Here is a 140,163-nt window from a genome sequence, read left to right as displayed (position 1 = left end):
GCAAACATCCTGTAACAGCAACATAAATCCACTAATTCAGGCTTTTGTGTGTGGTAATGGGTGTTGTGCTGTACGATGTAGATATGATATGATAGGATTGATTGCTCTGAAGATCACTGAGGCTGCTTTCTAGCACCGCCCTGCCACCCAAACTGTCGGCCAACGTTCATCCCATGATGCCTCTGTTGGTGGTCCCTGGTGTAAGCTATATTTTCCCCTCACTTCTCTCTCCCTCTCTTTTTTTATAGCTAACACAAAATTGTTCCTAATTCGCTGCTGCTAGAGGGGGGTAATTTGCGGCTTTTGGCTGAGTGTCGCAAGCCCCAAATTTGAAAAAGCTGCTGAGTTGAAGGCGTTCTGTGAAATGCTGTAGGAGCAACAGTGAACAGTGGGGAGAGGAGAGAGAAAGAGAGAGAGAGAGAGAGAGAGAGAGAGAGAGAGAGAGAGAGAGAGAGAGAGAGAGAGAGGGTCTAAATTCAATCAGTTGAAAAGGAAAAAGAGCAAAAACATGATAAGCCTCAAAAGGCAGAAGACAGCAATGCAGTAATAACTGTTGGGTAGCCATAGCCACCAATATTTATAGCTCTTTTAATGAAATGATGGTGATAACGTCTCTTCTTCTATTCCAAGTTAATGCGATTTCTGTCTAGCCAATGAAAACACTTATCAGACATTCCCTCAGCCAAAATGGATCATATTTCTTGTGTTTTAGGGAAGACAAAACTTTCTTCAGCTGATGCAAAAATAGGCCATCTGAAAAAGATGCGACTCCCATGGATTTCTCAGTTAATAGTTGTTGCATTAAAAAAAAACAGTCTCCATCGCTTATTTGATCTAAGTGCCGAAAAAGACCGTTCGATGATTTTGCGTCAGAATTACACTTTAAGCTCTCCAATAAGCTACTCCAATAAAAGGCATGTGTGGTTGCACATATCACATTTTCAAATTGAATAATATATCTTTTAGCAGTTTAACTGATAGTATTAATCCGTCAAAATTGTTATTGTCGGTTAACGGTTACATGTGGACATTGTCAGGCCTACAGCTCAGGTTACACATCTAGGTATTTGGCTTAATAAATCCCTTTCTTTTAACAGAAGAGTTTGACGTTTTGGGGAATAGACTTATTCACTTAATTACTGAGAGTTAGGTGGCAAGATCATCCATCTTCTTGTCTAAAATTTGTCATGAAACAGAATAAGGGTATTTCTATTCCTTTAGGCAGCATGTTGAAAACCCATGTGAGAGGCTGCGGTCCTGTTTCTCTTTTGAAGCTAGGAGAAAGCTTGTTATGGTGATTTGTTGTATATGAAGGCAGTGTCACCACGTGTTTATCGTAGCTTGCTGAGATTTGTAAACAAATTAAAACCACTCACACATCACTGTGCTTTGGAGTGCAGAGTTGGAATATGAGCCACTGATATTATTATTATTTATAAAGACATTCTGAGCTGAAACCATCATATCTCAGTAAATGTGAAAAGGCTGTTGAGTGGCTAGTTCATTTGAAAAAAAGAATCATTTTAAAAAACACAAATGAAGTCCGCTCTAACACCTGTTGTGTGCACGCAAGCAGAGAAGTGTAAAGAGCTCAAATGAGTTTATAAGCGTTAAAATAACTTAAAGTAATGCGGTTAAACAGTTGAAACAGTTGTGATGTAAATATTTTTTAAAAGCTCAGAGTAATGAATAAATGGTTGAAATGTCTACCTGTATGGCATTTCCCATCTAAGGATTAATATGCTTTCCTTCACCTTCTGCCGCTGTTGACCCAAAGACGGACAGTTCAATTGCATGAAAAAGTCATTTTCAAGCGAACATATTTGCAACATGACGGATGGAGTTTACAAAGGGACGTTTCTGTTCGTATCAGATCGAGCTTTGAGGGTAAACGTCTGATTCAAACGATTGGGAACCACTGAAATAAAGGTCAACGTCTATACAGGTTTCAGTTATTCTGACCTGCTGTCTACGTGACGCTGGAGAGATGAGTAAACAGGAAGTAACTGATGGAATATCTGCATATGGAATTAGTATTTTATGTGACCTTTATTTCAGTGGTTGGTTTGCTAATAGCTTTGAGCAGAAGAGTGTCTGGATCTCTCTTTACACCCAGAGCTCCATGTCCCCGGGGCGAAGGGGGGCTGAGGGGTCCTCTGTGGCCTCGTCGACACGAGGGCCCTGAGAGGTGCTCATTCATTTTGATTAACAGGGCCTTCCTCACTCTCATCCCATCCTTGGTGGTTCACTCTCTCCTCGGGGGGGGGGGGGGGGGGGGAGCCCACATGGATGTTTTTCTTTTTTTTTTTTTATCCCACATGGTTTTTCAATTCCACAACAGCACGTCATTACCCGAGTGTTTAAACACTTAAGAACAGTTTAAAAGGAGGGAGAGGAGGTGGTGGTAGAGAAAGAGGAGTTAAAAAACACTCACGAGCAATGAACAGTTCGACATTAACTCTGCATCACTCAGGGGAGCTGTAAAGGCTGCCCCGTAAGCGAAATGAAGTCAGTAAATAAATGTGGCTGTTGTCAGATGTCTGGAACAGCTTGAGAGGGTTTCAGCGGCGGGGCAGCCCACCGTGTTGAAATGAAGGGTGATAAGTTTGGGCGGCCCCGCAGAATTAGACGCTACAACTTGCTGAGTGCCATTGACTAATGAGGGCGTGTTTGCTGCATGATGAATCCAAAAAGGAGAGGAACATTTGATCTGCAACAAACCACAGTTTGTTGCGAATCACAATGCCTGCTCACCACCACCATAACGCAGGTTTATTATTCTATGCAGATCCCACATGAGCTGCTGCGATAACGACGCTGCTCCCCCAGAGGCCTGCTTTCACAGCAGTCAATCAAAGCCCAAGTGACAACAAACAGCGGAAAGAGACGGGAGCTGTCAATGCACTGAACACGCCTGCTTTGTTTCACGACTTCATCGGATTCAAATACTCCCCGAAACTCTGTTTGTTGCAGCTCTTCCTCTGAAAGACAGCCCTGAGGAAACACCAGCAGAAAACACATAACACACGAGGAACAGCAGGAGCAGCTGGATGAGTGTTTTTCCAAGTTAAAGCAATTGATCAGTGAGAGTCCAGAGAGTCCAGAGGAGGAGGGGTAGGGGGGAAACATGGTTCAGAGGAAGCTGCAGGTGTGGGGAAGAGAAAACACAATCACATCTCAAGTCAAACAAATGCGTCCCCGCTGATGGAGATGGATGGAGGGTCAGCATTCCAGTCCACGCTGGAGATCTCCACCACTTAGCCCCAGGTCCTCTCTCTCCCTGCGTCTGCTGCTGCTGCTGCTGGGCCAAACATCTGGACAGAGAGGGAGAGAGAGAGAGAGAGAGAGAGAGAGAGGGAGAGAGAGAGAGAGAGAGAGAGAGAGAGAGAGAGAGAGAGAGAGAGAGAGAGAGAGAGAGAGAGAGAGAGGGAGAGAAGTAACAAAGAGGAGTGAAGGAGAGAAAGTTTTCAAGAGACAGAGAGAGAGGACATGAGGGTGAAAAGGAGGTAAATGAGGTCAGGAGAAGAGGTGAAAGATGTTAAACGAACAGTCGTGTTTATCTTCGGGACTCCCGTGGAGGAGGGAGTCCACATAAGTGAGCTTGTGTTGGTGAGGGTAAAGTTCACACCCTCCTTGAGCTCTCCATTTCTCTTCATCTTCGCCTCTTTTCTAACATTTTCCTTCCTGGCAGCTGGAGGTGAGGCTTCAGTAAATGGGGCAACAGTCTGTCCAAGACTTTAACCTCCTCTACCAGCCTCCCCTGTCCCGCCATCTTTCACACAGAAGAAGCTTCAAACTAACTTTCACTCGTATTTTTTGGTGATTTTTCCCCAGGAGTCCTGTAAAAGTCTGCTCTGCTCTTGTTTTCTCTACAAGTCAGGGGATGAGCTAGAGCTCATAAAGAGAGAACTCAGAGGGCACCCTGAGGTCCCAGGCCCTGTAAAAAGGCTGCAGCAGCAGCTCTGGTGGTGGTAGCAGCGGTGGAGAGGATATAGAGTTTTATACACACACACACACACACATACAAACACTGCACCTTGGGAGTATTTGATCCCTGTGAAGAGTGCACAGCCTGGGGAGGACACGCTCTGTAAATATCCCTCCCGTTGCGCTGTGTTCTCTGTAACAGCAGCCCAAGCTTTTAAAAAGAAAAAAGTAAAACCACACACATGACAGGTGCCAAAGCCAGGAATGTGAGAAAAATGAATGATGAAATATTGTTATGGGGCTTGTTACTTTACAAGTTTTTTTCTATTTTCTTTTTGCTGGTATGTGTGTGTGTGTGTGTGTGTGTGTGTGTGTGTGTGTGTGTGTGTGTGTGTGTGTGTGTGTGTGTGTGTGTGTGTGTGTGTGTGTGTGTGTGTGTGTGTGTGTGTACTTTAATGAGAGAATGTGTACTGAAGTATTTTAGTGTGTGTGTGTGTGTGTGTGTGTGTGTGTTGGCATTTCCACATGCATTTATAAAGTGTTGGAGGGAATATTCAGATCCAGTAAGTTAAAATACCAATACTGAAATATGATAATAATCCATTACATCCCATTAAGTGAAAGGCCCATAATTAAAATGTCAATAAATCCAACATATATGAGTAGTGCAGAGTAAAACACAAAATGCATAAACATGACCCCTGAGTGTTTTATTTCCTGTTGAACTTGACCTATTTTACATCTGCTGTTGAATCCATCATCAGTACCACCAGTCATGTTCCTAATGAATTCATTATTGAACGCCTTTAACTATATAAGTGGTTATTGTTATTTCTGTTATACAGTTTAACTGTCGGTGTTTAGGTTGCTTTAGCCAAGTCAGCAGTCATTTCTGAGTGGCTCACGAAGGTTCAGGGACTCGGCTATGAACTTTAAAAACGTCACTCGAAAAACCTGTTTACATTTTTGTCCAATCAAATTAAAAGGCATCCCACGCCATTCTGGTACAAAATGATTATTTGCCAATGAGCCGTCAATTCTGCATTATGCAACGCTGCTGCCCATCTGTAATGTTGACATAAAAGAAGTGTATTCAGCTTGTTTTGGGTGGAGATCAGCTATGTTAAGAAATGTTACCAGTAATATAAAACATGAACTGTCTGCCACTTTTATTTTGTCAAAGTAGCTCTCTGAGGAAATAGTTTGCAGACCCCTGAGCTATAGGCAGCTCAACTGTTTATCATTACTTGTAATGTTACCTAACAATTTCAACCCTTTACCCATTACTTTAAGCTAACAGTTTTAATTATTTGACTTTTTTTTCCGGGACTCGAGTGCAACACATAGCTGACTCAGTTTGTGTGAATCTCTTTACCAGCTGCAATAGACATGCTTATTGTTTACTCTTGAGTGTGTGTGTGTGTGTGTGTGTGTGTGTGTGTGTGTGTGTGTGTGTGTGTGTGTGTGTGTGTGTGTGTGTGTGTGTGTGTGTGTGTGTGTGTGTGTGTGTGTGTGTGTGTGTGTGTGTGTGTGTGTGTGTGTGTGTGTGTCAGTGTGGTAAAATGGCATAGCAGGAAGTACCACAGAGCTGTTTTTGAGCACTTTGCCAGGTGTTTATATTTCTGTCTGTCTGTCTGTGGACAGATTTTGCCACCATGATGCCGTCACAACCGTTCAGAAACGGGTATGGGAGTAGGGGGGCATGAAGTATAAGGGGCCACTGCCCCACCACTTTACACCCCTGGCCCAGTTTGGCGTTGCAGCTGGTTTGATCATCGCAACATGGTCCCTTGTTTATAATCTCATCATATGTTCTGTGTAGTTTTAAAAAGTAAATAATTGAATCTGTGAAATAGGCTGCAGGTTTATGGGACAACAAGCACACTTTTTTAGTTATTCATTTATTTTTTGTCATTTATTCAAGTCTTTGTTATGTTTAGTTTTTATATTCTTGTGGTGGAGCCGAAGGCAAATTTTCACTTTGTGGACAATTGAGTTTTCATATTCGTATTCATATTGATATTCATATTCGTATTCATAAATAAATGTAGAATAAGAAGCATAATATTTGAAATGTGGTGCATAAGTATAAAGTAGCATGAAATGGAAATACTCAAAATTAAATACCTCAAATTCGTATTCAAGTGCAATACTTGACTAAATATACTCAGTTACATTCCACCTCTGCATGCCTGTGTGTGTGTGTGTGTGTGTGTGTGTGTGTGTGTGTGTGTGTGTGTGTGTGTGTGTGTGTGTGTGTGTGTGTGTGTGTGTGTGTGTGTGTGTGTGTGTGTGTGTGTGTGTGTGTGTGTGTGTGTGTGTGCGTGTGTGTGCGCGTGTGCGTGTGTGTGTTTTTACTGCTGATGGCACAGTGGAGGATTTATTTGAACAGATGTGAACTCTCAGTACCAGGGTGACCTCAGGTCCTACTTGGCTACACTGCAGCTGATCTCTCCACCCTGGAAAAATAACACTCAGTTTAACAGACTGACCCGTGGAAGGAAAAGCTTGCAAACACACTCTGTAAGTCAAGGAATAAGGCTACATTTCCTCTCGGAGAGTAATTGAATCATAGTGTAACCTTATCAGTGCATGCCTTGCTGCAATGTGGAACGCATGTGTCAGGTTATGTCCTTGTCCCCTGTGAAATATCTCAGTTACAGTAACCAGACTGTACAGTAAAACCAGAAGTTATAATCCTTTCAAAGTCAGATATATGGTAACAGATTTATACTGTCATTGACTGAAAAATGGAGGGGTTTTATACCAAATGCACTGCACATTAACAGCACAGAGCATGAGTTAGGGGAGTGCAGAGGTTGCCGACAAGAGCCATAAAGGAGGTGAATTTATGTGTCGGAGCGATACAGGCAGGAGGTCAGAGGCAGAGTGAAGTGTGGAGGGTCGACAAGGATGAAGAGACAGCAATGTTTGGAGAGAGGACAGAAGAGAATGATGCTAATTTATACCCCACTAATTGGAAACAGCAGAGTCCTGCACCTGAACCGCATTCTCGGCCCTGTGGCCAGCTCTGGGCCCGGGCAACGTGGGAGGGTGATGAGGGCCGGGGGATGGAGAGATGGGATGGAGGTTCGGGCCAGTGTCAATGGCAGCATTGTTGTTTCTGTCCCTGCAGACGGGACAGAGTTTGGTGTGTGTAAATGCAGGGTCTAGATGTGCGTGTCTGAGCAGAATTAGTGTGTATGTTAGAGATTTTCTGGGGGTCATGTTGTTGTGACAGTCTCTCACACACACACCAGGACCACCCTGCCTCAACAGAGAGAGGGGAAGGGGGGGGGGGGGATCAGCATAATGTGGCATGGTTTCAATCTGACACGATCTAACATACGACATGGCTGGACTTCAGCAGTCTTAGCTTCCTAGTTAAATAAATATGACAGCCTCCTCAGATAATTACCACGCTGTGACCATGTTGAGTCATAGCATCCGTTAATTATTAGACGGGCTGTGTGAATACGTGGATTCATTTTTCAAATCTGAGCTGCTTGTGAGTTTCTGATGTCTGTAATATTTCAGTGAGTGATGGTGTATTCAGATGTTGGCTGTGACTGGGGTTTGGCATTGTGCTAAAGAATGAAGTAATCTTAGAATTTAGATTGAAAAAACATTGACGTTGCTTGATGGGCTTCATATCTGCAGGCTCTGTTTGCATGGCTAAACCACGAGTCTTAGTGTTTGGGCCCATTTAGGTCAGTGATTTTCAACAAGGGGTACTTCAGCAATTGTCAGGGAGTTTGTGAATAATGTTGCAGAGTAGCTCAGCTAATCTGAACAAAATAAAAAAGGTGATTTCATTCAAATATACTGTATACAGAGTGGCGTAAAATTCTTAAAGAGACGTTGTCAGGTTCAGTGGGGGTGGCTCTTGCCCTGCCTGATGCTACCTAACTCCCAACTAATCCAAAAATAGGCAGAGGTGGACCGTGGGTGGAAGTGAGGCTGGCCGAATAAAACCCAACTGTCACTCAAAGTGACCACACTCTTAATTAGGCATATTTGTAAGCTAATATTATTTAAACAGGTGAGATATATGAAAATTGCCCCTCTCGTACAGTTGTCATGAAGGGAGAAATTAGCTATAGAGACCAAAAGTGTTTTTATTTTCAGACACCTGTGTATTGATTGACTCTGTTTTGGAACCAGCCTCCAGTGGCCACTCCATGGACCCCAGTTTTCGGCACTTCTGCGCTGGCTTCATTTGTTAGCCACAGAGGTTGCGACTTTGTACATCCTTACAGCCCTTTGCAAATGAATGTTTGAAACGGCTAATGGATAGTTGACAGTTAACATTGTCATTTTAATTGAGAAAAAGCTGAAACTAATAAAGGAACGGGTGAAATATTTAGCTATAAGTAATGGATAAACCGCTAATGTAGTTAGCTAATGGTATTGATAGTGGGAAAAGCTAAAAGGAGTAGAAAATGGTTGACAAAGTTAAAAGTAGTTGATAAATGATTGAAATGGGTAAATGGCTTAAATTATTAGCCTTAAATAATACATATATAAGCCAAAGGGAATCACTTAATAGTTTAACAGCTAGAAGTAACAGTTGAAAAGAACAGTTAAAGGTTCAATATGTAGATTCTTATATATTTTAAAAAATATTGATGCACCCACGGGGCGTTTTGAGGGGTTCTGTTTCCATTGTAGCAGCCAATAGCGTTGGGCGTTGCTGGTTCCCAGGGTTGTCTGTTGTTGGGTGCAGCTACTGTAGGCTGGCACTGGGTGAAATGGAGTTTTCCAATCCTGCAGCTGCTTCGGAGCCTCAGTGAAGGGGGCGTTTTTTGTCCCAGCAGCTGAGTGAGCGGAGACGGGCAAAAACCAGAGTCAATATAGGGCGAGCATTCACTCCATGGACGGAGAGAAAGGAGAGAAACGCCATTTAAACGCACGCCCAAATGGCTACGCTTCTCCTTGATCGCTAACATAACTTTCATCTGTACTTAGCTGGAACGGCTAGCGCTTACAGCTAACACCAACGGCTAACACTAACTGTCAGTAGAACTCCTCTGCAATACTTGTTTTATGGTGTGATTTGCTGGAGGGGATGGGTTCAGACAGGCTCAAACAGACTCTGGTCTCCTGTAGGCTACTGTCTCCAGACCTGGCAACTCGACTGGTGGGATTATTTTTTGTTGTTGCGACTATGATCTCGAGACACTAGATGGCGGTGTTCTGCTCATTCTCCATTTTCAACCTTTAACAACGTTAGCTTAAAGTATTGAGTAAATAGCGAAAAACAAAAAGTAATGGATAAACAGTTTTTTAGCTAGAAGTAAATGACTGAAACATTTAGCTTTTGCTACTCCAAGTGACAGTACGCAAACTTGACCAACCAACCTAAACATTGTCAGTTGATCCGTATGAAAAAATGTGAACATTATCCATTTTTATATACTACATAGTGATCAGTAACATCCATATTTGGACGGTGGTGTTGAGGGCAGTGGGGTGCACTGGGGTACCGACTCCTGCTTCAGGCCCTATTTCCTAATACTGCTGTGTGTGCTATTGATAAAGAAAGTCATCAAGTTAGTGCCAAGTGACGGGCTGTCAGCGTTCATTCAAAGACAGCCCTCCTTTAATATGCAGGGTATTCAGAGTGAAGAATAGATAGATATGTGCCCAAAAGCCAAATTCCTCCAAAAACAAAAGAGTGGACATATGGGGAGCACATTGGTGGCAGAGTTGTGATCATACACGTTTCTTCTGAGGGGAAGAGAATACAACAAGATTTAGATGTGGCGGGGGGTGTTTTGTTTCCCTTTAAAGACGTGTCAGTTGTCAGCCCTGCTTGAGGATGTTGGAGAGAAAAAACTTCTTTATACTTAATCACTCCGAGTGATTGACATCTCGATGGTCCGCACACATGAATGGGTGAGTGTGCAAGCCATTTGCGAATTAAAGCACCGAACACGCATGCAAAGTCCCACACACACTCTTCTACTGTAGTGGTTTGCAGAGAGACATTTGTCCTGTGATATTGCTTTTTTTCCACCTAGCATCTATTCTGAGGACTGTGGACTGAGGAGCGAGCTCCGAGCTCACATCAAAGCCACCACAGTCTGTCTGTTTCTCTCACGATTTGTCTCTCACACACTCCTTCTCTCTCTCTGGCCCACGCCTGTGCACAAACCATGCACAAACTAAAACACATTTGTGTAAGAGTGTGTTATGGGAGGGATTCGATATATTCTTTGATCGCTCTTCCTCTGACAGCGAATCCTCTCCAAGATAGTGTTCGGAAACACTTGTGATTTACTTTTTGACGTTGAAGTCCTGGATTTGAACGTATTAATCATATTTACTTTTTCAGTTCATATAATGTGAGCTATAGAAAGGGATGAGGTTGCATGTAAAAGTCCACACTTTTTGACACTTCCTTATCATTCCCACATTGATTCCACTGCCCTCTCTGGGGCAAAGTAAAGCCACTGCAGCTGCACATCTTAATCTTATTTCTCCTCCATCCTGCCTGTCATGTTTACTTGATGTTTCCCTCTCTCCTCTTTTCTGCAGGATGCATGGTTTCAAAGGGACCACAGAACAAATCAGAGGCCCATCCCTGCGCACCAATGGCCTGTCTCTCATTTTAGATGGAGATTGAAGGACAAGTCTACCCCTGGCGCGTCAGTGGGGGATCAGGGGGCCTCAGTAGCACCCGCCGCCCCGGGGCCTCTGTGTTTCCACTGCGTGGGAGCTGGACCGTGACACGCCAAACATCGAGCTCACCGCAAGTGCCTCTGCCCCGCGATCTGCCGTCTGGCGCACGCAGTCGTTGGAAAGCTTCGCCTGCATCCCTTGTTAGCTCAAGGTTGTGTGTGAGTGGAGTATGTGCTTTGGGTTTGGCATCCTTTGAAAAGATATGACAATAATGGGCCCTGGAGCAGGAGTTATTATGTGTTCGGCTGAGAGCGCAAGCTTTTGTTGCCGCGATAGAAGTCGGATGCTTCCCAGTGTTGTTTTGAGGTGCTTTGGGTTTGTTAGTCATAGCTTACTGTAAAGTGTCTCCTAAGACGCTCCTATTTAGAGATTGTTTTGTGTGGAGTCGCTCTGAAGTGGTGTAACGGGTCAGCTCCTCTGGCTTTCCTGGCGCAGGATGTGTGGGGCTCGTGGATCTGTGAAAACAACAGGGCAACAGAAGATCAATGCCAGGTTGACGGCGCATACTGTATCTACGAGACGTGGCTCCAATCTTCCTGCTTGTCTGTCTCCAGCTCTGGTCTTTCTAGGCCTCCATTAAGCTCCCTCAGCTTTCATATGACACGGCGATACCCATCAGAAGCTGCATGACAGCATATGGACCTGAGTGACATTTGATTTCTGTGGCAGGAGTGAGTGCAGCTCCTCTCTGTGTCTCCCATTCATGTGGTGAGTGCAGGATTAAGACTTGATCCAATAGAGCAGAAGTGGAGAGGAACGAGCTCGGGTCAGATCTGCCTTGAATTAAGTCAGTGTTGCAGCAGGAATAATACAATCACCTCCCCCCAAAACCCTATAATACTACTGAAGGGTAACGTATGTGTGCATGCGTGTTTGTGTGTGTGTTTGGCCTGTGCTGAGCCTGCGACCAAACCGCAGCCTGGTGTCCTTTACAGGGAAGAGGGTTCTCTGTTGACGGTTCAAACACAGCCCACGGCCCCCAGCTTCAAAAGACCCCCAATCATCGCACCCACTTACAACCAACGGCGCATGTCACTTAATGTGGACCACACTATTCATCAATTATGGTGAGCTCAGGGGCCATCCAACACCCGCACCACAGCTCCACAAGTAGTGAGTTGTCTTCTGTTCTGACTGAACCCCCCCACACCCACCCCATCACCCCCCAGGGTCCTCAAAGACCATCTGTTGCAGGAGGTGTGGTGCGGGACCGCTTACCCCTCAGAGCTGTCACACAAACAGAACTTGTGCTTTCCCTCTCATTCTTCCATGCCGTGTTATCTCACCGCAACTCCGAAGAACTCCTCGTCCTCCTGTGAGTTTGTCTTCCTGCAGCGAGCTTTAAGCTTCATAATGGCTCTCTTCTTCCCCTTTTTAATGTAACTGCCATCCTCGTCCATCCACACCCCTCAACTCATCCCGCTCACTCGTTTTGAAGCATTCCACAGTAGGCTAATACACTCCCCTGTTAGACACACGCAAGTCCATGACCCTACCCTCCTACTTGCTGTTTATCAGACCCTTGGCAAGGGAACTGAGTCGAACTGGAACTCATTTAATGTCATCTGATTTTGACATGTCTCCATGGGGTATTAGTTAAGCCCAAATGCCTTTTTGGTATCCAAGTGACAGGACGTATGTTCAGCTTGTAAGAGTGGAAATAAACGACACCAATGTGGCGACCATATTTAGAGTTCCCTTTAAGCAGACAGATGACGGCAGGGCGTGCAAACCTGAACCAGACCACACAACATTATCCAAGCCTCACTCCTCTTTCTCCTCCTCCTCCTTCTCTCCAGTGTCTGTCCAATAGAGAACTTCCTCCGTCACATCTTGACAGGCCTCAGGTCAGCCATGTCCCTGTGTGAGGGGATGAAAGGTGACTCTACTGCTGGCCGTTTCACCCAACGCACCTTCATTTGAGCCGTGGCTCACATATCCCCATAAGCGGTTCAGCTGCGGTACCGTGCGCGGCTGGTTTCGGCGTGCGTGAGTGTGTGTCCATCGGAGCCCCTAACCTCAGCAGCTGGGTGTGATTTTGCATTCATGTTGTCTGGGGGCTTCTTTCCTGTTGTATTCTTTCCTGTCTGTCCTGACTCTGACACCCTGCTCTGTGCGGCGCAGACACGTTCTGGTCAGATTGTGGACGTGAGCTGCTTTTTGTCGGCTGCAGGGCTTCAATATCTGAGTTTTCATTCAGAATCATCTGTGACAAGGCAGAGAATAAACAGATGCCTTCTCTTTCCGTGTTTGAAAAGTCAGGAGGAAAGACGCATTCTTGCTTGTGTTTTAGAAGAAGAGTAAAAACAGATATTTCTAGGCAAGTTAATCAATAAGTCAATGTTTCTGCCTGCTCATTTTTGGTGTTATGTGGAGCAGTGATAGACCAATACACCCCCCCACCCTCACCCCGCGGATATTATCGGCCAATATATGTGTTTTTTAGGTGTATCGTATCAGCCGATGCGGGTCGCCGATATTTTTTCCCAACAGGCGTCCACAGGCAGCTCTGTGTTGATGGAGACGTCCTTTTTAAATTCAATAAATGTTCCTTTTTTTTTTTTAAATTGAGATTCATAACATTTGTTATCAACATTGTGTAATTTTTACCATGTAATTTGAGGGAGCAAAAGTAGTATCGGCTCCAAATATCGGCTCCAGAATTCAGCAGTCCGTATCTAAGGCTGATGAAAAAAAAATCGGTATAAAAAATCCATATCGGTCGATCCCTAATGTTTAGATAATTCTAGGGTAAATTCAACTGTTGCCCCGGGGCACGTGGAAAGACTGTGGTGTAGCTCAAGTCTTGATTCAAACATATTGTCAGTTGTAACTAGAGCCAGACTGATATATCAGTATTGCCGTATATTGATGCACACCGATATGAAAACCTCTTCACAGAACATATAATCCAGGAAACAACGCTTGATTTAGAAATGGTCTCATTTAGCCATTTGTTTTATTTTTTATTATTATATGTTATGCTATTTAAATGGTCAGTAATTGACTGATACTGAACTGAACAGAAAATACTGAACATGATGTTTGTTTAGCTTTTTATTTTTGATGTGTTCTTTACAGTGTTCATTTCTAGAATTGGTTGACAGTGTAATGAATTGTATATATAATATTATTCAATATTTTTAAAATAAAGTCTTGAACCTTCTGAGTACCTTAGCAATCATATCGCTGTTTTTACTGTTTTTACACATGTATGTCCTTTGTTTGCCTTGTTTTTGCTGTTTGTATCTGCTGAGTATATTTCTATGTATGCATTGTAAGGTGGCCTTGGGAGTCATGAAAGGTGCCTTCAAATAAAATGTATTATTATTGTTTTTATTATTATTATTATTATTATTATTATTATTATTATTACAGTCCTCATAGAAAAGGTATTTTTTTAATTCCAGCTCAAAAATGCACTTTATCGGTCACCAGATTAGTAAACTGTGAGTTTTTTCTCCAGTAAAATCACTACAGGTCGCAAGAGTGCATTTAAGTCCAAACCTGCAGCTAAATGCACCATAAATTAATGAGACAATCCCTTTTAAATAGTTATTGGTGATCTCATCCAGTTTAGTTCAGTTGAAGATGACTGCCTGTTGATGAAGGGGTGATAGAGTTCGTCTGATACAGCCGCGGGGGTCCGTGTACAAAAACAATTAAGTTTACATTTGACATCTCATATTGGAGCTATCCAAGTGTTAAAACTGGTTCCACAATACATTTATCAATTTACATCTAAGTTATCTTTTGTGCAGTAAAAAAATGCCATTTAATTAATTCGTAAATAAATAGAATTAAACATAGGCTAGTATAATTATGTTTTAGTTTATATGATATTCCGGGCAATTTCTTACATAAATCCATGTTACACACACAGACACACACACACACACACACACACACACACACACACACACACAGTCGGATGGGCCAAGCATTGCTTCATAAACAATTGCAGCCACACACGCTCATGCTAGGAAGGAACATGAAAACAGCTCTAATGGGAAAAAGATGAGAGGGCTCACAGTGAGCACACCCAGAGAGAGGAGGAGAGAGCGGCTGTCCGACACTGCTGTCTCAGCCCTGCTTGTTCACAAACAGCCTGGGATCAGACACAGAGCTGGCTGCCTGACGTTACATTGTTAACCAAGTCCACTTGAATCGCTCTAGGGGGAATATTATACATTTGATTTATGGCATTTGTGTTTCTCACTCCTGGATCACATTCTTCTGCTTTATTTTGGTTTTTATCTTTTACTTACAGAGTGTTTTGTTGCTGTTGCTGCATTTCTGATTTCACTTTTCACCAACATTTTTTACATTTAAAAATAAAACAAACCAATTAGATGTTCATTTATAAAAAGTTGTTTTTTTAAATGTTTTTTTAAAATTATAATTTAAAAAAAGTTACTTGGACCATATAATAGTCCCTCTATTACAAAAAAAGATGTATTCTGTATTTTGTGTAATCCATGGTGTAACCTGAAATTCTCCTCCGAGCTCATCCAGAGCAGCTCTGCATATTAAAATTCAAGTTATTATCATGCTCAGATTAATCAAACCTATTCAAACGATGGGTTTGAATGTTCTCCGTGAGTCTGTGGGGAAACAAATGTTCCTAATAATTAATGCTAATAATTATTATGAGCATCGAATGATGAAGTGTGGTGTCTGTAAACCAGCAGCGAGGGAGATCGCCCTGTGCTGCTGAGGAAAAAGTGTGTCATCTTGTTTATTTTCCTTTGGTTTGCTGTCTTTTCCAGCCCATAGGGCGCGATGATAACAAAAAAATATTGCGGCGTCCACGTCTCACGGCGGACTTGCCCCCCAATCCGCAGAGGGACCGCAAGGCCCTTAGAACAACATTTTTGCTCTGAGGGAGAGGAGCAGGAGTTACAGCCTGTGTGTTAATGATGGCTCACTGGTGATTCCCTCACATGTTTGTTCAGATCTGGGCTCCGCTTATACACACAGGCACAAATCAATCTCCTTCCCCCTCTGTCCTGATGAGGTCTCATCTTCCAGAACTGATATTGGCCCACACTCTGACACAGGACTGGCCTTGATCTGTGCTATTTTTGATACTTTTGTATCCCGGAGAAATAAATTCCCCTCCAAAAAATTCTCATTAATTTTCCTTTATAATGCCAACTCTATCAGTGCTCTCTCTGTCTTATCCTCGGTGAAAGACTGGATAATATTTGGACAGGTGTTCCTTCACACACATTAACTTCAAGGGCTCTAGTGTGCTATTTCATTTCTGTTTCATAAAGAGAAAAGAAAAGCAGCGTATCCAGGCTGGTGGATTCTTAAGCTGGTGCTATATACTGTAGTCTGTACTGTATGTGTAATCCCTAACAATAAAAAACTGTTTAGCACCAATTTTCCTTTACTTTTAAAACCTTCTTTTTTTCCTGTTTCAGACAACTGTGGAGGCCACATCTGGAAGACAGATGTGGTCCCATAGCTTGTTCTCTGCCTTTGACTCTCGCTCTCTCTCCCTCACATTCGCTCTTTCTCACTCACTCTCTCTTTCTCGAGTCTTTCCCTCCCCTCTCTTTTTGGGAAACATGAGAGCCGGGCTAATTCTCTCTTTCTCTCTCTCTCTCTCTCTCTCTCGCTCTCTCTTTCTCCCTCCCACCCTGGCTGGACCACCCACATTCGGAAACGCCTAGCTGTTCCTGAGGCACAGCCGCCGGCAGTTTAGAGAGACAGAGGGAGAGCAAACGAAAGAGAGAGAGAGATGTAAGGATGGGTTATGACTGACCGGTTATAGCAGAGTATCAATTACGTCAATGTCAAAGCCATAACCTGCCATTGTGTCAGGAGGAGAGAGTCTGGGAGAGGCGGCTGCGTCACTGCTCAGCTGAGTTCATGCAGCTATTGTTAACTATAGAACTATATGCACTCACGGCATTCTGCAGCCACTTTGTGCTGCTTACAAAAATGCATCTAAGAAATAAGTGCCCTCGTGCTTGAAGCTTGCCTTTGGTAAATGCTGGATCCTTGAGTCAGAGAAAAATCTCCATCACTTGATCACACACACACTAAAAACGACTGACTTCACAGATCTGAGACACGGCAGTGAAATGTAGTTGAAACAGCAGCTTTTATTTGCTTGATAAGCAGTCAGTCTCTCTGTTCACCTCAAACATTTCAAACCTCTCCAATATAAAGGTCAATGTCTCCACCATGTGGAGGACTCTTGGCATTGCCTCTTTACAAAAGTGGACCCATATGTAGTGCCACTCTCTAAAGCGTCTAAAAGGAATTTGCAGGTTGTTACTTATGACATTTGGTTGATAAAATATTTATCATTTCATCCACCCATAAAGATAACTTCAAAGTTTCTGAACACTCTATTTGGCTTGTGTATATCCTCCTATGGTATGCTTTTTATTTTTTGACTTAAAGGTCCAATACTGTAAAAAGGGATGTGATTATAAAGCAGGTGGAGCTGCTGTATAAATACTGTGAAAGAATCGAAACACTGGATCCACAGAGAAATGCACACAGCCTGTATTCAGAATCCCTGTTTTTTTAAACGTCAGAACTTCCTGTACAGTTGTGATGTCACAACTATACTATATTTAGCTAAAAAGCGCCACCACTGTGCTGTTACAGTTATTCCCCGTCTGCAATGACGCAAAAAGAGCGTTCACACCAAACGCGATAGACGCAAATTGAGCGGCAACTCTACACTGAAAATCAATACAAATTGCCCGATGATACGCGATTCAGACAATGGCGGCGCGAATGTAGCGTACATGGCCTCATCGCGTGTGTTGCTTGAAGTTGAAAAAAAATTGCGCGACGCTGTACTGCGAGAGCCAATCAGTGTTGAGAGCGGCAGTGACGATGACCAATCAGACTTAAAGAGACAGGCACTAAAACAGAGCGTTTCAGACAGAGAGTGAATACTGGTATATTCAGACAGATGATATGAGAAAAATAATGTGTTTTTTAACAAATAAGCATAATATGGGACATTAAAACTGCGGTAATCAATATTTACCAGCCATGACGGTGGAAATGTGGTCCTGTAGACACCAACTGCTCTGGGAACTTCCACAGAGGAGGTTTGGAGTATATTTCCAGGTGTTTATTAACTAAAGTAACTGAGAATGTTGAGCCATCATAATAAATAACTAAGCTAACTGAAACTGACAGAAGAAGCCATGGCTACTACAGGAAGACGTTCTCCATGCCAAAGGGGGTTTTCTAACCTGACAACCAAACACGGTTCTTATAAACGTGTTATTACTGATCTATGAAGCATTATTTATTAACCATTATAATACTGTATGCATTATTAAAGTGGTATACACTCTGGAATAGAAAATAATCAGTGGTCATCAGTGGTCAAGCATAAATAGTATTTTGACAGGCAGTAGCTCAGAAGTATAATAGTGTGCTGAACACAGTGAAGTGACTTCAAGGTGCAACTTAATGCATAATACATTAGCATGAGATTAGCTCTCATTTAGTTTTCTGTGTTTGCCTTCTCTTCACCTCAGTAGCTACTGATCCCACAGTGGCCCCCATCATACCTCCATACGGCCCTCCCACAAACAGGCCGACCAGCGCTCCAAGCAGGGCCTCCCTTCGCACCACTCTGGGCAGCCACGTCATCCAGCCCGTCAGCTTCTCCCACAAGCCCCAGAGGAAAGAGGGAGCAGGGGAGGAAGGTGAGACACCGGCAGACTGGAACATACCATCTACGTCCACATTCAAGTCACCCACGCTCCTCTCTGCCTCTTCCCTGACTGCCTCCATCTCTTCTTCTGTAACATTTTCCTCTGGTTGGGAGTCTGTCACTTCCTCTCCTCTCCTCTGCCTAGCGATCTCTACCTGCCTCTGTCTCACTCTGTCCTCTGCCTCCTGGTACAGATCGCAGCTGAAGTGTTGCATCCCGCTCTCTCTGACTGCCTGCTCAACCTTCTCCAGCATCTCCTCCACAGCTTTACCCTCCTCTGGTTCTCCACTGCGGGTCTCCAGGGTGTGGTAGCGGTCGCCACATCTTTCCGCCAGCTTCCGGAGGTCCTTGCGCCATGTGACCAGGTATTCCTCCAGCTGCTCGTCTTCCTCCAGCTCCTCGATGTGGGTGAAGAGTACGATGGTGTTCGTACTGACCGCAGAGGGGCCAAACAGCTCCTCCAGGACATCCAGCGCCTTGGCCTCTCCGTCAGCTGGCTGGTTGACAGGGACACACAGTAGGAAGGCATGTGGTCCAGGGCTGGATAAGGCGATAAATGAGGATATGTGTCTTCTCCTTTCCTCCGGGTCGCAGCCTGAGCCGAACCAGGCCGGACTGGAGACGACCACCACCTAACAGAAAATTAAGGTCGAATAGTAGTTTCATAATTCATGTTCAAAAATTCGTGTTTTTTGCTTTTAAAGTACATTAATACTAAAAGAAATGATATGTAACTGTAACAAAACTGAACATAGGACAAGTAAGACTTTGTATAGATTACATTTAAGTTCAATTAGATGAGAGGTAATACATTTAGAAGATGGGAGTTTATGGAAAGCAGTAAATATTTATGCAGGTCCATGTGTAAGTATATGTATGTTTGTATCTGTGTGTATGTATGTACATATATATTGGTATGCATGCAGATGTATGTTTATATATATGTGTGTGTGAGGTTTTATTTCTCCTCATTTATGTTTCTATTTATGTTTCTACTTATTACTCATTTATGTTTTCTATTGATTGCTGGCAGGTTTTCCTCTGTGGCCATTAAATGTGTTTACACTCACTAGTTAGCTTTCTATACAGCAGTTTGCATCATCTGTGGCTCTAGTTTCCTCCACAGGTGATCACAATCAGGATAACAAGGCTGGTGTTGCTAACGCCGATTGCTATAGAGACACTGCTGGAATGTAACTAAGTACATTTACTCCATTTACTTAGGTACAACTCTGAGGTACTTGTACTTTACTCAAGTATTTCCATTGTATGTGGCTTTAACCTTAGCAAAGGCCTGTGTGTCACTAATAATGACTACACTTTGAAAAGTCTCCAGAGTGAAGTTCTCTTTGCTGTTACAGCTGTGTGGTGTGTTCCACTCCCACCTGTCTGCCTGCAGCCTCCCCTCTGTGTTTGCTGCACCCCTGGATCACGGCAGCCTCTGTGCCCCGTTGACTGTCTCGCAGGCCCAGGACGGTGCTGACTGCGGAAGCCTTCCCTGCCCCGGTCCGGCCCAACACCACCAGCCTCAGCTCTGCTCGGCAACAGAAGGGTTGTAGTCACACAAGAGTGGGGGAAAACCCAACACAATTATTACTGTGGTGTAGCCTACTTTGTTTATAGCCTGTGGAGTGTGTGTTCATCTTTTTCAAGACCTACAGTAGTTTTTTAAATGTCATTTTAGGACAATATAATGCTTTAATTAGCATATCCTCCTCCTAAAGTGATAGACTTCGTGTTGTTTATCAGATTTAAATGCTGTGTCATGGACCGTGCGCGAACCGCTGTGGCATTTCCACCAAGGGGCAGCGCCCTTTGCAGCTGCCGTCTCTTCTGCTCTCCACCCGGACAAACCTCCGCCTCCCCCCCTCACTTCTCTCCCCGTCTGTCCCACAGATAACTCCGCTGAGACCCATTTAAAGCCGAGAGCCGGAGTACCTGACTGCGCGGCACATGTTGACATCTCAGCTCCCGTCCGCTGCCGTCTTCAGGGGTGAATCAGGGATGGTCCCACTTCCTGGTTCCTGCCTGTGATCTGGACCTGACTCGAGCAGAGATGAACACAGCTCCATCTGTTGTGGAGGCTGGTGTAGGGCGGCTCCGACCGGGACCCGGGGACCGCCCAGGGTACTGGTCTGATCATTTCAGCCTATAAAAAGTCGGAACCTTGGACTTTTATTTTTTAATCTGAATATCAAAACAACAATGTAGACATACTCTGTTACAAGTGCTCCAAACGCCTCTCATTCAACATCTTACTCAAGTAAAAGTACAAAAGTATTGCCATCAACAATAATCCTGTCCCTGATCCTCTGAGCTTCTCTCCTCTCTGTCTGTATCATCCATGTCTCATCAGTGCATGTTACTAATTCACTTCTTCCCCGGAGTTGTTTGTGCTTTGTCGTCTCGCAGGTCTCTGCTGATCGTGGTGGTGCCTGCTGCCGTGGTCCTGCATGACGCTTCCTGCTGCTATTATTACTCTTACCAATACATACTATCAATAGTCTGATGAATTTAATAATTTGTAGCCATAAAAACACCATCAGTAATTTATCTTATTGTATCACAGCTGTTATTACCACTACTCATCATTGATCATATTAACCAGCATATATCACCTTAGCTGTGCTTGTTTCTACAATTCTACTATATTAACTGCCATAACAAGTAAGTCATATTCACATTACTATAGATATTATTATAATTACTGTTACTTCTGTGGTTGATTGCATCTCTGGAAGTGTCTTTGTGTCTGTCTTTGTCTCCCTCTGTCCATCTGTCTGTCTTTTCTCTCTTCTTTTCTTCCTCCATCGCAGGATAAAATATATCAAATAAGTGGATTATAATTACTGGTGAATTCAAGTGTTCATCACTTTAATGTTGCAGCTGTTGACGATGGAGCTAGTTTGAATTACTTTGTAAAGCAATTAATAACTTAATTATGAAACAAATGTAGTGGAGTAAAAAGTTGACCTATAATACCTACTGAGATGTAGTGGAGAAGTATAAAGTGGGACAAACTCGAAAATAGTAGAGTAAAAGTAAACATTGTACTAAAGTACCGTACTTGAGTGGATGTTCTTACTTTCTACCACTGGAGATGAGTTATTTCAAGTTATTGTTATTATTTCATGGTTTCATCCAAATGCTCAAGCATAGGCTACTTTATATTATTTACCTGTATAACTCAGCCCAACCTAATCTATTAATTAAAACAGGTGATAAAGCAGTGGTGCTTTATCAGCTAAATGCTAACATCAGCATGTTTAGCACGCTAACATTTGAGCCTCAGAAAACAGCTGGGTGTGATGGAGTATTACAGTGTATCCTGAGGGGGAACATCCATTTCTCTACCAAATTTTATTTCAATCTATCCAAAAGTTCCCCAGATATTTCCCTAACCAGAATTACCACCCTGCTGTTGTGTGCCTATATGCAAACTGTCCAGACTTAAATCATATATACACTTCGGTGTATTTTTTGGGTGAAACGTTGAATCTTTACACAGATCTATACAATTACCACATTTGGAGATTTATGGAATCAATTCAGTACCAACATGTCCCCTTCTGTTCTTGAGTTATGGAGCTGAATAATGGAAAGAAACATTATGACGTCACAGCGAAGCAGAGTTGAGAACAGTTTTAATGTTGCCATTTCGTTAAATGTCTAACAGTGATTTGTTTGAACAGCTCCTGATTAAAACAAGGTTGCACCTGAAGATGTTTTCTATCACTTTTTTTTACAGAGCAGTCAAAATCTAAATGCTGTATGCGCAGTAAGATATCAAATGTATAAAACAGCACTTTTTACATGGTGAAAGAAAAACTAAGCAGCTGTCAAATATATTACATTATGTCGATGATGACCCGATGACTTACACGTTCCTGTACATATGAGTTAAAATCAAATATGTCGACATGTACCGAACACACAACAGCCAAACAAACGCACACATCCACCCAGTACACACACCCATTCGTACAACAGCACACTGTACAGTAAGAATACAACTAAGCTGACAGGATAGATCATGTTCAGTAAAATGTTTCATTTAAAATATAACAATTAGAAAATTAAGAGAAGGTTGTTTAAAAAAGAAATACACTTTAAAAACATGTTGATGTTGGAAAGTTCCCAAGTTTTCAGACGTCAAGCAAGTGGCTTAAATTAAAGTCCAAGGGTCACTCCTGTTAAGGACTCCAGTCGTATGTGTTGACTTCTGATGACAAATCGCTTCACTCTGATTATCATCCTTTACTCAGAGCCCAGGCATGATGTAGGCAATGTTGTCCAACGTATTCGACTGACAGAAAAAGAGACAGAGAGCTTTGTTAGAAAAGTGCGTACAGAGGTTCATGATCTCTGCTAAGTGAATGAAACACCTGCAGTCATTTATTTTATACATTTATCAATGCTAATACTTACCAGGACGTTTCGAGGACATCCATTTAACTGCGGTATCTGTGCTGTGAGACAGGTGAGCGGTCCCAGCGCACACAAGATGGAGTCCAGCAGTACGGACAGACTCCCGGACACTGCCACCATCCCCTAACACAAAGAAATGTCATCACAGGACTAACTTATTCCACTGCGTAGTCATTAAACATCTCCATGTTACACTTTGAATAGCAAATGTGGTGCTATCTTAAACCTGGGGCAGGTGCTCTATTCTTGGTGTTGTTGGGCAAAAAAAAACCCATGATAATCTTTCATCATATTGTAATTCAAGTGTACAGAGAAAAGGCTTCTGCACCTCCTTTTGGCTCGGTTTTTAGGCTTTTTAAAAATCTAGCCTGTGATGAAGACTTTGTCCCATCACAGGTGATTTCAGAGAGGGCTAGAGACTGTTCCTACTGGTTATTCTACAAATGCATATAGGCTTCCATGCCCCCCTCGCCTCAAATGTTTCAAGAATACATGATAGATTATCTGTCTGAGTGACAGTTTAAGCAAATATGACAAAAACCTATTTTTTTTTTATAAAATTGCCAACTTCAGTTTGTATAGAAGCTATAGTTTAAATCCACTGCATATTGGCCTGATGATACAGCACATGCATGCATGTGGGAACCAAGCCCCCACCACAGCGACTTCCTGGTTGATCCAATAAGGAAGTGCCAAAAACTACAGTTCTCTGAGTGTCCACTAGGAACAGGTTTCATAATAGAGCAGTTTCTCATTGAGCCCCATGTTAAACAGACTGTTTTCCCAACATCATTAAACCTGTTTAAGACCTGGGACAAAAAACATTCTAGTCTGTATGTTTAGGTCATATCTCCATGACGACACTGATGGGGGGTGATTTTTTTTTAGGACCAGCTTGTTTTTATTTTATGGGAGGTTAAAGTTTAGGAATAATTAGTGGCGTGAGTCTTGAGTGACAGTTAGCCTCTGGCCCTCACTTCTCCTCTGAGGCTAGTTGTCAGGATTAGCATCCTTAGCATGCTAACGACGACATCTCGACCTGGACTGTGGTTATCTGTGTGGTGGTATTTCCATAAAGACCCATACAAGATGGTTTAGGAACACCACGCGTTAATGTTAGCTCTGTTATGCTAATTAAATAGCCATACTTGCAACATGACTTGCAGTACAGCCTGCTATCTATGACACATACACTAGATGCTAATCTGGAGCAGCGGGAGGATTCGGGCTGTGAGGGTCTGTGTTTAACAGTCTATGAGCATGGGACTGTGTTGAATATCAGTTTAAATCAGAGATCATAAATGCTTTGAAAAATGACTCCCGTTCCCTCCCAGTCCCAGAAAAAAAATCTCAACATTGACTCCCACTCCTGTTTATCTAGTAACGTGTTCCGTTAGCCTAGCTCCCAGGCGGTGGTGCTAATGTGGCTACTTCAGTATACGTCAGCCAGATGGACTTATCTCCCTCCCCCCTACGTCACATCAACCCCCTTTTTTTGGTAAGAGGAAATGAGGAGGAATCGAAGCCCGACAAGATGGCGACTCCCGTAGGCGAGGACGATTAGATCAAGTTGAAAAAACAGACCTTGACTGAGAGGCTACGTCCATTTTTTATACAGTCTATGGTGGTTACTTACCTCTGTTTCCTGTAGCCGATGCCCAATCAGGGACAGGGACTCTCCCAGTAGCTGCAGGTGAGCTGCTGCATCAATGGGATCAACATCTGGGATTCGTGCAGGGGACAGGGACATAGTGCCAGGCGCTTTGTTCGGGGACACCATCCCTGTTCCCACAACTGTCATGACCAATTTAAAGATAACAGTTATAAGAGCTGATAGTGAGAGGAAAATTGATCAGTTGGAAACGTTCATGTTAGAGTCAAAGATACCTTTGCTTTTTCCCTCAGGGGCACTCTTGTGTTTGACTGTGGTGGCTTCAGCTTTGTTCTGTTTGTGCTGCAGATACTGAGCTTTCTGCCTCCACACCTGCAAAGAACAATCACAACACAGGACATCACCACATCTGCAAGTATTACAGGGCTATTCAAAGGCTTTTTTTAATATCAGTTCCAAAAGCAAAACTTACTAATTTGTCTTTCTCTGGCATCGCCTTCCACACTTCCGCCAACTTTTTACTTAGCTCACCAAAGACTGCAGATTACACCGACATATTGTTAAAAATGTGTATTTATTGATACTTGAACAGACAATAGACCAGTTAATGTTACTACATACACTGCATGTCATAATATCACCCACCTAGTCCTGGCTGTTCTGCATTTATGTTGACCCTGTACTCCTTACAAAAAATCTGATACGCTGATGTGCTCTTCTTCTTGGGCTAACAGAGGAAAAAGACATTAACCAAGAATGCAAGAAAATCAAATGCAATGAAACAGGCATTTACTTATTTATTTCTCATATTAAGCGTGTTAGTTTGCTCAACAACAAGCAACATCAGCGATACCAAACGACTTTGGTCTCATGTTAGAGAACCCTAGAAACAGTATCTGCAGGAGGGTCAGTACAGTTTTTGATTTTGTGCAAACAATTGCTTTTGTAACTTTAACAACCAACCCAACAACAAGAAATATCAGTGAACAGTCTCTTACCTTATCTTTTTTCTTCCCGTGCTTTTCCCGATCTTTCTCCTCTATCTTCTTCTTCTTCTCTGGCCCTTCATTATTGCCTTGGTGGTGGTGTGGAGGCACGGGTGTGCCCATGGCATACATTGGACCGACAGCGCTGTGAGTAACAGTGGGATGGGAGTGGCTGTGGCCCCTCGACGAGTCTGAAGAATGTCATGCAAGGATAAGGCCACGGTAATGACAAGTATTGTATTGATGCGCAAATTGTGTTTCAGTTCATTCTTCCAAATGTCCATCAGTTCGCATAAACAAAAAGAACAACTCAGTTGTACCACAACTTATTTGTTATAAACAAATAGTAAACTAACCTCCAAATCCTTTGCTGTGCTTCTTGTCCTTCCCACTTTTATCCTTATCTCTGTCTTTTTCTTTGTCCTTCTTCTTCTTGCTTTTTTTGCTCTTCTTCTTCTTTTTTGACAGGTGTGTGTATGAATCATCTATAACCAGTTCACCAGCCTCCAGTTCTCCCCCAGATGAAGAGCTTTCATCTCCCATGCCACCTCCATAATGGCCTGTATAACAGATCACACAGCAATATTGACATCACAGAGTATTGTGATGTCAGGAAAATGATTTATTTAATTGCATTTTAGATTTGTTTCCAGTTAGATGTTATTGAGTTTATATAGTGACTTTGCTAAAGAACATTTAGTTACATTTAGGCTAAAATATATATACATTCTAACCCTGTTCTGAATTAATTCCTTTTTGTTTTGTTTTTTTCTTTAAAAGCAATCATTTAGTGATGAAAAAGAACCAACAAGAGTAGTATCGAAAAAATCATAACGATACTAATAATAAAATGCATTAGGGGTAAAAGCTAGCTAAATGTACTTAGTATAAATGTAGACAGGCTACGTAATTACTACTACCATGTTATTCACTTTATAAGTCTACTGCAGGGGCGTCAAATTTAGGCCTGGCCCACGGGCCTGAGTTTGACGTGTAATTATATTTGGCCCGCAAGCTCATATCAAGGTTCTATGAGAGCTGGCCCGCGAGTATAAAGCACATACTACTTTTCTGTTGACAAACATGAGCATCCATGCTACCAGTCTCTTCAGACAAACTTAATCCACCCCTCCCCAAAAACGGCCAAAAGAAAGATGGAAAACAGGAGCTTTCAACACAGGTGGGAGGGAGATTATCTGTTTATGAAGGTAAAGAGCTGTTTGTCTTGTCTGCAGAGCCACCATGGCCGTTACAAAACAATGTTTGCCTTTTCTTTGTAAATTTTGTTGTGTGTATTTTAGATAGATAGAAATATGTAGATATAGATGGATAAATCCCAAAATTGAAATAAAATGTTTGCACGTACTGTGTATATTTTGTTGTATGTATTGTACTTATGTGTTTTTCCTGCCAACAATGTTAATAAAATGATCAAATGCATTCAGTGGCACTCATAATTTATTTTGTTTTCACCGGGAAAAATTGGCTAGTGGAAATTCTGATTGGCTTTCTAAAGTTACCAGCCACATTGGCTGGTGATCCAAAAAGTGAATTTAGAACCCTGGTTATCTTACCTTCCACCTCCACCTCTTTCCCCACTACAGGCAGTGGATCTCGATTCTGCTGCAGTTTCTTCTTGGGCAACTTTGAGTGCTGCATCCTGTCTCTATCCTTCTCTTTCTTTCCACCTCCTTTGGATGAGTGGGGCGTGAACGGGAAGCTCTCTCCTTCCTCTTTCTCTGGCGACATGATAAGCTTCATTTTCAGCCCGTCAGCCTCACGTAACGTCAAGGGTTCCTCTTTGGTAGCTCCACCGTGGAACAGAGACGACTTTGAGGAAGAAGAGGATTGTTTCTTGGAGGAAGATGATGACGAAGACACAGGGCGGGAGTGAGAGAAGGAGTGGCTCCCTTTGCTTCCACCACCGCCGCTGCTCTCACGTTTGCGGTCCTTGGAAGAGTGCGAGGAGAAGGGAGGGTAGGAGGGTTTCTTGTGCAAGTGTGGGCTGGGGTCCGAACCTGTGGCCAGGGGAGAGGTGATAGCCTGCAGGAGGCCCATAGCTGTGTCTGTTGGGTGGGAGGATGAGGAGGACGAGAGAGGAGGGGAGCGGTCTGCAGACTTGTGCTTTTTCTTGTGAGAAGGTGGCCCTGAACCATCGTGGTCTGATACAAGGACAATAAAAGAAAAGAGTTACAGTTGCAGAGTCTTTTTTTTTTTCAATTAATGATTATATGTTAGTTTAGATTATTACAATATATCAAGCTCTCACCTCTATAATAGTAGTCATCACTATGTTTCTTCTTCTTTTTGTGCGAGTCTCCTCCAAGCATGAACAGTTCTGAATCCTGATATGAAATAACAATTGCTTTAGCAATAACTAGCAGCATTAAACCCTGAGGTCCCATTACCGTGGACAAATAACTTACTTTGGGACGTTTCTTGGAAGACTTTCGGACCTGAGCAGCAATCTCCTCTTCCTCCCTTAACAGATCCTTGTAAGACCTTCTTTTCTCTCTCTGGCTACGACCAGCGACAAGGCCTCTGTCTCCTTCCATCCCCACATCTAGAATAAATTAACCGAGTATTATAATCCTTAAGGTAAAAACTTGACAAAACTGAAACCAAAAAACTATTATAAAATTATAAATAACTAACTAATACACTTTTAAGGGTGTAGTTACATCCACGTCTCTTGAAATACCCTGGGTTTCTTGCAAACTAGGACTTGAATGTCTTCATTTATCATAATTTATCATGTTTTTCTGACTAATATAAGTAGCATGTTTGATAAGCCTGTCCAGTAGGAACACAATAAAATGACATGCAGTTTACAGGGAGACATTACCCATTCCTCCTTTATTTTTGATCTCTTCAAAAGCCATGGCTCCTCCTTTGTCAACACGGTTATTTGTCACAGTGTGTCACGGGCAACATAAGGCAGGATACTAACCTGTGAACAACAATACAAACCAAGATCAATTGCAAGTTAGGGTACAGATACCATTCTGAAAAAAACGGAATCAGAGCAGTTTAATGTTACACAGTAACAAAGTGGAAACCCGCTGTCCATTTGTCTTCATATGTCGCATCTTGTTACTTACCTAGACATAAAAAAGGTAATTACACCTAAATAGCTACTAGGTTGCTACAACTATTCGCGCTTAGTCCAACACACTGAGCTGGACGGCCAGTTAACCTGGACTGAAAAGCACAAAAGTGGAGAAGTGCACAATGACTGGCTACTTCTTGAGGAAAAACAGACACAAGTTGCATTATAACACATGAATTATATGGTAACCTACAAGGGAGTACTACAAGGATAGCTTAACAAACTCCCGCCTACTTTCATAAAGATACACAAACACACCCCCTCTCCATTCACTTAGCTTCCCAACACTCCCAGCACTGGAACGCTTCTCGCTGAGCGTGCCCTCATGCTTGCCGGTGAAAGCAACCCAGGAAAGCCCGAGGCTGGCACCCACAGCTAGGCCGCGGTCGCCTCAGAGCATAAAATACAGTGGCAAACATGCGTTCAACTCTGCTCATGTCTTCATCTCCTCTGGGGTGATAGAATGTGTTGTTTATAAACATCAGGAAGAGAGAAAATAATATGTTTATTAAATTTTACTACCTCTATAGGCTCTCCAATTTACGCGGGTCCGGTCGCCATCTTTTATTATCGGCGAAGCAACAATACGTGTCGACATAGGGGCGGGGCTTAGCTAATGCAGCCAATCAGCGTGATGGGAAAGTAGCCACATGCATTCAAGCTCTCTATCCCACTATGCAAACTGACTGCTGCTCATATGTTGATACTGAAATGACTTACATATCAAACTGTATGACAGCCAAATATAGCCAAACATATTCATTTATTGAATCACATACACACATTTCCAACAACAGCCAAATCATTTTTTTACAGTACGGTTCACACACAAACAAACCAAACATGTAATACAAGAGAAAAGGCAACGAGATACAAAGATGCTGTTGATTAGAAAACTGAAAATACAACAGTGAAAACTGTTTAATCATCTCATGAGAAATATGTCTCATCATTATTATTATAGAGCTTAGCTAATAATGGCAGGCAAAAAGAGAAAATGTCAGCACATCACACACACACACACACACACACAACCTCAAACACACTCTCACTCGCACTCACTCTTCTGGGTTGGCTTCTGTTCCACTAGCTTCCTGTTTAAACCGTGTATTTCCCTACTAAACCACAGTACTGGAAATTATTTTCTATCTTAAACCAAGACACACATATTTATGTCAACACTGTTAGGCACACATAATAATGATTTAGTTATAATCACAAGGTGTTTCAGTGTAACTGTCCTGTAGAGTAGTCCTGCAGATGTACGGACTTAGCTTGGAATATGGACAGAAAACCTCAGCATTATGGTTCAGCATTTTCATGTCTAGTCAATGCTAGTGGAGCAGAGCCTTCCCTGAAAAGTAGCAGGACTTTAGCTATCTATACAATTTATCTTCGACCTATCCCCCAAATTCTGTTTCTGTAGACTGAGTGATGTAAAACTGGCCAATAAATCGGTCACCTCGTCCACCTGGGGGAAAGAAGCAAATACATACAGCCAAGTATGAGTTAGTGAAATCTGCCAATGCATAAGAAATAATCAATAAAAACAAGTCTTAAAAGTGTAGTTAGATCATAAATACTGTTTTGTATTCATTTGTATCTGAGAATCATTCAAAAAGTATGTAGGGCGCACCTGCTCTTTGGTGCGTGTGTGCTGCAGCTGTGTCGAAATGTGCTCCAGCCTCTCTTTAGCTTCACTCTGGCCCATTAGGTTCAGATACTCCCTCAGCATTTGAATGATCTGCAAGGGGACGTCAGATATAAAAATCGTCAGCAATATCTAAAAATGTAGAGCGCGGTTGCTGGAAGACTGGGGCAAGTTAACGCATCCTCTACCTGTGTCACTTCCCCTCTCAGGGTTTCTAAGCTTCGTGAATCTCCTTCCTGCAGAATATTAAGCTTGGAGCGTGCTAGATGCAGAGGGGTCCTGCCTGCTCGGTCCAGGGCATCCACACGGGCTCCTTAACAGAGGAGAATAAGAGCACAAATCTCTGAATTACACATGCGGAAATTGTTTTGATGAATTCTCAGTTCTCATTGAAAAATAATATTACTAGATCTTTACATCGATAAACTCCAGTATTATTATTATTATCACTTTTCATTGTATCCTTCTTGAGATATCTTTGTGTTTATTTGTCGCAACCGTATTGTAACGGTGACATTCTCAATTCATTTTGAAAGTGCAACGTACAGGATAGCTACACACATTTAAGTGCTACACCTGAACTACTACTTTACATTGAAATGATCTGAAATCAGCCTGTGAATATTCTCATTTGTCAAGGTCATCGTTATCTTAAATATCTTAAATAAGCTTCTGTTTGTTCTAAGCAGCCAATATTTGGGTGGGAAATGTACAGGCAGCCACAGAAAATGTGTTTCCGACTGGCTGACAGACGGGTGTCCAATTCAACTATAAACCGGGACACAGTGCAACAGTTGATTCACCTCCTCAATTAGTGCTCATGGCAGCCTGCGTTCACCTACATGAAACCAGGCCAGCAATGCCTTGGCTTTATATGACGTTTATGATTTAACTAACTAATAGTTATACTGACTTAAAGGTTGAATACGGAGAATGAGCAGAACAGCGCCATCTTGTGTCTCAAGATCGTAGTCGCAACAACAAAAATTTATTCCAGCAGTCAGGTTGTCAGGTTCATTACAGAGTGTGTCAGTGATCAGCCTGCTCCATGTCAGTGATGAATCATAAAGGGTAACGACTCATTTGGACTAATCTATGAATTTGATGACAATATTTAACGTTAGCCAGTCTGATTCCTTGTTTCTGTAGCAACAATAGACAACCCTGGCAACCCACAACACCCAACGCTATTGGCTGGTACAATGGAAACAGAACATGAGAGAAAGTCATTGTTGAACCTGTCAAAACTATTTTAAAAATAAGAATTCAGACTAAATACATTTTTTATGGAAAAGCAATACTTTCATTCTGTACCCCTCAAAATGCCCCGTGGGTGTGTTATTTTCTTTTAAATATAGCCTTTAACAAAGATTCTACATATGCAACCTTTAATGAGGGAAGGGTATGAATAAATAAAAGTGGATTTTGCTCCCCTTTATTTCCTGCCAACTGTAATGGGAGAGTGAGCAAAGTGTATACACAGAGAATTCAACACCTCTTCAGTGGTCTCACCTCCTCTCAGCAATGTGGTGATTACAGGCACGTGGTTGGTACAGGCCGCTGCAGAAACACAGGGTAAAATGGGCATGTTGCAACACAAAATACAAGAATAAATGTGTTTTTAAACACTTGTTGCATGCCAAGAACTACACTACTAACTGCACGAGAATGTTGCTTTGTGTTATTCTGAAGTGTATCTTCTTTTTAGCAAGTGTGAGTCTCAAACAGCTGCACAGTTGTGAGTCAAAGGGAAACCACAGTCATATGCATTGCTGACCACAGTGCTACAGGCGTTTACGGGCCATGGTGATTGTTCTCTCTTACCCAGATGGAGGGGGGTATTCCCCAGACTATCTCGCTGGTTGGGGTCAGCGCCGTGGCTCAGCAATAACTGCACTACAGTCATAAAAAAGTATTTGAAAAAGAGCATTTCAAATTGACACCTCTGATGCTAAAATGCAGTTCACAATAGCAGAAAGTACAGAAAACAACTTGAATGCATATCTTACTTGTGATTTCCTTTCATACTGTAACGACAAGTTAAACGCCAACCTACCAATGCTCTCATTGCCATTGCAGGAGGAGAAATGGAGGGCTGTCCTCCCCTTGTCATCTGCTGCACAGGGGTCAATGTCATCCTGCAGGAGCTTTTGGACTGGGAGAACACAACGGTGTTAGCAAAAAAAACCCTGTAATCATCTTTCCCCGTGGCATTTTACTGCGTCACCTCACTGCTCATACCTGTGTCAATGTCGTTGCTGTTTGCTGCTTCCCTCAGTCTTTTTACAGCTGTTGAGATACAAAGTGAGTATTTCAGTATTGCTTTATGACTGGGTGGATGGGGTCAGATTGCATGACATCAGAGCAACAACGATAGCATCATTCACGGTCTAATACTGACTTTACACTGGTTTGATCAGCCAAATGATCTTGTCTGTGTGTATGCTGTTCATCAGTGTACTACTTGGTTTGGATCGCATATTATGGCGCTCATGTTAAAAGATGACAGTAGATAGCTACTGGGTTTTGGTCATCATAGCTGAAATGTTGCTTTTAATGTCTGTATTACACTGTGTAATAACTTTATTACCTTTATTTGTTTATTACATCAAAGTGACTGATTCATGACCCATATCATGACCATAACAAACATAATACAGTCACATTAAAGATACCAACTATGTAATAACACCCATTAAAGTTAGCTGTATTTTTCTCTAGTATTTTGTAGCGCACACACACACACACACACACACACACACACACACACACACACACACACACACACACACACACACACACACACACACACACACACACACACACACACACACACACACACACACACACACACACACACACACACACACACACACACACACACACACACACACACACACACACACACACACACACACACACACACACACACACACACACACACACACACACACACACACACACACACACACACACACACACACACACACACACACACACACACACACACCTCCTCACCATAAATATCTTTACCCATAGGACCGAGGCTCCGGACAGCTCTATGGTGCCGCCTGGCCCTGCTCCCCGTCACCTTCCCCATCTTGCTCGTCACACCACCGGCGCCCAGCTCCGCTCGCCCCGGCTCCCACAACAAGTGCAGGTACCTGAGTTCTTTGTCGTCTCTCTGTCCGACTCGACCCAACACCACTTTCCCCTCCCCGGTCCCACTCATCCCGAACCCCACAGCAGCAGCAGTACCCTCTGGGTCCATTCTCTCCAGGTTAGCCCGCTGCTCTCTGTCCACCGCCTCCCGACTCTCACCCTCTGGTTCGGGCTCCACCATGTACTCCCCCTCGGAGCTGGAGCGGTCATTATCCGAGGCTGTTGCAATGATTGGGCTCCACCCGTCCATACTTTATCGTGACATATGGATGTCGTGTTTATTCCACGGTCCTTGCTACTACCGATAAAGCAAAAAGGAAATAAAGCAGTCATTAATGTTGAGCCGCTCTGAATATGGCATGTCCGCCGTCAGCGACGCCATTGGGCCATTGCTCTGCACGGCACGGAACGTCAGCTCAGAAACTCCCCCGTTACAACCTTCCCATCGTGGGTAACGTACGGTACTTTGACGGCAGAAGACACTCTTCCTTTATAGCAGTAAAATGTCCCCTATTTCACGTCTGCTATCATCGGGTAAACGTAGTAAAAGGCACACCCATTGCACAGTCAACAGCGGCACTTCCGTAACAACCAATCAGAACTCGTGTTGTTTGTGAGCTCCCGTCCAATGGGATCGACGCAACCGTGCAGCCAATCAGTCCCCGTGCTGGACAGAGGATCGCTCCGCGCACGCGCACCACTAAAAAACAAGAAATCCACAAAACCTATTTATTTGAATTTAAAAACAGTCTGTATTCACAACATATAAAAGGTTAAATGCATAATCATTTGGTAACATACCCTCCACCCATATAGCTTCATATAATTTGTCTAGATTTCCATGGTATGAAACAGCACATTATAATGTACATATACATATTTTGTGAGGAAAGGCCTAACAATATGAGTGCATTCAAGATACAAGGTGCCCCTCCAGTCATAAGCAGTAGTTTCCACCCTGGGGGTTAGGTCCCCGAGAGGTTGCATCATGATGGTGATGATGATGGTGGAGGGGCTGTGAGATAATTACAAAAAAAAAGAAATTACACAAAGTTAGGCTTCTTTTTCAGACTTCCCTCTAATCTTTGCTTTTTTCCCTTGTGGATTACTTCTTTGGACTCTTAAAAATGATCAAAATAAAATAAAATAAAAAGGAGAATCACTCTTTGGTTAAAATAGTCACGTTGGACGTTTACATCTGGTGACGGGGAGGTTTTAAGTAGGAACTGCATTATTTCAAGGGCTCAGAGGAGAGTCAAAAACAACAGGAACTGCCGATCTGCAGGATAGTATTCTATCAAAATATTTGGTCTTGAGGAGGGAATAATTAAAGGTGCCATAGGTAGAAAGTTTGAGGGACAGACACAACATCATAGGCATAGCTTTAACACACAGCTTAAACAAAACAATCAGAAGTCAAGTTTCAGTCCTGAAGACATGGAGGCTCCAGCTTGGGCCAGGTAGTTGGGGAACGCAGGGTCAGCCCCTGATGTGCCTGCATCCTGCTCAGTAGGCATCAGTCCAGCGTCATTAATGTGCTGCCACAGCTGACTGTTGTGAGCCACGCCTTGCTGCTTCATGTATCCTTGCTGACAAAACAGTGGGGGCTTTCGGTGGGTAAGGGATGAGCGGAAACACGATTCTAAAAGACAAGAGAAAACACAGGAACGAGTCAAACTTCCATCCAACAACCATCTGTTATAGAATCCATGAATGACTGCTCTCTGTAGGTTAGAGAACAAAAAATGTTACAGTATCTTGCAACATACTAATCAGTAATGTTAACCTATTTAAAATGCAATTTCCTAACACTGTTATATCTTGTCAACAAGGTTGTCTCTTATAGTCATAACTAATGCACTGTAAATTGAATGCATTGGTCCACTTTGCTGTTTGGCAGCATTCCTAGTCCTGCTAATTATTTATTTTCATGTACGTTTTAGAGAGCTCAATAGTGGAAATGTTAAAAAAAGAAACCCTACATATATTTATATACAGTATGTTCACTCTGTTATTTTACACATTACACACACATGCACAAACAGGACCTATACACGTGCATTAATGGAACGATTCCACAGAGAGGGGGTTGCGGTTTTCAAGTCCCCGCGGACTGAGCTACTACACACCCAGATGGTCAACAACACAGGTGTCTTCATTTATTTTGCCAGACTTCTTCTCAGCACTGTGTGGGCGTGTATATAAAACAGTAGCTGAGACCAGCTACTGAATCATATAAAATGATCATGCCACAGGAATGTAGTTTGGCTTTCTACTTTTCAATTTCCAAGCGGGTGTTATCAACTGAGCAGAGAAATATGCCTCTGGATGAACCTACAACCAATCACAGCAACAAAACGGCGTTGCTTGCTCAGTTGAATACAATGGTAAACGAGTCACTAATCTTCTCAAATCACAGCTTAACAGTACACAAAAATGCGTTTCTGAAAACATTTGATGTGAGAAAAAAGCTAGTTGAAAGCTAGCTAGGGAGGTAGCCACTGCTAACCCTAACTAATGCTTTATCCTCTCTGTCTGTATCATCCATGTCTCATCAATGCATGTTACTAATTCAACTTCATCCCCAGAGCTGTTTGTGCTTTGTCTTCTCTCAGGTCTCTGCTGATCGTGGTGGTGCCTGCTGCCATGGTCCTGCATGACGCTTCCTGCTGCTATTATTACTTTTACTCATATAAACTATCATTAGACTGATAAATTATAACATTTGCAGCTATAAAAACATCATCAGTAATATATCTCACTGTATCACAGCTGTTATTACCACTACTCATCATTGTTCATATTTACCACCATAAATCACCTCGGCTGTGCCCTTTTCTTGCTGTTCTGCATTATTAACTTCCATAAATAAAAGTCATATTTACATTACTTTAACTATTATTACTGTTATTGCTATTGTTACTGTTACTTCTGTGGTTGCTTGCATCTCTGTCTGTCTGTCTGTCTGTCTTTGTGTCTGTCTTTTCGCTCTCTGTCCATCTGTCTGTCTTTCTATCTCTCTTTCTCTTTCCTTTTCTTCCTCCCCAACCGGTGCAGACAGATGTCTGTCCTCCACAGAGCTGGGTCTGTTCCACGTTCCTGTCTGTTAAAGGGAAGGTTTTCAACGCCACCGTACTCAATGGGGGACTAGTTGGGTCTATGTAAATCATAAATAAGTGTGTTCTTTACCTACTCCAAGTGTCCTGAGATAACTTTTGTTATAATTTGGCACTGTAAATAAAATTGAATGGATTTGAATTTAATTAATTTATGTTTCTTCTGAGCTGTTTTACTGCCTTGCAACCTCTCTGTCTGTTACAGTTTGTCAGCCAGAGTGAAACAAGTTTTCTCTCATCTTTATTGTTGCTGTAGTTACTGCTCTCTGCCTGTGTAGGGCATTACAGGCAGTGAGTGACAGACCCATTTGTTGGACCTGTTACTTTTAACAAAAACTTTACTGGTTTAATGATAAAATACATATATGTATACATAAATAAAGAGTGTTAATTATATTATTGTTATTTGCAACACAAATATGCAGCTTTACCTGCATAGAAGGCCCTGAGGTCAGTCTGGACACAGTGCTCCAGGAAGCGCCGCAGTGGCTGGATATGAGATATGGGACTCTCCCACTCTGCAAGGAAGTCTTCAACCATGTGATGGATTGCCTTTGGCCTTGGTAACTGCCGGTCATAGGGAGTAAACTTCATTTCTTCCTCTGGGGGAAAAAAGTACTTACATTAATCTTCATTGAGTTTGTTCCTTGTGTCAAAAGTGCAGTAATTCCACTCTGAAAAGCACACTTTTTAATGGTACAGCGCCTCTACTCACCAGTAGGTAGTGTGTCATAGTAGTATAAAACAGGGTGCAGAAAGTTGGATTTCCAGGCTTTGGTCCAGTCTGTTTCAGCCCTGTTCAGCCCCAGATAGTCTATCTTATTCTTTCCGTACTGCATGACTAGAACTATCAGTCCGTGGTTGGAAACCTCGTGGCCCGAAAGAGAGGAGAACTGAGGTAAGGCCTGGAGGGGAAACTCTTCCACGTATTCACAGTGAGAGCTTAGAGTCAGGAGAGAAGACAGCACCAAAATATGAACATGAGAGCGATTTCAAGGTCTATTGAGGTCAGGTAATATAGCATCCAGCAATATAAGTAAGTGATTAAACGTCTATGAAGAGCAGAATTCTTTTTCATGAGTTTAAACAGGAAGTGGGACGAATAAACAACCAGCCATCATCTATTCATTCTGGCATCGTCTTGACAGTCAGTGCTTTTAGAATGACAGATTTCAGTTTGTCCTTTTACACTTATCATTAATACTGAGAAGGAAAGAATATATTTCTTGAATATGAAGCACTTCATACTGAGGAATGATGTATTAAGTCACGATTACTCAGTGATGATTCCGCTCCCTTGGCACTCAGCCATGGCCCTGTCATGAATTATTAGGGCAAGTGAAGACGGCCATCTAGTAGCACTGTGCCCACGGACAGCTGCTAATTGGTGAATTCACAATTGATTCCAAACCGAAGTTGTTGTAACAGTGAGAAGACTTACAAATACAGTTTTTAATGTAATGTAATGACATGCTAAATAAAATTACATTTATTTTCAATGGAGTTTGGTGGCTTTGCCGTTTCGTTCGAAGCTTCTTTGACCAAACCAGAGTTAGTTATTGTGGGAACAGTGGAAAGACTAACTAAAATGTTTGCCAAGATTTCTTTTATTTCTGTCCAGTTTGAATGAAGTGTGTTTTACAATGAGTTAACAAGGTGTCTAAGCTAACGTCTTAGTTCAGTGAATGAAAAAAACATCTTATTTTGCTTCTTCATTAGCCTAGTGAACTCATCTCACAGCTGACTGTGATCAAATGAGCACAGTTGGAAAAAGGAAGTTATCACCAGTGATATCAAAATAACATCTGCTTACCCCTGAAGAAGTATAATGTCCCCAAGCACCTCGAACATTTGGTATGTCCCAGAGGCCTCACCGATCCGCTTCAGAATCCAGGACTGCAGCTGTGTTGTCAACAGTTTCGTCGATGGCCACAGGTTACTATGGTAGCGCTTTTCAAGTACTCGATGTACAGCTCGCACTGTAGCAGAAAATCCATACAGTGTATTTAAATATCACCTTAGTTACATGTAAAATTAGCACAAAGGGCTTTATTTTGCTTTATGTCAATGTGAAACTGTCCAATTTGTCTGCATTCCTATTATGACCTATGCAGTTGAGTGTTCACGATCCGCATAGAGTGCTACCGACTACATTTGCTGCAGTTGGAATCAGACGGTGTAGACCAAGATGTAATATCAGTGGAAAAAAAAGGATGCTATGGACAGAGACTTGCTTACTCTAAATATCAAAAAATAACAAACAGCTGTTGGACTTTCACCTGTGTAACGGAAACCGTGGACGAAACCACCAGCAGATGAGCGGTAGTCTCTGGAGTGAGCAGCAGTTCCCAGCACAAACAAACCAGGGGTGTTCTTCCCTTCATACCACGCCGTCACCCCAGGCAACCGCCCTTTTGCATTCTCACTGTTGGGTGGGCAGGCAGAGCTAGGGAGATTACCATTATAAAGAGCACAGTGCATTACTTATTGTATAGATATTGACACAATAAAACAAAATATTTCATCCATGTAATATAAGTCTATACCTGTCAAATACGCTGAAGTTGAATCGGAATCCAAGGCATCGAATTACTCGGTCGTAGGGCTTTCGCATAGAAAAGTTGTCAATGTGATACCCTGGCACTTCTTCTCCAGTCACACTGGAGCTGTTCTTCTCTTCCTGGTATTGTATGTACTTCTTTAAAGTCAGGTACAACTGTCTCTTCTTCTCTCCCTTCTTTGCATCTGATCTCCTCCTGCCTTGCTCCTTTCGTTGAGCGATAATTATTTTATCCAGGCGTGCTTCCACTAGCCCATCCAGGGACTTTAGCTGATATGTGTCTATTAGCTCATTATTCACAGCTCTGAAAAACAGAAACAATAGGTCAATATTAGGAATGGTCCCAATGTAGAAGAGAATATTGGAACAGCTGGCGAAGTTGACATTTGCAAAGCATCAATGTAGAACACTGATTCCCAACCAGGGTACCCATTGGGGTCCAAGTACCCACTGGGTACTTGTGCAGTTAACTGGGAGGTACATGATAGATGTAGAGTGGCTCAACTACCTTTAGAAAACAAAATCAAAATAGAAATTATGATTTGAATAAAATGTGTATATCCACATATTGAGTCAGCTATAAAAACCTGAACATCATGTGTTGCAATTGAGACAGAGAAGAATAAACAGTTAGCTAAAATAATGGAGAGAAAAAAATCAACAGTTAGCTTAAAGCTTAGCTGAATTGCACCATAGATAATGGTAATGGTTAAAAGGTTTCAACAGGAAGCTAAAAGTAATGGACAAAAAACTAAAAATATTAGCTAAAAGAAGCCTGGTGAATTAACAGTGGAAATGGTTAGCTAAATGTCTTAGATAAATAGCTAAAATAGTTAGCTTAAAGTAATGAATAACTGTGAAATAGAAAGTTAAACTAATGATAAATATCTACAACATTTGGCTTAGTAATGGATACATACAGTAGTATAAAAATGTATCATATGATAATGAATAACTGTGAAAAAGCTAAAATAGTTAGCTAAAGGTAATGGATAAATGGTTAAATTAGTTAGCTCAAAATAATGAATACATAGCTAAATAGTTAGCTAAAGGTAATGAATACATAGCTAAATAGTTAGCTAAAGGTAATGGATAATGGTTAAATTAGTTAACTTGAAATAATTAATAAATAGCTAAAATAGTTAGCTAAAGGTAATGGTTAAATTGTTAAATTAGTTAGCTCAAAATAATGAATATATAGCTAAATTAGTTAGTTAAAAATAATGAATACATATCTAAATACTTAACTAAAGGTGATGGATAAATGGTTAAATTAGTTAGCTAAAAAATAATGAATATATAGCCAAAATAGTTAGCTAAAAAATAATGAATACATAGCTATAATAGTTAGCAAAAGGTAATGGATAAATGGTTAAAACGTCCAGCCTCTGTCACACAGACTTAGGACATGGTGCCTGAGATCTTTAAGCCCTACTTGAACAAATGCTAATGCTAATTAAAATGTCTGAAAAGAATACTGTAAATACCCACTTGTATAATTAATAGGGTAAATAACATCCAGCTCTATGTGCTTCATCTGAAGACTGTTGGGAACCAGTGATGTACAAGGAAAGCAAAATCACAGAGACAAAAAAAGATCAGAGAAGAAATCATCCGATCTTTAGCATTACCTGAGATCTCCAACGTAATGCGTTTGCCAAGCCAGTCGAACAGGGCTGGAACTGAGCATGTGCACCCGACTCGCTCTTCCCAAGATGCTCTGGGCTGTTTCAAAAGCAGAGTTCCCCTTGCCCAAAATAAGTACGGCCTGGTCCTTGTAGTCTTCAGGATTGGTGGAGATGGACTCGTAGCCTTCAACCAGGTCAGAACCATCAAACTCCACCTTCTGAGGAACCCACAAACCTGTGGCTACCAGGAGGACGCTGAGCGAGAGAGGACAAAAGTAAACCACGATGCAATCCACAGTCCACACACATTGAACATTTTCATGTCAGGTTCAGAGTGATGTAAACTACCTGCACGTGTAGTCTGACACATGTTGATCAGTCAGGATGTAGCTCCTGGCAGCGGCTGACTGCACCGCCCTGATTTTTCCGATGTCCACCCCGTACCGGACCCTCAGCCCAAGCTCCTTCACGTACATGGACAGATAGCGTGGGAAGGCATCGGCTGGCGGGTAAAACTCCCTGCTCACTCTCTTGAACAGGAGGTCAGGTATATCGCTCAGCAGCGAGTTCCAGTCATGGCGCAGGTTAAACTCTCGGTTCTGCCTTCCAGTGTAGATCTTGTTAATGCTAATGAGCTTCCTGTGCCTGGGATACCTGGACGCACAAACGGAGCAGACAAGTCATGTGTCAAAGGTGATTCAGGAGGGTAGATGAGTACTTTCGTGTGAGATTGAATGACGTGCTTTCACACGAAGAAGAATTCCTTTATTTATCCCGCAAGGGAAATCCAATTTTTCCACTAAATTAATGGAGAGATGTCAGAGCGAGGGGGCTGCCAATAGCTCAGCGCCCCGAGTGCCTTGCTCAACACCACCTCGGCAATGCCCAGGAGATGAGCTGGCACCTCTCCAGCCACCAGTCCACACTCCATTCACGGTCCACACAGGGACTCGAAGTGGCGACCCTCCAGTTCCCAGCCGAGTCTCCTGAGCTACTGCCGCAAAAGTTACCTACTTGTTAAAGAAGCTGCCCGGTCCTGAGTTCCTCTCCAAGATGATGTAGTTTCTTTTGGCCCTGGAGAGGAAATACCCCATCTGCAGTCCAGCAGGCCCAGCTCCGAGAACACAGTAATCATAGTGGCGGGTGCCGTTGGGGTGGTGGTTATCAGAAGAGCATTCGACACAGCCGATCAAGATGAAGAGGATAAAACAAGGAAGGTTCGAATCCATAACCTGTTGGACATGAGACAGTGTGGTCAAAATGTGAATAATGCTATGGTTAACATACATAATAAATCCTATCCATTAAACCTTTTGAATGTTTTAGTACGATAACATATCGATGGGTCTCCAGTTTTTAATGGCAACAACAAAAAAACATGTGGGATAATTTATAAAATAGTATTAAAGGTTGAACATGGGGAACGAGAAGAACAGCTCCATCTAGTGTCTCAAGATTGTAGTCGCAACAACAAGAAATAAGTTCAGGAGTCGGGTTGCCAGGTTGGTCAGACCCGGCCCAGTAGCCTACAGGAGACCGGAGTCTGTTTGATCCTGTTTGAACCCGTCCCCTCCAGAAAATCACACCACAATAACAAGTAAAGTAAAGATGAAAGTGATGTTAGCGATCAAGGAGAAGCGTAGCCATGTGGGCGTGCGTTTGAATGGTGTTTCTCTCCTTTCTCTCAGTCCATGGAGTGAATGCTCGGCCTATATTGACTCTGGTTTTTGCCCGTCTCCGCTCACTCAGCTGCTGGGACAAAGAACGCCCCCTTCACTGAGGCTCTGAAGCAGCTGCAGGATTGGAAAACTCCATTTCACCCAGTGCCAGCATTAAGTAGCTGCACCCAACAACAGGCAACCCTGGCAACCAGCAACGCCCAACGCTATTGGCTGCTACCATGGAAACGGAACGGGACAGAAAGTCATTGTCAAACCTGTCAAAAAAGAATATTAAGACTAAAGTATTTAAGACTAATTAAGATTTAATTTATGGAAAAGCAATACTTTTATTTTGTACACTGTGGGTGCATTCTTTTTTTTTGGGGGGGGGGGGATGTATACATCTTCGACCTTTAAATTAGAGTGCGTGTAAATGAAATATAATTAAAATAAACCATAACTGTCCTGCATGTATTTACTTCCCTCCTAGACTGCATGTGCATGTGGGCCATGATGAGGCAACTGCTTACATCTTTAGGCTCGTTACTCTGGAGCATATAATAGAAATGTAGCCCAAAATGACCATGGAGTCAAACTACACCGGGAGTTCATGCGGTACTTTAGCGAATGGAAACATGCGTAACGGAGCAAAGAGACGGCAGTGGGCTCAGGGTGGACAATCCCCCGGCTCTCCGCGAACTCTCCAGCCGACGCACCGCCGCTCTGCCTCCGCCCGCTGCACAGATGTGAGGTCGGTAACGCATTTGAACACACAAACATGTACACCGACGTTACCTTTCAGATCAGTCGATGCCTCGCGCGCAACACCTTTGGTTTAGCATAGATCCAACCTGTCGAGACTGCTACATGTTTACTATGGAGCATTTTAAAGCGCGATAGTAGCGTCCATGGAAGGGACAAGCCTGTGGAAACGCACTCGGACCACCCACTTCCCCCTTGGATAACAAACACCGGTGGAGGGCTGCTTGCATAAGGGGGCGTGATTATAAAATAGAGCATGAAGGATGGGGCACAGTGTTGTGAGGAGGTAGGCCTCTGTGCACACAACATATTTGGCATCATCTTATAGGTTGAATAATAATAATAAATGCATAAAAAATAAAAAAATAATATTCAACTCTGAGTAACAATTGGCTTTTCCATTAAAAAAACAATAAACTGGTCACATTAGGCCTGTGAATGTTCTCATTTGTCCAGGTCGTCATTATCCTCAAAGCAATTTCAGCAACTGGACTTGGTTGTTTGTCTAGGAAGAAGTTTCACCTCTCATCCAAGAGGCTTCATCGGTTCAGTCCAGTCCCAGACTTGTCCTGGTCCTGGTCCTGGTCCTGGACTTGTCCCAGCCTGGTCCTGGTCCTGGTCCTGGTCCTGGTCCTGGTCCTGGTCCAGTCCCAGCCTGGTCAGTGCGTACATGAACTGATGAAGCCTCTTGGATGAGAGGTGAAACATCTTCCTAGACAAATAACCAAGTCCAGTTACTTTTGAATGAAATTGCTTTGTGGTCACATTAAATCCTTAAAACTTAATTTACTCCTTCACATAATCAAAAAAAAAACACGTTTCATTTTAAAATCAGAGCTAATGGACCTTTTTTTATAGCAAACATTTTCACTTGTCAGAGTAGAAAAAGTACAGGTGAAACACACAAGCTTGGAGTTATCAGAACCCTGCAACACAGAGCTGATAACGTACGTAGGCTTGTACTTCTTTAGCACCTTTTTTAGTCTTTGAACTACTCCATGCGGTTTCACAGTGTTCACATTCACCCAGTCCCACAGACATTCACACTGATGGCAGTAAACATCTACAGACCATCTAATCTAACCATTCACACCACATTCACACACCCATGCGCAGCACGCGGAGCAATTCAGGGTTCAGTGCCTTGCCCAAGGACACTTCGACATGTGGACAGGGGAAGCTTGGGATCGAGTCGCCGATCTCTTGATTTCAGGACGACCCACTGTACTACTACCACTACCACCTACCACCACTCAATTACCCAACAGCTCACAGGCCCAAGGGGAATAACGCAAGAACCTGAGAGGCGTCCTCACAACTTGTGGCTACCCTAGCTGGACCTTTGTTAAAATGGCAGCTGCTTCCAGAAAGAAAACCAAAGTGGTTGAGAAAGAAAAAGAAAACAAGAGAAACAACATAGTCATTCCGTATGTGGCTGGGGTATCGGAGAAACTCAGGAGGATCTTCAACAAACACAGCATCCCTGTGTATTTCAAACCCGGTAACACACGCAGACAGAGACTAGTACATCCCAAGGACAGAACACCACACCACCACAAAAGCAACCTGGTTTATGCTGTTAATGCAACGAGGAATGCAAAGATCTTTACATTGGAGAAACAAAACAACCACTGCATAAACGCACGGCCCAACACAGGAGAGCTCACTCCTCAGGCCTGGACTCTACTGTCCACTTACATCTCAAGGAGAAAGCTAAAATTAAAGGGATGGTTCAGATTTGGGAGGTTGTATATTCTGTTCTGCGTTCCAATACCCATACTACCATATGCCAAAAGCACCACGATGTCCGGTGGTGGAAGAAGTACTCAGAGCTTTTAGTAAAGGTAGTAATATCACCAGTGACGTGCAGTGAGGGTTGGGGTTGGGGAGGCACTGACTCACAAGTCAGATTTACAAACATACAGTAGGATGCCAATAGGATAGGATGAGAGAATAGGAGAGAATAGGAGAGAATAGGAGAGAACAGGATGCTGAAAAACATTTTAAAACACCAGTGCCACTGTATATTGCAGTATATCTTACCTTTACTTGTACATGACATCTCGCTTTGACTGAAAGTGCAGCTTTGGAAATTTTCTTAGTTTAGAAATCAAATCCTCCATTTTCAGGGCGAGAAATGACAGCTAAGCTAAGCTCTACAGCGTCGCACAGCACACTTCTGTGTTTACTTTTTGCACACAGGTTAGAGTTCACCGTGACCTGCTGGCTATCAGGCTGCTCACTATCGCCGCCCTCCTTGAGGCAGAGGTAGTGCCTGCCTCAATCCAGGCATTTCCCCTGTGGATTTATGTCATATTAATAAGATGTAAATATTACACACATACGTAAAATACATTACTGAACACAATGGAAAAGAAGACGTATGCTTTTATTACATAAAAGTGTCCTCAACCATCATATTGGAAACATACACAGAAATGGGAACAAGCACGCGCAGAGGGCACGCGCTCAATACAGTTTGTGAGTTATTGCGCAATCTGGAGGGAGGCTCGGCTGTCCGTGCCTCACCTCTCGTCTCAGAAGAGACTCCGTTTATTTAAGCAGGTAATACAGAATTTTCTGTGATTTTTACTATAAAAACGGTCAAAATACATTAAGAACCACACCAAAATCATAGTCCAGAGGATAAATATTAATACTTGTTATTTTATTATTTCGTTTCTTTTTCCTCTCATGATGACAGGGGAGGCACAGCCTCACCTGCCTCCCCTGACTGCACGTCACTGAATATCACACTGTAGAAAAAGTCCTGAATTCAAAATGTTACTTTAAAAGTACGAGCATCAAAACGTGTCCAAGTACAAAAAGTCGGCCTATTTCAGATTGTAATTATTCATGTTAATGTCACTATAATGTTACTGGTGATACATGTTGGGCTCATTTTTATTACGTTATACACCATTGTGTAGCTTTATCTATAACCATACAGTTTACTTTATTTGTTGATAGTATATGTCTTAATAATCAGAATCTGTAAAGTAACTAGTAACTGAAGGTGCCACACAAATGCAGTGGAGTCAAAAGTGAAATATTTCCTCTGAAATGAAGGCGCGGTGTATGCATACTGCATGCATCAGTGTGTGTCAGGGCAGCTGCAGCACATACTCAAAGTAAAAGGAAAAAGGATGAGATTTGGTTCTCGGTCAGTGTGTTACCTACAGTAGATGGCAGTCGGCACAGTACCTCAGACAACCCCATTTTAAAGACTCCACACTATCCCTTTAATCATGGCTCAGTTCCATTAAGCTACTCATGTTCCCCAGCATGCACAATACCAGGGCCTGCCCGTAGTGGAATGCAGCCATCATTAAAGTTATTGAATACTCTGCTGCTTATGTGAAAATGTGTGCCGTGAATAAGTCTAGAGACACTAAACTTTACTGAGCAGTCCGTTGTCAGTGTGTGTGACCTGGAGGCTTCAAGTTGTCACCTCACACTTGTTTACGTTGCATACTGGACCATGATTGGTTTGTGTAATTATGGTATCATAAGAAGACTGTGGCTCAATAGTAGAGTGGGTCGTCCTCCAATCGAGAGATCGGAGGTTTGATTCCCACCTCCCCTGGTCCAAATGTCGAAGTGTCCTTGGGCAAGACACTGAACCCCAAATTGCTCCCCGTGCTGCGCATGGGTGTGTAAATGTGGTGTGAATGGTTAGGTTAGATGGTCTGTAGGTGTCCACTGCCATCAGTGTGAATGTCTGTGTGAATGTGAAGTGTGAAAGCGCCTTGAGTAGTCAGAAGACTAGAGAGGCGCTTTATGAGTACAAGTCCAACTTCTCGGAGTACTTCTTTGTATTTTGATTCCCACATCAACTACAACTGTTTCAGTATTTCATCGAATTCAAATGTTTCAAGAGTACATTTTCACTTTCCTCAGGAAATGTCTCCTTTTTGAATATTCCTATTTAAGTCTTTGACCAGCCTTTTCACAGTGACCATATGTATGCTAATGTATGTATATATTATTATGTATGTCACTGTTAGTACTCATGATTTACATAAATGTTACGTTTTATGTCAAACAAATCCATCTGCATTTTCTCCATCACTGCTGCTTGTATGGGGTGTTAGATTCAGTGTCATTGCATGATTTACATGTATCTAATCTTTTACTTGACTCATTTAGACAAATGATAGCTGTGGCATACTGCCTTTACTCACCGCCAGGTAGATGATGTTGGCTGAGTATCAGAAATGTGCCTGTAGCTGGGAGATCCTTCCATCCAGCTGTTCATGTCCCTCTGCTGTCACTTTCTCCAGGTGACACACACCACATTTTTTAGCTGAACACAAAAACTCTCTATTTAGTGGAGTATACATAACTTAAATAAACATAATTAAAGAAAAACTACCACAGCGTACTCTTTCATCACAATGGGCACAAACCCTTGAGCTTTTGATTTCTGCCTCATCATGTTTTCTGATTTCCCCATCACAGTCACATGTGCTGTGTCATGGTTAGGCCTCAGCAGTCTGTGATGTCGTGTGAGTCAGCAGTCACACTTCCGCTTTGACTCTGCAGCTGCAGCACTTCACGTCTGTATAAAAGAGGCAGACGGAGCTGTGAGGACGCAGTGGACATAACTCAGAGGAGGTGACAACTCTCAGAGCACCAACCGACCAACCAACCAACCAACCAACCGACCAACCAACCAACCAACCAGCATAAAGAAGACTTCAGTGTATCACAGGTGTGTTATTGTTACATACATTGTTATTCCTTTTAAATGTGTTTGATTTCACCAAATGAACCTTTCGTTACAGTCTGCACAGATGGAGACCATGAAGAGTGCCAGGAAGAATGATGCAGGGGACACTGGCAGGTATGACAGTTTATATGATAAGTAAAAATACTTTTAATCATACAGAACCGTTTGATTCCTTCTGAAAAATGACTAATATAGAGTCCTGTTTGTGTTCTCCTGTCAGGGATTTATCAGAGCAGATCAAAGCAGCCACCAAGGACAGTCACGTGAGAGCTGAGAACACACAGCTGATGCTGAGTTACCAGAAGGGACACATCACCCTGCCCCAGTACAAGGTGAACTCCGCACACTAATTCATCAACGCTTTTGTGGACTAAAAGAAAGAAGCCGTCACACAGTTTTATGTTCGATTGTGTTTAGACTGAGCTGAAAAGTGGATCTTTGTGTGTCTGTCAGGTCCTGTTGTGTTCCCTCTATGAGATCTACAAAGCTCTGGAAGAGGAGCTGGACAGGAACTCCTCTCATCCAGCGGTTGCACCGATATACTTCCCCCAGGAACTGGCCCGTGTAGAGATGCTCGAGAGAGATCTGGAGCATTTTTTTGGCTCCGACTGGAGGGAGAGGGTGATCGTTCCCGCAGCAACACACAGATATGAACAGAGAATAAGAAAGGTGAGTGGAGAGGAAGGCGATCAGTTAAAGGCATGGTTCAGAGTCTTGCAAGTGTGGTTGTGTGAGGTATCAGGGTTCCTACACATCTTACACTACAAAATTCCAGATTTTCCAGACTTCTCAGAGGATTTTTCAGTCAATATTAAACATCTGAATACCAATTGTTAGATGCTGATTATGTAAATAAATGGTTTTAAATCCAACTTTTAACACGAATGTTAAATTCTGAGTCTGTATGCCATTATGCTGCCAAGTAATCCCAAGACGTTTTTACCTACGTATTGTAGCTCATATAACTGAATCAACTCCAAACTGAGACATGTTCAACGCACAGCATTTTATTCAAGCTAAATGCTAAAAGAGTGAAATGAATAAGTGAACCTGCAGCACCTACAGACAGGAACAGCAGAGAGTCTGTGCTTCATTGGCTTTAGACGGAGTAAACATACTGTAAACAAATAAAATAATGAGAATTAAAAATAAATCATGAATAGAATGTAGACGACATGTATGGGAAAAAATCAGTAAAATGAGAATCACAGTCGCACAGCGAGCGGTAACCATGGTAACCCGACACCATCCTACAGCCAGCTTGATTCGTTTTTATATCATATGTTGCATTAGTAAACTTGATTTGTATATATTCATATATTTTATTTTAGAAAGTGAGATAATAGTCTGGAAACAACACAAATATGTTTCCATATTCTTTTTTTACCTCACAAAACACAGGAGTGGCTGTTCTACCCAACTTACTGACTGAGGCAGCGGTAGAGCAGCAATTCTTCTGTTCTGTGACGTAAACTGAGGGATGTTCACGTATGAAGCAGCTCTTTACAGCTGTTACACTGAAAACTCATCTAACACTCTTTTATTGACACTTTTTATTCCACATGCATGACAGGCAGGCACGTGTGCACAGTGTCTGATTGAGTTTGGCAGATAAATAGTAACCCCACCTCTTCAAAATAACATTTCAAATAGAATGAGGATAGTCTCTTTTGAATGGTTCTCAGAAAGGAGTGGGGTCATGAAATCGGCTCCCATCAAAGAGCCGCAATCTCATAAATACAATCATTTCTGTGAATGGTGTGTAGTGGCTTTGACGAGAGCATAGAACAGCTTCAGATCATGCAGGAACTTTAACAGGGCTGTCTGACAGCAAGGTAAAGCTGTGAAAAAATTATAAATAGAATGTACACTTAAACTGATATTGATTTTTTAAAGGTGGCTAAAATACTTATATAATACTAGCTTCTGCCCTCATCCACGGTACGTTGCTCAGCTTTCTATGGGGATTCCCTGCGTCCTCAAACTGGGCGTGTGCTGTAGGTAACGCACTGACGCTGGATTAGTACCTCACACAACCTCATTTCAAAATGTTGAACTACATATTCATGTTCCTGTTGTGAAATAACGGTTGAACATGTATTTTTCAGATCGGCAGAGAGAGCCCAGAGCTGCTGGTGCCCCACGCCTATACTCGTTATCTCGGTGACCTATCGGGAGGTCAGGTGCTGGGGAAGATTACCCAGAAATCTCTGGGGCTGAGCAGCCAAGAGGGGCTTTTATTCTTCTCCTTCCCCGGCGTGAGCAGCCCCAACCGCTTCAAGCAGCTGTACAGGAGCCGGATGAACAGCATCGAGCTGACGGAGGAGGAGAGGGCGGCGGTTCTGGAGGAGGCCGACGCCGCCTTCGAGTTCAACATCCAGGTGAGAAAAGATCTTCTTTATACGCTGACTTATAATAACATCCAAATCACACTGAAGCTAGCAAAAAGAGGAAGTGAATCTGTCAACAAGATCTGCTTTTATGACTTTTCTTCAGGTTTTTGACGACTTGCAGAAAATGTTGAGTATCACAGAGGAAAGGGTGGACCAATCAGAGGGCGCCGCTGTCCAAACTTCCATGTTCCCTTCTTCACACATCATGAGGGTCACCGTGGGACTATGCGTGGCACTGACCACTGTTGGAATGGGACTCTACGCCATGTAGACGTCACCAGCACAGTATGCACATATGCACAGCACTTTAACAATCACTGATGCAACGGACGATAAAGATTGAAACGTGTCTCGTCTCTAAACTATCACACCACAGCTGATTTTATCAACTTGTCATTTACATGAACTTTATTAAACAATCTCACACTGTAAAAACTGTCTCATGATTTGTGTCGAATAAAAACAACATTTGAAACTCAATTCAATGACTTTAATTCTTTAAACATCCTGCAGGAACTTGAGTTTTTCATTGTTTTAGTATACATTCTGATACATGTAATCGGAAAGTTGCTGCCATGGAATCCAAGTGTTTTCACCATGACTGGGATCAGATGATTCGAAGATGTCCACTGGCTGTACAGAGTAGCATGAACTGGCAGAGCAAAACTATTTACATTAATAATATGGATATGGTATCAGAGGTCAGTTTGCTCTACTTGACTCTGTAGAGCACTTTCCTCTGCATGCGGTGCTGCAGCTCGCCCCTCCTCAGCATCAGGTGGAGGACTTTGTAGATGGCGTGCTCTGGGTACTTCTGTTAAAGTGGAACAGAGGGACAGATGGAGAGATTACTTAAAGAACACAAATGTTTTATGTCTCAGCTGCTTTGTCTGGTTTAAATTTCTATGCATGCTGCCTTTGTTTGCTGTATAAAGTACCTTGTCTCATCTTGCCCGGGGTGATACAAGCCCATGACACAAATCCACACACTGCTATACAAGTTATTTCTGAGTGGGAAATAGTACCGTTCCCCCCCCCGTTCATTCTCTGAATCAGCGGCCATACAGCTCAAAATCAAAAATGAATAGGAACAAAACAACATACACAAAAACTAAATCTTCCTTTGGCCTGTTCGGTGGTAAACCCAGGACCAGCCTCAGTATACTATACTCTGAAATAAACATTACACAACACAAACCAACTGTCCTTCAGGGTCGTCTCAGACTGACCTGTTTGGTGAAGTCTTGGACGATGCTGTGCTCGGACACCTGGGAGCCGATAGCAAAGCGTCTCTTCAGCTGCTTCTCAACGCGTGAGATCATTTCCTGGTCCTCCTGAGAAGTGAAGCCCTCCACTCCTAAGGGACAGAATGTGGTTGGAGAGATGTTAAGAACATACAATGATTGTGCTGTGTTGGGTTCATAGTCTTAACTGATATCACAATGATCACATGCCCCTGAACTGAATTTGAGACGTAATAATCTGTCCATATAACAGTTAAATTTACTCCCAAAGAGCAACTAAAATATGAGCTCTTTGAGACATCTACGGGGTTTCTACACATTTTCCATTTCTAAATGTCATACTTTTCCAGATTCAAATTTCCAGACTTTTGGATGGATTTTTTCAGTCAATATTAAACATCTGAATACCAATTGTTAGATGTTATGATTATATAAAGTGGGGATTTTAATATAAAAAGGCACAGATGACATGTATTGACGGATATTTTCACTCCTCATTGATGATATTGGCTCATTGAATTGATATATTGATCCAGATAGATGTATTGTTACACCCTTTACCCCAGTTATGTTCCAAATGTGTTCATGAATGTTATTTAACAGTCATGTAAATTCATTTTGTCTGTCCATTCATACTGTGCCCAAGCACGCTTCACGGCTAAAGTCTAGTTCGTTTGACCAGTGTGAGCATAACTGTAACGTGTCCAGGTTTGCCGGCCACGGCCCGGTTGAGAGAAGTGGGGTTTTGTAAAGCACGGATGCACATGTACGGGCACGAGTGTGCGCATGTGTACGAGCATTGACGGCTGCCCTGATGTCTATTCATATATGTCCCTACGAGGGACGAAGAGTTCACAGTGGTTTAATGGAAAGTTGGGGTGTTTATGGCAGATCTGGTCTGATGAAATGTTCAAAAACAGTCAGACAAAACTAAATCTCTGAGGGGTGATATGGATTGGAAGGGAAGAGGGAGGGGGGGGCCATAACCCTAAAGCACGGGGCACAGTACGAATGAACAGTGTGAGTGTGTCCTAACACTACTTTATGTAGTTTTACTTCACAGGGGACAAAGTCAAAAAGCAGACACGACTGATAACTCCAGCCACATACTACACACTCACCTGAAAGGCTACCAGACATGGCAGCGTCCAGTGTGGACACCTGGAAGAGTCTGAGGGCCTCGTCGACCTCTTCCTCACCAGCCACAGCCTGCAGCTTCATCTTGGCCAGGGACTCGGAGATACGCACGACAGCCTCCAGCTGCCTGAAGAAGACACACACACACACACGGGATTACTTCAGAGCTCTCAAGTGTCTCAAAAGTGGAGTAAGGACATGTTCATCACTGGCGTGTAAGGATGTTCAGTCTCCAAATCCACGATTGGATTTTAAGGTCACGGTTCGATGTTGCTCACAATAAAGAGGGGCAACTGAGTTTATCATGACTTTACGGAGGGTCGTAAGTTTTTAAATCTTAAATGTACACCAAGGCACAGAGGAAAATATTAGTATTGCACATTAGGATTGAAATTCACCTGAGCCAAGTATTTCACACTGAAGTGAACCCAGCTGGTGAACATTATAGTGCCGTTATTGTCCTTTTTAAAATACCTGACAGTGATGGGGATGGAGGCCCTTTTGTCCGTCTCTCTTTCGTGCTCTCTCGCTCCGTTCCTCATCACCACGTATCTGTTCTTCAGCTTCTCCGCAGCGGCAGCAGACAGCCGAGGGCCGCATTTACTGTAAGCAAACGGACCAATTAACATTAATGAGCCAAGCCTAAGTGCACAGTCACTTCACCATGAGGGAAAGACCATGCGTAGCTTTTGTGAGACTTACGTTCTGGCATAGGCGATGTATTTCTTGAAGGTGGCCAGGGGGATCTCGCCCTCCACGCCCTCCGTCTGCGTCTGAGCGCTCAGGTGAACGTTCATCACGTGGCGAGCCAGTGTCTGCAAAAGTATTACACGAGGTTAATGTTTCCAGCTTCTTGCAAAGTGGCACACCTCCGGTCCAGAACACCTGTCATACGTGAGCCTCCTTACCATGTCTCTCTGCTGGTCGTGATGGTCTTTGATGATGAAGATCATGTCGAAACGGGACAGGATGGTGGGCATGAAGTCGATGTTTTCCTCTCCCTTTGTGTCGTCCCAGCGGCCAAACACAGAGTTGGCTGCGGCCAGCACTGAGCAGCGAGAGTTCAGGGTGGTGGTGATGCCGGCCTTGGGGGAGACGACATGTTAGTCACTTAGCAAAGTAAGACTTTTTTTAAAAAAAAGCAAACAATGGGGTAAATACCTTGGCAATGGAGATGGTCTGTTGCTCCATGGCTTCATGAATGGCCACTCTGTCATCCTCTCTCATCTGAAGAACAAACGTGAGTACGACTTTAATCCTGGGACATAAATTAAGTTAAAAACCCTCCTCCTGTGACACAAGAGCTTTTTTTTTACCTTGTCAAACTCATCGATGCATACCACTCCACCGTCGGCCAGCACCATGGCCCCCCCCTCCATGATGAACCCACGAGTGTTGGGGTCCCTCAACACGGATGCAGTCAGACCGGCTGCACTGCTGCCTTTACCGGAGGTGTAAACCTAACGGCACGTAAAGGGGAGGGGTTCAGCGTCAGTGGGCGGGTTCAGATGTGAGCATAAACATTTACGACTAGACTGCGCGGGAGAACGGATAACTGACCCCGATAGGTGAGCATCTCTCCACAAACTTGAGGAGCTGAGACTTGGCTGTACCAGGATCTCCCAGCATCAGTAAGTTGATGTCCCCCCTACGAGTGAGACCATCAGGCAGCCTGAAAGGACGGGAGACAAAAGCAGAAGGAAACATGTAAGGAGAAGCTTTACGCTGAACTGTGCTGATTTGGAGCACATCCGTTACCCTTAATAGGGATGAGATACGATACTCGAAAAATCACTGGATCAGATATTGGAGAGGAAAAAAGTATAATCTGTTACGACCCATTGGCTCAAAGTCGTACTCCATAAGAATTGAGACAAGTTTCTAGCAGCTTTTGTTGCAGTACAATGTAACTGCAGGTGAGCCTGTTCTTTCAGAGCCTCCATCTTGTCTCGTTCACTGTGTGTTGACTATTTGTTTTTTGCTCTTTTGTGAACTTTATTGAAACACATTCACCTCAATACTTGCAGTCCGTCCCCTCTAAGCCACACACACATGTTCCTATTAAACTCCTGCCCTTACTACAAGCCTGACTCAGAAGTTGAGGTTCCCGATTACACGTGAATGCAATTGTCAACCAGCAGGTCACATTTTACCCGACTGTCAGCTCCAGAGTTACCGGAAGAAGAACAGAAAGCCTGCTTAACGGCAAGCTTTGTTCAGCTCATTTTCTGTAGTGAAGGTCGTGGTATGGGACATGAAAAAGTGGTGTCCAGCCTCACCTCTTCCTTGAGCCCCCAAACAGCAGACAGGTGATGGCCTTTTTCAGATCGTCACTGCCGTATATGGAGGGAGCGACGGAGCGTGCCAGAGAGGCGTAGACGTTAGGAGTAGCAGACAGCGCCCTCAGTTCCTCCTCTTCCTGAGGAGTGACTGACCCAGTAGCACCACGACCTGGAAGAAAAAAAAGAAAGAAACATCTTTACTCTAGGTCAACTTGCTAAAATCACATGTATCACACCAGCACATGAAATTTGTCTTTACCTGCCCCTTCTGTGTCCATCTGGATGCCCACCACTCGCAGGTAGGACGCACGGATGCCCACACCGGCACTTTTCTCTTTGCCTCTGGCCTTTGGAGCAGCCACCTTTTTGATGGAGTAGATACCCATGATGGTGACTCTGTTGCCCGGGACCACACGGTCACACAGATACCTGAAGGAGGAGAAAACGGTTTGAGCTGACAGTTCAGAGCAGAAAACATTATTAAATGCGTTTTCTGGAGTGTTTGTCTTTACCGATCACCGTAGAGCTGCAGGTGGCGGGGCATCTCTCCGTGGGGCACGGCATCTGGAGATTCCTGCAGACGGAGAGTCTGGAAGTCAACGCAAACGCAGCGGTCTGGGATGATGAAGTAGGGGTCCACAGGACACTTCACCCTTCCAGTATTGTCACTGAGATAAGATGTTGGGACATAATTAGAATAAAAATTTAAACCTGACAGATATCTGCATCTGTAAAGCCCAGTTCAGACCAATGATTCACAACGGGTCAAAACCGTTTTAGGTGACCGCTGCAGCGGTGTGAACTGACCCGTCTCCTTGCAAACCTAACCGGCTGATGTTGTCACCAGCGATTCAGCCCGTCAGATCTCCAGTGGCTGGTTTTAGAACCTAACACACGTCACCTGATTCAACAGCCAATCAATCAAAGGCTCAACGAGCATGTGTGTGTGAGAGAGAGAGAGAGAGAGACAGGGCCGAGCAAGCAATACAATGAATAAAGAGAGGGAGCGCCGGCTGTAATCCAGAACAAAGCAGTGAATCAGAGAAATAAGCGGTATTTTCTCCGTTTCATCTCTATAGAAATGCAGCTGTTGAAAGTATCTCACTGTCTCTGTCCTCATTTCTATTTTATAATGATACAAATTATTTCCAGCTATGAAAAAAGCCTTAAAAGTCAGAGGTTAAAGCAGAAGTACAGAGAGGCGTTGTTATGGAGATGATACACCGCCTCGTCTCCTTGGTCTGAACGGGCAGGTTTCAGAACGTTGCAAGTAGTTGCAAGTTTAAACTCGACTCGTTGCAAATCTTTGGTCTGAACTGGGCTTAAGAGTTGAAATGGTCACGTATCAGTCATCCCTACTTTGATCCACACGGTCACACTCACCTGTTACACTTGCGTGGCAGAGCGTAACCCTGCAGGCCTGGAGGCAGAGGGATGTTGTTCACGACACTGCGACAGCCACGACACTGCAGACACACCTTGGTGGCCTTGGCCCTCACTGCTGTGGCTGAGATGATGATGCCGTGTACCTTCACCAGACGAGACACCTGCTCTGACTACATGGAGAGAAGGAACGACAAAATATGATCAGACGGTCCGTGTTTACTATGGGAATACGAGACACAAACAGGCATGTAGGTACCTTTAGGCCACGGATGGAAGCGTGATGTGCGTCGCTCTTCAGCATGACCTGGATGTCCTGGACCGTCTCCTCCCCTGCAGGCCGAGGACGGGTCACCTCATCGGCAACCTCCTTTGCAGCTTCCTCCAGCTGTAAATCAGACCAAACTGTTAGAGGAGAGCGATCATTAGAGCTAAGGCCCTGTTTACATGGCAACGCTCATAGGTGAAAACGTCAAAATATTTTATGAGACATGCCTTTCGATCAAACAGCGACTGCGTTTTTGGGGCTTAAAACAGAAAAAGGTGAAACCACTCTCCAGAGTGGAATTCTTAACGCTCCACCGTTATGTTTCCACGTCAAAACACTAAAGTGTGCTCTGATCTGCACACGCTGGCTCACTCAACGTACGCGTTTACATAACCTCCATGTACAGAGTTCAGGTAAACAACAAAAAACACTTGGGACTGCTTCCATCAGTGGGACATTCAAGTGTCCTGGGAGGAGCCGAGGCGCTGGGAGACTACAGACCGTGCTGCAGATCCCTGTCACACTGTATGGCGTCCTGCTTCTCTGCTGTTAGGGAGAGAAGGACGTTTCTACGCATGCACCAGCTCTGGGTGCTGTTGTGTGGCAGTGCTTCACAGCTCCACCTACACACCTGACGTGCACACTACATTGAATTTCACACTTGACATCACTGTATGCACGCAGATACACTTGTCTAAACGTGGAATAAAAAGTGAGAACGCAACGCCACATTTGCCTATCCTTTCTAGATCGTCTTTGTGTAAACGGGGCCTGAAGAAGTGTGAAACTGGCACAGCAGGGTCACAAACGTGAGATTTTATAACAGTCTTTGAGCAGGTTCCATCACGTTGTATTTGTTGGAAACTCACCAGGGGCAGGTTCTCAGAGGGCACCTTGTAGAGACAGTCTGACAGATCCTCATCGAAGCTGGCCAGGTCCTCCATCTCCACCTCCACCCAGTACTCCCCCAGGGTGTAGTGTCTCTTCAGTTCATCTCTTGATTTGAAAATAGAACGAATAATGTTGTGTTGAAGACCTAATGCTCTCAATACAAATATATCAGAATGAAAGAACAGCAGGAATGAAGTCAGATGAAATACAGATGTTGTTGAAATGAACAGAGATTTTGGAAAGAGTAAAGTAAAGTAAAAACTAACCACCCCACATGTTAATTAGCCATCTGTTCTGAGTCCTTTAATGGCAGATGGCCAGCTCATGTTACGTTTACTGTTGCACCCATTCAAATTTAGAGACAAATATTCTAACGTTTACCGTTTAGTATAGGTCAGGCGCTAGAAATGCTGGATACTGGATATATTTTCCACAATGCAACATAATAGCTTCTTTCCTCAGACCCCTGCTTCATTACTCTTTGAAAAGCAGACTGATTGAGTTTATTTTAGCAAAGTAGCAAAAAATCAGCAAAAAAAAATGATTTAATTAAAAAGAACAGTTGGTGTGGAGAAACAGCATGACTTTGCTGCGGTTAGCACCTGTTGATGAAATTTAGACACCTTTTGTCACTTGGTTTCATTAAATCTGCATCGTAATATAAATTGGAGGCCTCCCATTTTCCTGAATATATTCTGACTCGTGGGATGAAAAACTAAAGGGACTCTGGAGCTTTCAAACCTTCTTTAAACCATTTAAGTTTAAAAAGGTATCGTCCACACCCACAAAGTCTGATATTCCCATGGCACCTTCACCTCTCATGGCTGCTAGAATCTCCTTTTTCAACAGGTGGCATTTATTTCTCCAAATAAAATGAATTACAGTGTTATTTATTTCTTTACAGATAGATGTCTGGATGATAATTTACTGTGACAAGTTAAAAATAGTGTTAAATACCTGGGATTTCTAAAAACATTTCCAGCCCCAAATACAAGAGACTGAAAGTATGTTCCATATGTAACTTCAGCTCTGCCCATGTTAGGTAGAGTCCTTTAAGGTAAAGCAGATGGTAGCTCTAGAGTCATTTACCCTGAGTTGTTTCAATGGAGACGACCTCGATGACGTCATCAGGGTACTTTTTTTAACTTCAGAAAGCTCCTCCGGATCCATGAGGACTTTATAAAACTGTTTTCACGGGCTGAGCAGCACCTCTCATGATGTGTAAACGTCACTTGTCAAATACTTTGAACGATGGTTCATCCACTGGCATTTAAACTTTAGAACATACAGGTTCTTTTTTACACAGCAACTTAGCTATAATATTCTCCACCTCCACCGTTTCCATAGCGTCCCTGACTTCTTTATTATTATGATGATGATGAGCTCACCTGTATTTATATGTGAAGCCGGTGCGGTCGGTGCCCACCCTGAACTGCCGCAGGAACTCCCGGAACCGTTTCTTGATCTGGACCCTCTTCTGTCCGCCTTCATCCACGCCGTGTCCCTCTCCCCCTCCGAAGCTTTCGCTGTAGTACACCCCCGGGTCGTCAAAGCCAGACATACTGAAGCAGGTCGGGGAACAACACGACGCGAACCAAACACGACACCGTGGACAAGTGTTTCTTACTGAAAAGAAAAACACGACGGGTACAAAGCTGCTCGGTGTGTCGGTGTCTGTTCCGCGGCAAAAACGGAACTCCTTCCTGTCTGTTTCCCGCGACTCGCTCCTCGCCGCGCCTCTCCCCTGTCCTGATTGGCTGTGAGCCGCGACGGCCTGTCACTATTGGTCGAAGCGGCTTTGAGGAGGCGTGTCCTCGATGTGGAGGTGGGGCTTGTGAGGACTGGTGGCGCGAAAAAGACAACAGGAGGAGGAGGAGCAGGAGGAAGCATGGTGACTAGTGCCACAAAGAGGCACGAGTACGGCTTTAAAGTGCGCCACTTTGTCATCATCATTAATAAGGACACTGCGCGGTTTAAGGGAGATCTTTTTCACACGATTTTAGAGTAATATGTATTTTTTATTTCACTAGGTCAGTTTTACTTTGAGTTAGTTTAGTTTGAGAGAGGTTTTCACTGTGCAATTAATACTCTACTCTTACATACCTGGACACGTATCTTCTGCTTTTTTGTGCAATAACACTGTCCACCACTTAAGTGCAATTTCTGTCATAAACAGTCTTACATATTTGATCTGCTACATTTCCTCTACATTTAACTTATCTGATTTCATTTTACCTGCATTCTCACATCTACCTCATATATATTTGACTAAAAGTTAATTGTTTACTGCATATATACTTTCTGTATTTATTTAGCTAAGCTTTTATACCTCCCTTGTGTTTTTTTAAGCTGCTGGAAACTCAGTTTCCTTGCAGGAGTTCATCCCAAAGGATCAATAAAGAGAAGTCTAAGTCTAAGTCTTAGAGGCTTGTTTTTATGTGAAATGAAAGACGGTGTGATTATAGCTACAGATGATCAAAGCTTATTTATAATACAAATTAAATGTTTACTCTTCAGACATGTTGACATAGAAATAGACTTTGAATGTTTTTTTCCAGACAGTTTTTTCTGTTACCTTGGTAGACTTTAAAAATTACACGTCCTATTCAAAAATGGAGAATCTGTGAATATGAATATTTTCCAATAATGAATTGAAACTAGCCCAATAGACAGGATTCACACAATGAACCATGATTGGATTCCCACAGTTCTGATGTCACAAATCACACTCAAAGGTACACATCCTAAAGCACAGGAAACGTTTCTCCTGCAGGTGAATGTGAAAACAGCCTCCCCATGTCAAACTGCACCTAGAACATTCTGCACAGTGGCACTCAAACATCAACACAGAGTAACAATACGTAAAAGATATTTTTGAGTGAAGGCAGATTTTCATTTATTCACTCATCTTCAACCTCTTGTCCCTATCAGAGTCACGGGGGCTGGAGCCGATCCCAGCTGACATCGGGCGTGAGGCGGGGTCTACCCTGGACAGGACGCCAGTCTATCACAGGGCACATAGAGACAAACAGAGACAGACATTCACACTCACATTCACACCTACGGGCAATTTAGAGTCATCAATGAACCGAACACCTGCACGTCTTTGGACTGTGGGAGGAAGCCGGAGAACCCAGAGAGAACCCTCACAGACACAGGGAGAACATGCAAACTCCACACAGAAGAGCCCCAGCCCAGATTGGAACCAGGAACCCTCACTGTGGGGTGGCAGTGCTAACCACCACACCACTTTTTATTTTTTAATTTTAATACTTTCAATACTTCCATTTTCAGAATGTGCTAATCTGCTGTTGCATCTCTTGGGGAAAAAGGCAAAGCTGCTCTCATGTGTTGAGAGACATGAGACAAAACCCAAACTGTCAAATTTCAGAAATGACCAAAGAAAGCATATTTCCCTTCTCTCCTAAAACCTTTCTCTCTATAGTCATCACAAACAAAGAGCCCCAGTTCTTTGGCTGCTTTTGAAGGATGAGTTGAATGTTAATTCAAATAAATGCTGATAATGTATGGTTATATGACTAGTTGCATTCCAAATGTGTTTTTATCCGCACAATCATCAACCTGTTTAACAGACGGATGACTAACCTAAATAATAAACCCATCTATTGTCAAGAGATACAAGCATTTGTGAGAAATATGAAAGAAACAGTCCTTTTTCTTAAAATACAAACAGGTAAGCAAAAGTGCTTTATTAAGCTAAGCAAACAAAAATACACATTTATCTCCGTTGACCTGCAAATGTAACATATGTTTCCATCAACATTATTCTGAGGTCTTTAGTAACAGGCAGCAAAGTGTGCAAGAGCAAGCGATTCACTGTAGTTCAGTAACTGATACTGGTTGCTGGATCTCATTCCTGCTCACATGTCGTGTTCAGGAGACGACTCCGTGCTTTCTGCCCGTCTGGATGAAAGCGTCAACACATTGGTCGATGTCTTCGTCCGTGTGGGCGGCTGATATCTGAACGCGGATTCTGGCTTTGCCCTTTGGTACGACTGGGAAGGAGAATCCAATCACATACACTCCTGTGGACGAGAGAGACGTGTTAACAGAGACTGAAACATACTCTGTGGTGGTCATTCGCACCAACTGTTCTCAGTCAAAGTTCCACGCTGAACTTGTGCCTTTTCATTAATTTGAAGGGATGGTTTGGATTTTTTGAGGTGGTGTTGTATGAGGTACTTCATTATCCATATCTGGATTACCTACAGTAGATGGCGGTCAGAACACCCGTAGTTTGGGGTGACAGGGAGGAGGACAGGCTGGAAAGCTAAGCAATATACTTCTGTGGACGGGCACAGCAGCTCAATGTATTTAGACACCTTAAAAAAAATTCTGTTTAAGTGTAAGCTATATTTAGAATATTTTCACAGCGCTGTCTTGCTGTCAGACAGCCCCGTTTCAGTTTACACAGGGGACACTGAAGCCGTTAGCTATGCTCTCTACAAAGCCACCAGACTGCATTGACCCCATAAAATACAGGAGTTGCTGGTCTACCGCCACCTCGATTGGTTAGTTAGTTTGTTAGTTCCTCACCCTTAAATACACCAAAGTAACACAATAACACAAACTAACTAACTGATCAAGGCAGCGTTAGTCCACCAACTCTGTGTTCTGTGAGGTAAAATTACTGTATCAATAGAGTCTGGTGGCTTTGAAGAGGTCATAAATGTATATCACAGCTTCAGTTCCCCTTGTGTAAACTTAAACAGGGTTGTCTGATGTCTAGATAAATCTAAAGTACATTTAGATGCTGCCCCCTTCCAGCAGTATGTTGCTTAGCTTCCGTGCCTGTCCTCCTGTCTCTAAACTGGGGGCATGATGCACGGCATCTGCTGCAGGTAACACTGATTATGGATATTCCTTTAATGTTTACCCATTCATCCATTGCCTTTAGCTAACAGTGTCAAGTGTATATCCATTACATTTAGCTAAAACACAATGTATCAAAGTACAGCAGAATCAAAGAGCTGGGTGTAAACACAGCCCAGTGGATCAGCTCCCACTGCTGTCTCACCCAGCTTCAGCATATCATCGGCCATCAGGGAGGCCAGCCGTGCGTCCCCCAGCATCACAGGACAGATGGGGTGAGCTGAGCCTGCGATGGTGAAGCCAGCCTGTGTCATCTTGTTCCTGAACCTAAACAGGCAGCAGAGAAAACATATTACAGAAGGACACCAGTCGCATCATAGTTGGTTTTTGGTATGAGAGCAAAATTAAATAGTGAACGTTTTGGAACAGCTAAATCTTTCTAATGGGTTTGTTACCAGTGACATCTGACAGTGCTGATGAGGCCCGATGGAGCCAAAATCAAAGCTAAACAAAGCTTGCCAAGTGTGGCTGTTTTTTTATGTTTTTGGAGAGCTGTCTTCTCATGTTTGCATGTGTGTTTTCACGACTGCCCAGGAAGAACCACAAAGTCCTTCAACACAAGGCATACAGTCACTTTAGTCAGCATGAAGTCAGTTCAACTCTGACAGAAAAAGATCTAGTATGTATGCTTTGTTTAGAGTGTAGCTCGCAGTTGCATAATATGGCCTGAAGGCAGCATGTGGGTGTTACTGAACAGGGTTACGATGGGAAACCCATTTATTCCCCTACATATGCAGAATAACCCTGCTGCCGTGCCAACAGGAGCTTGTTTGCTTACTGTTCAAGAGCAAGACGTTTCCACTGTTCCTCCTCCTGGGTGTTTGCTGTTTTATTTCAAATATGATTTGCATTCATATACTAAAAAAACAAGTAAAGCTGGTCTGTAAGGGCATACTTCCAGTTCTGAAACACTGAAAAACAGCTGTAAGATTTCTACACAAACTGCTTCTAAATACGAGAGGTTCTGAAGTCTCAGAATCATGAGGTGAATTAGCTCAAAATATTGATTTGATGTGCATGCAAAGTTTAATTGGGAGACTGGACCAGATCATTTCTATACAGAAGAGTTGTCTCTCTGTTGAACTGTTGAAGTGCCAATGTTCCCTGTGTGTTTTCAACATTGGTCTTTTCTAATAATGAGGATAAAAGGTTTAATGAGGGATTTTTGAAACTGGGCTGATGAACATGCAATTGTGACGTAGTTTGAGAAGGAAAGGACAGTCACGTGTGACTCCTGTCGGGGCAGGTCTACTGAGCAGGTTAATGTTTCTGCTAAGAAAGGTCAGCACAGACACCATCAGCAGAATAAAACATGAGAACAGCCCACAGCCTCAGAAACACTGTCATGCACCGACCCGATGTCAAGTGGACTGGGTTGAATCCACTGCAGTTTTCCTGAAACTGTGCAAACTAGAGGACATCACTGACCGGTGTTTGGATTTGACGAGTGACCCGGTGCGCCACCAGCCACGTACCTTTCACCCTGGTGTAGTAAAACATATCTCAGAGTATGTCCTTTTTATGCAGTCTATGACTATCACTCTTAATAACATAATCCTGTTTTCAACATCAGTCGCTGTAGTGGCTGCTGAGACACTAGTAAACAAGGTCACTTGTCAAACCGCAACACCGGCAAGTCAGTCTGCTTTAAGTTTGATTAAGTCTGTGGACCATAGACTGTATTAAGGTGTGGACACATCAGAATTTTGCGGTTTTCAATGCTACAATGTTGCATCTGTGGCTGCTGGTAATGCAACATAAAAGTCTACTGTACTGGGCTATTGTCATCATCATTTTTTTATTTGACAGCACAGAGATCCGGGACTATAGTCCTGAATGCCCAGTTCTAAGGACGCGCCTGGACTTGACCACAACTATTTTTTCATTTCAGAGGTTTAAATGTGTGAACAAATGCACTGAATCTCAGAAAAGCTAGGTCTGCTTTAAAAGGCCCAGTGATGTAGGGGAATCTTCTATTAGCAGAAATGGAATATGATATTAATAAGTATGTTTTCTTTCGTGTGTAATCACCTAGTAATATAATGTTGTGTTTCTGTTACCTCATTATGAGCCCTATCTACTTATGGAACAGGTACTCTTCCAAGAAGTCTGTCATGTTGCACTGACCATGTTTCTACAGTAGCCCAAAATGGACAAACCAAACATAGCTCTAGACAGAGCAAGGGTGTCAAACTGATCCAGTAAAGGGCCGTGTGGCTGCAGGTTTTCATTCCATGTTCTTGCTTGGTTGGAATGAAAACCTGCAGCCACACGGCCCTTTACTGGATCAGTTTGACACCCCTGCGTCTAGAGAGAGCCTCTCTTCATGGTTGGTGGTAGGGGAAGATTCCGGCAGTTGTAATCTGCAACCTCACCACTAGATGCCACTAAACCCTACACACTGAACCTTTAAAGCCCATCATATGTTTTCACCCTGAGGAGCTAGTAAGTGAGAAAGATTCACTTACACAATCCCATAAAGGCAGAGAACCACACCCCCCCAGATTAGAACGCACCTCATGGTTTTGGCTGTCATGCTCTGTGAAATCTCACTGGAGGCGAGCAGCAGCTCCACAGCCTTGGTAGCACAGCCAACCACAGGAGGGGGGAGGGAGTTGGAGAAGAGGTACGGCCGTGAGCGCTGCCTCAGCAGGTCAATGAGAGGCTTCGGGCCAACTGTGTAGCCCCCTGAAGGAAAACATGCAGAAGACAGAGGCTTAGCAGTTAAATATAGTGTTTTAGTACCATAATAGCTCTTTGTGAAGGAATTGTTCAGCATTTTGGGACATTCACTTGTTTGCTTTCTGGTGGAGAGTAAGATGAGACGATGGATACCACTTGCATATCTGTATTGTAAATATGTAGTTACATATTAAAAATAATAATAATAAGCCTGTTAGCACAGCATAAAGACTAGAGACATGGGGAAAGAGCTGGCATGGCTCTATTTGATATTACACAAGGTTGTGTCACACTGTTTCTTGGATGGAAACAGTAACTTCCAGGAGTCTTTGCAGGTTGCCTGGCAACTGCTCCCAGTCAAGAAATAGCCATGTGCATGTGCCTGTGAAACCTGAAGGCGTTGTTTTTACTCTCCAGTGTGCTGAATTAAAAAAGAAACATAACTGTAGGCGGATCCATTACCACTGGACTGTGTCCAGTCTTCATGCTAAACTAAGCTAACAGTCTGCTGGCCAGTGTTGTGCCTGAACACGTTCAATGAACGATAGTTCATGAATCCAATCTGGCAACACCAGCCACCAGTGTTGCACTGCCCCATGTGCCATCAAAACAAAAAACAGCACTTCAGTCACATCAACAGCAAACCTGAAACAGCACATTGAACTCAAGCACCTGGAGCATTTAAGGTATGTGCGAGCGAATATAAGATCAAAAGACAGTCAAGACAGATGCTCGACCCAAATCTCATTAACGGTGTACAGTAGCAGCTCTGCTGTCATCTCCCAGCTACAGCTGGACGACCTGGTGTTGCAGTTTACTGACAGAGACCTGCAGCTGTTGAGTAAAGTGGAAAGCCCAGCTTTCATAAACTACATTTCAAGTTCAACATTAATTTCCTTCCTCAGCCTGGTTCCTGGTTCTACTATTCATGTGACTGGTTTGTTGAACCAGGATTCCAGTTTTCTTTTTTAGTATGTACTGAAATAGAAAATTATTCAAGTTGAAAAACATTTGCACCTTAAGGATAACTGTCCTGTTATTCTCTATATAATTATAATTATAATAATAATTTTTCCTCCTGGCTTTGAGAATATACTGCAGGTGTGTGGACTGAATGGACAGCAGGAGAGTGTTAAAGTAAAATTGTGGAAATACTGTCTCCTAAATTCTAATGTAAACCCTGGTTGGATAAGGATTCAAAACTGGATATGAAGATGAAATCTGACGCATAGTTTTAGTGTTGAAACTGACAACTAATTGCTGTCTGTGGTTCTATAATGTGTTCTCTACTGTGGCAATACTTTTGAAAAATAATAGCTTGTAGCAACATATTGAAAAAAAATAACTATGAACTAGCTCATTTTAAAATGTGTGAACTGAACTTTGAATTACTTCATGTAGAAAATGAACTCTCCCAACACTGCTGCTGGCTGTAATCCATATGAGTGGCATCAGTCTTCTGATCCTACTTTCCAAGGGAAAACAAACAAGTCTATACCTAAAAAAAGAGTCCTCCACTCTTCAACACTTTATCACAACGAATCAGCTGTCTTATTACACGTTCCCCATAACAACTTTATGAGAGGATTATATGCCATGTGGTGTGTTTTCATCTCGTCTTCTTGGTCCTCCGAGTGGCCCAAAAACTGACAAACATCAGTGCAGTTTATAAGCGATGTGTGTGTGAAGAGCAGCATTACAGTATCAGAACTTCACAGTCCCGGCTCAGATGAAGACATACCAGCTGCTCCTCCCAGTGCCTTTCCCAGGGTGGAGTTTACGATGTGAACTCTGTCCATCACTCCCAGGAGCTCGTCTGTTCCTCTGAAAATCACAGGGAGTCGTAGCGTTAGTTCATCCCCTCATAATAATAGTCAGACATAGAGCTTGACAAACAAAATATCATGTCTTTGCAATACGTTGAAATCACAAATGTCTACAAAGAGCACAGCATACAGATAATAATTAAATATAATAAAACACAGACTTTTAAAATGCATCTTTTGCATCTATCACAGATTTACCCACCTGCCCCGGGGCCCCAGGAATCCTGTGGCGTGGCATTCATCTATAAACACCATGGCTCCATACTGTTCTGCCAGGTCACAGATTCCTGTTAAGGGAGCCACGTCTCCGTCCATAGAGAAGACGCCATCTGTCACTACCAGGCGCATACGAGACGACTGAGGGGGACAAAACAGAGTCCTGATGATCAGCAGAGCGCATTCTGTTCTAATCAATACTGTGACCCTGATCTGACCCTGTCACCTCAGCAATATGCATTTAATGCACCGTGACACTCAAATGGACATGCTGAGGCTGACCTGTGTGAACTCTTCTGTCCAGCAAATACTGTATGTGACTCAGATGAGGACAGTTAGGGGAAGCATTTGTCATAGTCGACATGTCTTAACAGTTACGCTTAAAGTGCACACACAGCAAATCTGCATTCTGAAGAAGAATTGGGAAACTTCAAGCTACAGTAAATCCGGTCCGCCCTTTATTGCTTCAAACGATACTGGAAAAGGGAACAAACTCACAAAACGAAACGTATTTTCTTTGCTCACAGTGATAGAGACACTAGCCACACAGACAGTTTTGCTTTAACGTGGGCTGGTTTAGCCTTTACCTCAATACAATTTCTGGCGCAAAATCATTCCATGGTCTTTTTCAGCAAATACATTCATCAAATAAGCCATCGAGACAATTTTTTTTCTGTCTAACAACTATTAACAGAGATATCCCAGAGAGTCACTAACAGTCGGACGTGGCTAGCAGTGATTAGCTCGGGGCAGTATGGTGAAGGCATTCAAACGTCTTTTTTAACCACTAATACTGCTGAAAATACCAAACCTCTGCAGCAGAATGAGAAGAGTCCTTACACAGAAAACAAAGCACCAACAACGTAGTTAGTGAACCCAGAGTTTATTAAAAGAGTGTTTTAAAGACATACCTACTGGCCCCTGTACCAGCTCCTCTCATAGTAAAGTCCATTCAAGTGGATTACCAAAGTCAATCCCAAAGGAAGGAGCCCATTGGTGCTTTGTTTTCTGTGTAGGGACTCTTCTCATGCTGCTGCAGAGGTTTGCTGTTATTTTGAGCAGTATTAGTGGTTAAAAAAGACCTTTGAATTCCTTCACCTTACTGCCCCGAGCTAATTGCTGTTAGCCACGTCTGACTGTTAGTGACTACTTGGAATATCTCCGTCAATAGTTTATAAACAAAAAAAAATGTCTCGATGGCTTATGTGCTAAATGTTTTTGGTGAAAAAAGAACCCCTGGGATGATTTCACAACAGAATTACACTTTAAGTAGCTTCTCATTCCTGGGTGAGGACCATCTATTTCTCCACCTGAAACTGTCCGTAGCAGAGTCTCTGCGTGACTTTCTAACGTTTCAAACTGACTTCATTTAAAAGGAGAATCTTGTAAAAGGGTCTAGGATATTTACTCTGAACATCTAATGTATTCATTAGATGTTCAGAAATGTTTGTTTCCATGTAAAAAGCTGCTCTCCTTCTCACTCTACAGCACAGATGGAGATCCACACACACCTGAGACTCTTTGAGCTTGGTCTCCAGATCACCGAGGTCCATGTGTTTGTAGCGCAACCTCTTTGCTCGACACAGTCGGATCCCATCGATTATGGAGGCATGGTTAAGCTCATCAGACAGCACCGCATCATCTGGGCCCAACATAACCTGTGTGCAAGAGGAATAAGATACTTACTGAACATGGCAGGACAGACAGGAGATGGAGACAGGTGAGTGTAAAGCAAGACATACCTCAAACAGTCCAGCGTTTGCATCAAAACAGCTAGCATAGAGGATGCAGTCCTCCCTCTCATGGAACTCTGCAAGCTTCTGCTCCAGATTTTTGTGCAGATCCTGTGCACAAACAGTGATCTCATTAACCTCCATGAGATTGAGCTGTAACACAGCTACATTTCATTTGGTATCTGTGTGTCGATGTGCCGACTGAGCAGTGAATTAACCGTCATACCTGTGTGCCACAGATGAATCTGACAGAGCTCAATCCAGCACCATACGTTTTCAGAGCATCAATCCCTGCCTGCACCACCTCCGGATGACTGGACAGCCCAAGGTAGTTGTTAGCGCAGAAATTCAATATGCCTGAGAGAGAGAGAGAGAGAGAGAGAGAGAGAGAGAGAGAGAGAGAGAGAGAGAGAGAGAGAGAGAGAGAGAGAGAGAGAGAGAGAGAGAGAGAGAGAAAATAGGAAATCTAAGGTAAACAGTTGCCAATATAATCCAAATACCTTTTGAGTTTTTTTGTATTAATAAATTGGAAATAAAGCCCATTTATCATTCAAAAAGTACTGCACATGGAATCATCATTGTTTCATCACCTTTCTTGTTCATTTGTCCTAAACAGCCAACATTGATCACTGCTTACTTCACTGTTTCTATATTAGTAATATTAGTAAATCATCATTTTAAGGGTCTCAGACATGTAACATCTACTCACTCTCTTCCTTGTCTCCCAGTGTATGGGACTATTTAATGCATGATTAACTGATATGCTTGAATATGAAAATATGAAGCCCTTTTTTTAAAGCCTGCTGATCTTCAGCGTCTGTGTAAGAAACTACCATTCGTTTGTGTTAAAGTGGAGCAGAGGTGGAACTTTATTTTTTCCACCATTTCAATCATTTCTTTTTAGATGTGAAGAAAAATGTGAAGTCTGAAATTTGTTCAATTTTGAATAATTTAGGGTATTTTTATGGGGGGGGGGGGGGGGGGGGGGGCAATTCATGTTTTTCAGAAATTGGGGAGACATGTCCCCCCTGTCCCCCCGGGATCTGCACCCATGATAAAGCCAACACATCAGAACAAAGCGTGTCAGAAGGCACAATGCCATCCAGATGAATGGAACAGTAAGTTTCAACCATGAGAGGCCATTCATAAAACAGCCATTCATCCATGTTTTGGCAAAGGTTCATCCAAAGAAGTGAGCGGTGTAAACATCAAAACTAGAACAGAGACCAGCTGCTGCAGTAGTCACTTTTCAATGTTAACTGATATTTCAGTAATAGTTATTAAAAAGGGGTGGAAAAAAATAAGTCTATACTACTTCCCACTCCTTTTCGGATATGTAAACAGAATTTAGATTTTTCAGTTTACTTTGTTATTGTACTTTCTCTCTGTTTGTATTCCTTTTCTTTATGACTGCCCATTACTGTAGGATAATTTTGTGATAAAAAGTGGTGTGAAACCAGATATTATCAAGCTAGCTGTGTCCTCTAGTTATGTGTTTGAGTCAAGTTCACCACAAAAGTCAACACGGTGGCAGTGTCAACAGAAAAACAGTGCCTAGCAACCTTGTTTTGATCTAGAATGTGCACCCAATGATGCGTTTAAGGACCATTCATATGCCGTATTCATATGAAGACCCTGACTGTAGTCTACTTTAGTGTAAACTGCTACCACTCACTGCTGCGGCTGCCGTCCACGTTGATTTGAGGTCCCTGCTTTGACGTGATGATCCTCTCCGCTTTCCACGTCCCCGCGGCTCGGATACCGTCGAGCTCATTCTCCAGCACCGCTCGTGCTTCAGCGGCGGCGGCGTAGCTCCGGGTCGGAGCCGAGGCCGAGGGCCGCAGGGCGCCCCGGACAGGTGTTACCAAACTCCGGGCAACTTTTCCGAGAGACATGTTGTCGAAAGCGTGTGTGTGTCGGAGGTGTCAGGCGTGCAGGACAGCAGGACGTAAAGACCGGAGGAGAGGCGTGGCTGCGTCACGTAACAGGTAGGCGTATGTGTGGTGGACCAATCAGAGGCCAGGACACTTGCGAGGTGGCGTGTGTTGTCCAATCAGATTTCAGAGAGTATTTACTTACTGGTTTAGATAAAGCAGCAAGATGTTGCCAATGTAAACTGCTACCATGTACAATCATGGGCTTCTTTCACTGTTTTTATCTGATCAAAACACCTGTGAAGATTTGTAAAACAGGTACATTGTGTTGGAACTACAATAACACATATCTTGTTTGGAACACACACACACGTTACCCTCTTTGTCCCTTAGGCAATGTTATTTTTTGTTTGTAATTCAGATCTGAAAGCTGAAATGCTACTCTAATATGGAATTGTGCTCCACATATGGGTCATTTATTATTAAATTAACAACGATGCTTGTACTCCAGTGCCTTACCATACAGGAAAGTAAATATGTACAAAACAGTATGAATCTCTGGGTTGTAAATGAAGTAGAGAAGCCTGCACAGCAACATGTTTTCAGTAGTATGCAGTCAGAGGTTGACATGTTCAGGACCAAAGCCAGAAGTCTAATTAACAGGCAGGAATTCAAAAATTTGCAGTTGTTTCATATCGGCAGAGACGTGAATTGGATTATACAGTAAGTAACCTTAATGCACTGCACTTTGAGGTTAGAATGAGAACAGCCAGACTTTGGTTAATAGTTTCAGTTTTAATATATGACAGCAGTCTGTCACCATTTCCTGTTAAACATCAGGTAAAACATCTTCATAGGGGAATGTTGGATGTAAAAAACATCTTTTTTTAAACAGCCTACATCAATAATGATGTAAAGCACCAAACCGTTTCATTATGTAATCGCCAAGCTTCTCTTACATACAAGTTAACAGTGTTTGCTACTTCGACAGCGGAGTTTTCCGTAACCCATTATCATATTTGACAATATATATAGTACAGCAATATAACACATAATCTATGCTGCAAACATGTTCTGTAACAACAGCCTTCTTTCTTTCTTTCAACAGCAGGAATGTAACCATATAAAATGTGCAAATGTTTGCATTCCACACATGGACAAATCCTCATAACAATGTCAATAAAAATCTGCTGCCCTTCATCAAATAACATTATTTTTGTCAGTTAAAAACAGGTTTGCTCCACGGGAAAGAGCAGTACACACAGCTATGGTGTTCTTCCTCAGATATGGGTTGGGATTCCCCATTTTGAATGTGCCGTTCAACCATTCATCTAAAAGAAATCTCCGCTGCTCAACTGGTGGCGCAGGAGCTTTGTGAGTGCTGTTAGTCGGGCAAGTCTGAAGTGTAGCTTAAGACTCGTAGTGGTTGGTCTCCTGGGAGGAAGCTCTCACCGATGGCAGGCGCTCAGCTGCTTTGGCTCTTCCTGCCAAAAACTTGTCAAACTCTACAGAGAGAGAAGCAGAATTAGATGAGATCATACTTCGTCAATTATCTAAAGTACATTTACTGAAGGGGATAATGGGAAAAAGAAGTAGGAAAGAAAAAAAACATTTAAAAGTGGGATATTAGTGTAAAAGGATGTTGGTGTCAACATGAATAAATGAGAGAAACACCAGATTAGACTTTTGTGACTGCAGTGCGCTGGCAGCTGCATTAGTGCAAGGGTAGGAATCACTGATCTACAGTAGTTAACAGATGTTGTAGTAGTAACCCTCTATCAGTTAGTTACATAAACAAAATATGGCAGCAGTCTTTTCTAAAGATACTTCAAAATTGCATAGCTGTGTTTGGTTTTTGTGCTGAATATGTCTGAGGAGAGGTAGTTCGTGGCACCACCACATGCCCAGTTAAGCCTCTAGTGCCACCTCCAGGTCAAAGGCACAAATATTTAGCAGCAGATATGAGAGTGATGAGTAGAAATTAGAGTTTAATGTATTTATTTATAGAAAAAAATAGCACAAAAGGGGAACCTTACATTTAAAGGCCATAGCTCCAATTATAGCAAGTCAAAATGATTTTCCATTTACACAGCCAAAGTGAGCATTGTGTGGTGGAGACTGCCAATAAACAGACTACACAGCAAATATACAGTGGGCTTCATACAATAACTCCTCAGAGACTGTTGGTTTACATGATACAAGTGTCTCAGTTTAAAAATTAAGTCAAGTGTGAAGCCCCTTACCTTCACTAGTCACACCGTCTGAATCTTCAAAGTCATCATACTGTGTCACAAACGGAAAATAGATATTTTGCTTTAAATATATTTTCTCAACTTGTGTAGTCGCAGTAAAATACCAACCCAGTTGCCAGCATTAAATGTCTTAAATCTCAGTACGTCTGTCATGTTAAGTTTCACTATTACATGGGATGGGACACGAATCGCTGTCTCCTGGGTGAAAGTCTGGTGTGTGTGACCCAACCATCGATCCTAAGGGAGCTTGAGGCTTGTTATACCACCTCACCTGACCTCTGGAGCACTTGCTCTGAATGTGTAATATTGACGTGGATGGATGGAGTCAGTTGAAAGTCCTGTACGTCTCATACAGACACTAGAGGGTGCCAAATATGTTTCATCTCAATCAGAATCAGAAGTACTTTAATAATGCCAGGGGCGAATTATTTTTGTTGAAAGACTCCAGATATACAAACAAATATTATACAGACTAAACATATATTAGAAAAAACTAAAATTTAAACATTTCTTGCCATTATTTTTTTCTGTCAACTGGGCTGTAAAACACATAAATCATATGGAGAGACTATGGATTATCAGAATATATGATGAAGGCTTCTGATGAAGGCCGTACAGAGACATTTATTTCAGGTTTTGGGTTCAATTGTTGAAACCTGCTTTGGTGTGAGTGTGCACTGAAGGGCAGAGCTCCAGGAGAACTGAGGTTTGTGAAACTCAACAGTGAATTAAGTGTTGAAAGATCCGGACCCGTCCTTTAGAGAATCAAGGTTCAAATGTGCAGAGAAATTGACAGTTATTATATTCAGCTATTTATTTTGAGTAAATGCAGGAATCTAGCCATTTACCTCATCATCCAACTCTAGCCACTTCTCAATATCATCCATGACAGTGGACTGGTTGATAGGAATCTAGGAAAGAAAGCAGAACGGTCAGAGCAGAAAAATGTGAGCCGTTGGTTAAGCTTAATGAAGATGGAACAAAACTACCAAACAAACAAACCAAAAAACAACTATAAAAGGAACAACCACACGTTGGGAAAGAAGGCATGAAGGGCATGACAGTGATGTAGCATATGAGGACAGTGCAACCCAAACGTGATCATGCTCTATAGTGGGCGTAGGCACAAACTCCAAACACATCTTATTGTCTTCACCACATATAAAGACATGCAAACCATTGTGTTTTATCTTAATACATGAACCACAAAACCCAAAAAGTGATCCAAACAAAAGCAATCAGGACCACACCGAATGTAAATGGCAGCCTCATGACAGAACCAAAAGACAAAAGGGTGTGGAAAGGTGAATCAGCGTAAAACCAGGACACATTCTGGACCCACCATTCCCCTTTTAATCATCCAATCTAACTTTGGAGAGGAGCTGCGGGTGGAGGCTGGGCTGTCATCCTTCACGCACAGACAGAGAGTTCATTTAGGAGGAGAACAGTTACTGAGACAAAGCAACATACACATTTACCCAACCGAGGAGCCTTTTAAAGACCAGGGGCCTCATTTATAAAACTGTGTGTGGGATTCACTTCAAAGGAGGCGTACGGACAAAACATAGGACGTGTGTGCGCATACAAATATTGGGATTTATGAAACAGCGTGAACTCACGTCCTACGCCGGTTTCCCTTTATAAATCCCTATCAACTCTAAATGTGCCGCAGCTTTTGTGGCTTCATGTCACACCCATACATGCCTTTAAATAGTTAACGAAACACCACAAATTAATATTCATTCATACGGACATCATGTCAAAGGCAGAGAGGAAAACAAAAAAAAAGTTTCCCTCTTTTATTTCCCTGTTCGCAGAGATTCAAATGAACCATGAGAACAGTGCACAGCAGTCGGAGCCGGGTCATAAGCCGCTCTTCCTCTTTTGTCAGTAAATCAACGAGTGTGGGTCATTAGGCATTGTGATGGCATTGTCATTGCTTTTTATATCTACCCATTTGATTTGATTGATCTAAAAGCTCCAGGTGTGGGGATTAAACTGATCTAATTTAAAAAACAAACGCATTGAAAACAAAAATAAAGCAAACTAAATCCATACTAATGAAGACTGTATTAACCACTGTGATGATAACCACATTAAAACTGGGCTCTTATCTGCCAGACGGAGGCATCGACAACAGCATCAGTGTAGAAACATTATTTGTCCTGTTTGCCGTATTATTTATGAAAATAAACTGCATAATATGCAAGTATTGTTTAATAATTACATCAAATATTTATGAGTAATGAGGGTTTTTCCAAAGATATACTTATTTGAATATACGATCCTACATCTTAATGTTTTTCTCCACTGCAGAGAGAACCGATCAAACATTAATGTAAGTATTAATGTGAGACTGGCTTTTGTGAATTCTTCATATGATTAAACAAAAGGAAATATTTTGATTTATTTTACACAAAGGTCTCAGTGTCACACTTTCTTGTGTTTCAACCTTCTGCCGTCTGTGTCGCCGTTTCTCATTTCTCCCGTTTCTTTGCATACACCTGGGTCAGAGTGTGCGTGGAGGACTGCACATTTTCCCATCAAGTTTGCTTTTTATAAATCCCAAAGTGTGCTTAGAAAGTAGCGTGCGCCCTCTTCTGTGCGTATGCCACCTTTATTAATGAGGCCCCAGGTTATTCTGTGCTATTTCTTGATTAAAACTCACTGACAATAGTACTTCAACCCAAAACTCTCCTCCCTCCTACAAATGATACAGCTCAAATTGGGTACAATACCATGAATATACAGGGAGCTTGTTCCTTTACCTTACCTTCCTTATTACTTACTACTTGTTGCCCATAAAACCTCAGAGTTTGACTTGATGTTTGTGTCAAATGTGAGAACCACAGGATGATACATAGTATTGGGTTTTCATTGCAGAAGCTACTTAAGTTTCTTAAGTCAAATTAGCAATTTCTACACTGGCTGACTGACTGAGGCCACATCCCACACAAGAAAGATTCAATCATGTCAGACGATACATCTTGTGACAAAACCTGTTAGACTGTGAAAATCCTGAATAACATGGCATCTTTGCTTACCGTCACAGCGTTGTGTAGTCTACTGTCCAGAGCCTGAGCCAGGCCGTCCACTGCAACTTCACTCTGCCCGCTGAAAAAGAGGATCAGTACATTGGTTAACTGCCATGTAAGCCAATCATTTCAGTAAACACGGTGAAATACTGGCACATATCTTTAAAATGAATTACAGTAAATTAGTCAGAATTATTCTCTAAAACAAAGGTCAACATCTTTGCAAATGCCATTCCTGAGAATTTGAGCTAATTCACTGCTTTGTAAGGTTGTAACTGAAACATTGTGAGGTATAAAAAGAAGCAGAATTTGCTTTGTTGTGCACACAACCTCTCCTTTAGTTCAGCAGTTCCAAAACCTTTTTCATTTTATTTGATATACCCCCGAAGATGAACTCTCATCCTACATAGACAACACAATTTTCCATTATGAACAAATTGTGTTTGTGTTATTTAACATGAATAAAAGTACATATTGTTACAATAATGTGTTCATTCAAAATCAGAATCAGAAATACTTTAATAATCCCGGGGGGAAATTGTTTCAAATTTTCAGATTAACTGTCAGTGCTGAGTTTGGGTTAGTCAAGCATTCGGCTAACATACCAGAGGGAGTGTCAGAAGCTTGACAGCCATTTATCCATTACTTTGAGCTAACTATTCAACTATGTAGGCGATTCATTACTTTTGGCTAGCTATGTCCACTGTGTATTCATTACCTACTATTCAAATAGGCTTTGTATCCATTACCTTTTAGCCAACTATTCAATACATATTTATTAATTTTAGCTAACTATACGATATGTATTCATTACTTTTACCTAACTACTTCAACTATTTATTCACTACTTCCAGCTAACAAGTTAAACTGTCTTACGCTGTTACTTTTAGCTTTAGCCTAGTATTTCAAGTTTGTTCATTATTTTTGGTTAACTTGTTAGACTTTTCTGCCTGCTTGCTTGTAGGCTACACTTTTCACGTAACCTTCTCTCAGTGGGAATCATTGTTTTAGTTACCAAAAATACAATATTGTGTTTACTGTGTACATGTTCAAGTCTTTCGCTGAACAAACTGTTAGCCATCATAGACGACGATCAGCACCCTCTCCATCACACTGTACAACAACAGTTAAACTGTTCAGAACAATACAATCGCAAGCACCTTATGTTTTTATGTTGAGTTGAGACATTCAAGTTCTTTGATAATGTGTCATCTGATTCACTTGTACCTGCAAAAAGAACAGCAACAACTCAGTGCATCGTGTACAGGCATGGATACACTGAACATGTGAAGTATGTACTGTAGGTACGTATGAAGGCTGGGGTACTTACTGAGTCTTGCCATCTGACTGGACAAGCTGTCAGCTTTTGAGAGACTGAGTGAGCTGTCATTGGTAACTGACGCAAGCCCTGATTGGCTCTCAGGTGTCATATCGAAGTCTGTTAGGTTGACATACGTGTGACTCTGAGGGGACAAAATGATAGTCCATGAATCAACCATTTCATGAAATTATTGAGCTGTTTAGTTAGAACAACCAATTCAAATATGACTGCCATGTTCATTACCTTCTCTGTTGTGCTTTGACCATTTGGTATTCGTCTTTCAAACCTGTAAACACCAGAACACATTTATAACATTGAATGATAAAATGTATTCTTTAATCATTACAATCAGCTTGTTTACTACATAAATACGATAGTATATTGATAATGATTAAATAATTAACCTGTGGTAGCGAGTAAAGGCCGTGTTCATCTCATCATTAGCTGCCAGCAACTCTTCAATCAGCTTTTCCTCACTGAGTCTGGGGACGATCTTCACAATCCTTTCTTGCATTTCCTTACACACTGTGTATAACTGCTAATGACACAACCAGACAAAGAATGTGTGGGCGGGGGTTTGAGGGGTCCGGTGTAACACAAAATATATAAAGTAGGAGATCAGTTAAGGGTAACACACGGTTACTCAACATGATTTGGAAGGAAATGAGTTTCTTGCATAAAAAAAAAGTTTACGTTAAGAAAACCAGTTTCTGTTGTGTGTTTGTTTTTACCTCCAGCAGCTCCATGTCTGCATGTTTTACCGTGACAGGATCCAGCTGACTCATCATGTCTGACATCATGGTCAGGTTGCTTCGCACCACTCCCAGCTCCGTCTTGAGCTTTTTTATCTGGAAAAAAATCGATCGTATTTCCTGAATAAACATAGCTATAGTATTTCCTTGCAAAGACAAATATTGATTCCTTAAGTTCATAAGTCCAAAATGAAGATGGATATAAAAGGAGTTGTGGAACAGCATTCCAGCCAACGTGGAAAAAGACCAGTGTATTATAGGAAAACTGCAATTCAATTAATAAAATATCAGTCTCTAGTGCAGCAAGGCAATCACCTGGCTGGGAGTGAAGGCATTGTTTCCCTCTAGAGCCAGTTTTAGCTCAGAAGTCTGGGGTGGGATGAGCGGAGGTTTGGAAGAGAGGAGCAACGTAGGCAGAGTAGCGACAGCAGGCCCGTTCCCAGGCACAGTCTGGTAAGCGAAAGGCACAGAAGTGACCCGAAAGAAAAATGACCAAAGATGATAGGTAGCACCCGAACATCAGCAGTGACTGCAGCAGCCGTGCTTGTACCTTTTGAGGGGCTTGGACGGGTGAGTAACCGTCCAGCTCTGTCATGGGGAACTCGAGTCCCTTCCTTCGCAGGTCCTCGTACACGGACACCACACCCGTCAGGTCAGGTGAGCTACGGAATGCATCAGCCCACGCCTTAACAAGAGAAAACCACAACAGCAATGTGACCACACCAAGACTGATTATTACAAAACCTTATTCTTTTTTCCTGGCTGCCACAGTGCTACCAAACATGTAATGTGGCATTCTTTTTAACCTGTACGATGCTGAGCACTCTGTCATGCAGGATTAATGGAGGGTTGTTTCTCGGGATAATCGACCGGACCAGAACTCCCTCTACAAAATCTCTAGTCGTGACCAGGATGTGAAACCTGTAGCCGCAGTTCTTCACACACGTCTCCAGGACCTAACATGAGAAGTGGACACAGTGAATCAGCAGAAACAGTTAAAACAACTACACTCAAAGCAAGTGACAAGAACATCGGGCGGAGGGAACAACACTCACAGTGAGCGCCAGCATAACCTCCTTGAAGTTCTTGTTCCCCACAATCCTTTTCTTCAAGGCTCTGACTGCATCTTTCGGTCTGTAATCAGAGGAATTTCAATAGTCAGAGGCATGTAAACTCCAGAGTAATCTGTTTCTGATGCTGACAGATAACACACACGCACACACACACACACACACATGCACGCATGCACACACACACCCTTCCTCTGAGCTGTTGATCATGTCACAGATCTCCATGTTGAGGGCCCAGTCTTCTGACGGCAGGCTGGAGCCGGTCGCACTCTCTGTGGAAAATAGGTTAATAAACACTGTTATAATATAAAGTACAAACTAAAATGAATCGTGTAGTGATTACAGTTTACTCAGGAACATATCGTATACCGTACCTAGCTTTGTCATACTTGGTACACGTTTCTTAAAACACAGTAATCACAGTGTTTTCTGATTTATGGGCTATACAGATATGGAATAAGGCCAGATCTCATTTAGTAAACATCCACAGCTTGTAGAATGAGTAGGGAACGGTATCTACTAGGATTCAATTTATTTCTCTGAATAACCAACTGTATTTCCATCAGTCCCTGAACACATGAGCAGTCATTAAGCTACAGTTGAACGTGCATCTATTTGGGTCAGGAGGATATGGCCCACTTCTCGTCCCGCCCAGCTCATTGGCGGATAAACACACACAATAAGAACCAATCACTGCGAGCTTCACAGCGACTAAACCCCGCCTCTTCCAAATCATTGTTTAGCGGACGCGTCAATCAAACTATAACCGGTTGCTCCTCTGTCAGTCTTAATAAAACCACCTTAGCTTCAGTATTTTGACGCATTCGCATTATAAACGTATTCGTTCGTATATTAAAACCATTTATATATTTTTTAAACGGTTGAAGCAGCTCGACAGAGAGGCGAGAGTTGGCGGCGCAATGACTCCAGTGAAGGTGACGGACTGAAGCATTTTGTTGTTACAATGCAACGATTTTGTGGCGGTTTTTAAAACAGCTCACCTATCCGCTGTCCGACCGGCGTGCTGAACGGGTTCCCCAGTAAGAACTCCATGTTGAGGGCGGTGAGGGCCCAGCGAAGCACCGACGTCCCCGGACCGAGCCGTACACAGCGACAAGCCCCGCTCCCTCCTGGTGGTGGTGGTGCTGCTGCTGCTGCCTCTGCTGCTGCTGCTGCTCACACAGCCGAGTGGGGCGCGAGCGGACTGCGTCACGCTTTAAAGTGACAGCAGCCTACAACTGCACGCGCATGCGCACAGGCTCTGTAATTTCAGCCAAGAAGGAAAGTGACCTTAGGAAACTGTTTTTGTCTTAATAAGCTATTCTGAGACAAGAATACTATTACTGCTCGGTGTACATCCGTTACTATGAAGAGTGACATATACCGTATGCCATATTTAAGATGCATTAGTAGTTTTGTAGATTTTTTTGAAGTACAAAACTATTGGAGACAGAAAATCTGCTTTCATTAATTTGTCAGTTTTATGAGACTGAAATCCTCATTGTTTGGGGACCCACAGTCCCCATACTGTATGCATTATTATTATTAGTTATTATTTTTTATTTAATAATAACAATAATAATAATAATAATAATACATACATACATACAGTATGGGGACCCACAGTCCCATACTGTATGCATTATTATTATTGTTATTATTTTTATTTAATAATAATAATAATACATACATACATACAGTATGGGGACCCACAGTCCCATCTCATCTCATCTCATCTTCATCCGCTTATCCGGGGTCAGGTCGCGGGGGGCAGCAGCTTTAGCAGGGGACCCCAAACTTCCCTTTCCCGGGCCACATTAACCAGCTCTAACTGGGGGATCCTGAGGCGTTCCCAGGCCAGTGTGGAGATCTAATCTCTCCACCTGGTCCTGGGTCTTCCCCGAGGCCTCCTCCCAGCTGGACGTGCCTGGAACACCTCCCTAGGGAGGCGCCCAGGGGGCATCCTTACTAGATGATCCTGAACCACCTCAACTGGCTCCTTTCAACGCTAAGGAGCAGCGGCTCTACTCTTATTATTATTGTTATTATTTTTATTTATTAGTAATAATAATACATACATACAGTATGGGTACCCACAGTCACCATATTGTATGTATTATTATAATAATAATACATTGTTTTTATGAAATACTTGCCATAGTACTCAAAGTTAAGAGGACCACATTAAACAACACACTCAAATATTTAGCCTAAATCAGTTTCCCCCTGGGATTATTAAAGTATTTCTGATTCTGATTCTAACATAAAGCAATATTCAAAAGTTTCTTTGTAAAAGTAAAAATGCTAACTGCAACTGCTTAATTCTTCCTTATTAAAACTCAGGATGTAGAAAAGTAGCCAAGTCAGCTTAATCCATAAAGAACATAAAAAAACAAAACAGACAATGACCAGTAGTAAAAGTACTTTATGAATAGATTAAATTAAAGTACAGGAATGATCAAATAAAAACAAAGTCATAGGAGAATATGAGTCAATGATTAAAAACGTATACTAACTTGATAAAGTCACAACGCAAACAGCATTGCACATTGTCAGTCCACTTACTTGCTTCTTGTTTTGGAGCTCGGGTCTTTGTTAAATATTCCCATGATTCTCATCGATGTTGACTTAAAAGTTGTTGTCATTCCTGACCTTGCTGTTTACAAAAGTACAACTTATATTTAACATCTTCCTTTAAATCCTTTAAGTGCTTATATTAATGGAAGGTTTGATAGTTTCATGACAACTGAGCAAAATCCATGTGTTGATGGAGATCATGTTATGTGGTTGAAAACTTGAGTGTATTTTCTGGTTTACCATCATTATTTTTCACTAGACATTAAAAGCTCCACGCTTGTGTTGTGTGGTTCTCTGCCACACGGGTGCACTGTTTGATTTCACATTTCACAGTGTCAGGTACACGGCCTCATGCTTTCTGTTGACCTTCCGTCAAAGCTCCTGAACCATGGGGGTAAAGTCGACGGCTGTCATGGGTCCTCAGGACTCCAAGTCCAGGACAGCTCTCAGCTTATTTTATGTCCGATGGTTTGTGTTTTTTATCGAAGGTTTGATGCAGCATTAAAGTAATAGAAACTGACACGAAAAGAATCGTAAAGTGAGTTATTTCCCTGTCAAAATCTAGTTTTAAAACCTTAATTATCATGACTTTAGGTTGCACATTAATTGATGTTTAATCGATGGATCCAATACACAAGAAGCAGGGTCTGGTTACCAAAAAGCAGGGGCCTGTCCAGACTTTTTTGACTGGGTTACCAAGTGGAGCACCGACTTATGCAGGGGCAGTTTTTGCGTGTGAGCACACACATTGGAATAACATGAAACTCTTGACATTCCAACTGGCAAAAAAGATTTCAAATATTACTATAGTGCACTATTTCTACTTGATTGGGACCGATTTAAAATCTGAAATGAGACAAGAGGTGAGTATTTTCAAGACAAAACAGAAAATCACTAAAATCAAAGAAACATAACTTAGGGCGCATTCACAATGTCCATTCGTACCGTGCCCAAGCACGTTTCATGGCTAAAGTCTAGTTTGTTTGACCAGTGTGAGTGCAAGGTTGCCGTCCACGGCCCGTTTGAGAGAGGTGGGCTTTTAAAGCACGTTTGCACATGTACGAGCACGAGCGTGCGCACGTGTACGAGCACGAGGTCTACGGCGGTTCTGAGGTCATTTCCTGTGCGCCTGTTGGGACATAGAAAAAAGAAGGAGGGACCATGCGCGGACATTTCAAACAATGGCGGTGAAAGGTTCATGCGGAGGTGGAGTGTGTACTGCAGATTTGGTCGGATGAAAATATTCAAAAACAGTCGACAAGACGCACAAAAACTCAGAGGTCTGTGGAAAGATTTGAAAACAAAGGCACGCATCGCCATGACGTCATCAATGCGTGTGACGTGTTACGGCGTGATGACGTATAGGCAGCAAGAAGCATTCACCGAGGCCCAGGTAGTGTGAATACACACGGGCCTGGCCCGGGGGGGAGAGGGAGTGGGGGACAAGTACAATAAAGCCCGGGGCACGGTACGGATGGACAGTGTTAGTGCGCCCTTAAACCAGGAGACACAGATGTAACGATTACAGCCCTGAAAAACCTTCCACATTGTACAGATAGTGGGGACAACAGGGTGTTAATGAGGACTCCTGCTGGTTATCAGCCTGATGTATATTCTAGTTGAACTTAAAGACCTTTGCATATTTATGTCCATGTCACTGTCGTTATTTATGACAAATGCAAAGACTGTTTGCTGATTTCCAAGAAAGGAACGACTGTTTACCTCAGAGACATTGGGGAGGCACATTTTGCTGTGTTTGATCATGTCCATGATGTGAGCGTGTGACTCAGACACAGGGCCTCACAGAGATGAAAGTTTTTTACTTTCACAGCTGTTGCACATCCCACTGCTCTGTTTACAGCGGCAGAGATGATCCTGCCCATTAAAAAAGAACCATATGTGGGGGATCACAGTGCAGATAAAAATTCAGGCAGATTCTAATCACAGATGGCATCCTTTCCTTCAAATACAAAAGTGTAAAGTTTTCCTCAAGGCCTTATTTAACATCAGATAGAGTTCATTGTTTGACATTGGTGGTCATTGCGCTGTGTGAAAACGTTTATCTGATGTTACTGCAATTAAATCTTTTCGGAGTGAGGATTTCTTGAGTGTGGGGGGGTAAATGCTGCTTGCTCAGTGGTTACTAGGCTCCTGTATAAAGGTGAGGTATCTTTATTTATATAACGCATTCCATACCAAGGTGGGGCGGCACAGTGATCTGGTGGTTAGCACTGTCGCTTCACAGCAAAAGTGTTTCCGGTTCCAATCCCGGCTGGGTTCCTTCTGTGTGAGTTTGCACGTTCTCCCGTGTCTGCGTGGGTTCTCTCCAGGTTCTCCAGGTTTCTCCCACAGTCCAAAGACATGCAGGTGTTAGGTTCATTGATGACTCTAAATTGTCTGTGTGTGTAAATGGTTGTCTGTCTCGGTTCGTCTCTATGTGCCCTGTGATAGACTGGTGTCCTGCAGGGTGGACCCGGCCTCTCGCCCGATGTCAGCTGGGATCAGCTCCAGCCCCCCATGACAAGCGGTTGAAGATGGATGGATGGATTTCATACCAAGGCAACTCAATGTGCTTTACATAAAGACAAAACATCTTATAAAAACAAAAAACACAGTTAAAAGCAGGAGCAAAGAAGAATTAAAAAAAAGAAAACAAAAGAAAATAGATAAAGTTTAAAGTTATTAAAAAAAGCTCAGCTATAAGCACATGAAAAGAGAATTTTTTTAAACCTGGATTTAAAAGCTCACAGTTGGGGCTGATTTCAGATCTGCTGATAGTTTGTTCCATTTGTGTGCAGCATCACAGCTACATGCTGCTTCACCATGTATATTTTGAACTCTGTGCTCCACTTTCTGACCTGAGTCTGTAGATCTCAGAGCTCTACTGGGTTTATACTCTTCTAACATGCCATTCGTGTATTCGGGACCAGAACCATTCAATGATTTGTAAACCAGTAGCAGAACTTTAAAATCTATTCTGTAGCTGACTGGGAGCCAGTGTAAGGTTACAGTAGTTGAGTCTATTGGAGATGAAAGCATGAATCAGCTTCTCCTGATCAGTTTGGGACATAAAACCCTTAATTCTGGAGATGTTCTGAAGTTGATAAAAGGCTGATTTGGTGACTAATTTGATATGGCTGTTGAAGGTCAGATCTGAGTCTATCAGCACGCAGAGGTTTCACACTTGGTCTTTAGTTTCAAAAGACAGTGACTCAAGGTGTTTACTGAGAGCAACCCTCTTCTTTTTATTGCCAAAAACAATAATCTCAGTTTTTTTCTCGATTTAACTGAAGGAAATTTTGGTTCATCCAATTTTTGACTTACTCTAAACAGTGACATAATGACTCTATTGGACTGCAGTCATCTGGAGACAGTGCTAGATATACCTGTGTGTCATCTGCATAACTACGGTAGTTGACAATAGAATTCTGCAGAATTTGACCCAAAGGCAGCATATATAAGTTGAACAAAAGGGGTCCAAGGACTGACCCCTGAGGAACTCCACATGTCGTAACCACTCAATCGGATTGATAACTACTTTTCTTTTATGTCTTTCTTTTATTTAAAGGTATTAATAAGTCATATTAGTATTGATGTTAACTCATTCAGTTGTCAAACAGTATGAACCACTGCTGCATTCAAATAAATAGCTTAGCAGTAAATACTACCTTTCTGAATGTTTTGTTCATTAACATACATTGATTGTTTTATTTCAAAAGATATTATCACAGTATTACCATAGTATTGTTGCTTAAAGGTTGAACACCTGTTTGAACCTATCCCCTCCGGCAAATCGCACCATAAAAACAAGTATTGCAGAGAAGCTTTCTAATTATCCAGAATATCCAGGTAATGACAGTTGTAGGCTATGAGGGTTTTGTCCCCACCACAGCGACTTCCTGATCCAATCAGGAAGTGCCAAAAACTGCACTTCTCCGAATGTCCACTAGGGTAGTTTGCACAATAGAGTAGTTTCTCATTGACTCCCATGTTAAACAGGCCGTTTTCACAGCATGATTAAACCTGTTCAAGGCCGGGTACAAAAAAAACATTCTATTCTGTTTGTTTAGCTTATATCTCCATGACAACACTGGAGAGGTGAATTATTTTTTACCAGGCTAGTTTTTATTTTATTTGCAGTTAAAGTGTATGAATAATTAGGAGCTAGCCACTGGCCCTCACTTCTCCTTGGAGGTAAACGTCAGCCAGATGGACGTATCTTCCTCCCCCCAACGTCACATACATGCCCTTTTTTGCTAAGAGGAAATGAGGCGGAGTCAATATGGAGAGTCCCGTAGGCGAGTACGATTGGATCAAGTTGAGAGAACGGATCCCGGCGGGTATGCTACATCCATTTTTTACACAGTCTGGTTTCAACATGAATCCAACTGTCCATAGCCATGATACAATAAGCATATTTTACACTGCTGGCAGAATAGTCATATTTAAGACATCAAATCTCTGATGTGTGAAACAAGTTTGATATCTTTCTGTGCATTTCTTCTCATTATTTTTCACCTTCTGTGCCATTTCTGTCTCCTTTCCTCCTCCAGTTCAACCTTTGATCACTCTCTGGTTTTGGTCCCTCTCAAAGCTCTCAGAGGTTGTCATGTACTCACGCAAAGATCTCTCATTTACTTTCCCTCGAGACAACTGCCAGCGGCACAAACTATGAACTGCTGGAGGCAGAGGCGCCTTAAAATTACCTGAACTTTTAGAGGCCCAATTCCCTTCCTTCACTTTATGCCATGGCAACAGAACCAGCAGTCAATGGACAGAAAAAAATACTATATTGAGTACAGGTAAACAGAATATGAAGCTTATTAATATATGACAATATATCGACAATAAATCAAAACAAAGCTAGCTTACCAGCCAATAGACCTGTGGCAATACAAGAAGATCGATCTTTTAAATTGGAACCCCACAAACATCACAGCAAATTTGTATTGAATGTCACTTTTGTGTAAGTAGTTTTCCTGGATTTTCTTCCAGCTTTTAGGGGATTCAAAATACTGAGAAAGACTCCTGAGCTGCACGCAGTTGTGGTCTTGCTTGTTGGGGCTGATACAAGTGTCTCGATGTTTCTGTTCTTTGTTTTGCAATAATACCTGACAGAGGTCTTGGACTATGTGTGTATGCATTGTAACATTTAATAGTGCGGTGCTACTAAAAGACTTTAGCATACTTTGTCCTTCTTAATTTTTTGGGGCATTTCTGCTTTTATTTGATAGTGCAGCTCAAGATCAACAGGAAAGGGGGGGGGGGGGGTAAGGGGAAGGCACCAGTTTACCCAGTACTTAATAATAAAAGGCTGCCACATCCAGGCACATTTAATTCATATGAAATCTAATCCTCATAGAGAATCTCTGGAAAATCCATAGCAACAAAGTAATGGCTGTGAAACCCACTACTGTTACTGAACTGTGGAAAAGACTGTGCCTTGGTTATTTAAAAAAACATGCTAGTACAGCAGAGGTGTAGGCACAGCTGATTTGATATCAAATAATGAACATTAACAAATAACAGTATTTTAAGAATAAATCAAGTACTAATAATTTGTTCTCTAATTTTGATCTCCAGTGAGTATACAGTAGTATTGAAATTTAAAATATAGCCTATATATTTAAACCTTTTCTTTTAAGCTCATCTTTCGTGAGGCCCCTGGATGCCCAGGGCCTAAGCAGGCGCATTAAGGTGCCCCTGGCCACTGGAGGGCTATGCAGCTCCTAGTATAAATGTGAAGTATGTAGTGTATGCTCCAACCCTCAGCCTGGGAGCATTAAATACTGTCAGAAGAAGTTTGAGTCAAAGCAGTAGAGAGAAAAGCACAAAGTCTTTAATTGGCCAAGCATGATATCACCTTTCCAGGGACTGTTAAATGTCTCAGCCAACGCTGCATACAAGAACAAGCAGCTTTTTCAAAAGCATCCAATTAGAGTGGGTTAGCAGTAACTTGTCTATATTCACAGTATGTAACCCCTTGATTAGTCTTTTCTGCCTGCAAACGAAATACAGCGGAGAACCTGGCAGGTCTGTTAATCTGCAACCGCCTGTGACAGCCTTAATCAACAGCTATGAGGACGGAATCACCAAACATCCACATTACTGCAGGAAAAGAGGCTCAGGAAAAAGCGGTATGGACAATAGCAACAGACCATGTGCATTACTGAACTTCAATTTATCTCTCCCACAAGGTAAAAAGGAATATTGGAGAACGGAAAAAACAAATCCTGTCCAAAATGTCTTCAGTATTCAGTATTCTTCAGACAAAATGTTCTATCAGACAATTTAAATATATTCGTCTTGCTATTGGGGGTGCTGCACAAGACCGCATGTATGACTCATTATTGGCTACACTGAAGTGTGTATTATTTTGTGTGTGTGTGTGTATGAAAGGTGAAGGCAGGCAGCTGAGCCAAGTTAACTGGAACTGAAACCATCTGCCTTTCTCCTCACCACAGTGAACAATAATAACACTGGACCACCACTACCACACACACATACCACCATCTCATCCTGTTGTCATGGCAGTAACACAGGATGACGGCAGGATGCTCTCTGGACATGGTTGAGTATTTAAGTCCTGACTGGAACATTAAATTAGAGCCAATGGCACGTCTTAAAATGACTAATAAACATGAGAAATTAAAAACTAACTGTTGTTTCTAATACAGACACTTATTCAAGAGTGTAGGTTCCAATGTCATGTAACAACTATTAACGGCGATATTCCGGAGAGTCACTAACACCTACTGGCCCCTGTACCAGCTCCTCTCATAGTAAAGTCCATTCAAGTGGATTATCAAAGTCAATCCCAAAGGAAGGAGCCCATCTATATCTAACAGTGTGAGTGTGAGGCATATTACTTAAACCTGGACTAGCCAGTTTATTTTCGATTATGTTGGGGGAAAAAAGCCATTATTACCTTTCATCATCCATGACAGGAGACAAGAGAGGGAGGGAGAGAGAGAGAGAGAGAGAGAGAGAGAGGGAGAGAGAGAGAGAGAGAGGGAGAGAGGGAGAGAGAGAGAGAGAGAGAGAGAGAAAGAGAAGGAGAGAGGGAGGGAGAGAGAGAGAGAGAGAGAGAGAGAGAGAGAGAGAGAGAGAGAGAGGGAGTATTCCTATCGGCTCAGGACAACAAGGGGAGAGGGAGAGCTGCAGGAACAGGTAATTCTGGCTTTTTTTGTTGTTGTTGCTTTTTAACTACTGCAGCTTTAATTACTAATCTCTATAAACAGATTTTGCATATAAATGAGGTATCTGTAGATAACTGGACAGGATTTGGCTTGAATGCAATCTCAGAATCCATCCGTTATCATCCCAAGTTGCTAATCGGTCCATAATGAATGACTGCCGCTCGGAAAAGTAAGTCTTGGCCCAAATATCTGCTGGCTACACCAAAATATTAGCCATTGCCAGAAGCTAAATCATTGTTTTGATGGGTTCTGAAACTGCTTATGGACCAATTGCATCTGGATCAGACACAGACTTCGGTTTGAGTTGGGGCCTGCTGAATAACTGAGTAACAATCAAATAATATATGTGCAATATTGCAGTAGCAAAGACATTTGTTCAACTCTGTCCACATCTGACCAGAAACAGCCTTCACACACTGGAATATGCATCCAGCTCACTGCTTGCACTTTAATTATTTTTTCCATCTCATCTCATCTCATCTTCATCCGCTTATCCGGGGTCGGGTCACCATTTTTTCCATGGTGCAATAAAATGAATATTGAGCAACCAGCCCTGTCAACATTAATTTGACAGAGAGTCATGTTTTTAATTGTAATAAATTGTAATTTGATAGTGGCACTGGATGAATGTGCATATATGTGTGTGTGAGATAAAGATATGGTGACTTTTCTGTGTCTTCTAGCTTAATCTGTCATAAATCATCTCATTTTGAGCTTAATGCTGATGCCAACAGAAAGTACAAGGTTTTGTGCATTTTTATTTCTATTCATAAAACAGTCATTCTGTCATGAATGGTCCAGATATAACACACACATTCTACATTAATTCAGTATGCTGCATCTCTTCTCTGATGTACTGCTACTGCTAACTGTACCATTTATGGTACATGATTATGATTAACTGAATAATGAAAAAATACAACAACAGATGAATCAATAATGAAAGTAATCACTAGCTGCAGACCTAACACCTATTATAACACTCTGCTACAGTACTACAGCCAGTGTAGCGCCTCAGTGACATCTACTCGTACATAATAATAAACTAATACATCACAAATAGACAGTCAGAGCAGCCATAATAATATTTAATTACCTTGGACAGAAAGCATTGGTATAAGCATATACATATACATATAAATACATATAAATACAGTATTTCACAAAAGCAAAGATATTTAATCACAACTCTAACATTTAATGCAAATAAGCTTTCTTAGTAAACAATATATATATAAAAGCACTGGGGAGGCTTACATGTGCAACCACGCACGGATACACACACACACACACACACACACACACAAACACACACACACATACACATACATAGGTAGAATCCTCTGTTTTCACCTGGACAGTGTTACATGATGGAGCAGGTGAAGCCGCAGCAGTCTTTCAGTAGTGTAAGTCCAGTTTTAGTGATAAATGGTGCTGATGTCTGCTGGGATTTGGACGCCACCTTCTGATCTTGCGAAGCATCTGATTGAAAAGGAGAAGTGAGAGTAAAGTCACCACATCCACGTTCACACTCTTACCTTCTACACTAAGAGTGTACTTGTGAAGAGTTATACTTTATACTAAGTTTGACATTTTGGGATATATGCTTTACTTTATTTAGAGTTAGAGACCACTCTCATATCTCCTCCGTACGCTATATTTGAACTCTCGCCAGCTGCTGGTTAGGTTAGCTTAGCTTAGCACAGATGCTAAGAAACAGGGGGAAACAGCCAGCCTGTCCAAAGGTAACAAAATGCAGCTCTAGAGCCTTTAGTGGACAATCCATAGTTGATAGGGAGGATTTCCTTATCCCTAGACAGTTTGTGTGCTAATGATCAATCCTTCTGTCTTATAGTGGACAGCTCTTAATTACAGGACTTCTGTTAGATCACTTTTGTGTCAGTTAATCTTCCCCAGTCTCCCGGAGAAACACCCAAGGACACGATTCCCTTTGCGCCTTCAATCTGACTCCCTGCAGACTGCAAGATACAGCTGCAGGGTTCAACCATAAGGCTCACCGTCACTTCCTTAATGTCACGTTTATGCTTTATAGCCAACGAGACATTAGCACATCTCCTCTTGCTGTCTCCGTCCATCTTCCTAATATAAGAATCTGATCTTTGCTGTCTGAGCCTTAGAACTGAGGAGGCTTCACACACTACTTTGTGTTGACGACTCTTCTGTTTCTCCTTGATCAAGAATGAATAAACTCCTTTCAGCATAAGACATACGGATCTCTGGTATTTTGAATTCTTTCCTGGCGTCACAATCAATTCTTCCCTAACAACAGTGAAGAGACATGCAGGAAACAAGGGGAGAAAGAGGGAGGTATGATATCACAGCACGGGTCTCTGTCGGGAATAAACTTTGGGCATTGACGTGGCGTGAGCTGTAACATTTGTCTTCTGAGGCACTTTAATAAAATGTAGGAATACATTTCTTTTGTTTAATCAAGAGTTTAAAACCGACAAGGACCAGCGAAATCTCCACTGGTTGCCTGGCAACTGGTTTTGATAAAGAAATAGTCAGGCACATAACTCACTGTAAGTTTTTAAACAGATTAAACAAACAAGATATAAAGTGTGACTTATTGGGCTTTAGAGGTGCTGGTAGATGGATTGTGTTACCTTTGGACAGAGCCAGGATAGCTGTTTCCCACTGTTTCTAGTTGTTATTTCTCATTTAAACCCATTCTTGATACTAAATGTTCTCAGCAATAGTGATTCAATTTATTTATCAGTAACAAATTATGTGTTTTTGTGAGTTGAATATAGAAAAAAACACACATGGCCGTTAGCTAGTTAGCTGTATACAGTACCTACAGTACAAGGATGTATTATAAAACTGGATACTGGAAATCAAAATGACCTCTAACAAGAATTGCAAGCTTGGTGCATACGCCAAAAAGGTTTCTAGCTTCTGGGTTTATTGCTAGGGGTATGCCAAGGCTATTAAATGAAGGCTTGCACATGATTACCGACCCTTTGATGCAAAAGTATGTGGAGCTGCGAAAGATGCTAGAAATAAAAGGGAGGGTTTCCGCTCAGCTGCTCTGCACAACACAACTGTTTGGTACGCTCGAATGAATGCTAGCTGACATACATATCTTTCTTTTTTGCGTAAAATATATTCAGACCCAAGGCTGACTGTAGCACAGGTTTTTAAGAAGGCTTCTTAAATAAGTCTAGTCCATGGGGAGAATGCTTTTGGGCTGCAGGGGATTTTCGGGCTGCCACTGGCCACAATTGGAGGCAAGTGTCTGCACTGTATCTATGTTTTAATATAATATACATCCACGCTAAGTAGCAGGGAGAAATGAGCAGCCACAGCAAGCTGCTAGATAAAGAGCTGCAGGTGACTGCACACTTTCAACCCCTCAGCAAGGCAACCAACTTCTTTTACTGGCCTGCTCTCAAGCTGTGTGCACCATGGCATGAGTTTGTTTGGCTGCACTGTAAATAGATACAGAAGCTGCTCTGCTTGTATATTTCTTTCAAATAGCTGCTCAAGGAGTGTTTGCAGTATTTAATCTCACTTGCTGTGATCACCAGCAACTACAGGTGTCTCTGAATCAACCAGGAGTGAAATCTTAAGGATGATGTCTTTTTCATTCGATGCAGTTTAACTGACCCAGTCGTCCAGAGTGATTTAGGGATTAGGGGCTGTAGCAGAACGGTTCTGCTCTGTTTGGATCAGACATCCTTGGTTGGGCAACTGATTAACCACAAAAAGAAGTAATACCCATCTTCATCTTTTTACACACAAGAGTCATCAGTGGAGAGGAATCATGGCTTTCAACTAGCAAGATAACTCCAGATCAGGATCTGTTTTTCATTGGAATTGGAAGTTTGTACATGACAGACTCATGGTTAGACTCACCTTTTGCAGCCAGAGTCTTGGGAAATTTTGACTGTAAAAATACGGCCATTTCTCTGTCTTCTTCTCTTTCCCTGTGGAGGAGAATATGCTCTTGTTGTTAAGTATGTGGTTCTAAGATAACCATGGCTACAGGCTGGACTGACAAATCCTCAGGAGAGGATCATAATTGACAGTACACAGAGTGAATTCACAACTAAATCTTCACAATCCTCTCCTCAAACCATTTCCATATACCCCTTGAGTAATGAAGCAAGATGGCCTTTCCCATCCCTGCAAACTTAGAGACCAATCAAAATGCCCCTTAAACCTATTCTTTGACATAAATATATGCCTTCTTATCAGTGGGAAAAAAACTGATAACTGTATAAAATTGTATACAGAGAGGATTCACGGAGCCCAAAGAGACAAAGGATGGGTCAATAGTCTGAGATAAGTACAAGATTAATAGGAATATGTACTGTAAGTTTGAGACCAGGGTTAGTCGTCTCACAGGTTGGTTGTCATTGTTGTTATATTAAACCTACCTCGCCATTTTGTGAAACACACAAAAAACAATGAGGTGAGGAGAAATTTTTCACGTTGGTGGTGTTTTTGTAATCCAAGTTTGTACGCCATTAGGCATTTCATAATCACACTTATTAAATGGGAAGGTAATAGCTTGGACATGTGGTTGCTAGCATAAAGCCTTTTTCAAGAGGTCAGATGGTCGTGGCTGTTTCATTGCTCTGGGAGATGGTTGTCATATGTGTCAGATGTTATATTCATAATGAATTGTGTATAATATTTTAATAAAAGCTACATTTCAACAATGTAAATGCATTAATTTTACCTGCCATTACAGAGGAATATTTAAAAAAACAAAACATGGATAATTGAAAAATATAAAGGGCCTTGATGCGAATTATAGAGATAGCGATTCCATAATTTTAAAACTTATTTGGTCTCTCTATCTTAAAAAATGAAATATTATTATAGTTACTGGAAGTGTGTCTGTCTATCTTTGTGTCTGTCTTTGTCTCTCTCTGTCCATCTGTCCATCTTTTCTCTCTTTCTCTCTTCTTTTATTCCTCCCCAACCGGTGCAGACAGATGTGCGTCCTCCACAGAGCTGGGTCTGTTCCACGTTCCTGTCTGTTAAAGGGAAGTTTTTCGTTGCCACCGTACTCTACGGGGGAATTGTTGGGTCCATGTCAATCATAAATAAGTCACAGAGTGTGGTCTTTACCTACTCTGTAAAGTGTCCTGAGATAACTTTTGTTATGATTTGGCACTTTAAATAAAATTGAATTGAATTAAAAAGTTACAAAATCTTTTTTTAACTGATTGATACCACTAACTACTGTGACAACCAACTCTGTGATGGGGTTTGTTGTTACAGTGTGTCAGAGTGTATTTGATGGTTAATAACTTGCTGTCAAAATTAAAGGGATACCCTTTTCCAACAAGTGGCGATTGCTCTAAGACTAAAATGTCACCAAAAAAAAAAAAGTGGTGAAATATGTACTACTGTGTGTACATTTCATTGACTAAATAGGAGCTAGAAAGCTTCATCTTTAGTTCAGAATCAGCTCCTTATCACAGGAAATCTGAGCAACTTCCTTCTCATTCATCCCCACAGCTCCACAGCGCTTTACACAGTCGGACGTTCAGCTTCTACTGACTTCAATGGGGAAGTGTAGAGCGGGTTGTTCCACTGCAGCAAAACTAGACGCTCATTGGATAAATGCTGGGCTTTGTCCCGCCCATCGGACGCTCAGCGTCTCTGGGGGTCTATGGGGCAGTGGGCTGGCCCGGACGCTCGGCTTCTGCATGATGATTGGATGAGCTCTCTGAGGCGGAATCCTTTTTTGATTGACAGTTAAATGAGCGAATCAGCGATCGAAGTATAAACATCAACCGGAGCATTTTCCAAGTTTTTCATTTCACTGTTCTGAACTGAACACTGTTCTGTCACTCTGCGGTTTCTTTCCCCAACGAGCAGCAGCAGCTGCGGAGCTTCTCCCACCGTCACAATCACTCACAGGCGGTCACTCTTCACAGTAGCCTGGCACAGCAGCTCCAGCTGGGCCAAGACGTTAAACTTCCCTCTTATGTATGAATGACTATTGTAAAATGGGTTGATGATGAGAAATTCATGCAAGAAACGCAAGTGTGACAACCAACCCCAGTCTCCCCTATTGTGTAAGGTACTTTCCTCGATTAAAACCAGACTTGCAGGATCTGATTAATCATATTTGTTCAGGAGATTCTTTCATAAGGCAGCGTCAGATGGCAGCGGTATTGAACTGATCTTCATAAACCTTTACAATTGCCCATCTTTGCCTTAATGAAATCCTCCCTTGTCTTGTAAACACTGTAATGTCTGCTGTGCCTGTGTGTAAGTATTTTCAATCAATTGATTTAAGCAATAATAACCTCACCTCAGCCTTTCAAACTCCACATCATCAACGAGGAAGTCCCTGGTCTCCACCAGCTTGTTGATCTGCTGCAGCAGCTCTTCTTCCCTCTCTCTGTCCTCCTTTGACTTGTCATTGTCTGTTCAACAGTCACAGGACAAACCTTACATAAATCAAGCACCAAGAGTTGAAATGATAAACTATTATATTTTAGGATAGTAAAACAGTCATTATACTTGAATAATGAATATTTATTGTCGGACGTTATGCCTTATGCTGCTATGACCTACATTTCACTTCAATTGGTCTATTGTTGTGTATATAGCTGGAAATTCCATGTAACACTGATTCATTACACACAGAACTGACTGGTCTCCTGCAGCTCAGTCTTGTGAAGCTGTTTGGGCACAGCTAAATGCTAACCACAGCATTCTAACAGTGTCAATGCTAACATGCTGATGTTTAGCAGGTACAATATTTACCTTGTTAACTGTCTTTGTTCAGCGTGTGACTGTTGTTAAAGTGGAAAGTTATAGGGTCACATTTCTTTCTTTGTTTTGGCAGGTTAGCGCGGCTCAAATCAAAGGGCTGAGGGTCAACTTTGTGGACTTACTGTTGGATGAACACAGAGCTCATCCACCACTTAAGTGCAATCATTTAATCTTACTGCTCATCACTCGTCATATACAGTCATACATATATGATCTTATACATTTTCTCTACATTCTCTACATTTATCTGATTTCTTTTTCCGTCAATTTTATTTGACCTGTATTCTAACATCTACTGCATACATATTTACCTAAGAGTTTATTGTTTACTGTTTATTGTTTCTCTATACTTTCTGTATTTATTTAGCTAAGAGTTTATTGGTTATCTTATACTGTATTTTTTATACCTCCCTTGTGTTTTTTTAAGCTGCTGGAAATTCAATTTCCTTGCAGGAGTTCATCCCAAAGGATCAATAAAGAGAAGTCGGATTCTAACCGTAACCCCTAACCCTAACCAAATGCTGAATTAAATCTGCGGAGTTAGAGGCTTATGTGACCGGGGAAGATAGGGATCGCCCGCCATTGATGTCAACTCGCCCTAACTCGCTGTCATTTATTTTTCTCAGCCTTTGCTATTTTCTTCACAGATTTGTCAGAGAGTGACTGTAGCCTAAAAACTAAAGAGCCGTGTGCCCATCATTCTTTTTACAGCATATTTGCTAATTAGCAAATGGTTGAGGCATGGCTAAAAAAACCTACAATGAAAGACAGTAGCCTATAGTATTTTATATGTAAAACACTTCTGTCACCCCGAGCTGTCAACTAAACTTAATGAGCAGAGGAATATGAATATTTTCAGTCAGAGGAAATATCCTATTATGTACTAACCAAGTAATTCAGGCAAAGGAAAGCCTTGAGGGGCACAGTTGTATTTGTATTATACTGTCTGTGTCCGATGTAACAACAGGGAAGGTCATTTGATAGGAATAGTTTTCTTTAAAAAGGTTTTAATTCACAACTGTCTTATTCTATTTGAATCCTCGTCTCAGAGGTAATCGTTGGTCAGAGAAACAGATTGCCACAGTTGGCTGACATCTTTTCAATGATGATACAGAAAATAAGAACTGGGGCGCACATTTGTTATTTGATGCTATAAAAATGGGATGATCGACTCGTGACTGTTTAAATCAGAACATGGTGGTGTCTGTATCCAGCTCCCACTGCAGTGACTTCCTGGTTGATCCAATCAGGAAGTGTCAACAACTGCAGTTCTCTGAGTGTCCACTAGGAGTAGTTTGCACATTAGAGCAGTTTCTCATTGACCCCCATGTTAAACAGGCCGATTTCACAGCATCATTAAACCTGTTTAAGACCTGGTACAAAAAACATTCTAGTCTGTATGTTTAGGCCATATCACCATGACAACACTGAGGGGGGTGATTTTTTTTGTACCAGGCTAGTTTTTATTTTATTGGAGGTTAAAGTTTATGAATAATTATGGCCGTGGCCTCTTGACAGACAGCTTGCCTCTGGCCCTCACTTCTCCTCGGAGGTAAACGTCAGCCAGATGGACGTATCTCCCTCCCCTCAACGTCACATACATGCCCTTTTTTGGTAAGAGGAAATGAGGCGGAGTCAAAGTCTGACAAGATGAAGACTCCTGTAGGCGAGGAGGATTGCATCAAGTTAAGAGAACGGACCCCAACGGTTGTGCTACATCCATTTTTTATAAAGTCTATGGTCTGTATGCAGGATATCTTGGCTGCACTTTTGTACAGTGGGAGGAAGTGGAGATGCGGCGTCCATCTTTATAAACAGTGTGTTGGCGGTGCTAAGTCCTGAATGCAGTGACAGTGTTCTTGCAAAGTAGACAGTGGAGATAGCGGAAGGGAAGGAGAATGCCTGGTATCCAGCATGTGAAAGAGGACTTTATACTTGCACTGTACTGTACATCTGGCAATCCAGACAAAATAAGATGTCACAGATTTTTCATTTACCTGGAACTGAGACCAGTTTCTGCAGCTCTGCCTTCAGTCTTGTGATTTCTTTGCAGAGCTGAATGTCATCCATCCTGAGTGGTAAACAAAACAGTTAGGAATAGATATTTTGCAGGATATAAGTTCGAGCCAAATCATCGGAAAAACTATCTATAAATTTTTCATATAGAGTATGTCTAGACCACCCAACATTCCCCCATGAGCAATAGCAAGTCGCATTGCAGCAATCTTAAACACAGTGGCAATGAAACCGTCCTTCCAGTTAATGCCAATGTATAGTAAGTACAACAGTTCTAATGAAGGTGGGACATTGTGTAAAACGTAAATAAAAACAGAATGCAATGATTTGCAAATCCTTTTGCCCCTGTCCCAGCTATTTTGGATTGTGTTAAAGGACTCTTTGTAGTGTATTCAATTGAATATAAGTTGAAAAGGATTTGCAAATCATTGCATTCTGTTTTTATTTACATTTTACACAATGTCCCAACTTCATTGGAATTGGGGTTGTATGGTTAAACTAGAGAATAATAAGGCCTACATTGACTGAAGTAACAGGTTTCTCTTGAAGGGGCTTTAAAAATATAGAACGTGTTTCATATTATGGTAGCAAAGTAATTTCCTACCTATCGTTACATACAAACAAAACATCAGTGTGAAATTGTAGGTGCTTATCGAACAGGAAAACACTGGGCTCAGATAACAGCGAGGTCTGTGAGTTTATTAGACGTAATAACACTGCCACGCTGCCCTCTGTGAATGAATCACACCTGACAGTATCAGATCTCATATCACCGCCTGACTCTGATGCAGCTTCCAAAACATCAGGGGCCAGTCACAAGTGTTAGTGTGTGTCTGTGCAGGGCCGGATGTTATTACAGTGATGGCAAAAACGAGGGAAATGACTGATAGAAATATGTACTCTGAGCAGTTGGTTTGATAAAATAGGTGTATGTTTAAGGATGACTCATATGCTGCCAACCAGGAGTGTTTATGTATTTGCATGAGAGTTGTCTTGTTCATATCTCCGTCAGTCTACATAATGGTGCTGCATCAACTGCCTAAAGCAAATTTCAGTAGTATTAAAAGGCAGAGCCAACAACCATGCTAGCAGCTGTGTGACAATGTTAATGTGGATATGCAGATATAATGTAGTTTAGAGTTTAAGCAGGCAGGCTGTCCTCCACTGTTCATAGGTATAGGCCTACCTATGGAAAGTAATGCATGCATTTTTTTTTAGTTTTTTTTTTTACATGTAATCCATGTATACAGGACTTTCACCCAGGGGATGCGATGTTTGTTTCCTGGAAGTACTAAGCCAACCACAACCTTTTTTCAAATCTTAACCAAGTTGTTGTGTTACCTATTGTCACCTTTTGTTGCCTAAACTTTTTAGATAGATATCAGATGCTGAGAGCCTAAAAACAGCGGACAAATGAATATGAATCCAAATATTAAAAACTGAATTCAAACAGGAAAAATGAAAGATTTGACATTTTTGCTTTTTGGTTTCTTGCAGAGAGTTAGATGAGAAGATTAATACCACTCACTGCAAGATGGGAGCGCACCTATGTTCCCCGCTTTGCATGTGACCGTGGAGCATCTGACCCTTTTCTTAAAAAAGAGTCCGATGTTCCTCAGTCTGTTATTTTTTCTACATCAGTGCCGAATTCCACAGTAATTAGGCCTATGTGGATCCTGAGACTACCCCCTAACCCTGACCCTAACCATGACCCCTAACCCTCACAAAATGCCAAATGAAATCAGTGAAGACGAAGGCTTACACGACTGGGGAGCATAGGACCCAGGAACATAGGGATGACCCCTGCACGTTATATATAAAGCTTCAGCCAGAAGCTTGTTAGCTTAGTTTAGCTCAGCATTAAGGGTGGAAATGGGGACACAGCTAGCCTGGTTCTGTTCAAAGGTAACATGATCAGCCGATAAGCACCTCAAAATATATTGGAAATGGTGAAAGCTATTTCCCGTCTTTGTGCTAAGCTAAGCTAACCGGCAGCTGCCTCTAGCTACATCTGTAGCGTACAGACACAAGAGTGGTGTCTTCTTATCCAACTCTCAACAAGAAAACAAAAAGCACATTTCCCCAAATGTATTCATTAAAAAGACTTCTATAGCTTATTTTTTTAATTCAACCACCTGTAGGCCTACAGAAATGTCAAAATCATTTGTTTTCTTATACAGTTCTGTTGTTTTACCAAATCTCCCCATAATGGCAGTTGATAGAATACATGTCAACACACACAGGCCAATGGAGACAAGAAAGCAACAACCTATTATTGGGAGTGGGAGTGTGCATCTCTTTTAACCTTCTGGACGTGAAAACATGATGTGAAAATGATACGTGTCATCATGAACCACCGATACTTATCAGATGAGTCATTTTAAAGGCTCACGTAGTAAAACAAAACCCCAAGCAAAAGTCCTTGTTCTCTCTTTCTATGATTCATCATATGGCTACATGATGCAGTAATGGTCGCAGTTCTAAGTCCCCACTTTACCACATCATGTGTCAAAACAGTGAGGATGTCTCGACAGAAAACTATTGAATTAATTCAAAGTAAGGATGAGAGAGGAGAGGGAAAAAGCATCTTCCGAGATCTGAAAAAACAACAACCCTGACGTGTGTGTGCTGTGCTGTCTGCTAAGACCTTAAAGATCACTGCTGTTTTCTTCACAAACTTTTTGCCATCATGCACATGGCTGCTTGCAGAGTTGGTAGCTGACAGTCACAGCGCATCATCTCTTATTCCTGAGAGGCTGCTGACAGCATCTTGGTGAATATTCATGTCCCTGTACAGCAGAGCTTTACAGTTTGTGTCTGTGCAGAGGACCAAGTATTATCATCTTGGGTCTAATGTCATCACTGTTTGTCAGAATCCAATCCCTTTCAAAAAAAAAACTCAGATATGGTTTGTAGCCTTTAGACTAAAAATGTGTTGTTTTCTTTGTGTCTGTTATTGAAATCTTCTGAACATGAGAACTAACGAAGAAGCAGGTCTTACATGTATCTCAGCTCCGATTCCCTCCGTACGAGGATGTCTCTTATCCGCTCAATTTTGCACAGCTCTCCTTCAATGTCCTCGACTGTAATTGTGGAGTCAGCCATCGAAATGACATCCTCTGCTGAAAGACCAAAACATGTTTATTTGGTTTTGATAAGATGATAACATGAACCCTAACCCTTCTGTAAAGTAATACCCACAAACAAAAAGACAACATAGGTGATTTCAGGTGAAATTGAGGCTGGCAATTCCTACAATCATGTAACATTACTGTGGCTGTTCGACTTCAACAATAAGAAAATATTGGAATATCATCTGCTTTTCGGTTTACCTGTAATTTCAAAGTAAAGCTATCATAATGTTGCAATTTCACTTGATTTAACATTTGTGTTTGGTTCACAGTTATCCTCACAAAGAAGGCTGTCTCTATTTTAAACTGTGTTGCACTTAGCTGCAGGAGAAGCACAGGTGTAACAAATAACATCATTTTAAAAAGCAGTGTGTTTAAAGCCACTGAACAGCCACACAGGTGTTTTCAGTTCTGCTGGCTGATTAGACCTCTGCTTGGGTTGAAGGTGGGCGGGGCTTTGATGAGAATTTGATGGGAATTTATGAGGTCATAAATGTCCATCTACCACTAAGAATGATACAGGTGTACTTTGTCCCGCCTTAACAGGTAAAAACAAAGCTAACAGGAGACTCTGGAAGGTGTCAATCAATCACAGAAGACTCACCCAATAATCTAATCAACCAGGTAACTGGAAACACCTATGTGGGTGTTCAGGGGCTTTAAGTGATCCGGGTCCAGGCTCTGGTGTTGGGCATGCTGGCTGACTGGCATTACTCACTGCAACACTTAAAACAGGGCTGCCCAACCCTGCTCCTGGAGAGCTACTGTCCTGTATGTTTTAGGTTTCTCCCTACTCCAACACACTTGAGTCTAAAGATTTTTAAACCTGTGACAAGCTTCAGCTGCTTGATAACGAGCAGCTCATTAGATTCAGGTGTGTTAGAGCAATCTTTGGAATAGCATCTGCTTTTCGGTTTACCTGTAATTTCAAAGTAAAGCCCCTGCAGCTGACCCAGAAGGGTCTAGCAGCTTTTGAACTGTATTTTCTGGCTCCGTAGTATTGACTGTCAGAGATCGTCATAATAAGGTGGATAGGCTACCATGAAATTATTTTACACAAATTACATTTTAAAATAAAAAGAACCGATAAATGCAAAATTACATATATGCATACATACTTGATTATTTAAAAAAAAAAGAAAGTAAAATAACAAAAAAAAACCCCACATCATGTACATTTCCTGCACCTGTCAAATGTACCCAGTTCAAAGGTCAAACGTCAATATGACGTCCAAATAGTGGACCTATGGTTTGGACGTTGAATAGATGTCCAGAATTGCTCATGGACCTACAGACCCAATATGGGCATGATCTGCATGTCTATCTGATGTCCAATGTTTAGCTGTTGGCTTCATATTTAGTGTACACATGTGGTGGATGTGGTGTCACTCTTAAACCTAATAAAATAAGCTATTTGTCACACTATTCTGACTTTGTTAGCACAATAATTTGGCAGTTCTGAGTAAATGTGAGCATAGTGATGGGTGGAGTATGAAAACATACTGAAACCTGATCTTAGTGACTCAAAATGTAAGGAAAAAGTTGAATCCTGTAGTGTTGATGCACCTCTCTGCTGCGGCCTAATGCAAAATTGCTAAATTGGAGTATTTTATTGGATTCATTATGTCCAATATGCCACCTGTCTGGGTTATCAAGGCTCTCAAGAGATTTACGAGACTCATGAAGGAAATGTGAATAAAGTAAATATCCAGAGGCAAAGAAACAACACATGCATTTAAGATTGAGACAGTGAAATCAGCAGTGTTCCGAGTTCAGCTGTAAACATTAGAACTGCCCTGGATCAAATTCACCATCCTGCTATGATCTGATAAGAGCTCTGTGGATACTTCCCCCCCAGTAACTCTTCAAGCATCACTGAATAGCTGCAGCCTCCTACTCCTCACCAGGGCGATGAGTCATCCAGTAGAGCTCCGATCGGCTTTTAATTATCTGACCTTGTGTGAAAAGACATTACAGTCACACACACTGGATCACTGGGGATACCAGGGCTTCACAAACACTCAACCTCTCTGAACCCACACATCTCTATCTGTATTCCACAACTTTATTCATCTGCATGTGCATTACCACATGCATGCACACACACTAATTATCAGCTGGTGATGTGTTGTTTTAGCAGCCTGCATGTGTTCCTTTTGTTTAAATCATTTTTGCCATACCAAGCCCTCCGACAGGCGAGAATGTAATTAAAATTATTTTAATAATAACAACAAATGACTTTAGTTATGCATGTCATACAGCAGGTTTGTGTGCGTGCACAGTTTAAGTTTGGTCACGTGGGCCTGCATATCATTTCAGTAGAACAGTTGTAGTAATACTATCACACCCTTAAGGCACACTTAAAGTCAACCATGTGGAACTTGTGCTATAATAGAAAGCAATAAAATAAAATGAATATGTGCCTGTGTGTGCTTTCTTATAGTAAAATGTTGCACACAGCATTACAGAGAAGATGGTTGTACAATAGTAATAACAGAGAACCGAGACCTGAGCCTTGAGGAACACCAACAGTAAAATCTCACTACCATGGATTCTCTGTTAAATGTAATGTTCTTATAGTTTCCTGTTCATGGGAAATTAGTTTCTCTACGTGTTTATACGTATCCCCTTTGGTGACATTAAGACTCAAGAAATAAAAGAAATGAATTGAAATTAAAGCAAAAACAATTAGTCAGTTAACATATTTGTTGATTGTAAGAAAAATAATCTATTTCAAAAACTATTCGGATTATCATTTCAGTTATTTCCGTTCTCTATATACTGCTTCCAAATATGAGCACAACCTCCCTTTCTTTGCCTCATGTGACAGTAAATTAATATGTATGTTGGACCGGAAAAAATAAGCTATTCAACGACATAACCTATTTTCCCCCTTTTATTGACATGCAGGCGTAGCAGTTTTCTTTAGTAATTATCAACTCTTTTTAAAATGAATCTTCTTGTACATTTTGGTAATTACAGACCAGGTTTCCTTTTTTCTCAGTACCCTTAAATTTGACTATTTCAAAGCAAGAAAAATGAAAGATGGAATAACTGGAAGCCATTGTTAAACGTTTCATTCTGGGCAGTGTGGAGGGGGGCTCCTCAGACCATCAGTAGGCTACATGCAGGAAAACTGTCACATGGCCTTTAAACGAATAATACATTTTCCCGAAAAACACAACTTAACTGTTAAAATAACAAATGAAACATTCTCTCCTGCAGAAAAAAACCCCACCTCCACAACATACCGGGCTTTACAAGTCACAGTCCCCCCGTGGGGCCCCTTCAGGATGTGTCAAATCCTGCTGACAGGCAACTTTAACACGCTCTGTGTGAGGCTCTGCAGGAGCCTGGAGCCTTTATTCTCTCTGCTGAAAGCTGAAGTAATGGACACATCCCCTTCTCCCCTTCGATGACTTTATAATTACACCATTCAAGCATGCATCATGTGAAGCACAAACTCAAAACGCGTGCACTGGACGCTCCTCAAAACTCACTCGCTTTCTCCGTGCCTTCTTCCACCTGCGTCCTCTCCAGAGAGCCGTACTGTTTAGAGGGTCTTCTCTCCTTTTCCATACTGTTCACAACACCCTGCGCAGGAGAAGTCAAAGAAATATGCGTGACACTGTGTCTTAAAAGGTGTCTGTAGGTCCATGCAGCGGTGCTGTGAGGGAGTGTAACGGGTGGAGCTGCCAACAGACGCTGAACTGACTCAGACGGAGGTGGATGTCGGCACGGAGCAGCTGGAGCAGCTCATCTCCGCTGCAGGGCGCCACCTGCTGGCGGAGCCGCACTATGACACACAGGTACAGCTGCAGGGATGGAGAGTTATCCAGACTTTACTTACACAGCCTGAAAGTAGCAACTCACTCCACCACAAGTGAAAATAGGCATTCACAACTTTTCAGTAAATAAAACATCAAAAGGTACAGTAGTGGTAGACAACTGTGCGTTAGGAATACGTGCATAGAATGTATCTTTCTATGATACTGTGGGTTTCCGTCCCCTATTCTTTTCTTTGTTTTATATTCATTATTATTTGAATAATGTATGTAATATTCATCTGTTTATTTTGTCAAACTCAGGCCTGTAACAGTAATAATGATGATATTGTGAAAATAATACAACCTAATTATTGAACGAAAGTGAAAGTCCTGCACCTAAAGGGTCCTTGAAGTCCTTTATTATAGACCTATGATGTTTTTGGATAAATATTGTATTTATGTTCCTGCTGCATTAATGTGTATTGCTTAAGATGTTTAAGGTTGTGCTCATTTTAACTCTTTTATGTCAAGCCTGTAATCCCCTGTTTAACACTCGGGGGAGCATTTTCAACCCTAGCTGTGGTCTGGGGGGCATTTTTAGAAACAGCTGCATTGACCATTTTAAAGCATTTCAAAACAAAATCCTAGAAGATTAAAGTAAAGTTTTTTTAAATATGTTTATTAAGGCTTACTCGCATGCTTCAGGGTGAAATAACAAACTATTCAGGTCTCTGTGTGTGTTTTAATGTGTTTATTTTTAAATTCTATTGATGAAAAGACACATTTCTCTAATGAGTCTCATAGCCCTGTATATTTGAACTAACCTTAATAAAAGCATCCCAATGTTCAGACTTCATGTGTTCAAAGCAATATTTGAATCTTTATTCATACATTATCCAGTAGCATGTGATTACCACACCATTATCCACATCTGACAGCTCTGAACTTGGTCCACCTTCAGACCAGAGCACTGAGACATGAACAAATCCCCAAACTGCTTGCTCTGTAAAAGACAATAGATTTACCTGTAAACAACATCTAAAACTTATTCTGGCACTGTTTCCAAGGTTTCTGTTCTCACTCTAACATGTGCCTGCCCTGTCTCTAATTAACAGAGAGACAGTACAGTGTTTGACAGTGACTGTACCGACCCACAGGCTAGCAATGGCAACACCACTTAGACAAAAACACATGTAAAAGTGCAGTACACAAAGAGCTGGGCGTAATCATTTGCAATTTGTTAAGTTTATTTACAACACCATTTCACATGAAGTCGGGACATTGTGTAAAACATAAATAAAAACAGAATACTATGATTTCCAAATCCCTTTCCACCTACATGTATTTTGAATTAAATATGCTAACTTTATTGGGTTTTTTTCACAAACACTCACTCATTTTGAATTTGTTCCAAAAGGAGCTGGGACAGACAGGGACCACGAAAGACTGGGAAAGTTGAGAAATGCTCAAAAACACCTGTTTGGAACATTTCACAGGTGAACAGGTCAAAAACAGGTGAGTGTCATGATTGGGTAGAAAGGAGCATCCCTGAAAGACTCAGTCCTTCACCCAGGATGGGGCGAGGTTCACCACGTTGAGAACAACAGTGTGAGCAAATAGTCCAACAGTTTAAGAACAAGGTTTATCAACGTACATAGTCCATAACATCATCAAAAGATTCAGAGAATCTGGAGAAATCTCTGCATGTAAGCAGCAAGGCTGAAACCCAACACTGAAAGACTGTGACCTTTGATCCCTGCATTAAAAACAACATCATCCTGTAAACTAATGGACTGACACAAAGTGGAAAAGTGTGCTGTGTTCTGTCGAGTCCACATTTTAAGTTGTTTTTGGAAATCATGGAAGTCGTGTCCTCTCGGCCAAAGAAGAAAAGGACCATCCAGCCTGACCTGTTATCAGCTCAAAGTTCAAAAGCCAGCATCTGTGATGGTATGGGGGTGTGTTAGTGCCCATTGCATCATGGGTAACTTGTACATCTGTGAAGGTCCTGTTAATGCTGAAAGGTTCATACAGGTTTTGGAGCAACATCTGCTGCCATCCAAGCAACGTCTTTTTCAGGGTTGCCCTAATTTTTTCAGCAAGACAATTCCAAACTACATTCTGCACGTGTTCCAACAGCATGGCTTCATAGTAATAGAGTGCAGGTACTAGACTGACCTGCTGCAGTCCACACCTGTCTCCATTCAAAATGTGTGGAGCTTTGTGAAGAGCAAAATATGACAACGGAGCAAGTGTTGAGCAACTGAAGTCGTACATCAAACAACAATGGTTAAGAATCCACCTACAACGTTTCAACAGTTAGTGTCCTCAGTTCCCAAACGCTTATAGAGGGTTGTTAAGAGGAAAGGTGATGAGACACAGTGTAAAATATGCCTCTGTCCCAGCTTTATGGAACATGTTGCAGGGAATGAGTGAATATTTGCAAAAAATCATAATCATTAATCAACAGTAATGCACAATATTCTATAAGATCATCATGTTTATAGTGTGGTTGTCCTGTGAGAACCACGTATGTTTTTAGCTTTGTGACAATGTTTTTTCCAGCTGATCCAAGAGGCTTTTTAAAGACTTGATTTAGCTGAGGGAGGAGGAGTATTTACTCAACACTTCATCCTTCACTTTATCACAAACATTCAGCATCAGCACACCTGGAGATAGATATTTTCACTGGACAGAAAGGATGGAAACTTTAAATCTTAAAAGTGACTAAAGCAGTCAGATAAATATGAATAATAACAAACGAATATTAACCTCTGAGATGTAGCAGGGTAATAAGCATTCAAGAGCCTGGAATTTGTACTGAAGTACAGTGTTTGAGTGAATGCACTTAGCTACATCCCACCACTGCATTTGAAGCCATTGGGAGAAGCTGACCACACATAAGTGAATTTGTTTCCCAAAGAGGGGAACTGTATGGAATCAAATCAGGGCCTAAATGGATTAAAGAAACAGACATCTGCTATTTTAATGGTCTGCTGCGCTCTAACCACTACAACGGCACTCTCCACAGGAGAATGGATCTGTCTTTCATCGGGAAATTTCCATCTCGCCTGATCAAGTTCAGCTGTTTAACGACATACTGGGGATGACGTGATTTCATGTGGTGGGAACCTCGAGGACCCACCAGATGTTCGAGGAGCGCTACATGCATCCAGGAGCTGCCACTGTTCCAAACATGCAGCAAGTGTTCCACACCAGGGGGCGGCTGTTTTCTTTCAGTCGCTCCTTCAGCTGTGTGCAGACGGACACAGACATACCATTCACACTACTGCCACAGGCCCACAGGTGGATAAGGAAAGAAAAGATGGGTTGGCATCCAGAATACACGACAGGAGATCATTAACACTGGTGAGCGATGAGTCTGAAACTGTTTCTCTGGAATTACATGATTGGATATAAAGCAAACATTTCTTTTGGCTGCTGAATGCACTTCATATCAAGTGTAGGAATTTGGGGTTTATTACAAATACTTGAGAGGAGCTGATGCTAGAGTCACATACCAGATGTTTGGGCTGATTCTGTCAGCATGAACGGTTCACTCTACACAGTATTCAGACTGACACATTTAAAATAGAACATAGACATACAGAAACCTTCCACACACATTACAGTGTGAATTTGACCTTACTGTAAAATTGCAGTACATGTAATCAACATTTAGTATTTTTACTGTCGGACACAGATTAAGCAAACACATCTGCTTAAAGGCACTGTACTCAACATTCAGAACCGTAATATAGCAGCAAATAGCTACTTTATATGTAAAGCTATAGTGGAGTAACGGCGTCCTGAGCACAGGATGTAGTCCCCCTCCCTCTATGTGTGTTGGAATCTGAGTTTCTACTGCTGCGTTCCAATAGTGGTTCAACACGCCCTCGTTCATTTCCCCTCAGCACTTGCTCTTGGGGGAATCCCCGCCGCCATCATAAGTGTCGTTCTGATGGTCTAATAAACTGAAGTGAACCTGGTGAGATCCACCCTCGAAGGGCTGAGTGTTCGAGTGAACAACGATGGTCACTCCAGGAGGTGGATATCACCAACAATGCATTGCAGTTATGCATTTGGTGCAAGAGAATGCATCCATAGGTAGGAGGCTGAAATGGACGTAAAACTCTGTCATTACTCACGCTAAAGGACAATCTGCATAAATAAAGACATTTTTTATTATCATCATTAAAAAACTTCACTATCTGACATGCTTTTCAATTTCAGTTTTCTATAAATATCATTTTTATAAATAAATAAATAATATATATGTTCACCTGTTTAGCAGATAGTTTCTGAAGAACATCTCATTCATAGCTTCATATTTGACTGAAAAATGACAGGCTGCAGTACATATTTGGTTTACATATCTATACTTGACTTGTGCAGTTTCTTCTCAACATTATCTGTAAACGCATGGAAAAAATGTTATTTTGCAATATATCATAGCTATAATGAAGATGATAATCATGATACAGATCACAAACAGAAGTTTCTGAATCAAAGACGACGTAGCTGTTTACAAAGTGCCGACGGTGCGGACACCTTCATCTCATTAAAATGATTGTAAAGCTATTTTTGATTCTTTGTAAGGAGCAGTACAGCGCTAAACCTACACCTGGTGGTGGATCCATGATAGTTTGGGCTGAAGTGAACGAGGGCAGGTGAGTTTCATATCACACCCCGTCCAATTTCCCTCTGCTCTCCAAGTGGCCTCCGTGTGACTTATGCTGTGACATAATACCAAGGGCTGAGGGGAAGTGAAGGAGGGCATGTTGAACCACTAATGAAACGCAGCTTTCATTAATTGTCCAAAAACATCAGTATTTAACAAAATGAGTGTGTAGGGATGGGAGTCAAGAACCGGTTAACAAATCTGACGCCTCTGAGCAGTTCCTTTTATCGACGCAGGTATATTTTAGTCATGGTGGAGAGGAAGAAACAAAGCGTGGCTTCCTTTCACAAAGAAAGATGATGACAGTTTCTGGTACGGGTGTGAACAAATGAATGACTGCCGTACAAATATTCTCTCATTTCACCTACGCTGTGTTCAGACTCCAATAAAACACTTGCAGCATGGATGCTGAAAAACCTGTGAAGGTGATTTGTTTTCCACAGAAAATGATTGATCAGAAATCAATAAGCACATCCATAAAGAATAGGATCAATGAGTAGAAGTTGCAATGGCATCCATAAAATCGTATCAGTTCCTAAACCTAGCACGCGTGGAGGCGATCCCAGCCCGTGTCCTTTTTCCGTATTTTGAGAACAGTTACTTTAACCAGAGAATGTCCCGACTCAGTTAGAATGTGCTCAACTCACTGCAGTTAAACAGACTGAGGGGCGCTCACCTTTACGGTTGTTTATCATTTTATCAGCACCAACACTTGAGTGACAGCGGTGACTTTAGCAGGATAAACAGACTGTTTGGGTGTGGTGAAACAGGAGGTCAGTTTAGTCTAGCCCCACCTTGTGCACACTTCTCGTGTTTACACTCCTAGAAAGAAGCTTCAGTCTTCCTGTTGTCATGACGCCCATAATCCTGCTACACTGTTGGCCTTATAACAGAACAATTGCTTATGCTAATGCACTTTGGAAAGGCTCAGGTGGCCCAGAGATGAATCCTCAAGTCTTCAGAACAGCTGATAAAATGGCAACACAGATGAGAGGTGACAACATTTAATTCTGATGAAGAACTTATGAGCACTAATGAGAGTTAACACTTCCACTTTAATCAAACCTGACAGAGTAGGAAATCAATTCATCCGCTTTGTGCTGTGCTACCTGAAGATAAAGAGCAACATGTCTGTAGCTGACCCGGTGGGGAAAGATGCTTCTTATTTCCATACTGATTTAATGAAAAGATCCTATGATTTGGTTTGTGATGTGAAAGCCTTCTATTTACTGCACTCTGAGGCGTCCTTTTGTACTCTCTACGGAGTCGTTTCAGTGGTTTACCCTCCGACCATTGTTGTTGTTGTTGCTTCTGTCGTCTTCCATTGCTTTTTCAAGCCAGTCTCTCTCCTGCTCAGACTCGGAGTCACTGGCCTCACTTGCATCAGCCGCCAAAAGGCGAGAATAGTTAATCCTGCGCTGATGTGGGGCTTTCCACTGGAGCAGAGGCAGACACACACACCATAGCATCACACCCAGTGCCACTCCTCTGAACAGCCACGCCAGCCCGAGCATCTGGACCACATATCCTCCTGCAAAGCTCCCCAGCCCGCTTCCCAGGCGTAGTGAAAGTGTGCTGTAGACCCTTGTCACACTCCTCTCAGCCCCTGGCGTGGCGATATCCTCACACTGGACCTTCACAGCCCACCAGAGGGCTCCACTGCTAAAACAGCTCAACACCTGAGCGGGCAGTGCAGCCCACGGGCCCCAGAGGAAGGAGTAATAGAAGCACTGCACCCCGAGACTCGCAGCTCCAACAGTTAGCACCCTTCCCGGGCTGAGGATCTTGGACATTTTTCCAGCCAGCAGAGGGAAGGCGGCCTGTGAGAGCAGAGCCAGGGCCAGAGACAGCCCCATGTGCAGCTCACTGCTCCTGTGATCCTGCATTTGCCACAGGAGGAAGTTATCCACGACCGAGCCTGCTACCCCGACCAGCAGGGTGGTGACTGCGCAGAGCAGAGCCCGGGGGGAGCCATGCACCAGCTTTACGGCTTTCAGGAGCCCGTTGGCCCTGTCTCGCTTCTTATTCAGGTAGAGTGGGAGGAAAGCAGCTGCAGGCAGGGCCAGAGCTGCCAGGCCAGCGAAGCAGTAGAAATGCACCGCGCTCCTGGGGGTCTGATCGGCTATGAGACATTGTAACTGGCTCACCAGCAAACCCACTCCTCCAACCCCACACGCTGCTCCGAGTAAAGCCCAAACCCCGGTGCTGCTGTAGCGGTCCGAAGCATCCGCAAAGTCTAGATACTCAAACAGGCCGTCATCTGCCGTCCACTCCAGAGGGGCTGACACACACTCCCACACCGACACAATGATGAGCACCAAGAAGAAGAGCTGGTGCTGAGGGTCCATCACCTTCAGGCTGTCCAGAAATTCAAAATGTCCCTCCTTTTTCTCTTCCTCTGTCACCTCTTCTCCAAGCTCTTCTTCGGACCCTGCTCTGAACTCGGACCTCTTGTTCCTCACCGGGGCTGCTGAAGAGCTGATAGTGCGGTTCTTGGCGGAGCAGCCGACCTTTGGTTCGACCACCACTGATGCCGTCTCTTGTGACAGCTGAGGACTGGATTTATCATTCTCGTGCTGATCAAGTGCAATTTTATTCACAGCAGGAGCAGATTTATTGGCAGCGAGTGTCTCTGCAGGGAAAGTGACACCAGGCTGGGACAAAGGAGCCGTGTTGATTTTAGGGTGAGCTCCAGTCTCTGATGTGGCCGCTGCCGCGCTGCTCATGAGCAGGTTGGTTTGACTGCTGCTCAGATCAGACATGTTACAGTTGCCGGTCTGGGTGCGCACATCCATAGGCGGGACGAGCAGCAGAACCAGGGCGACTGCTGCCGAACACACGAGAGAGCCGTTTATCACCACTCGCCTCTTGTTGTAGTGTTTGGAGAGCAGGCTCGCCACGGGGGTCCAGACCAGCGTTATGAGGTGCTTAGTACCCATGACGATGCCTGTCATGGCAGGAGTCAGACCCAGCTGTCTGAAGTACAGGGTGAGGAAGGGGAGCAGGCAGGCTCTGGCACAGGAGCACAGGAAGGTAAAGGTGGCGGCCAGAGCGAGGGCTCGCCTGACGTCAATCTGCCTGTTCCTCTTCATCGTTGGCAGCTCACGGTCGCTCCTCACATGGAAACCTCCTCGGGTTCAAACAGAAAGAGAGACAGACGAACAGAGATGGGAAAATACATTAAACACAGCACAACAGGTGGATCACAGTGAGTATACTTTAAAGTGCATTTACGGCGTAAAATCATCCCCTGGTCTTTTTCAGCACTTACATACATCGAATAAGCCATCGAGGCAATTTTTTTCATCCAACAACTATTAACGGAGAAACCCGGGAGAGTTGCTAACTGTCGCTAACAGCCTGACGTGGCTAACAGTGATTAGCTTGGGGCAGTACGGTGAAGGCATTGAAACGTCTTTTTTAACCACTAATTCTGCTCAAAATAACAGCAAACCTCTGCAGCAGCATGAGAAGAGTCCCTACACAGAAAACAAAGCACCAGTGGGCTCCTTCCTTTGGGATTGACTTTGGTAATCCACTTGAATGGACTTTACTATGAGAGGAGCTGGTACAGGGGCCAGAAGGTAAGTCTTTACAACACTCTTAATAAACTCTGGGTTCACTAACTACGTTGTTGGTGCTTTGTTTTCTGTGTAGGGACTCTTCTCATGCTGCTGTCAGAGGTTTGGTGTTATTTTCAGCAGTATTAGTGGTTAAAAAAGACTTCATTGCACTGCCCCGAGCAAATCAGTGTTAGCCACGTCCACAACTCTACCGGAATTCTCCGTTAGTAGTTGAACAACAAAAAAAACCTTTCTCTATGTCTTATTTGATGTATGTAAGTGCTGAATTAGAGCATTGAATGATTTTATGCCTGAATTACACTTTAAGCTTATGGTTTTGCAGTTGCCAGCTTCTATAAGATGTTACATTATTAACCTACTGATTCTATTTCCATGAATGGATTAGTTGATGACATTTTGAATTTTGAGGTTTTGAGTTCAAACTCAAAGACATTGAATTTACAATGGTGTATGACAAAGAAAAGCAGCAAATACTATACTCTACTAGACATGTAGTTAGTTTAGCTTGAAAAATGAATCGCTTATCAAAGTGGTTCTTATAGTCAAAAAATGCTCTTTGGAGGTTTGTACAAAAACAAACATGCTTGTGCCAATGAAAACACTCTAGTGATATTTTAAAAACATATTATAAAGATGAATATTCAATACAACTCATTTGAAACACAAATTCCACCAGACTAAAAGTAATTTATCCAATGGATTAAATATGTATTCATCTCTATAATATGTTAAAGACTGAATACCCCTACCACGGTAAAATAAAAAAAATATTTGCAGATACGTCAGCGTGTATTTCAGGTTTCAAGTCGTTTAAATTCTGTGTGTGTGTGTGTGTGTGTGTGTGTGTGTGTGTGTGTGTGTGTGTGTGTGTGTGTGTGTGTGTGTGTGTGTGTGTGTGTGTGTGTGTGTGTGTGTGTGTGTGTGTGTGTGTGTGTGTGTGTGTAACTCACACCTGCCCAATTATGTGGTGCCTTTAAGTGCAGTACGAGTTAAAGTTGTAAATAAGTGTCAGAAAGAATGAAGAAGCAGCTAAAGCCAAAGATGACGGCCAGTAACAGTCGGCACCTGTCGGTCTGGACGCACCTGTTCCCTGCAGGGTATGAGGATGTGGAGCACTAGTCCACGTCACGTTTGTAAGATAAGAAAAGAGACGTTTAACATTTACCTTTTGGTCTCTGTCCGCACAAACGCCTTTAAACCTCTCTACCGGTCATCTTCCGACTCCAACTCCTACATTCCACCCACGATTTGGACTCTTCGGTGTTTTGAGCAGGAGACACCTGTCACCGTCTGGAGGGTTTCTGAGCGCACACCTATGGTTCACACCTGCAGAGGGATGTCCGTGACTGCAGCGCCCCCTGGCGGCGCGGAGGCCTTCATTCAAATGAATAACTTCATCTGAAAACATGAGGGAAGTAAACTGAGCACATGTCACCAACACAGCTGCTTTTCCAGAGCAAAAAGACAAACAAAAGACCACCATTCTTTCACACAGGGGACACATATTTAGATGAAGGGTATCCTCAAAGCAATTTCAGTCAAAAGCAACTGGACTCGGTTGTTAGTCTAGGAAGACGTTTCACCACTCATCCAAGAGGCTTCATCAGTTCATGTACGTATCTGACCGGTTCCAGTCCCAGCCTGGTCCTGGTCCTGGTCCTGGTCCTGGTCCAGGTCCTGGTCCTGGTCCTGGTCCAGTCCTAGCCTGGTCAGATGCATACATGAACTGATGAAGCCTCTTGGATGAGAGGTGAAACGTTTTCCTAGACAAATAACCAAGTCCAGTTGCTTTTGACTGAAATTGCTTTGGGGATAAAGATGAACTGGACAAATGAGAACATTCACAGGCGTAGATGAAGGGTAGTTTATTTACCACATTTTCAAACTCAACGTACAACATTGATTCATGTCACATGGTTTTTATGCTTACCGCAAACACAGCACTTTTAATTTTGTCATTATAAGGAATTAAGCGACTCAGCAAATCCATATGAGCAGCGTTACAAAAACATTTGCATTATACAGGCTGTGTAATGAAAGAAAGCTAACACTAAAGCGAGGCTTCAAAACACAAACTTAAACTATGTAATGGAGTTATGACTCACAATGAATTCATAAGTGGTGGATGAAGTATTGAGATATTCTACTTAAGAGTATCAAAATATCAAAGGGCCCTATACTATACACACACATAAATATCTTTGGAATATTGATGATACTGATGCACCGTAGTATTGTCAATATGTTAGTACTTATATAATAATAATAATAATAATAATAATAATAATAATTACTTTGTGGGCAAGATTGCTGGATAAACCCTGTATATAAATATTCTTATTATTATTATGATTATTATTATTATTGCTATTATGATTAAAGATAGTGTGACTCGTTGCTGCTCATGGGGGAATTGTTGGGTCTCTGTAAATGATAATGAAGTCATGATGAGTGACCTTGACCTTTATGTAAAGTGTCCTGAGATACCTTTTGTTATGATTTGGCACTGTAGATGACATTGAATGGAATTGAATTATTAATAATAATAAGACATGTATAAACAGAAGTTTACAAAGTTCTTTGACAGACAAAGCAAAAGCACATCAAAATCTACACGTATACATATACATATACATATGTACACATCAACAAATTAAGATAAAGGATAGGACACCTTTCAAGAACAGTAGAAAAAAAATAAAATAAAATGAAATGAACAGTTGATAAGGAAACAGACAATTAAACAAAATTATTATTTTTAATGAATGAATGAGGTTTTTACTTATTATTACTTGAATGAATTTCAAGGTGTTTTTCTCCTACTTATTTCTTTCTCGTGTTATCCTTTTGTATCTTTTTTTTTTTTTAAATATGGCTTTGGATTTATATACGATGCTTACATTGAAGCAAGTTCTTTGTTGCCCTTTACTTTTGCTATATGAATAAATGAGTTTATATAAAAACGTGAATGGATTTAATAAATAAAGAGTATAAAAAATGGTATCATGTTTTACATGTAGAATCTTCATCTGGAAATTAACTATAGCTGTGAAATAAATGCCGTGGAGCAAAAATGACAACATTTCCCTCTGACATGTAGAGAAGTAGAAATAAAATAAAGCCATTCAACTGGAAAACTCCATAATAGTTCATACTTAATGGGGCAATCTTTAATGCGTGTTAACTAACAGTTTCTACATACACTGATGTACATGCCATAACACACACACACACACACTCACACACATACACACACACACACGCACACCCATACACATACACACGCACACCCACACACATACACACACACACACACACACACGCACACACACACACACACACACACACACACACACACACACACACACACACACACACACATACACACACACACACACACACACACACACGCACACACACACACACACACACACACACACACACACACACACACACACACCTCAGAAGGTCACACCACTGAAGGTGTTGATGGGCAGGGACAGGACTTTTAGCTCTCGCTCTTGGCTGACGCTGAACCTGGACTTGATGCTGCACCCTGGGTCCAAGCAAGGAGAAACCTCTACCCTGTAAAAGAAATAACATTACATTCTAGCACTTTGACTTTGTTTAATGTGCAGAGAAAATGTGAAATTTACTGTAAATGTCGTGTTGTAAAGGACCTTTGAACATCTGTGTATGTCCTGCGGGAGTCCTTGTCCAGACACACGGTCAGGGTTCGATTCTCCATCGTCCGGATGCTGATGTTCTGTGTTTGGATCGTCTGATCAAAACAGAAAAGGTTTAGAAAGCTTATTAATTGGATCAATCTAATTCAATGTTTGAGGTAAATCACTTCTTACTGTGTTGCATCCTGGGTTCACACTGTCAAACCTGACACTCAGGTGATCCTCGCCTACACAAAGTGACACAGATTATTAACTGCATTACTTGTATCGATATACATTTGTCAACTAAACATGAATTCAAAAGGTTACCTGATGTCAAAGCTCCCGGCTGTGATGCGATCACCATGCCATATGTCATGGGTGCCGCTCCCTTTACAATCTCTCGTTTGCTTAAAGACATCTGCTGAGGATATAATAGTTAGCCCAGATCCTGCTGTTGATGCTAATACTAAACAGAATTTTAATAATAAGGACTGTACCTTTGTATAACTGACTGAGATGACTGCCCCAAAGACTTCCACTGTCAACTTCTTGCGGCGTGCAATGGGCTCCTCTGTCAAAGATAACATCTCACTTTAAAGTGGACATATTTTTGAATTTTCTGTCATATTTATGTTGATGTTCATGACCAAAGTCTCAAATAATGAGGTAGTGTTTATGGGTAACCAGTCTAACCCCTCCATGAACAGATCTGCTCAGGATACAGACTGCTGTCAACGCCTTCTTTCACACAGTTTTTTTCTTCTTTCTCGGCAGTCTGACATCAAGAATTCACAGATTTCAAAATAAGTTCATCTGCTCCAGGAAAAGCATGCACAGGAAGTACAGCTACGCACAGCTCCAGTTGAATGTGCTGCTGTTCACTACATGTAGCTACATGCTAACTGCAGACAAAGCTGTAATATTTGCTTCTTATGTTGTTCATTGCTCCCTAGAAACTCCCACTATACACTCAGTTGCCGTCAGTCTTCTGCAGAAGTACGGAGACAGAGAGGGAAATTGAATGAGACCCAGAAGTGCTGACCAATCAGAGCAGACTGGGCTTTTCGGGAAAGGGTCTTAAAGAAACAGACGCTGCAACAGAGCGTCTCAGACAGTGGGTGCAACAGCCATGAGCAGTATGAGAAAAGGGGATTTTTGAACATTAAAGCATGTCAACATGTTCCAGTAGAAACACAAAATACATGTATGAACCTGAAAAGGAGCATAATAGGCCCCCTTTAAGTAACTATAATGTTAGCACAGACATGGCAGTATCCACACACACAGATAGAGATTCAGAGACATACTTGAGAACTTTTCTTTAAGGTGTCTGAACTCTGGGATGTTGGCCTCCAGATGGGACACAAACACCTCCTCCACAACAGAACTGACATCACAGCTGGAGCGGGTCATCTAAACACATACTGTGGTTAGTCAAACCAAGAAGTGCATGTGCAGCAACAGTGAATCATTGGCAAAAATGGCAGCATCTTGCTCTGTCTTACGCATTTGTATGCATGTCAATTTTGATATCATGTGCTGTACCTTAACTGAATAGAGCGGCAAGTTAACTGGCTGCGTCCCACAGCGAAGGTAGTAACACAGGGTGTCCATTATAGGGTTTTGCTCCGGGGGCCTGCTGTGGTTAGAGTGCTGTAGTAGAGATGTCACAGAAGACAGAAGGTATTAGATAAACATCCATTCTGATGCTGTTGTGTTTTAAGCTGTGGCAGGCTACTATGGATAGGAACGTTACTGCTAGTTAGCAGATGTTAGCATAATAAAACACAAAACTAAATTGGTGAAAACTGTTAAATAGAAATAGAATGAGAGTAGGGCATTGAACTGTTGGCTGTTCGTCAATGTTTCACATCAACACAGTACACATAAAAATGGCTGCCATCGTGCTACGTTGATTTGAATGGGAATATCCATCGTTCTATTTCTATGTGGTAAAAAGTATGCTTAACATCAACATGTTAGCATTGTCATTGTGAGAATGTTAGCATGCTATTTAGCATTAGTGCAGCAATGTCTAAGAACAGCCTCACAGTGCTGCTAGCATGGCTGTAGACACTTATGCTGTGTCTCAATTTGTGTACTTCCATACTTTTCAGTGATTACACTGACAACTGTGGCAAAAAGAAGTCCGTTATGGCTACCTGGATGCTGCACTTATAACAATGAAAAAGTTTAGTGAGGAATGCTGGACACTGTTTGCCCTCAATAGGTGCGTTTCCATTAGGGTAGAATACCAGGAATAAAGTGAGTCTCCATCGCCAAAACGCCTCATGTTGCATGGGAGTTGCTCGAGGGGGCGTTTTTTCCCCTTGTGGGAGAGCAGGACCGTTTTTCTCCCTTGAGAAAAGCCGGGTTGCTGATTGGTTATAACTCTAAGCAGGATGTGACGTGTGGAAGTACTTGACGCCACAACAACACGGTGAAGTAGAGTAGACACTTTTGTCCAGTGGTGTAGTAGAACGTGATCAGATCAACAGAAAATGATCTCACGGCGCATCTTTGCACAGGCTTGTTAAATGAGTGCTGCAGCGACCCGGGTTGGATTCTGACCTGTGGTCCTTTGCTGCATGATCTCCTCTTTCTCTCTCCCATTTTCACACACACACACACACACACACACACACACACACACACACACACGCACACACGCACACGCACACGCACACGCACACGCACACACACACGCGCGCGCACACACACACACACACACACACACACACACACACAAACACGCCCTGAAAGTCTCCCAGCAGTCACATGGTCACCATATTGGCTATATGTAGTGGGAGGGAACGGACCACCAAACATGTGAAAATGGTGGTTGGGGAAGCGGCAGCCCTTAGTGCTTGGTGCTCTGGAAAGCACCGAACTATATGTTGGCAGCATGGCCAGTGCCAGGATGAACAATACATGGGGTGCCAAGAAAATAGACGATTCTCAAAGTTACTTTATAAGGAAGTTCTCAATATTGGCTCACAGCACATTAATATAAATGTAGTTTTTAATGGAATTTGGCCACAGAATATTCAACAAAATAAAGCCTCATACAGGTGACCACAAGATTTTTGCATCCAAAATATGACCAAAATTGATTGCATTTGTTCCACATGGATAATTACATAACTGTGAATTGGTTGTAATGTTTCAGATGAAATGGCTATCACAACATCCAAACGTCCAAATTAATAGTTAATAATAGTCAAAGTGCATTCCCAGTGCTTACCTCAGGCTTATAAGGAAAACATTAAAAAGTATCACCATTAAAAAAGATGTCAGCAGTCAAATGTTGCTGTTGTCATTTCTGGTAAGTGCATAATGGCCGTGTGTGATTTGAGACCTATGCAATACACAAGTACATGTGTACCCAGTGAACTACATGGAAGTAAACAGAGTTATCCAAATCTAAACAAAGCATTAAGTTCAATTATTAAATTACCATTCCAGCCAGGTTGGAGATTGCGGCTCCCAGACCGTTGATGTTGCTGTTGTACCAAGGATCCACTCTTCCAAAAAAGGAGGCGAGAGACAATCTGCCTTCATTTTGACCTGAGCTATCCTATGAAGAATGACAGGTGTTGCAGGGGCATTTAGTCTTCTACATTTATATAAGTCAGTCAGTGTCATTTTGAGAGATTGAGCGTGACTCACAAGTGAACTGAGCGAAGACTCCACATCAGTGACTGGGATGTAGTACAATCGTAGGTTCAGTTTCTTGGTCAAAATAAGACGCTTGGACTCTCTTTCTCTGTTGGGAAATACACGGAAAGCGTTCATGGAAAGCTGTGTGTACTCAAACAATGTAAATGCAGGAAAGGTTTGAGGAACACACACCACGTTGCGGTAACACTATTTGGAAGAAGGTATTCATAACAAACCAGCTGCTCACCTGATGGAGTGATAAGCCCTGGTAAGTCTTCCCAGCACACGATCGTCCCCCAGTACCACTACCCGTGCTGTGTGACGCCTCTTGTCTTCTTCAAGGACAGCTGAACTTCCAGGCAATGTGTCCATCTTCTCCCTCATTAGATTTAGTTTATCTGCTGCCTTCATGGACTTAAAGGCATTTCTCCGTGTGAACGCTGGCACAGGATTTGTGACTGGAGACTGCACTGTTTCCTCAAAGTCACTCTCCTTCAGATCTCTTTCAATCCCACTGTCCTCGGACCGAACTGAATCTCTATTGTCCTTCTCTTCTTCCTCAAGACTTATTGAGTTAGAAGACGAACACATGGCAAAGTTTGCCAGCAGATTCCCTTTAGGAAAGATACATTTTGTGTACATTTTACTGCAGAAACTGGATCTTTTATTGACAGAAATATAAAGTACTGGCAAATTTTCCTGCCTGACTGACTTACATAGATCATTTTCGTCTCTCCACAAAAGGAATTTGATCTCTGGATAGGGCATTGCAGAGCAGCACGCAGGACCATGATCTAGCTTGGATCTTTCTGAGAAAATAGGGTAAAGGCATTGTGGCAATCCAGTCACAATCTCTGCTAATATAAAGCTGTGCAACAACAGTGCAGAACACATACCTTCTTTAGAGCCAGCCAAGATGTCTCTGTATATGTGTTGTAGTTTGTTCAGATAGTTTGCGCAACCACCTGCACCATGCTTCATACTCTTCTCTGTGGCTAGAATGACTTCCTGGAAATATTTCTCTACCATTTGTTCCCCTACAGCCTGAAATACACAAGAGACAAATGGTCTGATTAAAAAAACAACAATGCTGAATACAGATAAATATATCATTTACATAGTTTACTTGCCCCAAGCAAGCATTTATCAGCGAGACTAAGAGTCTACGGCCAAACTAGGGGCCCTGATAGACTTAACAGTAGTGCTTTGACCTAAACTAGGGCAGTGCGCATTCGTAGCTGTTGCCCATCGATAATGCATGCTTGTTCAGAAAAGGCCAATTGCTTGAAAGTCCTGCTTGCAGTGTTCTTAAGAACTGTTCATCTGATTCACTTCACATTTGCACTCCCTTGGGTCCTCAGCAACTAAGCAAATACATTCCTTAATAGTTAGATGATGCTGCTGCAGCATCACCTATTGGCCAAATGACACCAAATGTGCCATTGCCACTCAATCTACTTGTCCACCAATGCGGTTACAATAGCACATTTAAGAAGAATTACTTTATTTATCCCGCACGGGGAAATTTAATTTTTTCACTCTTATTATTATTCATGTTACACACACAGGCCCGAAATACACACATGCACAAACAGGACCCATACATGCAATTAAGGAGAGATGTTAGAGCGAGGGGGCTGCCAGTGACCAGCGCCCCGAGCAGGTGGGGGTTCAGTGCCTTGCTCAACAGCACCTCGGCAGTGCCCAGGAGATGAACTGGCACCTCTCCAGCCACCAGTCCATACTCCATACATGGTCCACACAGGGACTTGAACCAGCAACCCTACGGTTCCCAGCCAAGTCACCTATGGACTGAGCTACTGCAACTGTAGCAAACCAAAAATCAAAATATGGAACATTTTACAACTTGGTCCAGAGATGTCCTATACCAAACTTGGTAATGATTGCTCAAAATTTGTAGGAGGATTAGTGGAAAACCAGATTTGGACACAATTCAAAATGATGCTCACAGTGACAATGCTAACAGGCTCATTATGCTATTAGTAGTGCACTATGTACACACTTTGTAGTGTATTGTATGGGGAACCCTGTTAACTGGGTTAACTAAAGAACAGATAAAGAAACTGAGGACAGAGATGTTACATTGTTGAAAACTCTTGTTTGTCAACTTTTGTTACAGGAAATAGCCTAGTCCCAAACAGCTAGCTTTTACCAAATGACGTGTATAGTTGTAGTATTCTATGGGACCAAACTATGTCATGGCAGGTGTATTGCTCAGGACCCGAGGAAGCATAGTGTTGAGTGTGAAGTCGTTTAGATGAGCAGTTCTCAAATAGGCTGCAAGCAGCAATACTGGAGGCCAAGCAACCAACCTGTTCCCAACAGGTACGTTTTGAACAGGCACTGCACCAGTTGCAATAAGTATTGGAGTTAAGGAATCACCAAAGTTACTGATTCATCACGAGGAGTACATTCATGTCTGTACCAAATTTCATAGCAGTTCATGCAATAGTTGTTGAGACATTTCACAAAACCTAAAGTGTCCAACTCCTAAAGGAAAAGTCAGGGGATTACTAAAGTGAATTGGATCTGTCCTCTGGTTGTCAGAAAAACACAATTGTTTGCAAATTGACCATGTAGATGTTGAGATATTTATCATAAGAAATTGATGTTGGTGGTTAGATGGAAAGCCAGTGGATCACCAAAGGACTCATAGTAGGATTCATCCTCTGGGAAAGATGCAATATATGTATCAAAATGTTATGGCACTTTTTTTTTTAGATATTTCAGTCTGGACCCAAGTAGTAGGCTAGCCAACCAGTCGACCATTGCCATCCTTAGACCGACACTGCTAGAATGGCAAAAAAAAACAACATTATTCTTACTTTGTCCAAAACATCTTCATAAACCAGCTTACCTCCAGAGCCTGAGTCAGTCTGGAGTCTTGGCAGGCCATCACCGATCCCGCCTGCAGGACACGTAGCACCACATTTTTCTCCATGGCTGGTGTGGTCCTCAGATGGCCGGATGCCTCCAAGTGTGCTTTCACTGCTGCTTCCAGTGGAGCAGAAAACACCGCTGGGTCAGCAAGCACAAACACCCTGGAGCAAATCAGCAAACAGGGAAGGAACAGTTTATTCAGTGTAAAACTCTGCACCATTATACATTTGATTTCCATTTAAATGATACACTAACTTTTCCTGTGAGGTGAAATGCTCATTCCTCAAGTTCTGCTCTGCAATGACTCTCCTCTGATATAAAGAGCCTATTGAGGGAAAGATACGTCTGTCAGGAGTGTTTATTTTATAGCATCATACTGTATTGTGTGGCTGCTTTCTGTAAATGTGTGCATTCATGCATGATACCCGGTGTGGTCATTTCCATCTTGATGCTCCTCAGAGTGCTCAGGGCCACAGCAGAGTAAGGAGACGGTAATATCAGCAGTTTCATCAAACACTCACACACTGTCTGGTAAAGGCTGGTAGGAATCATGACACCTGACTGGAAAGATAAGGACAGAAAACAAACTACTAATAATGCATATTCAACTATCTACTACTAGTCTACAGTGATACACTTGTTGTCTTCTATTTAGAAATTGTAAAACGCTCTATTGTTGAACAACATCATTGTAAATTAGAGTCACACAGGTGTGTCCTACCTGAATAACCGCATAGTACAGAGTGTGCAGCACTGGAATGACATTGGTGTAGGCTTGTTTTTTATGAATCTGTATCAGCCGTCAAACAAAAAGTTACAGTTAATTATCTTCTACAAAGAAAGGAAAGCTTTTGGACGTTTTAAACTCGACTTGGAATTCTGAAAGCAGAGTTGAAGGAGCGAACCTTGCTAACCCTCTTCAGATTCTCTTCAAGCTCTTTGACCAGCACTCTGATCAAGGAGACACCGCAGGACGGATTGGCCTCCAGCTGCTTCTCAAGACTCCATCTAAGCACTCCTGCGGAGCAGACAGACACTTGTACTGCTACTTTATACTGTGCAAATTACACCGTGTGTTCACTGAAGCTCACTAAGCTATTAATCGGCATATAGTCCAGTTTTGATCATTTAATTTTTTTTAAATCATTTTTAATTAATCAAATGAAATCATCTTGGTAATATCTTCTTGAGAGATCTACCATGTTATAAGACCTCAAAATAGGTCACGAAGCACCAAAACAAGGTTTGTTTGACATTGTGATACAATAACTCATCACATATGGCTGCTATCAACTTTTTTAAAGGTTATGGTAAAAAAAACAACCCAGAGAAACTGAATATTGCAGTTTTGATTAAAAATGTAGGCTACATTGTTGAGATAGCTCCTGTAACAATTTGTATGCTATGTAAGTTAAAGTAAGTCAATGTTGACTTTTGGTTTCACCTGGGATACAAATATCGCAGCCAGTCACTCTATATTATCCTCCATATGTGGATTTTGTCGCTTTTTATTCTACATCATCTTGAATGTGGTAGAAGCAGCACCATCACATAAACACGTGAGGCCCCTCCCCCACTGTAAGATTAGTTGCCAATGTTGTCAATTTCTCTCCAGTTGTGGATGACTCTCACTGTCTGTTGAATTACATCGCTTGACAGCTCCCTGAAAGTGAAGACAGGCATCTGGATCATCACCTACACCTCCAAAAAAAAGATGGTTTCTGTCATTGTAGGTAGTTTTTAATCCCACTGATGTTTGCGTGTTCATGTTAATGATAATTAGCTATTTGATAAAAAAAACAGGATGAAACGTCAGAATTGACAGATGATTGACTTTGATACTGCCCAATCCCTACTGCGCAGACTTTGGCTCCAAATTTACAAGATGGCGGTGGTCATATCTAGGATATTTTGGCTTCACTTTTGTACAGTGGAAGGAAGTGGAGCCAGACACCCATCTTTGTAAACAGTCTATAGTTCACACAAAAGGGAACCTTGTGCGTCATTATCATTGATGGTGGCCACCGATTAAGCTGATGACAAGTTGGGAGTGAGAGCGGTTTGCAATCATGTCTGTCCCTTTAATATAAGGCTATATTTTTATGTCCATGGCTAAAGCCAGCAGATGTTAGCTTAGCATACACACTGGAAACAGGAGAGCAGCCTGGGAGAAGCTCGCCAGCTTTGTCCAAAGGTGACAAAATCCACGGATTAAACAAACAAGACCCCTTGACACGTTATTTAGTTGCTAATTAGCCGTTTCGCCTTGATTCCTGTCTTTATGCTAAGCTAAGCTAATTGACAGTACCCTTATATTATTATATACTTGCATAGACATAGAATGAAAGTTTAGTTTAGTTTATTGTTTATGTGACAGGGCAACTGCACAATGTTACAATTGTACCAGAGTTAGCTTACAGCTAATTTGCCTCTACAGTCCCTGAGCAGACAGACAAACAACAATAAATACAGCATTAAAAACATAACAATGTGTAAGAAAAACATTTGACAGGCAGACAAAGAACAGTGAATACAAAATACAAACAGGACAATACATCAAGTAATTAATAAAGATATAGATGTAAAGACATCTAAATTAATCATGTTTAAATAATTAACTGTATTAGTGTTGCCTTCTATTATCTCTGTTGTAGATACCTTTCTGTGAAGCACTCTGGAAGTTCATGTCTTTGAGGAGAAGCTGGACGTTGTTGGTCAGACTGGACTCCAGGGTCGAGAGAGCCCCTTCAGCTAAATATGGAGATTGTACATCTTTATGTAATAAACACACAGCCAAGCTGGAATCCTATCCTCAGTTTTAACCAGCTAAACACGTTTGGGAATGACAGTCATTTCAAACAGTCTAGGAGGAAATGAAAACACTCACCAGTGGAATCAACCATCTTTTCTGCTCTTCACAGTCTCAGGATAGTTGTAAGGAAAACTGAAAGAAAATGTGTTCTGTTCACCAATAACTTGTCTCCACTTGTCCCTGAAATATCAACAACGATAAAACTGACAAAACTGTAACTGATCTGCACAAACAGTAGAGACACCAACGGTTACATTCTGAACTATAAATACATTACAGGAAATAATGTAGCCCTGACAATCAGTCAGCAACCAATCAAATGAAAGAGCTGCCCGCTTTAAGCAGACGAAACCAAGTGACACCGTCTGCCCTAATCCAGAGTTTACCATGGTAGCTGCTGTCTGTATAAATGTTCTCCCCTGCTGCTACTGTGGAGTGAAATGATGTGATAATGTTAGGTCGTTTTTATGGTGTGAGTGAGACGGGGTGTGACTGACTCATAGGAGGAAGTTCACGACAGCCAGTCACTGTCTAAACTGTGACAACAAAGAGTCGACAGAACTGACTTAAATAGGATTTTATTGTTATTGTGTGACAAATAACATACTTTTTTTTTAAAATGTAAAAAGAAAAGATAAATCAATATCACGTCGAAATAAATAGCTTATTATACTACATGAAAAAAAAGGTTTAACTGTCGTGTGTCAACAGAACGTACACAATAGTAATCAAGTAATCCGTTTCATGCTGCTGACAGCAGATAATTGACATAAGCCCCGCTCTAGAAGATCAAATGGCATTCTCCTGTGGAACACTGGAAAACAGTCACGCTCTCTTTCTAATCCCAGTGCGACACACCTTCACATCAGCTACAGGACAAACCTGAAAAACATGTGGGCCAATAAGTGTCACAAGTATTTTTAGTACTGTACTACTCGTCTCCCTTTACTATCGTTATTCTGCATCCCGTGTTGCTTTGGTTTAAACATCTGTGGATTAATTCTGTAAAAAGTGTGTCAGGGATATGAGGCAGAGAAAGAGGTGATGGGCAGGCAGAGCAGAGAGCAGTAGGACGGGTGCAGGGGCTGGACTTGGCCAGGCGAGGGCTTGTAGGACATCCAGTCTGAACTGCTACCTGGTTTACAGCACAGAGACACCTCACACCTGCAGATGCAGAAGTTACAGTCTCACTGCATGCGGCTCTGATACATACATGCACAGGTTAGGGCCATTTTGAGAAGCAGTGGTGGAGAGTTAGTAAATGCATTCAAATACTTATGTATTTTTTCTTACTTCATACTTCTGCATAACATTCCATTGAGACATTTTTACTTCAGTTTAATTTTACTTTTTAAATTAGGATTTGACATTATTGTGTTAGTGCTTTTACTTCAGTAAAGGTCTAATGATGCTGCTTCTCTTGTACCTGGTGACACTTTGGATGAACTTCTTCTCATCCTGATCCAGGCACACAGCAAAGGTTGTCCCATCTTCTCCACCTTTCACCTGCACCTTATCCACCTTCACCTCTGATACGGAGATATGCTACCAGAGGGCATACAGAGGGAGAGGAAGAGGATGTGTAAGGAGGGGGTGTTCAAGAAAAGGCGTGAGATTGTGTTTAGTGTTTCTAGCCCTCACCTGGTTGTAGCCCTTTTTAGACTTAGAGCACTGCCTCTTCAGGACCTCTACCATTGTCAGCTGCAGACTTTCTATTCTTGAATCTGGACGGACAAGATTTGTATGCTTGGACATTACAATGCAGACAAAGCCCAACAGAATTCAATTGCTGCGTTATTTAGAGCCTGGGCTATCGCTGTATCACTGTCACACACCTAGCTGCTCAGGTTTCCTGCAAGCTTTGTGAAGATTTATGGATGTGCAAACCATCTCTGTCTTGGTCCACTGACTCCTTCCACTGACAGCCACCTGTAATCAGGGGTACACGAAGCCAATGTAAAAATAGCTTGTGAAATTGAATAAGTGTTATTGTTTGTGTTGCGGGAAATCTGTGGGCGTTACCTTGTTGTAGGCAACACTTAGTGTTAAAGGGACTGCCTCCCGTTCTTCATCGATTCCAAACCTTTTGCTGGCAGCACCTATTAAAAGGACACATTGGACAATGTGTGTGTGCGTGTGTGTTTGTGTGTGTGTGTGTGTGTGTGTGTGTGTGTGTGTGTGTGTGTGTGTGTGTGTGTGTGTGTGTGTTTGTGTGTGTGTGTGTGTGTGCGTGTGTGTGCTGCTGTGTCTGTCTGGGTGTGTCTGACCAGTATGACTCACCCATGGCCTTAACTGCTCTGGTTCCAGCAGTGTGCCCGAGCTCTAGAGAGTGAATGAACACTTCCCTTCTCCTCTCTCCTCCAGCCAGGGTCAGCTGTGTGGAGGAAGAAAACAAAAAATGAATCAGGTATTTATTGCGGTGAGAGACTGTGTGTGTGTGTGTGTGTGTGTGTGTGTGTTTGTGTGTGTGGGTGTGTGTGTGTGTGTGTGTGTGTGCTCCTCTCACCTCAGCCTGGTAGAGCTGCACCAGAACAGGCTGGTCTGCATTTCTACAGTAATAAAGCACCAAGTCAGCCAGCAGGGGGAGACTCTCCACGCTGCCACTGCTCACTGACTCATCCCCTTCCTTACAGGCAGTCTGGTTCATAGAATAGGCATACAGTTACATTATAACACAGCTTTTACCAAACCAACACCTGATATGACATGTACACAACCAGCATTTCACCTCTGCTGTTATTCAGCAGACTGAAATGCTCAAATATCACCCTTGCCTGGGTTAAGACTTTAACTAAATGAAAAAAGCCTTTTCATAATTATTATTATTATTTAAGTGACTTTGGTGTAATAGAATCACATTCTTTTGTGTCATTCTGTATTTAAATATAGATGTATTAGCAACGATTCTTTGTAAATAAGTCATGAAAAGGGACAGTACGGTAATTATTCGAGTGGAGAGGGGACTGAATCTTACATGACAGGATATATATATATATATATATATATATATATATATATATATATATGCACGGGACATGAATGAGGTGAAGAGGTGGAGTGTGTATGGAGCTGAAGTCTACAGTCTCCTGTGAAGGCACCCACCTATCACCCAAAATCAGCCATCCCTTCATTATGCTGAACATAATGCTGAGTTATATAAAAATCCAGCCGTGTACAGTTGATTTGAACGGAGAGGTTAGCTGTAGAGACCAAAACCATGTTTTGTACCAGGCTGTACAGATGTTTATTTCGGCTCAACTGGCCATTCGAGGAAATGCACATTTTGGCACCTCCATGTTGCTGCTTGTTCCTAGCTCATTAGCACCGCAACTTCCACACACCACCCAAGCTCCCAGAATTCAGTTTAAAAAGAACATTTCTATCTTACAAGGTAATTTAAATCTGGGATGAGACCCCTCTGTGCTCTCCCAGTATTTTTGACCATCCCCCTTTCTCTAACCCCTCCTAATAATTCTCATAAAGTCCCTAAAAAAAGAGATTGAGGTCTGTGGAGTGAGCAGTTTTCTGTTGTTACATTATTCCTACGTTTAGAAACTCATACAGTTGCCACCCGTTGTTACGTCAGCTACTCTCTTGACTTATTATGTACCACATGGACCAGAGAAAGGTGCCAGTATGGAAGTAATCATCTCTAGGCTGAGCACTGTCCAAGATGATCGTGATTAAAGAAATATAAAAAAGCCATAAACAAGCAAGAGCCTTTTTCCCCTATCCCAGAAATGATACGCAGTGCAGCCAGACCATATTCCAGTGCTGACAGTGCTGTTGTCTCACGTATGGCTGGAAGGTACCTGACAAAGCACATCAGAGGACAGGCTGAGCATGCTGAGGACGTTCCGCTCGTACCAGGGGTCGATCATGCCCAACATATGAGCTATATCCGTGGTACTGCCCTCCAGCACACTGCCATTAGACTCCTGCCACAGTGAAAGAATAACAGGGGTTCAATCCTTAATCAAGGAAATCCTTAAATAACAGTTCATGTCATTATATTTTCTTTTGAGTAGGTCTGTAAAAAACAATATGACAGTGTGTACCACTTCCGTTCAATTAGTATAATTAGTTATATTATAAATTATTTACAGATGTTATAAGACATGCATGAGGTTAACATTTAGGTTTCAGGTTGTGAAAAATCTCTCTGACTGATGTTTGTGCTCATCCACCCAAACACACTTTCTCATTTCAGCTCTTTAGTTCATCAAGTGGACCCCTTCAATTGACCATTTGACCTCTGACCTCCAGGAAAGGTGCTGCAGAGCATTTGGATTTACCTACAACTTATAATAATTTAAAATTAAATATTTGATGGATTAGTGTACCAACCTTTAGCTTTAACTTACTAATATGCATTTATTACAAATTACTTTGGCTGTTTTATGAGAAACCTGTGACTTATTAGTAATGACTTGACATTTATAACAACAGACTTGATGGCATACCCTTTAATAATAACTTTATCTATGACTTTATTGAGGGCTCACCAGGCAGAAACGTTCACTATCTTACAACCCAAAAGTCGTTCTAATTATTAATGGTTTACACCTGACAAAGCATGAGTAAATTATTTTTAAACCATTAATAAAGCCATTAGTTACAACTGATTATAAAGGCTGCTTTATTAGAGAGTGGTATAGTACTGTATCTATGAATGCATAAGTTTACATCTAAAGGTTCTCACCACAAAGGGAGCAGCTTTGGTTGAACTTCCTATCGGCCCTTCAGTTGGTGTCTGTCCTCCTGTGTTCCCTACTGTTCTCCTCTTGGTGGGAACAAGGTAAAACTGCAGTTTGCATGTCTTGGTGAGTCGAGGGCATTTACTCTCTTTCTGCTGCAGGTCGCCGTATGCCCTGGCCAGCCTCCCAGCTTCTTTGTCCCCTCCAAATACCACCACTTTGACTAGGGTAGGCACCTCTGCCACAGTGCCTTCGTCGCAGCTCAGGATCGGCCTCCTGCGTACGCACACGTGCTTCCGGGGGGAAAGAGGATCCAGGGTAGCAGTGGATGCGTGCAGAGGAGGGACTTGTTTGGACAGGTGTTTGACCTGTGACCCAGTTCTTTGAAAGTCTTTGGTAATATCATCACGGTAGCCCATACTCTGGACGCGGCGGCAGGTGCTCGGGCTGCGAGGATTCTTAAAAAGCGAGGAGAAGCGTTCTACGCCTAAGATGGATCTGGACTTCTTTTTGGGTTTCTTTCTAAGCTTTGGTTGGCTATCTTTTCCTTCTTCTGTGTCCTCATGTGTTGTGTGATCACTGAAGTCACTTTCTATACCTGATGAGCCAGACGGCGTGGAGACAGACCAGCTGGAGGAGAGAGAGTAGCTGGAGTCCCTCGAGGAGGAGGATGCCGTGGAGATACGGTGGTTCTGAAACTCCTGGTCTACTTTGTTTCCCTCTACTTCATCTTCCTCGTCCACACTGGTGTCGTTAATATAATCCTCATCCATTTCTGTTTTAGGGAAACAGTCTGGAAGTGAGTCCAGGCCGGACTCGCTTGTAAGAATGCCATTCAGAACATCTGCATGGAAGTAAAGATTTGAGACCAGAGAGATTTTATAGTTAAAGATAGATCGAGTAAATGATGCAAGCATTTGAAATTGAACTAATTACCAAAGTTGTCGTTTTCCCAGGAGCATGTGTGACATTTGGGGAAGGGCAGCATGAAAGTCTCAACAGCCCCTACAGAAGAGGTCATCTGGTCATGAGCAGAAGGTTCAAACACTTTTATCACACATTCATCTATTTCCACTTCCGTCCTACCAGTACATGAAGAGCCGTCAGCTGGAGCTGGAAGAGCGAGGCTTTCCCTGAGCCTTTCCATGCTGTGTAGGAGACCTTGTCTAGCTGTGCTGAGATCAGCTGAAGAGGCTGCTGTCTCCATGCGGTCAGTCACTGCCTCCATGAGCTGCTCCAGCTCCTCAGGCTGCTTTGTCTGGAGGAACATCAGGAAGTTTGTTTTAGGAACTAAGGAAAGAGTAAAGATAAATTGGGCATCAAAATGACATCAGCCGGTCACCTGCAGGGCCATGTGGAGTGCCTGCAGGTCCTGATTGGTGCCCAGAGCGGCCTGAAAGGCATGCAGGATGAGGGTGATGGTGACGTCCCTGTTGGAGTTCAGGATGCTACACAGCTGCTCCGAGACAGACTGGACCTCTGGAGGGACGTCCTCGTCCGGGCTCACTAACAGGACCGTTCTGATAAAATACACACACACACACACACACACACACACACACACACACACACACACACACACACACACACACACACACACACACACACACACACACACACACACACACACACACACACTATCCTATGAAAAATGCCTCAAGATCTCAAGTGTTAACTCAAGTTGAGGATGTTGTTTTTTCAAATGCCATAAAAGGAGATGATGTGTGTGGAGATAGTAGCCATGTTTAGCTTGTTTTAAAAGCTCATTTATCATTAAAGTTTGAATGAACTTACATGGTTTTGGAGCATTGAATCTCAGGGGAAATAGCCTGCTCTGCCCGAACCAGTCTTTGAAATGAGATACCTAAAACAAAAAGACAATGTAGAATGTCTCAGTGTGTAAACACTGCCCCCATATGGTCACACATGAAGAAGGCTTAAACCTTTTATTTTAGCCCTGTCAGATGAACTTAATTACCCCTTTATCAACACCACCAGTCATGTTGTAAAAGGGATCAACTACGTAGATAAGTAGAAAAACCATTAATGTACAAGTACCATGGCCGGGAATCATTGGTTCAAACTATACTTCCCATACGTGAAAGAAATACAAACTCCAATTCCAGGAAGTTGGGACGTTGTGTAAAACGTAAATTAAAAACAGAATACAATGGTTTGCAAATCATTTTCAGCCTATAATAAAGTGAATACACTACAAAAACAAGATATCTAACGTTCAAACTGATGAACTTTATGTTTTTTTTTTGCAAATATTCACTCATTTTGAATTTGATGCCTACAACATGTTCCAAAAGGAGCTGGGACAGAGGAAACAAAAGGCTGGGAAAGTTGAGGAATGCTCAAAAACACCTGTTTGGAACATCCCACAGGTGAACAGGTGAAAAACAGGTGAGCGTCATGAGTGGATAGAAAAGGAGCATCCCTGAAAGACTCAGTCCTTCACCCAGGATGGGGCGAGGTTCACAACAGTGTGAACAACAGTGTGAGCAAATAGTCCAACAGTTTAAGAATAGCATTAATCAAATGTACAACTGCAATGAATTGATGGATTTCATCATCTAAAGTCCATAACATCATCAAAAGATTCAGAGAATCTGGAGAAATCTCTGCATGTAAGCAGCAAGGCTGAAAGCCAACACTGAATGACCGTGATCTTTGATCCCTGCATTAACATACATTAACAACATAATCCTGTAGACTTAAAGGATATTACCACATGGGCTCAGGAACATTTAAAGATAAAACTCTACCATGCAAAGGGAAAGCCATATATCAACAACACCCAGAAACAGCACCTGCTTCTCTGGGCCCGAGCTCATCTGAGATGGACTGACACAAAGTGGAAAAGTGTGCTGTGTTCTGTCGAATTTTAAATTGTTTTTGGAAATCATGGACGTTGTGTCCTCAAGAAGAAGCCAAAGAGGAAAAAGGCCATCCAGCCTGTTATCAGCTCAAAGTTCAAAAGCCAGCATCTGTGATGGTATGGGGGTGTGTTAGTGCCCATTGCATCATGGGTAACTTGCATATCTGTGAAGGTCCTGTTAATGCTGAAAGGTTCATACAGGATTTTTAGCAACATATGCTGCCATCCAAGCAACATCTTATTCTGGGTCGTCCCTGATTTTTCCAGCAAGACAATGACAAACTACATTCTGCACGTGTTCGTACAGCTTGGCTTCATAGTAATAGAGTGCAGGTACTAGACTGACCTGCTGCAGTCCACACCTGTCTCCATTCAAAATGTGTGGAGCTTTGTGAAGAGCAAAATATGACAACGGAGCAAGTGTTGAGCAACTGAAGTCGTACATCAAACAACAATGGTTAAGAATCCACCTACAACGTTTCAACAGTTAGTGTCCTCAGTTCCCAAACGCTTATAGAGGGTTGTTAAGAGGAAAGGTGATGAAACACAGTGGTAAACAGGCCTCTGTCCCAGCTTTATGGAACAATAAAGTTCATCAGTTCGATCATTAAATATCTTGTCTTTATAATGTATTCAATTAAATATAGATTGAAAAGGATTTGCAAATCATTGTGTTCTGTTTTTATTCATGTTTTACACAACGTCCCAACTTCATTGGAATTGGGGTGTGTAAGTGATATGACATTGGGCCTATTTCTTTGCTCTACATAAGAGCTTCAATGTTACCTGGTGCTCTGAGCTCCTGCTGGATGATATTCAGCAGGCGTTTAGTGGCAGAGCTGCAAGGCTCAGGCCATGTCAGGAAACTTTGGAACAACAGGTAGGCCTCCTGCAGCACGTTGTAGTGTGGAGCCACATGAGGAGCCTGAGAGGGAACAGGTTAAATCAGAAGTATAATAGAAGTAGATGAGTCTGTGCTTGTTCCTCTCCTGATTATTAATAACACCATCTCACTTTAAGGAGGGTTGAAGAGAACAGGAGAGTGAGGGGTACCACCAGTTCATACCGACACAGCTCCAGCACCTGTAAAAGACAGAAAAATCCTGAAATTAAACACGCCGTTAATCCTCATATTATACTGAACAGTTTGGAAAATGATGTTGTTTTTCATCTCTTGACCTCCTTTGTTTTCCTCAGTATTTTCTGTAGAAGGATGAGGAAGTTGTGGGGATCTCTCTTTACAAGTTCCTCCAAACACCAGCGGTTTATGCACAGCCCAGCTGATCAGGCAGAAAGAAACACAACACTTATTTCCCCTTTTAGGTTTCATTCTGATAACAGGCAGTAAATACGCTATTTAGATACATGGTAAGAACTTACATTCACAAAGGTGCTGAGCCAAAGCAAAACAATAACGCCACTTTTCCTTGTTGCAAAAGGTCTGAATTAAGTTATTTCAGTAAGTCTTTCAAAATTGAACTTGAATTAACCAACACGGTACTCGTCCATACTGTCTGTCGCTTCTCATTCTGTGTGTCACCACTTTCAATTCCCATTTGTCTCTATAAGATGGACAATATGTCCCCAATTGGTAAGATGGATGCATGTTTGAATAAACAAGTTAAAAAGCCTTTTTATTTATATTTTAGTGAAGTTCAACAGCAGCATGTCAGGACATTTAAAAACAGTTTTCAACAACACAGACTTTAACACATCATCTGCACTTATTGGCACTGTATGTTTCCGGATGGAATTAAGGACCAAAGTTATGTTATATTCTGTTATGGGATTGGGTCTTACCATTCCAGAGTTGTTTGTCAGGAGTGTCGAGACCCAGGCTGCTGAGACAACGCTCAAGGACATGCTGGATACGATCCTCTGTGCACGAGCTCTGCTCTATCTTCGGCATCATCTTCTGCAGAGGCATGGCGGAAAAATACAGCAGATAAACCAGAAGGAAGTCCAAAAATAAAAAACAAGAATTACACTCTATTATTGTGTTCCGGTAAACCAGTATATTACGTCTCTTTAGTAGTCCAGACTTCCTGCTATTGATGTTGCCAACACTTTAGAATCCTTGCTGTTCCTCTCAAGAGACAATCAAACCAAAGCAAGAGAGATGCAAACACAAATGTCCACAGCAAAATGCAGGGCAGAAAATACAGCTTGCCACTTCCTACTAAGACCAGTGAGTCAGATGCGTGAGTGGACCGGAGATGGGCTGGTCGAAAACAGCAGCCACAACTTCTTCTTCGTCTTTACTTCATTCTTAAAACCAGCTGCTGACACCACAGTCCATATGACTCAAAGTGGGAAACGAATCTTACAAAAGGATAACTTTCCATTTGATCATTTGTTTGTCTTATTACCATGCAAAACCAGTATGTAGGCTAAGTGTTTTATAGTAAAGACTGTCAGTCAAGGTAAAAATGTCAAGCCCCGCCAGTGATGAACCATTACACACATTTTTGGAATTTGCTTACTACAGATAACATGAAAGCTGTGGTTAGGGTGCACACGCGTAACGAACTAGTAAAACCACGCTAACCACATAATGAAATGGTCAATGTTGGAAACAATAACATATCATTGGGGTAATTAAAGACTTTTTCCAAAGCAGGGACTGTTTCAGTGCCTACTGTGACTGATTTAAAAATAAGACTGCCATGAGACATCCCTCTTGATGAGAAAAAAATATTTTCCTCCCAAGTACATTTTGCTTCCAGGATGTCGACGTGCATACGGAAGCTGCAATTGTGCCCAGCTGTTGTACATGTGTTGCTGGGACCAGTGTTGAATAATGTGTGTAGTGACACGACGGGAAAACTGGGGTCACCTGTGCCCGTCAAAACAGGAAAAAGTCTTCCAGGAAGCATTGATGCACTGTTAAGACGGGACAGGGGGAGAAACGGCTTAACTAGTTGAGAATAGGTACTGTAATATTCATTGAAGAGTATGCACAGTATTGCAATAGAGCAAGGGTCATCATTATGTGTTAATTATAATAAGATTAAACTGGATAACTAGATGCAATTTTACATTTAAAAATGGATATCGTTACAATATTTTTTTGTACTGAGAGTGGTTGGTTGATTGGTTGGTTTGGTCAGTTTAGCATTTGTACAACCAGAGTGTAGAAGCCTTGTTTTAACCATTAACCATCACTGTTTGCTAACGGTTTCAACTGTTTATCCTTTACCTTTAGGCTTTAGCTTACTATTTCAACTATTTTATGTACTTATTCCAATTCAAGAAACTTTATTTGTCCCCAAGGGGCCACTCAATTATTACAATTAGCAAACTATTTCAACTGTTTATCCTTTACATTCAGCTAACTAGCCTATTTTAACAGCTTATCCTTTACTCTTAGCTAACTATTTCAACTGTTTATCCTTTACTTTTAGCTAACTAGCCTATTTTAACAGTTTATCCTTTACTCTTAGCTAACTATTTCAACTGTTTATCCTTTACTATTAGCTAACTAGCCTATTTTAACAGTTTATCATTTACTTTTAGCTAACTATTTCTACTGTTGTATGTATTCATTTAAATTCAAGTAACTTTATTTGTCGCATGGGGCAATTCAAGTATTACATTTAGCTAAGTAGTTCAACTGTTTATCCTTTACGTTTAGCTAACTAGCCTATTTTAACAGTTTATCCTTTACTTTTAGCTAACTATTTTAACATCTTTTCCTTTACTTTTAGCTAACTATTTTAACTGTTTTTCCTTTACTTTTAGCTAACTATTTCAACAGTTTTATGTATTCATTTCAATTCAAGAAACCTTATCTGTTCCCATGGGGCAATTCAAGTATTACATTTACCTTACTATTTCATCTGTTTATCCATTACTTTCAGCTAACTATTTCAGCTGCTTATCTATTACAATTATTATTATTTTTTGCTCACTTGCTAACTAGTTTTTATACATTCTCAAGTAGAACTATACTACTGAGACTCAAAAATCTATTAAATACTTTGCCAAAGAAATGGTATGCTGTTAAATTCTGAATGCACAAATAACAGCCTGAAGCAGCTTTGAAAAGAAGGGGAACAGGAAATCTGCAGAGCTTGAATAACACTTTGCAGTTAGATCTGATGGAAGTTGCGACAGAGGCTTGTTCCTAGTAGAGAGCAAGAGTATATGAAATGGTACAAACACGTGAAATGGCTCCTCGTGCCATCCTGAGACAGGCATGGGACATATAATACAGATCCATGTCCTTTAAAGATGCTGAAGCCTATAAGGAGATTAAAAATGAAGAAGTAAGAGTCAAAATTCTTACCTATCTACCGCAGTTATTAGTGTCCTATCATCCCAGATCAACCACAGCTGAAACACACCAGCAGCGGAGGGAAACAATACAGAGACCACATCCTCCTGTGTTGGTGCTTTTCAAAAATAGACCCTCCGACTGCAGTCAGAGAGCATGTGCTGCAAAACAGGAACTGAATGAGTCTTTAGGCTGAGGTGGCTTATATCAGACAATCTACTAATGTTGTAGGAGGAGTCTTTTACATGACATACCTTGTGTTAAGTTTAGTTTTGAGTGGATTCAGGGTGCAGCACACAGACTCACAGCAAGTTAAAAAAAAAGAAGCTTTTTTGCAGACTTGGTTACAGAATGGAGAAGATGGCAAGTGGGCAGGGCAGAGGGAGAGTTTTCTGGAGGCTGATCCAAAAGCTGCATTGACAGGAAAGAGGAGCTGAGTATAATGGCTGAGAGTGGGCAGGTAGGCAGGTAACTTGGGATCAACAACAGCAGACTGGCAGGCAGGGATGAATCTGATCACAAGAGACAGGATTAACTCAAGAACCAACATACAGAAAAAACAGCAAAGAATACTTTAAAGGCCTGGGACTGTACCACTGTAGAATATAGAACATGAGCAGGGGTTTATATAGAACCACAGTTCAGGGGCAGGCAAAGCATCACAGTAGTGGGAACTGACACGGAGACTGTTTGGAATATTTTGCCAGGTGTTTATAGTCTGTCAGTGGAAAGACTTTGTCACTGTGATAGCGTCACAACTGTGCAGGATACAGTCACAAAACTTTACAGGTGTGTAGTTGAGCTCAAAATAAAGGCAGAGTTCGAAGATGGGTTAGGTCCAAGCAAGGGGGTCGGAAGATGAAGGTTAGGAACTTGTGTTTTTTGTTCTTTATGCCCGTAAAGTATCTTCTTTATGAAGCAATCATGCACTGTGCCAAAGACAAATTTCCCAACTTTACAACCTTGGCCCAATTTGGACCACAACAGTTGCGATCCTGTCGGAAGATGGTCTGTGGTTGACTTTTTATTACATATTGTTTCATTTAAGACTGTATAATGTAGTTAGTTTCATTGGGACATCTCCATATTTTTTACCAAACATCCACACACACCATCTATCCTTGCACATAATGAACTTTTTGTGCTGAGCATCATTAATATTACCCTTTCAAAGTGTTTTGAAAAACCTAAAATAAATGAATCATACAAAAATAAGTATAAATATAATAATTCACCTGACTGATCTAGGGGCATATATGTAAAATGTCGATTGCTGGTTAGGGACTGGGTGGCGCACAGACTGGTTCAATTCAATTCAATTCAATTTTATTTATAGTGTCAAATCATAACAAAAATTATCTCAGGACACTTTACAGAGTAGGTAAAGACCACACTCTATGACTTATTTATGATTTACAGAGACCCAACAATACCCCCACAGAGTACTGTGGCGTTGAAAACCTTCCCTTTAACAGGCAGGAACGTCGGACAGACCCAGCTCTGTGGAGGACGGACATCTGTCTGCACCGGTTGGGGAGGAAGAAAAGAAGAGAGAAAGAGAGAAAAGACGGACAGATGGACAGAGAGAGACAAAGACAGACACAAACTGGTCTACCTACTTCTTCCTATGGAGGCTCCAGACAGCCATTTGGCCCGTGGCACTAACATGGGCAGAGTACTTTGATAAAATATAAGGGCACCAATGACTGACTGTGTGTTGTAACGTCTACTAATGTGTTTTTTTGTCTTTAAGGTTGGAGATGGGAAGTTTGTCCTGAGCTTTCTGAATTCAATAAAGATTTTTTTTAAGATTGAGGGTTGTCTTGTTTTACACATCAGACTGTTAATACTTGAAATTGTTGCAATATAAATGGATCAAGTGCATCAGGTCACCCCACTCTTACACTTTAGAAATCCCTTTGGACTGTTAGCTTTTGTACTTGAATAGCATCCCTGAGATGCCACTGTAGTCACCGGTTCCCGACCTTGTGGCTCAACTGCAGCCACTCTGGTTGCGTGTTCGGATAAAATCAGGGTCAAATTGAAACTCCTGTTCCGAGTTAAGACAGACTATAGCAGTCTTTTCCACAATGTCCCCGTTCACAGGACATGAGGTGATTTGACTGAACAGTGAAGACTTGAAATTCATGTCTGCTTGTGTTTGAACTGCCCCCTGACATGCAGTTACCATGTGATACATGAAGGGTCGTGCTACTTATCATCCTAAGGGACACATACTGTAAAAAGGAAAAGAGAAAATCACTAAATTGTGTATTTGAGCCCAACATATTTGGACAATGACTTAACTACATTCTTCCCCATAAGGGTTAACACAGTCTCCCCTTGTTCAGATGGGCAGTTTGCCTTTCTACTCAAACTGCATATACAACAAATGTTTTTATGCAACGTTATGCAATGTTTTTATTTACTTCCACTTGCAAATAATGCAAAAATGTGTATTAACTGCTGCAACACGACACAAATAAAATCATTATTTAGTGAGACAGATATCATGTGTTTAAGGTAAATTCTTTTTTCTCTGAATATTATTTTTTTTGTATATTCACATGGCA

The 140,163-nt window shown here is 42.1% G+C and overlaps 12 protein-coding genes across 17 annotated transcripts; 1 reads left to right on the top strand and 11 right to left on the bottom strand.

Annotated features, from left to right (window-relative positions):
* Positions 1–16,717: 16,717 nt before the first annotated feature.
* Positions 16,718–20,354, bottom strand: LOC310959498 (GTPase IMAP family member 9). Its single transcript, XM_083930869.1, has 3 exons — positions 20,252–20,354; positions 19,699–19,847; positions 16,718–18,945 (listed from the first exon to the last, which is right to left on the bottom strand). Exons 1-3 carry the CDS (start codon positions 20,274–20,276, stop codon positions 18,097–18,099), a joined length of 1,023 nt encoding a protein of 340 aa, XP_083786995.1. The 5' UTR covers positions 20,277–20,354; the 3' UTR covers positions 16,718–18,096.
* Positions 20,355–22,068: 1,714 nt separating this feature from the next.
* hmgxb4a (HMG box domain containing 4a) lies at positions 22,069–29,023 on the bottom strand. Its single transcript, XM_083931952.1, has 13 exons — positions 28,971–29,023; positions 28,185–28,289; positions 27,766–27,902; positions 27,609–27,684; positions 26,914–27,501; positions 25,696–25,899; positions 25,352–25,530; positions 24,999–25,080; positions 24,826–24,890; positions 24,629–24,725; positions 24,378–24,535; positions 22,742–22,864; positions 22,069–22,619 (listed from the first exon to the last, which is right to left on the bottom strand). Exons 2-13 carry the CDS (start codon positions 28,219–28,221, stop codon positions 22,575–22,577), a joined length of 1,791 nt encoding a protein of 596 aa, XP_083788078.1. The 5' UTR covers positions 28,222–28,289; positions 28,971–29,023; the 3' UTR covers positions 22,069–22,574.
* Positions 29,024–29,319: 296 nt separating this feature from the next.
* ankrd54 (ankyrin repeat domain 54) lies at positions 29,320–33,759 on the bottom strand. The gene is made up of 8 exons (XM_083931953.1): positions 33,118–33,759; positions 32,341–32,388; positions 32,156–32,254; positions 31,924–31,995; positions 31,612–31,659; positions 30,288–30,412; positions 30,085–30,192; positions 29,320–29,919 (listed from the first exon to the last, which is right to left on the bottom strand). Exons 1-8 carry the CDS (start codon positions 33,509–33,511, stop codon positions 29,821–29,823), a joined length of 993 nt encoding a protein of 330 aa, XP_083788079.1. The 5' UTR covers positions 33,512–33,759; the 3' UTR covers positions 29,320–29,820.
* Positions 33,760–34,072: 313 nt separating this feature from the next.
* Positions 34,073–43,166, bottom strand: foxred2 (FAD-dependent oxidoreductase domain containing 2). Its single transcript, XM_083931819.1, has 10 exons — positions 43,022–43,166; positions 41,580–41,797; positions 40,914–41,219; positions 40,569–40,820; positions 38,924–39,241; positions 38,657–38,823; positions 38,191–38,356; positions 37,093–37,319; positions 36,809–36,979; positions 34,073–34,903 (listed from the first exon to the last, which is right to left on the bottom strand). The coding sequence occupies exons 2-10, from the start codon at positions 41,792–41,794 to the stop codon at positions 34,671–34,673; spliced, it is 2,055 nt and encodes a 684-aa protein (XP_083787945.1). The 5' UTR covers positions 41,795–41,797; positions 43,022–43,166; the 3' UTR covers positions 34,073–34,670.
* Positions 43,167–47,579: 4,413 nt separating this feature from the next.
* On the top strand, positions 47,580–50,536 carry hmox1a (heme oxygenase 1a). Its single transcript, XM_083931899.1, has 6 exons — positions 47,580–47,702; positions 47,776–47,834; positions 47,941–48,052; positions 48,174–48,389; positions 49,829–50,101; positions 50,217–50,536. The coding sequence occupies exons 2-6, from the start codon at positions 47,785–47,787 to the stop codon at positions 50,382–50,384; spliced, it is 819 nt and encodes a 272-aa protein (XP_083788025.1). The 5' UTR covers positions 47,580–47,702; positions 47,776–47,784; the 3' UTR covers positions 50,385–50,536.
* A 218-nt stretch (positions 50,537–50,754) lies between these two features.
* mcm5 (minichromosome maintenance complex component 5) lies at positions 50,755–58,982 on the bottom strand. The gene is made up of 16 exons (XM_083930617.1): positions 58,707–58,982; positions 57,297–57,423; positions 56,419–56,547; positions 56,160–56,332; positions 55,289–55,444; positions 55,036–55,205; positions 54,774–54,945; positions 54,055–54,166; positions 53,811–53,954; positions 53,656–53,721; positions 53,403–53,579; positions 53,197–53,309; positions 52,969–53,097; positions 52,479–52,621; positions 51,343–51,470; positions 50,755–50,927 (listed from the first exon to the last, which is right to left on the bottom strand). Exons 1-16 carry the CDS (start codon positions 58,877–58,879, stop codon positions 50,826–50,828), a joined length of 2,214 nt encoding a protein of 737 aa, XP_083786743.1. The 5' UTR covers positions 58,880–58,982; the 3' UTR covers positions 50,755–50,825.
* A 2,025-nt stretch (positions 58,983–61,007) lies between these two features.
* gcat (glycine C-acetyltransferase) lies at positions 61,008–70,600 on the bottom strand. The gene is made up of 9 exons (XM_083931821.1): positions 70,344–70,600; positions 68,895–69,025; positions 68,678–68,779; positions 68,447–68,593; positions 66,922–67,076; positions 66,635–66,717; positions 64,728–64,899; positions 62,357–62,478; positions 61,008–61,364 (listed from the first exon to the last, which is right to left on the bottom strand). The coding sequence occupies exons 1-9, from the start codon at positions 70,561–70,563 to the stop codon at positions 61,213–61,215; spliced, it is 1,284 nt and encodes a 427-aa protein (XP_083787947.1). The 5' UTR covers positions 70,564–70,600; the 3' UTR covers positions 61,008–61,212.
* A 768-nt stretch (positions 70,601–71,368) lies between these two features.
* Positions 71,369–80,140, bottom strand: tom1 (target of myb1 membrane trafficking protein). Of its 3 annotated transcripts, XM_083931744.1 has the most exons (16): positions 79,974–80,140; positions 79,160–79,244; positions 78,958–79,036; positions 78,709–78,858; positions 78,453–78,587; positions 78,218–78,352; positions 77,882–77,998; positions 77,555–77,688; positions 77,394–77,436; positions 77,160–77,292; positions 76,990–77,056; positions 75,839–75,908; positions 74,137–74,202; positions 73,643–73,705; positions 72,786–72,825; positions 71,369–72,047 (listed from the first exon to the last, which is right to left on the bottom strand). In XM_083931744.1, the coding sequence occupies exons 1-16, from the start codon at positions 80,023–80,025 to the stop codon at positions 71,953–71,955; spliced, it is 1,464 nt and encodes a 487-aa protein (XP_083787870.1). In that variant the 5' UTR covers positions 80,026–80,140; the 3' UTR covers positions 71,369–71,952. The 3 variants fall into 3 exon arrangements, with proteins under 3 accessions (XP_083787870.1, XP_083787871.1, XP_083787872.1); XM_083931745.1 differs by lacking the exon at positions 74,137–74,202; XM_083931746.1 differs by lacking the exon at positions 78,218–78,352.
* Positions 80,141–90,111: 9,971 nt separating this feature from the next.
* Positions 90,112–104,239, bottom strand: LOC310960292 (bMERB domain-containing protein 1; the record flags this gene model as incomplete). Its single annotated transcript, XM_083931954.1, has 6 exons — positions 90,112–90,230; positions 92,628–92,698; positions 95,047–95,161; positions 97,511–97,584; positions 100,531–100,651; positions 104,161–104,239. The coding sequence occupies 6 exons, from the start codon at positions 104,237–104,239 to the stop codon at positions 90,112–90,114; spliced, it is 579 nt and encodes a 192-aa protein (XP_083788080.1).
* A 6,063-nt stretch (positions 104,240–110,302) lies between these two features.
* Positions 110,303–113,980, bottom strand: mfsd6l (major facilitator superfamily domain containing 6-like). 2 transcript variants are annotated; one of them, XM_083932117.1, is made up of 2 exons: positions 113,858–113,980; positions 110,303–112,238 (listed from the first exon to the last, which is right to left on the bottom strand). In XM_083932117.1, exon 2 carries the CDS (start codon positions 112,198–112,200, stop codon positions 110,380–110,382), a length of 1,821 nt encoding a protein of 606 aa, XP_083788243.1. In that variant the 5' UTR covers positions 112,201–112,238; positions 113,858–113,980; the 3' UTR covers positions 110,303–110,379. The 2 variants fall into 2 exon arrangements, with proteins under 2 accessions (XP_083788243.1, XP_083788242.1); XM_083932116.1 differs by having other exon boundaries at positions 110,303–112,235; positions 113,858–113,970.
* Positions 113,981–114,556: 576 nt separating this feature from the next.
* On the bottom strand, positions 114,557–126,162 carry pik3r6b (phosphoinositide-3-kinase, regulatory subunit 6b). The gene is made up of 20 exons (XM_083931574.1): positions 126,120–126,162; positions 125,809–125,865; positions 125,580–125,672; positions 123,827–123,939; positions 123,643–123,711; positions 123,347–123,482; positions 123,177–123,246; positions 122,899–123,082; positions 120,917–121,064; positions 120,737–120,829; positions 120,268–120,634; positions 120,030–120,126; positions 119,818–119,937; positions 117,906–118,013; positions 117,668–117,773; positions 116,858–116,931; positions 116,688–116,778; positions 116,553–116,605; positions 116,373–116,473; positions 114,557–116,277 (listed from the first exon to the last, which is right to left on the bottom strand). Exons 2-20 carry the CDS (start codon positions 125,822–125,824, stop codon positions 116,154–116,156), a joined length of 2,163 nt encoding a protein of 720 aa, XP_083787700.1. The 5' UTR covers positions 125,825–125,865; positions 126,120–126,162; the 3' UTR covers positions 114,557–116,153.
* Positions 126,163–126,437: 275 nt separating this feature from the next.
* On the bottom strand, positions 126,438–137,722 carry LOC310960359 (phosphoinositide 3-kinase regulatory subunit 5-like). Of its 3 annotated transcripts, none has more exons than XM_083932043.1 (17): positions 137,603–137,722; positions 135,115–135,229; positions 134,494–134,594; positions 134,329–134,397; positions 134,101–134,239; positions 132,225–132,294; positions 131,773–131,950; positions 131,367–131,688; positions 130,436–131,274; positions 129,546–129,671; positions 128,240–128,371; positions 128,014–128,107; positions 127,756–127,832; positions 127,569–127,662; positions 127,375–127,457; positions 127,160–127,278; positions 126,438–126,897 (listed from the first exon to the last, which is right to left on the bottom strand). In XM_083932043.1, the coding sequence occupies exons 2-17, from the start codon at positions 135,224–135,226 to the stop codon at positions 126,750–126,752; spliced, it is 2,703 nt and encodes a 900-aa protein (XP_083788169.1). In that variant the 5' UTR covers positions 135,227–135,229; positions 137,603–137,722; the 3' UTR covers positions 126,438–126,749. The 3 variants fall into 3 exon arrangements, with proteins under 3 accessions (XP_083788169.1, XP_083788170.1, XP_083788168.1); XM_083932044.1 differs by lacking the exon at positions 137,603–137,722 and having other exon boundaries at positions 131,367–131,435; positions 131,517–131,688; positions 135,115–135,418; XM_083932042.1 differs by lacking the exon at positions 137,603–137,722 and having other exon boundaries at positions 135,115–135,418.
* Between the last annotated feature and the right edge of the window lie 2,441 nt (positions 137,723–140,163).

This window comes from Echiichthys vipera, assembly GCF_963691815.1.
Source record: "Echiichthys vipera genome assembly, chromosome: 17".
Taxonomy (NCBI): domain Eukaryota; kingdom Metazoa; phylum Chordata; class Actinopteri; order Perciformes; family Trachinidae; genus Echiichthys; species Echiichthys vipera.
The sequence above is the reverse complement of the archived record's forward strand: the minus strand, read 5'-3'. Positions and strand labels throughout refer to the sequence as shown.

What these genes read in the sequence shown, in the direction of transcription:
- LOC310959498 (XM_083930869.1), bottom strand. Translation starts at nt 20,276, where the DNA reads ATGTCAACATGTGCCGCGCAGTCAG. An exon ending in AACATGTGCCGCGCAGTCAG is followed by an intron (nt 19,848 to 20,251) that starts GTACTCCGGCTC and finishes GTTGCCGAGCAG; the next exon opens with AGCTGAGGCTGGTGGTGTTG. An exon ending in GGGAGGCTGCAGGCAGACAG is followed by an intron (nt 18,946 to 19,698) that starts GTGGGAGTGGAA and finishes ATTTTCTGTTAG; the next exon opens with GTGGTGGTCGTCTCCAGTCC.
- hmgxb4a (XM_083931952.1), bottom strand. Translation starts at nt 28,221, where the DNA reads ATGGCTTTTGAAGAGATCAAAAATAAAGGAGGAATGG. An exon ending in GCACAGCAAAGGATTTGGAG is followed by an intron (nt 25,531 to 25,695) that starts GTTAGTTTACTA and finishes GACATTCTTCAG; the next exon opens with ACTCGTCGAGGGGCCACAGC. An exon ending in ATCGGCTACAGGAAACAGAG is followed by an intron (nt 22,865 to 24,377) that starts GTAAGTAACCAC and finishes TCTTTGTGTTAG; the next exon opens with GGGATGGTGGCAGTGTCCGG.
- ankrd54 (XM_083931953.1), bottom strand. Translation starts at nt 33,511, where the DNA reads ATGGACGGGTGGAGCCCAATCATTGCAACAGCCTCGGATAATGACCGC. An exon ending in TATGGGTAAAGATATTTATG is followed by an intron (nt 32,389 to 33,117) that starts GTGAGGAGGTGT and finishes GTATCTCAACAG; the next exon opens with CTGTAAAAAGACTGAGGGAA. An exon ending in CAATGGCAATGAGAGCATTG is followed by an intron (nt 31,996 to 32,155) that starts GTAGGTTGGCGT and finishes TTATGACTGTAG; the next exon opens with TGCAGTTATTGCTGAGCCAC.
- foxred2 (XM_083931819.1), bottom strand. Translation starts at nt 41,794, where the DNA reads ATGGATTCGAACCTTCCTTGTTTTATCCTCTTCATCTTGATCGGCTGT. An exon ending in GTGTCAGACTACACGTGCAG is followed by an intron (nt 40,821 to 40,913) that starts GTAGTTTACATC and finishes TCTCTCGCTCAG; the next exon opens with CGTCCTCCTGGTAGCCACAG. An exon ending in CTATGACACACTACCTACTG is followed by an intron (nt 36,980 to 37,092) that starts GTGAGTAGAGGC and finishes TTTTTCCCCCAG; the next exon opens with AGGAAGAAATGAAGTTTACT.
- hmox1a (XM_083931899.1), top strand. Translation starts at nt 47,785, where the DNA reads ATGGAGACCATGAAGAGTGCCAGGAAGAATGATGCAGGGGACACTGGC. An exon ending in TCACCCTGCCCCAGTACAAG is followed by an intron (nt 48,053 to 48,173) that starts GTGAACTCCGCA and finishes TGTGTCTGTCAG; the next exon opens with GTCCTGTTGTGTTCCCTCTA. An exon ending in CCTTCGAGTTCAACATCCAG is followed by an intron (nt 50,102 to 50,216) that starts GTGAGAAAAGAT and finishes ACTTTTCTTCAG; the next exon opens with GTTTTTGACGACTTGCAGAA.
- mcm5 (XM_083930617.1), bottom strand. Translation starts at nt 58,879, where the DNA reads ATGTCTGGCTTTGACGACCCGGGGGTGTACTACAGCGAAAGCTTCGGA. An exon ending in GCATCGATGAGTTTGACAAG is followed by an intron (nt 53,722 to 53,810) that starts GTAAAAAAAAAG and finishes TTTGTTCTTCAG; the next exon opens with ATGAGAGAGGATGACAGAGT. An exon ending in CATGTCTGGTAGCCTTTCAG is followed by an intron (nt 51,471 to 52,478) that starts GTGAGTGTGTAG and finishes TCTGTCCCTTAG; the next exon opens with GAGTGGAGGGCTTCACTTCT.
- gcat (XM_083931821.1), bottom strand. Translation starts at nt 70,563, where the DNA reads ATGTCTCTCGGAAAAGTTGCCCGGAGTTTGGTAACACCTGTCCGGGGC. An exon ending in CGTGGACGGCAGCCGCAGCA is followed by an intron (nt 69,026 to 70,343) that starts GTGAGTGGTAGC and finishes TCTCTCTCTCAG; the next exon opens with GCATATTGAATTTCTGCGCT. An exon ending in CCAAGCTCAAAGAGTCTCAG is followed by an intron (nt 67,077 to 68,446) that starts GTGTGTGTGGAT and finishes TGTCCCCCTCAG; the next exon opens with TCGTCTCGTATGCGCCTGGT.
- tom1 (XM_083931744.1), bottom strand. Translation starts at nt 80,025, where the DNA reads ATGGAGTTCTTACTGGGGAACCCGTTCAGCACGCCGGTCGGACAGCGG. An exon ending in GCCTTTACTCGCTACCACAG is followed by an intron (nt 77,437 to 77,554) that starts GTTAATTATTTA and finishes TGGTGTTTACAG; the next exon opens with GTTTGAAAGACGAATACCAA. An exon ending in GACTACACAACGCTGTGACG is followed by an intron (nt 74,203 to 75,838) that starts GTAAGCAAAGAT and finishes CTGTGCGTGAAG; the next exon opens with GATGACAGCCCAGCCTCCAC.
- mfsd6l (XM_083932117.1), bottom strand. Translation starts at nt 112,200, where the DNA reads ATGAAGAGGAACAGGCAGATTGACGTCAGGCGAGCCCTCGCTCTGGCC.
- pik3r6b (XM_083931574.1), bottom strand. An exon ending in TGTACTATGCGGTTATTCAG is followed by an intron (nt 123,483 to 123,642) that starts GTAGGACACACC and finishes TTATCTTTCCAG; the next exon opens with TCAGGTGTCATGATTCCTAC. An exon ending in AGTCTTCGCTCAGTTCACTT is followed by an intron (nt 119,938 to 120,029) that starts GTGAGTCACGCT and finishes CATTCTTCATAG; the next exon opens with GATAGCTCAGGTCAAAATGA.
- LOC310960359 (XM_083932042.1), bottom strand. Translation starts at nt 135,241, where the DNA reads ATGCCTCTGCAGAAGATGATGCCGAAGATAGAGCAGAGCTCGTGCACA. An exon ending in TGACAAACAACTCTGGAATG is followed by an intron (nt 134,595 to 135,114) that starts GTAAGACCCAAT and finishes CTGCCTGATCAG; the next exon opens with CTGGGCTGTGCATAAACCGC. An exon ending in CCTCTGATGTGCTTTGTCAG is followed by an intron (nt 128,372 to 129,545) that starts GTACCTTCCAGC and finishes TCTATGAACCAG; the next exon opens with ACTGCCTGTAAGGAAGGGGA.